General features: G+C 34.9%; 1 long non-coding RNA gene across 1 annotated transcript; it reads right to left on the reverse strand.

Annotated features, from left to right (window-relative positions):
* Positions 1-12240: 12240 nt before the first annotated feature.
* On the reverse strand, positions 12241-83586 carry LOC118186763 (uncharacterized). The gene is made up of 3 exons (XR_015038477.1): positions 83380-83586; positions 20384-20457; positions 12241-13361 (listed from the first exon to the last, which is right to left on the reverse strand). It is a non-coding gene; the product is annotated as an uncharacterized LOC118186763 (long non-coding RNA).
* Between the last annotated feature and the right edge of the window lie 58636 nt (positions 83587-142222).

Raw genomic sequence — 142222 nt, forward strand, 5'->3', positions numbered from 1 at the left:
TGCAGAGACTCGTGCAACCCTTGACAACAGCGGCTCTCTAGGAAACGCATTCGCTACTTGTTTCCTTTCGAAAATTTTCAGCAAAATTCAGTTTCCCTGCAGAAATTTTATTGCAATTTCTTGCATTGTTGGCAAATTCTACAAACTCGTACTTTAAGGCAAAAAATTTCCCGATTCGTTTATAAAAACCGCCGGAACTTGAAATACAACAAAAAGAATGCATATGAAAATAGCGGCAATACTTGACTGAAGGATTGTTATGCGCATGGTTGCCAGAGTTTGGCATGTTCTGAAAATTTTACTACTTCTACTAAGGTATTTGCGTTAATACGTAAATACCGTTTCTTTTGATGAGAATTTCTCGGTGTGCCTGTAATTGTAATTCATTGCAAGCTCTGTCTTTATATTTTTATATATTCTCCCAAACGAAATTTTTTAAGAGATTGTTATTTTAAACTTTCATAGTTGGCTACACTTGTATTGCATTATAATTGTGCTAAAGAAAGTAAATTAATTTTGGCGGTACTTTTCCGTTTTGTCGGCGCAGGCTACAAAGTCGCCAATAGTGGTATTACTGATGCCGAACGAAATATCCTCTCTGGTAACATTTTACGCCTTATTTTCAAAACAAATCCCGGTACTTACGTATTATCGCAACCAGGTTGGCGCGATTTGTAAGTTTGAGTAAAAAAGTATGAATAGAAAGAAAATGTACATTTATTAAATAGCAGTGTACATGGATAAAGTCAAGAGTGTGCGCAATGCCATTTTTGTGCAATTCTGGGATGTTTTTTTAAGTAAAAATAAGTCGACGTGTACATGGTTATGGCGAATACGGTTTTCAATCAGTGCTAAAAGCAATAGCCAAAAGATTTCCGCCGAAAAAATAATTCTGCAACTTATTCAAATTCGAAACCGGAAACCATGTACACGTCGACTTATTTTTACTTAAAAAAACATCCCAGAATTGCACAAAAATGGCATTGCGCACACTCTTGACTTTATCCATGTACACTGCTATTTTCTCATAAATTACAAAAATTTTCACGAAAATGCAGGAAACTTTTGTGAATCTCCACATGCTCGTTTTACAAAACTACGTATAACACGTAGGGTTGCCGTAAGTAGGGTTGCCAAATTTGTCAATTTATGCGAATTTTGGCCTGGTTGCGTTAATACTTAAGTACCCAAATCCCAGCCATTTCGTATCAGATTGATTGTTTCTTTCAATACTGGCATAAAATTACATAGAATTTTTACCAGATACCTCAGTTTTATGCTCTAATGCAAAACGGAAACGTACTAATTGAATGAAAGTCGCACCGGCAAAAACGGAAAAGGAGCATGAAATAACATAAAACAAACATCCTAAATGCGTCATTTTTAGATTTTATGTGATAATAAATGCGTTCTTTGATAAGGTCATCCATAAAAGTAAAAATTATGTGCATATGGATATGATCATTCTGATATCTGAAGCAAATAAAAGATTTCTTAATTCTGGCAAACTTTGTATGTGAAAAATGAAAATAGAATAATAGGTACTTTTCTAATAGGTTCTATGTACATAAAGTTACATAGAATTTTTACCAGATAGCTCAATTTTATGCCCTAAGGCCATTCGCGGTAATTAAGTCAATTAGGATGCAATCACATCGCTCACCCGAAGTCGAAAATATAGAAAACGTAAAGTCAAAGGTTAAGTTCATCAATTCTAATGAGAATGCTCTAGCGAAGTAAAGCACTGCGAATTTACATAATTTCTGAGTAATCTATTCGTACGAAGTGAAATAGTTCTTGCATTTTAAACTTGTATTCCAAATTAAGATTTAACTTGAAATTAATGTAGATAATTGAGAGAATTATATTTTTGTAGCGTAGTTAACGGAAGTTGAGATTACTTGGGGTCACGTGATAAGAACCGGCGAATCAGGATGTTGAACCATGAAAACATAGTAAATTCTTAAACTAATGTCTTTTTACAAATTTATTGTCTTTATTTATTGGCTTTTTATAAAATTTTGGTACATTTCCGTTTCTCCGGCGCAAATCTCGCCAAGCAGACCTTATTGGTGACAATACAAAGTATACAAATAAAAAATGTTAACAAATGTTAGTTTTAAGAAATTTTTAATTTGAAGGCATAAGCATTCTAATATCGTTTAAAATTTTGTAAAAAGCCAATAAATAAAGACAATAAATTTGTAAAAAGAGATTAATTTAAGAATTGACTATGCTTTCATAATACAACATCCTGATTCGCCGTTTCATATCACGTGATCCCAAGTGAACTCATCTCGCGTAAACTAAGCTACAAAAATCTAATTATCTCAGTAATTGTCTACATTAATTTCAAGTTAAATCTTAATTTGGAATGCAAGTTTAAATGCAAGAAGTATTTCAATTCGTACGAATAGCTTACTCAGAAAGTATGTACAACCTCAGTGCTTTACTTCGCTAGTGCATTCTCATTAGAATAATTGATGAATTGAACTCTTGACCTCCGGGTGAGCAGTGTGATTGCATCCTAATTGACTTAATTACCGCGAATGACCTTGGGGCATAAAATTTAACTATGTGGTAAAATTCTATGTAATTGTATGCCAGTATTGAAAGAAACAATCAATCTGATAAGAAATCTGCGACTTGTTTTGAAAATGAAGCGTAAAAGTTTACCAGTGAAGATATTTCGTTTGGCATCAGTTGTACGATTATTGGCGACTTTATCGTTTGCGCCGGCAAAACGGAAAAATACCAAAATTTTAAACGATATTACAGTGTTTATGCCTTCAAAAAAAAAAAAAAAAGAGTTCTTAGAACTAACATTTTTTAACATTTTTTATGTGTATACTGTATCATGTCGCCAATATACTGTATCGTGTGTATCGTCTCGCCAGTCTGCTTGGCGAGATTTGCGCCGGCGAAACGGAAAAGTACCATTTTGACCTTCCTTCATATTTTAATTACGCTGAGAATGGGATGAATATTTTCGAACTTAAATATATTTGCTATGCTTTCTGAATCAACGATACGTTCTTCGTCTGCCCCTAGTAACCGCTTATAACTGCCATCACACCAGCTAGGAGGATCGGGGCTGTGCCCTTATAATGATAATGATGCATATAACAAAGTAGCATTCATTTTTATACTCAAGTTTGAGCGAACAATGATAGGCAGTAGTCTCTTAGGTCGTAAAAAGACCATTTAGTCACCTAGGTTGCTTACTGATTTCTCTCTTGCGAACAAAAAAGCTGACTCTGTCTCCAGCCTTTTACCATTACTACATTAGTTGACGTTTTATCTCAGACCGCAGTAAACCTGGCACAAGAAGTGTTTTTCAAGAGCTTAGGTAGCGCCCTATTTTTTGCTTATTTATCAGTCTGCCAAAAAAGTAGGACGCATATAAATTTCATTTGTCTGTCGCCCAACCTAATGTCGTGTAGCATTTAAAGAGGCTAGCTATGGACAACAATCAGGGAATAGGAACTTTCAAAACAACCAGTATGTGAGTTAATCATTTAATTCTGTAAAGAGATCTAAATTTTAAAACTACATTCGAAATCCTTCATTTAAGTATGATTAAAGGATTTTCATACGTTTCCTTACTTTGTTATATAGTTTTACAAAATATTGCTGGTAATTTTTTAATAACTAAACGAAGAATAATAAGAATTTTAATAAGAATAGATTGACGTGGAAATTCTGTAAGTCTCCAATTTATTGAATTTTGGAGGGAATTTTTCTATCGGTGAAGATACTAAAAAACAATAATCAATGTTGTAACATTACAATAGAGTTATTTATAACTCTTCGCCAATTTAGTGCAGAAATCTAATTACATGCATTTTTTCATTGTTTTAGCTTTTGTTATTTATATTACGATTAATAATTAGTCATATTTGAAGACCAAGTTTGGACATATCAATGCATAACAATTTGTTCAAATCAGGTCTAAATTTATGCAAAATTCAAAATGAAGTAATGTATCTTTGATTATCGTATAAACAAATGAGCCTTCAAAGAAATGCTTAGTATCAAATTTCTAGACTCATTATTTCTCGTTAAATTAATCGCATACTTGAATAAGGTTAATTCTTGCCGTTTAATCCAATGATAATAATAATTACCAAAACTAACTTTTATGTAAATGTTTTAAAATATTCTAGATTTGATCAAGGATAGTGCAGCTGTACTAAAGGTAAAATTAATTTTTGGTATTACTATAAATGGAATACTGTAATTATAATAGTGCTTGTAAAAATTATTTCATTGAAAAATATCATAGGAAACATTAAAACTTTTCTACAAACGAAGCGAATATTTTTTGAGCATTTGCAAATAACTTGAATATTTTTTAATAAGAAAAGTACTATTTTTACTGAAAACAAGGATAAATATATCTGTGTAAAAAATATGGTCTTAACGGAAATTTTGCAAAGGATATTAAAGATCTCCTAAAGTTTTGTTGGATTTTTTTTCAGTGTCTTACATTGTTGATATTTCAGTCAACATTACAAAATAACAAAAGAATTTCTTAAGTATTACAATAAAAATCAAATTATTTTCAATTTATGAGACAAAAACCAAAATATTTCAAATATCGTTTGCTTCTTGTACGAAAGAGAAGTACAATAAGTACTTCTGAAATACTGTTTCCTCGGGAAGTTATTGTTTCTTTTAAAAAACATTACTTCGCAATTTTTTTATTATAGTTGAATATAAGCATCTTTCCTTGATATCTAAGGTATCATAAAATGCAAAGAAAAAAGTCTTTTGAAGCGCCTGGTCGTCAAGAGTGAAACATTGCGCAAATATTTCGGAAAGCCACTTACTAAGATAACTTTTATTTCCGAAAGTCAGCGAGCATTAATCCTACGATTACGCTTACTTTTCTTTTCCTGTTTTTTGCTTAATGGATTGAATATACCAATGGCAAATACACCTTTTAAAGTATAATAATAGTAAAGAGAAAGAAAAGAAGGCTTATTCACGGCTTTGGAAAAGAACTGAGAGTAATTTTTAAAGGCAAAAAAAAATCCTGCAGTTCGTGCCAGATCTATTTGGAGAAAGAAGTTTTTTAAATAATCAAATAAGGCAGTGAAACAGGATTCACTTATTTGGCCATTATGTACTGCTGATGGTCTTATAGTTTAAGTATACAATCCATTGTCATGTAATGTCATGTAATGTGTTTCTGTACGCATTCCAATTGACACACTTACAAGTGTTTGGATCATTGTTAAAAATATTTTTGCTTTGAGTAGCGGGACAATCACCATTTTGCATTTTAAAAAATTGACTTTTTATTTACACTTGAAGTTTGTGAATGATCTTTTTTACATAGATTGAGAACACATAAAACTTGCTATTTCTTCATTGTTTTTGCTATTTCTTCATTTCACGAATAATAGTTTTAGATAAAAATATTTCAAACTACTTTAGACGGTTTCGAGCAACTCACTCACCTTTAAAGTAATATAATAAGCAAAAAGGAAATAATTTCATTTCAACCATTTACTACCATGGTCATTGTACTTTTAGAAATGGAGATAGCTATTAGATAACGGAAAACGTAAATATGATATCCAAATGCTACGTGATGATGTACAGGGTGATCTTTTTTAAAGTGACAGTGTTTGGAGCGCCCTGTAGCGCTATCTAATAGCCGAAATGGCACCAAACTTGGTATTTAGACTAATCAAGGAATCAAAAAGGATTCCGTGAAAAAAAATAGTTCCAAAAATCGCCGCTAGGGCATTTTGTGGCGCTGCTATAGCTTACAATAACGAGAATTAGCATAAAACACGGGTATCAAAGAAAAATGCAAATGTTGTGCGATGACAGCGCCAGTGATAGGGGCTATAAAAGCAAGTAGTAGACAGCTTCGACAAATAATCTGAACTGAAGTAAACGATTCCAGTGGACATGTATCTCACGTTACCGGAACGTGCGTTACTGGTGAAGCTGTATTACATGTATCAATGTAATGCATTCGCAGCTCTTCGGGAATTTCGAACCAGAAAAAAATTACCAAAGGGGCTTTTATCGCTGAATGGTCTTAAGAAATTCGAGGAAGCGGGATCACTGACCATTCGCGCTGGGAGAGAACGTCAACCAGTATCAGAAGATGTAATAACTGATGTGGCAACTGCAATTGTCGAAGGATCGCAGGGAGCCTCTGCTGGTACTAGTAGCGCCCGGGGTGTAGCTTGACAATTGGACATGAATTATTCCATGGTATGGAGAGTTTTGCGGCGCGTTATTGGATTTTACCCCTACAAAATCAGCCGCTTGCACGAACTGAAACCAGGTGAATATGATAAGCGAGTGACATTCGTTCTATCATTTCTTGCCAAGGTAGAAATTGATGATGCTTTCCCATGGCACATTCTGTGGGGAGATGAGTGCCATTTTTATCTCAATGGATCCGTAAACACACAAAATAGCCGAATTTGGGCTTCTGAGCAGCCCCACACCGTGCACGAAATCCCATTAAATTCCGCAAAAGTCAATGTTTGGTGTGGTTTCACAGCCGAATTCGTAATTGGGCTATTCTTTTTTTCAGATCGTTACTCCAACAGGATCCCAAACGTGCACCATAAATGCAGAAAGGTACCACGAAATGCTGCAAACGTTTGTTATTCCACAACTTCTGCAAAGAAACCGTCTCCAACAGATAATCTTTAACCAGGATGGTGCTTCGCCACACATTAGTAATAAGGTAAAGCAGCTGTTGCGCAAAACTTCACTGATGATAGAGTCATAAGTCGCAGTTTTCCAGTTGCATGGCCGCCTCGTTACCCTGACCTCACGCCATGCGATTTTTGGCTCTGAGGTTATTTGAAATCTCAAGTTTATGTTGGTGGAGTATCGAATTTGTCTATTCTAAAGGACAACATAACAAAGACAGTGTGGAATATTCCTCGTGATATGTTACATAAAGCTGTGGAGAACGTTGTGCACAGAATGCACGGTGTTGTTTCTGAGAACGGTGCTCACATTGAATGTGGTCTAATTCCTCACCGGGGAAGATAATGTAATAAATAAACATTAATAATTTAACTGTACGATTGTATGTCTTGATTAGTCTAAATACCAAGTTTGGTACCATTTCGGCTATTAGATCGCGCTACAGGGCGCTCCAAACACTACCACTTTAAAAAAGATCACCTTGTACATCAAATCTTATTTGAACAGCCCCGTGAATGTATATTTATAACTTTCCGTTGGAGAAAATAAAACGGAAGTAAAGATTCATTTTGTAACTAATAAATAAATAAAATGATTTAAAACTAGTTCTCATCTCATTTAATTAAGTAAGAAAAAGTGAATTTTTTATGCAAAAACACTGATAATATGCAATTATATTAAAATAATTTTCGGACTTTCAATCGCAGTTCCGAAGAGCGTATTGTTCAGTCTGATTTGCTTTACTTCTTCATATACTAGATCAAGAGCAAAGAAAATAACCGCCCACCAACAACTGAGGAGCAAAGGAGCGAAATAGTGGTAGTTCGACCTGGTTTCTTATCCTGGCGAAAGGGGTTGGCTGCATGAGCGTTTTTGTGATTTTCGCCATGTATAACATGGATATGACACAGTTTTTCTAAGAAAGCCTTCCACAAAGACATCCCTTTCCTTAGGCAGGTAGCCCTCTTATTTCTTTCAAATGTTTCTTTTAAAAATTATTTTACTACTTTTAAAATAATGTAAATATTTAGTTGCAGCTCTTGAAAACTCCTGAATTCTAATTTTCGTCTTTCCCTGGCGTTAGATTTGGCTCCAATAGGTTAGGTTCGGTTAGTTTATTTGAATATAACAAAGCATTCGAATGTTATCTTTTTATAGGGAAGGATGCAGGTCGTTCTAAGAAAAACCGGTTTGCATTCACTTTACACACAGGGAAAACACGGAAATCAACAATACAATCAACCATAGACCCAAGGTATACCCAGGGTCTCTTCGAACCAACACCTTCTAACAGAGCCCACCAGCGGCCGAGCGGTAAAGTCGTTGAACACTGGTAGTTCGGTCCGAGGTTCGAAACCTTGGAACGGGCTCGCTGCATGGGTGTTTTCGTGGTTTTCCCCATGTATAACGTGTATACGAGCCAGTTTCCCTTGGAAAGTCCTTCACGAAGGCATCCCTTCCCGTAGGCAGATAGCCCTAGTGTGCTTTGCTATAATTAAATACACCACACCACCTCCTAATAAAAGAGTTGTTAGGAAGTGTTGTTCGAACTCCAGAGTATGCAGCGTCTTAACCAATTGGCCACTGGTGAAGCATGGCTCCCACAGCTTAGATCATCGTAGTTTTCTCTGTACTTTATTAGATTTAGATGAGTCTCAGAATAAACATTGTTTTTAAATTTCGTGCAAAGTTATCATTTCACAAAGAATTACTATATAAGCGCTTATCAAAAATTCGTCAAAATTTAAGACAGTACTTTTTTTTATAAAATGTTCTCCATATAGTGTTAAGACAAATATGAAAATATTCCTTCGTAAAAATAAGGATATATTAATCAGTGCTAAGCTTTGAGATTAAGGGTATCATCTTTTTTTTTTAATTTCTTTCTATTCGTAAGTGTAATGTTAGACAATTTTGTTTTCATGGTAATAACAGTGTCATTTCTTCTATTAATTCCTTTTTTCAATTGTAGAAAAGAGAATATACATGATGGTAACTATGCAAAGTAAAGACTTGCATCACAGTATTTTCTCGTTAGGTACACAGAAATAAAACATCCATTTTAATCTTCGTCTTTAGGAAGGTATAGCTTTAAAGCTAGCTTAAAGTGATACTCCCTTTATATAATAAAATAAACTTCATTCACCAGAGAAAGAAACTGAAAAACATATTCAGAAGTTTTAGAATACTTTTCCGTTTCGCCGGCGCAAAACTCGCCAAGCAGACTTTGTTGGCGACAACATACAGTATACACATAAAAAATGTTAACGAATGTTAGTTCTAAGAATATTTATTTTGAAGACATAAACATTTTAATATGGTTTACAATTTTTTTAAATGCCAATAAATAAAGACAGTAAATTTGTAAAAAGACATTAATTTAAGAATTTACTATGCTTTCATTGTTCAACATCCTGATTCACCGGTTCGTATCACGTGACCCCAAGTTATCTCATCTCATCTAAAGAATGCTACAAAAATCTAATTCTCTCAGTAATTATCTACATTAATTTCAAGTTAAATCTTAATTTGGAATACAAGTTTAAAATGCAAAAATTATTTCAATTCGTTCGAATATCTTACTCAGAAATTATGTAAAACCGCAGTGCTTTACTTCGCTAATGCATTCTCATTAGAATTGATGAATTTAACATTGATTTTGCTTTTTCTATATTTTCGCTTTCGGGTGAGCAGTGTGATTGCATTCTAATTGACTTAAATACCACGAATCGTCTTAGAGCATAAAATTTAACTATCTACTAAAACTTCTATGTAATTGTATGCCAGTACTGAAAAAAAAAACAATCACTCTGATAAGAAATAATTGTGACTTGTTTTAAAAATGAGGTGTGAAAGGTTACCAGCGAAGATATTTCGTTTGGCATCAGTTGTACCATTATTGGCGACATTATCGTTTGCAACGGCAAAACGGTAAAGTACCTTTTTTAGAGTCATTCGGTTATTTTAAAGCAAAAGACGTGAAAAGTGTGCATTGACTTCACCGGGACTCGAACCCTGTACCTCTAGAATGTGCGTAGAGTATGCTTCCGATTACAGCAAGAAGGCAAGCGGAAAGGAGGGAGAAAATACTTTATAAGTTTCTGAACTCATTTTTTAAATAAATATACATATAAAAAGCAAAACGTTGTATTAATTCAAAACGAAACTTGTATATTGTAAGGAATAAATTTTTGCATAATGGACCAACCATGCTTTCGTTAAGAAATGCTAAACCAGATCTCTGTATGTGTTTGAATAAATGTAATTAAAACTGAGTGACAAATTTTCCAGCATCAATTTTAACCTCGCCCGTTGTAATAATTACATATTCATTTTCGTCATCCTCATAAAACACCACCATGTATATCGATATTTGTTTTGACTAAAAGAAAAGGAGTGAAATTTTATTAGCTAGTAAAACTCGGTACATTTTATTTGTCTGGGCTAGATTCGAGCTTGTTGTTTCATAGACATAGTTGAAATTTTCAAAATAAGAATAACGTTTTGGAGTAAGCTGCTCATCGTAACTCCAGGGTCATTTCGAATTTTAGCGTGCAAAAGAAAGTCTCAAGGAAACACAATGAATTAGAGCAGTTTTTTTTTTTTTTTTTTTTTTTCCGAGACAGGATGAAGAGTGATGTTTCTGTGCTCTAATTCTGGCGAACTTGACTAAGTACATACATCACAAGAGCATAAATCGTTGCTGTTTTTCTCTTCGCTTTAAAACGAGAAAGCAGTTCCAGAGGAGATCTTATTTTCAAGACCAGAGTTTGTGAAAACAAGCTAGGAAACGGAAAGAAGGAAACTATCTTTAAACAATCATGGTTAAGCGTTTTAAAAACATGCTTAAGATGATTGTAAATTAAAGAACTAACTTTTTTTTTTCTTTTATGAAAGATAGCTTATGTTCTTCGTTCCTTATTCAAGCATTTACATAAAGTACATTAAAATTAAAGTATAATGATAGAGATGTTTTAATGGTAATTTTCTGTGCGAATTCAGCATCGCTACTGGAAGAAAATAGACGTGTTTTGCCAGTATGGGTGCTAGATCTTGAGAAATCGAACAGCAATCGTTTTAATTCTGTTTATTAACAATAATATTAGAGAAAAATATGCTAAAATATTAGAAGTGAAGAATTTTCAATTTGGATAGGTGAGAACATACAGAAATCTCATTCTTCACAAATTTTGGTGAGGTGTGACATTTATACATATGACACAGTCTTGAATATTATTACGAAACGAATGGAGAAATGATGACTGTCTGCCTATAAGATCTATATTTGAAGCAATGTTTAAAACGCCTTTCTGTTTAAAAATGCTTATTTGCCTTGAAATTCTTTAATTTTTGTCACTGGCATAATTTAGTGCCATTACAGCTAATTTCTAGAATTCAGTTGCATAATAAATCATGTGGAAGTTTGGATGTTAACTACCGTTATTTTTCTGTTCCTTAACTGCTAAAATTCCCAGCATTTAATAAATGCATAAAATATCCTTCTTCACAATATACCCAAGAAATAAAATTTGAAATAGTACATGAAACTTCATATAAAAATATATAATACGTGTTCTTTATCTGTAAACGCGATGTTCACATGGCTAGCCAAACGTTAAATCGTGCTTATTAACCTCTTGCGTGGAAACGAAAAGGTTCTCAGCCACGAGTTCCTCGTGACGATCCAACATGACTAGCTAATCAGCCAAAATATTTAAAGTAATTATAGAGCAGATACAGAATTTTCCCATTCAAAAGTGGTGTACATAGAGCAGTCAGCTATCCTATTAAAAGAACTCTGATAGCATAATTACAAACAAATACCAACAGCATATAAAAACACGTTAACTCTTAGAAAAATGGGGTGCGTTTGCTTGAAAATAACCTAGTGTTAAAGTCACGAAAATTTATATCCCGTCGAATAATTAAATTTGGATACTAGAAATTAGCGTACTTTATAGAAACAGTGTAAGAAGTAGTATCACACAAGATACATTGATTTGACTTGGGGTGCAAACGAAATTAAAACATCTTTCGTTTTAATTTTGAACAAAACAGCTTGGACTTCTTTGACCTCGTCATCTTTAACCACCTTGTTTGGCATATTTCTCACTCTTTGAGCTTGTTGTTCTTTTCTTATCAAGATGGTTCTATGGGGTAAACATTTTCAGACAGTTCAAGTTATTTGAAACGATGTGACGTCCAGTTTATTATAGATGTCAAAAGATGCATTATACTTATGCTTCCAGCAAATGAGTGTTCTGATGAATATTACACTAAAGGTGATTAAAATAACTTTTTAGATTTCAGATCGAAACACTTTGCAAACATTTTCCTTGAACTTTCTGAACATAGGACTATATCGTAAGAAAATATTTTCATATTGATTTAATATATTGTTTGCCACAAATATAGTTGAAATTCTTCTCATTAGATACGAATATGCTTCAAGAATATCTTTTATAGTCTTCTATCACAAAACACTTTACGTTTAACTTAACGTTTGGCTAGCCTTGAAATAATTACCAGAGAAAAATGAAACCAGAAAAATCTTATACGACATCTAGTGCTTATTATACAAAAATAATAATTTCAAAATAAGTTATTACCATTAAACATACAAAACAATATTAATTGTCTTATTAACATAGAAGGTCTTATCTAATGTTGATACAAATATTTCATAGAACTTAAATCTTAAATATATTTAGTTTTTTAATGCGCAACTTCTTCATATTTAATAAATTTGAATCGGTAATATCTATTTTCTTTAGCCTGAATCATTCGCATTGAAATTTCCTCTTAAGCTAAACTGAAAGTCTTCCAAATACCTTCGTCTCGTACCTTTTCAAACTGCACAGTTTCAGACTTCAATTAGTCACACAAATTGCGAAGTTAAGGGGTTTCCTTCCTGAACTTGTACGTTTAGTTACTTTTTTTTTTTCGCTTTTTGAAGCGGGAGTGTTGCCAAAAACAGTGTCGCAATGTATGATGAACTCCTCTTCAAGGGGACAAACTGTGAATATCTAGAAACAAAAGCTAAATCTAACCCCATCTGCTATATTTAAACAAAAGGCGGCGGTATACAATATGAGAAGAAAAAAACTACTGCTTCCCTTAATTCTAATTTTAATCTTCCTTTTGCTTTTCCTTCACCAGACAACGCCTTTTTTATGTTTATTCTTTGCAAACTTTTTTTATTTTCTTCTCGTTGAACATTTATTCTCTTTCAGAAACAAAGAAATATTTTTCAGTCATTTCAATTTATAGCAATCCTTCTAGCCAAGTCTGTTGTTATGCTCAATGTTTAGTGACAGCTAACTGAGCATTTAATTATTTTTTTTTACTCCTCGATAGTAAATAAAGCTTACGTAACTGAAATTTTCTTTATTATATACTTGAAGATGAGCTGAAACAAGGCGATTTTTAAGTGTCTGTATCGGGTAAAGTAACTGATAAAATGTTTCTTGCTGTTGTAAAATGCTTGTGTGGATGAATTGCATAACTCATAAGCAGAATAAAAAAATATTTGATTAAAACCCTATTGTTTGTGAAATAATTTATTTCTAAAGTCATATATATTGCCGTCAGCAACTGACATTTTTAAGCATCGTCTTCAAAACTGCTGATGAAAGGCACTTCTATCGTCATGATTCAAAGCTTCAGGTGACCTGCAAGAGAGAGGAAAAAAAGAAAGACACAACAGAAAATAAGCATAGTTTGTAACTTCTTCATACAAATAAAAGTTAAAAGACAGTTTAGATAACAAATAATAAAAGTGCACATTTGCCAACCACATAAAGTTATGCCTAACGGAGAGAAATTTGATAATTTTGTTACTTCATTTTGAGTTTATAAGAGAAGTTTTGATGGTCATTGCCTGTATCTAATTATAGATTTTGATCACATATTTCCAACACTTTATGAAGAACAATTAATGTTATTACGATCATTGCTAAGAAGTAAAATGGAAGTTTGGAAACTTCCATCATTGTTTCTAAATATTAGAAAAGAATAGTTTAATTCATATTACCAAAAATGAAATTAAATGGAAATTCCTCCCTACTACTAAAATTAGTAGATTTAGTAAAAGGTAATCCTTTTTTTTTTTTTTTTTACAAATGGCGGGGACTTGCCTATAACGACATTGGCCACTAACAAGGCCAGAAGCGATGACCATTTTATTATGGAGGCCCCTAATAGGCGGTCACCGTTACCTCCTATGAAGGGACAGACAATTTTTACATCCATGCCTTCTCCGGGATTCGAACCCGAGCCCGTTGGTATCGCAGTCAGGCGACCCTAACCATTATACCGTTTGGGCGGCATAATTGGTAATCTTAAGAGCTCTTTACTCTATTACATCACATTCCTGTTTCAAGGATAAAATGAGTTCATCAAAATGTGTGTAGTGCAAATTTTACTCTGCCTTTACATGAAATACGTATCCCTATTTATTTTTTATTGGCAAAGTAAATATACACTAAATGAGAAAAATGTAGGGAGAATATTTTAATTTTCATTAGACGTTTCTTTCTCGAAATGGCCAGACACTTGTTTGTTTAAGTATTTGCAGGGTTTTAGGTTCCTATCCACGCCACGATAACCCTATCTAGCCAACCTATTCGCGGGAATTCGACCTTAGGTCGAGTTACCAGTTTTCAGTCTTTACTGCTCGGCCAGTGATGTGCTAGCCATTTGTCTGGAGCATTTGAGCGGTTAGTTTACTATCTGATCATCGAAGAGCATAGCCCAGAGTACAATCACAAGCATAGGCCAATAGCATTCGCAAAATATTTTACGTGTTACTATCACTTTGTCTTTTTTTTTTTTTTTTAACAAACGATTAATTTGTTCTACATCTTATTGTTCTTATTTCTGTTCAAAGAAAAGAGTGGATTCAATTCTGTAATTTAAATACAGTCAGTGTTCCAGTTCGGAGAAGCAATTTTAAGTAATTCATTTCAGCGAAAGATTAAAAAAAATTATTAATTATCAAGCAGCATTAGATTCTAATTCAGAAGTCAAACAACAAAAATCAGCGTTATACCTACAAAATTTTCACAGGACTAGTTTCGATGGTTTTACCGAACCATCATCTTCAGCTGCAAAACCGCAAATGAACAAGATAGGAAATAATGATTAGATAAGATAAGAAAGCCTGGACAAGAATAAGCAAGTGGCGCCATCTGTTGGCGAAACCAGAACTAAAACATAATTTCTCTAAAAGCCGAAGGCAAATTTGGATTGGAATTAGGATCGTTAACTAGAACAGAAAGATTTTTATGAATGTGAAATGCCTCTAGAAAATCCAGTTCTCCAATGGAAGATGTTTTTTGAATAATTTTGGCAGCAGAAAAATTGAAAGTGTGATTTTCGGACCAACAATGTTGAGCAACAGAAGACTTCTGTGTTTCCTTTTTTCTAACATATGCCTCATGTTCTTTGACGCGAAATTTTAAGGCTCTCTTAGTTTGGCCAATGTAAATTAAACCACACTGGCAAGGAATCCTATAAATACCCCAGGAATTCATATCCGGAATGGGGTCCTTGAGTATAGAAGTTGGAATTTTATTGATGGGAGAATAAACAACCCGAAAGTTAAATTTCTGCAAAATATGTGCAACTTTATAGCTAATTGATGGAAAGAAGGGAATGACAACAGAATTTTTATAATCTCCTAAAATAAGAGTGTGGCTTTTAGTGTGTTGAGATGAGAATTTTTTAACTGCTTGATTAATAATGTTGGGTGAAAAGCCCCTGTCAATAGCTATTGCTTTTAAATAATTTAGTTCTTCATCAAGGGCTAGTTTGGAGGAGCAAACTTGAAGAGCACGGAAAACATAGGAATAAAATGAAGCTAACTTTTGTTTAGTCGGATGACATGATTTAAAGTGTGGTGGAAGGCAAACCGATGAAGGTTTACGGTAAACTGTAGTACTGAAGTTGGATGTGTTACGTGTGACCAGAATGTCGAGAAACAGAAGAGAATTGCAAGTCTCAAGTTCAAAAGTGAACTGAATAGCAGGATCAATAGAATTCATTGTTGAAAGAACTTTATTTAAATCATCTTTATTACCTTCAAACAGGGTAAAAGTATCGTCTACGTAGCGGAACCATGCCGGGAAGTTTAAAGTTTCAAACAATTTTGATTCATAATAATGCATGTAGATATCAGCCAGGATGGGACTGAGGGGGCTTCCCATGGCTAATCCCTCAGTGTGCTTGTAATATTTATTTTGGAAAACAAAATGTGTTTGTTTCAAACAGAGTTGACTGAGAGAAATGAGCTCATCAATTTCGATGCAAGAGAAATGAAATTCGCTAAGTCTGGTTTCTAGACATCTTAATGCACCCTCCACTGGGACATTGGTGAATAATGATTTTACATCAAAGAAATGATTTTACATCAAAAGTAAATTACTAGGAGAAATGTTTTTAACCTTTTTTACAAACTCTATTGAATTTTTTATGGTGTAAATGTTATTGTCTAATAGAGTGGAAAATCTAGAAACTAAATATTTAGCTATTATAGCATATTAGCTATTATAAACTTAGCTATTATAATCATATATAAATATATAAATTTAGCTATTATAAACTAAATATTTAGCTATTATTATAAATATTAGCATTAGATTATTTTATGATAGTCAGAATACACCACAATGTGCCTTGAGTCTTTAAAAGAGTCGATCTAAAACTCCTTTTAACTTCACTGGAATAATGTAAAAATTTCAGATTTCGTTACTTTTTTTTAACTGAAAACTAAGTTTGGTTCATCTAATTAGTGCAAAGCACACGAGAGCTACTATTTACGTAAGGGAAGGGATGCCTTGGGTAATATCTAATCGAAAACGGCTCGTATCCACATTACACATAGGAAAAAAACCACGGAAACCCCCGTGCAGCCAGCCCGTCTACCTGGAACTGAACCCAGGTCGATCTACCAGTGTACAGCGACTTTATCGCTCGGCCTCTGATAGACCGCTACGTCGTCCGGATAGTCTTCCCTGCCAGTACCATAAATCCATTGTTAGTAATACTCAAAACCAGGATGTTGTTGTCCAGTTTAGCCTCAACAATTAATTTGAAACATTCCTTTGTTTTGATTTAGTATTAACTGACTTCTCGATTTTCTCGAAAATCAGATTTCCTGCGAGGAAATGCGTTCAACAGGATGCCATCAAGGGAGTCCAGATATAGTTGGATAACTCAGGACAGTCAATTTTACTAGGGCTTCAAAGAGTGGATGTATGTCCGAAGAAATGCGTACAAATTGATGGTGTTTATTCCGAAAAGTACCGAACGACAAACATCTAAGGTTTCAAAGGAAACAACAGTAATTAAATATCTTAATTATTTCGGGGAAGAGAAAGGGATTATTTTACTCTCCACTCATTTGTGATACCTCGTTATTTTATTCTTGTTATAAGGTTGTTTCAGCTACGCATTCGAAATGCCTGCTAATTAAACTAACTCGCATTAAGCAAATTTTATTTAAATTCGAAATAATTAAATCACTTTGAGTACTGCTTTATGATCGAGTGCAAAGAGCACTTTTGATTTGGATTTCATATATTTCCGATTTCTGCTGGAAAATGATTAAATAATGTGAATTTATTTATGTACGGCAATATTAATGCCCTGAGATTTTATTAAATGTATCTTCTGATGCATGAGGTTTTCGTGGTGTTTTAGTTTTGTTCATAGATAACATATGACTAACTGAGCGAATAACGATAATCTGTTAGTACTGATCTGCATTGTGATGCGAAATTTCTTATCATCATGTCTTAAACTTTTGCATTGATACTTACTCGGCCATAAACTATAATTCCGCTATTCTGTTTACTATCATCATCTTCCCTAGGTTTTCTTTCTTTTGACTTTAAAACATGTTTTGTTGGTAAGATATGCTTTGACAAGACTGACCATGTCTCCTTTTTGACATGCATTATTTATATTAACCATTGTTTTAAAATAATGCGTTTAACACGAGTATGGTTTCTTTTGCATTTAAGGGGCATGCACTTTACCTACAATATGTAATTTTGGAGAAAGACTTTCAACAATGCATTATTTCTATTTTGTAGAATGTTATTGAGTAAAAATTTTAATTCATTTGATCAATTTTTACATTAAAGTTGCCTCTTACATTTTACATTAAGCTATTTTAATGATAAATCGGTTTTGAAATCCTCAAAGAGTTACTCATTCCTAGAGCATTTCAGCGGAAAAGTAACATTTTTGTAGTCTTACATTATTATTTGAAAGAAAATACGTAATAATGTTATAATCGGTATTATCGTTATTGTCGCTACGTGCCGGGGTGTTGAGCTCAGTAATTTTTTATCATTCTTACTTAATCCCATGTAGATAACTTGCTTCTGGAATGAAGCCCAGATCGAATTGCTCACCTATAACGAAGCGGACAAGACATCTGAATCCTGGTAATTTAATCCGAGTTCAAGTCCAGGTGAATAGAGTAGAGTTCTCGTACTTCCCATGTGTAACGGGAACACAAGTCAGTTTCAATTAGAAAGTTTCCTTTTTATGGCATCTTTTCCTTTACGTAGTGGTTTTCTTGATTCTCTCCATATGGATGTGAATACAAGCCAGTTTAATTCAAAAAAGAAGGCATACTCCCCTTTAACAGAACGCCCTAGTGTGCTTTGCCATATTCAAATAATCTAACCTAACCTTTATATAGTTACACCTCGAGTGTTTGCCTTAATCAGTTAACTAACCAACAGAGTCAAGCTACTAATGTTCATTTGTTTTGTCCACTTAGCATCTGGTGGGCGGTCTTTTATTAATTTATTTATCTTACCTAATATGTTTATACATATATTATTATGACCTTAAATAATGCTTTTCTTATCCGTTTAGAGACTTATTTTCTCCTTCACAATTTTTCAAATGAGTTTTAGCAACCATGCGGTATAGCAACTAAATGCGGTAACCATAATGCAAAGAATAAACTTTTTCTCTTTCATACCGCTGTGAAATTCATGGAAATAATGCTATTCAATGGATAAGACAACTTCCAGTCAGTGAGGGAAAGATAATAGTAAAAACAACTTCTGCTTTAAAATAAATAATTTTATTATTTTATTGTACCTGTACATCGTCTTTATCAAGCTTGTATCATAAGATAAAAGTTATTTAACCAAATTATCTTCATTTTTTTACCTAAGCTCCAAATAATTTCTAATATGCAAGTTTGCATATATCTGTTAATTGGGCATTGAAATATGACATGTCACTGCTAATAAAAAAACAATTTTCATTCATTTTCCATAGAGTTTTCTTATAAAATCACAGAGTTTAAAAAGTGAGAATTCAACGAATTCCAAATATTATCTAAAATTCCTTTAAAACGCTACGCATATCTTTGGTATTTAAATCATACTTTAATCTACAATATATCATATGAAACTAGAAGAATATTCATACTTGAGTTCTAATTCATTTAAAATATCAGCTTTAAATGTATGTATGATATTTCCATTTTTAATAGGCATACTAAAATTAAGTGTACATATGTTTTAATTAAAGTAAGCTTCTCCGCCGCTTTACATCAACGAAAACACGCGCAGAACAATTTTGTCTAGAATCCCGCTGGGTCCTTATTGGGGCCCACACTTTTTAATACTTATGTGGACGATGTTCCATTGTACACCCAAAACTACACTAGCAATGTGTGGTAATGATACACTGATCCTTGCTTAAAGAGCATTTGTTAGTCTTATCCAACACTTCAGCGGCCGAGCGGTAAAGTCGCTGAACACTGGTAGTTCGGTCCGAGGTTCGAATCCCGCGAACGGGCTGGCTGCATGGGCGTTTTCGTGGTTTTCCGCATGTGTAACGTGTTATACGAGCCAGTTTCCCTTAGAAAGTCCTCCACGAAGGCATCACTCCCCTTAGGCAGATAGCCCTCGTGTGCTTTGCCATAATTAAATACACCACACCTTATCCAACACTTACAGGACTTCAGACCTAGCTAAATAAATGGAAGATCAGGAGAATGTCGAGAAGAGTCTAGCTATTCTACTTACTCGGAAAAGAAGATCGAGAAAAAACCGAAATTTTATAAAGACGCACTACCCTGGGCTAAGCAAGGGCCTTTATCTTAGGATGATCGTCACTAATTCCCTCACATGGTCCCCACATATGTATTCTATTATTCAGAAGTTTCGAGCGCATAAAGCTAAACTCTACTCCTTAATTGCTATTGACAACAAATTTCTCATCTATAAATCCCTTTTGCGGCCCATGTTATGTTATGCCTGTCCAGTCTGGGTCTATTCTAATCGCACAACAGAAAGCAGTTGCAAACTACCCAGAACAATGTTCTCCGGCAGATTTCTAACTCTCCCTAGTATATTCGGAATAATAATATCAAGGAAGAACTAAAAATTGTTCAACTGCGTACGCATTACTATCATCTTGAAAAAAGATTTCCTAAGAGGCAGAATAGTCTCAACAATCCGGCAATCCGGATTAATGATTATAACTATAACGATGACACGAACAAGAAACAGCTCTTGGCCATCTTAAATTCCAGAATTGTTATGGAAAAATAATATACTTGCATATTTGGTTATCGCTTTTGCATGTACCTTTATAATGCGTTTTGTATTTCTGTAAATGTATTATGTTCATTTTGTATTAAATGCTTTCTACTTACTACTGGCACCATGTGACTCCTACTAACTATAGGAACTTTCTATGTAAAACAGGTTCAACTCTTCTGCTTGATAACTAAATGAAAGAAAAAAATTAATAATTATCAAATAAATAAACATTGCATAATTTTTTTTTAAATTATATATCATATAAGTTAGTTTCTTTAATAATATTTCGAAACTTTTAACTTTATTCCATAGGGGAAAGGGCTTCTTGCTCAGGCACACTAGTGACTAATACCATTTTACCCTTCTTCTTAATTAGTAACTATTAATGTAGAACTTGTAGAGACATTAGAATTTTTTGGAAGCAGGAGACTTGAAAAATGAGCAATGCTCTTGTCGGGAATCGAACAACGGACCTCTTGAATACACGCCGAGCGTGCAGACCACTACACAGCGAAGGCGGGAGAAATACCTTATATACTTCCCCTTTTAAAGGGCAACTTGGGATTAGGGGACCCAATCGCCAAATCCTGGTGGTGAAAAATCATCATTCACCACCTTTTCTAGTTCGGGCGCCCCTGTAGAGACATTAGGATTTTTTGGAAACAGGAGACATAAAAATGAGCAATGCCCTGGCCGGAACTTGAAATACCGACCTTTCGAATACACGCTGAGCGTACAGACCACTACACCACGAAAGAACGCTAAGAAGGCGGGAGAAACATCTTATAAACTATAATACAAAATATAAGGTAACAGACGGATTTTAATTTTGGGACTGATTTTAATTGATTTTCTTCAACCATTGCAATTAAATTTTTGAACATTTCTGAATACTGTTCAATCGTTCACGAATTTTCATGAGTGAAAAAATAACTTAAACAGACTGCTCTCATTTCTTGCGCACAAAGGTTTAGTTATATTTGAGCTATGCTGTCACAATAGAAATGCCTCAACTTGCAGAGTAAGTTATTTGCCCCTCTCCAACTTTTAACCCTTAACTCTATCCTATCGAGAATCGAACGCAACACCTTCCCAAACAGATGTAGAATGCTGAAGAAATAGTACGTTTAAGATATTTAGCTTTAAGAAAAGTACTTAAGATTTTAGAGTAATTAATTTATTTTAAATCTGGCTAAAATATATTCAGTACCATTTCTTCCGTTGATAGGCGTCATTCTCTCTATTTCATATATTTTATTATAGCACACTGAAATTACTTAGGGAAAAAGCAAACTAAACAGAAGCAAGAAGGTCTGAATTTAATTCTTGCATGAAAACCAAAAGTCTGGGTATCATGTTAATTATACAACTTGCAATTCTATAGTTACTGCTTTATTACTAAAAAGAAATGCACGTATTAAAAATAATAAAAATAAAAATATTTATACCAAAACCTGCCCCCTCAGTTAAACCTACAGTCATTAAATTTCCTTTTCAATAATTTGTATCAGCTATATTTTGTGTCGTCATAATTATCGTCCTTATAACTTTAATGTAATCTTCTAAACATAATTTCAGCAATTCCCTTTCATATTGTGGTAAAAAATAAATTTGCAGCGACTACAACGTATTATTTAATTTCCTAGGGAAATAAAGCTATTGTAATGCAAATGAGTATCAGACGTTCACTTGAATAAAGGCCAGAGATTTTATCCGTCATCAGTGAAATCAAGGAATTTTGCATACCTGTTGCTTTTCTGTTCTTAAACTGGGTTTCTTAAACTGTGGGTCGCGGGACCTGCAGCAGGGGGTTGCCAAAAATTTTAGCAGTTTTGATATTTCTTTAACTTATTATAATAACTTTGCAATTGCCAAATATTTTACACAGTGTATCTGAAAATAGATAAAGATAAGACAATACAGACCCCCAAAACAAAAAGAAAACGTTTCGATGCATTCTTTTTATAATACTCGTATAAACGTTAATTTACCTTGCTTTGCACGTGACGCTGTCATCTCGTCTGTTACTTATTTAAAATTTTCACATTGTTCTAGGTTTTAAAATTAGAAATTAAAGTTAATTACTTAAAACTGCGATAGTATATTACAGTACAAGTGAAAAAATTGACAGTTTCAATCACGCGTGTGTCAGATTTGCGCAATACTTAGTCCCAAACAATTTTTGTAAATATTATGAAGTCCTGGGGGGTCGCGAAAAAATCTCAATGATAAAAGTGGGTCGCGACAGAAAAACGTTTAAGAAACCCTATTCTAAGGCAATAATTAGTCTACGATTGTTTAGGGTGGATTGTAATCTATTAAAGAGTACCCAGTCTTTAATCGGAACTAGATTTCACTGCTTATTCAGTAGGATTTCAAACCGCTTAACTGTCCGCTGCCAGGTAGTCTGGGTAGTCAGTAAAGCATTTTGGGAGAATCCCTTCGATATTCTTGCAAGATAATGCTAAATTTTCTATCATAAGAATAATCTTAAAACTTTTGTTAATTTATGGATGATGAAACAGTTAACTAAGCTCAAAGCTGAGGCTAGGCTTTTCCTTCCGCTCTCTTTGTCTCTTTACACTCTGCCGCCCACTCTAAAAATTTTGCTACCCCTAATTCTACCACCCGATAAGGCTGTATCGGTGCTTCTTGAAAGGGATTATGGAATTTAATTCAAATTTATCTGTAAACTATTGGAGAATAGTTACATAAAAATAAAAAAGTGTCACTGTAACAATAACGATGTGCCATCTTTCAACCAACGTATGAACATCTTCAGTTTGATGCTGAACATAGGAGGATCGAAAGATCTTGCTATAGTACTTCAATCTGAGAACGTTTTACCAAATTTTTTTTTTTTCTTTCTTTCGTTTTTTTTTTTTTTTTTTTTTTTTTTTTTTTTTCCTCCATTTAATCTTCACATACTTTTTTAGTCCAAAGGGGCTTTATCCCTGAAAGAGTATTGTTTTCGTTTTGCGATTCTGCGTTGAAAACTTTAAAAGGTTGTATCACTCTTCAAATCGTTGCCACCAAATACTATCGCCCTGCATTATATTTGAAAAAATTAAATAATAAAGAATCTGCACAAATGAATGTATGTTTCTCGCATTGCGATAAAACAACGGTTCCTAGAGCCATCCAATTTTGAATGGCGTAATCCTACTGCGAATATGGGCATCTGAAAGCTGAAATTTGTTTTATTATCGAGTACATATTTTGTAAACCTTCAACGACTTTTTGATTAACAAACTCAACGATTTAAAAGCAAGCAATGGCAATACTCAACGGGGGGGAACCTTTTTATGTCCAGTGTGCGGAACTGTGTATCGGAAATTCTAAAGATATGCTCATTTTAAAATTATTTTGCGACATTGCTGTTGAACTGAATTTTATGGTTTAAGTATAAAGAACATGACATTTAATAAGTAAAGGTAACACACAAAACGTTAAAAAAACGCCCCTTTGGATGTAATTTAAAGTCTGGAACCTTTCAGATTTTTTATTTTTTTAATTTTGCTTATTTTCCCTTAGCATAAGAGAATTATAGCCATCAGTTTGTGCATCAAAGAATAATGACATATTAGGTATATTGAAATATAGCTTCGTTACACATTCAAAGCATTGTTTTCAACGTTAGTAAATTTGTTCAAAAAACAAGTTAAATAATGACCCTGTTTCCGTAACATGGCATGGCATGCTCACTCGACTTGGATCCAGTGAAGCACATGTGGTGGCATACGTTTTTAAGGCTACGTAGACACATCCACAGCAATTTTCCTCAAAGATGACTTCAACGTACGTATTTTTATCAAAAAAGTGACTTTTTTTTAATATTTTTAGCAGAGTATATTAGTCGCACCCCGACGTAGTTTGCTGTCCAGAAAAGTAGATATTATTTTAGAACTTCGTTCATTTCCTAGTCATGAAACAAAGTACAATATTTCTCATTATTCTAATTGGTCAGCAATTCTGATTCCGAAGCATTAAATACCTTTCAATTTAGCCAAAAAAAAACATTATTTTATTTATGAAAGAAGAGATAATGCGATTACTAGACTTTTCTTTATTGTTCTAAAATGGATCTATTTTTAATGTTTCGAAGTAGGTGTGCTTGTTCCTAACGTTTCAGACTCCTACCTAAACGATTTCTTTGTCTACTTGCATTAAGGGACGGAAAAATATTTGGGCTCAGCGCCAAAAAAAGAGCCAAAATATGAAAAGAAGAAGATATTTACGAACCGTAATACTTCATCGAATTATTCAAAAGAACACCATATAAAAAATAGAACATCTAAAATATATTTATATTATATTACATCATATCAATTATCAATATTCTGTTTTTATATACCCTTACGTTTACTGAATTTCTGTAGCTATAGCTCATTCAGTAAGCAATACAAATATAATTTTGTTTTCAGAAAAACCTCTTCAAATGTGAAAAAAAAAAGATTATTGAACGATCTCGGTAGCGTACTTAATATTTCTTTCGAAACAATTTGAAGTACTTAAGTCGAAGAGGATTTTTGAAGCTTCTAATTCTATAAAAATAGATATTACAGTTTATTCAACATTAAAATCCCTGTTTACATGTGATATTTTTGACAGATTGGAGAAAATGTAACAGTTGAACAAACAAGATATATAGCGAATTGGACACAAATTGATATGCATACAGGTTTCGACGTAAAATGCAAAATTTTACATTTTAACTGCCAATGAATGAAAGGTTGTCGCTACAGCGCATCTGATCTGCGCAACTGGCAGGATATTTAAGTGGAGAAATTACGGTTCCAGGTCTTAAATTCTTCACGAATTTCATTTCGTGTACTCTGGTAGACAGTAACTATGCCTCGCATACAGGTGCGCGAACGATATGCGCAGATGTCAGAATTTGAGAGAGGTCGTGTAGTCGGCCTCAAAGAAGCCGGTTGGTCTTATTGGCGAATAGCTCGGCATTTGAGCAGAAGCGATGCCACTATTAGACGATGTTGGCAGGAATGGGTGAACCATGGCCGCACACAGCGTCAAGAAGGAAGCGGTAGCGGTAGGCCTAGAGAAACGACAGAACGTGAAGACCGAGCAATCGTCAGAGCGGCACTCACAGCCCCAGATGCATCAATATCATCGATTCTACGTGCAACTAGTGCTTCAGTGACTGCAAGGACCATTCATAGACGGCTCACGGAAAGGGGACTGAGGTCACAGCGAACCCTTGCGCCGACTACCATTGACCTCTGTACAACGTCAAGCCCGTTTGCCGTGATGTCGGGCTCATTTGCACTGGAATGTCACTGACTGGATCTTCAGTGATGAGTCCGCTTTGAACTGAGCCCCGATGACCAGCGAAGCCGAGTCTGGAGACGCCTCGGACAGCGGTGTGATACCAACCTGACTGTCTTCCGGCAGACAGGCCGACAACCAGAAGTGGTGGTCTGGGGTGCCATTTCATTTCATAGTAGGACCCCTTTGGTTGTTATCCGTCGCAACCTTACAGCACAGCGGTACGTCGACGAAGTTCTAAGGCCCGTTGTGTTGCCCTTCATGTCACGCCACCCTGGGCATACATTTCAGCAAGATAATGCCCGCCCCCACACTGCACATGTTTCTACTGCTTGCCTTAGTGCTTGCCGAACATTATCTTGGCCAGCAAGGTCACCGGATCTTTCTCCTATTGAGTACGTTTGGTGCATTATGGGCAGGGCTCTCCAACCAGCTCGGAATATTGACGATCTAACGCGCCAGTTGGACAGAATTTGGCACGATATGCCTCAAGAGGACATCCACAACCTCTATCAATCGATGCCAAGCCGAATAACTGCTTGCATAAAGGCCAGAGGTGGAGAAACGCGTTACTGATTTTTTCACTTTATAAAGCTCTGTGACTTCAATAAATCATCCAATTTTTCTCAAACTGTAATCATTTGTTTTTCTGTACATGTACATCACTTCTACCGATTTTTGTGCCATTCGGATAACTCCTTCTTGGTGCGTTGTTTTTTTTTTTTTTTTTTTTTTTTTTTTTTTTTTTTTTCCTCTCTACGAGTGTAATAACAGAGTTCGTAATTAAGATGTTAGGAATTTCTTAATTAAAACGGCGCATGTTATACATGTTAGAAATGAGTAATTTCTTGACTGCGATTTTTTTAATGGATGATCTGCGAAGTGTGGATTATCCTTAAGATTAGTAATACATAATTTTTAAAATATAGGTATTTAATCCTTTAATTTCAAAGTATAATTCATGTCCTACATTATATTTTTATTTTTCGAATGTATGTTACATAAAAAGATATAGTCATAAGAGCTTTAACCGAAACAATAAATTTGTGCTCAAAATCGATAACGCCTTGACTAAAATCTACGCCAAACACAAGGTTGTTGCTTCGCCTAATTTTATAAAATTAGCATGTTAAACATAAAAAAATTATTTATGTTTAAAATTATTTATGTATTAAAAAATTAAACATTTCTGTCAAAATTCTAAACATATAAAAAAGGAAGTCTGAACTTTGACTTCCAGGAGGGAAAAAATCTTCCTTCGAGGGTCATAATCTACAGACGCTATTAACAATTATCAATATTTAACATCCTTTATCGATTTCCCGTTTTCGTTGGTTATTTTTTGGTATAGATCGGAGGGAAATGAAAACCATTGTTCTCATTTATAATTTCGACTCAAAAGTCAAAACCGAACTTGCGGATTCTTGCTCGAGCTAGACTTGGTGACGAAACATATTACGTCGCAGCAGCAACTCTAGCAGTTTCTCTATTACGGCAGCTGGGGTGTTAAACAGTGATGGATATAGTAATGCTTTCTAAATAGGTTAAATAACCTATGCCTTCTTGTCAACTGAATAAGTTTTACGACTTGTGCAATATGTATTTAAGTAATGTAAATTATTAAAAAAATCATCTGAAGATTATTATATATTCTATTAATCTGAGATCAAAACTAAGGTTTTTTTTTTTTAGTTTCCAAACGAATCCACTCAGCCTATTTAAGTTAATATCATTTCAGTTCATACAGAAGTATGTAAATACCAAGGAGAAATATATAAATTAATCTAGTAAATTTAAAAATACGACTGCATGTGCAGTTAGCAGTTGCGTCTTGAAATAAATATATAAAGAAATACAAACTAGGAGCAAAACTAAAATTGCCCGTTTCTTTGTGCCAAACTAATATCCGTTCAAAATGTGATTGCGTATCAGATTTCTTACATACTTCAGTTCATAACCCTTATAATTCAGACTCGTTATTTTGATTTAAGTGCTTAAGTCCTAATAGTAATAATAATAAATAATGCAATGTATCATTGTTGAAAGAAGCAAAAATTCCAGATACACAGATGCCTCCCCCTTTTTTATAACTTAATGAGAGAAAATTTTTTTGAAAAATATTAAAGCTATTCTCTTCACTTCAGTTAATTTTAAAACTATTTAATGAAGTACCCGAAGATTGCATTTAGTTGGATCATGAAATTCGCATGCAAAAAATCCCATTTTGGAATAAAACTGGCAATTTTCAATGTCCTTGATAGTGGCATCCTCTTCCCAACTTGTTATGCTATGTTGTCTGTACTGGCTTTTACTAACAGAAACAGTTTTGTACTGTCTCCAATAAATAAATAAATAATGAGTATTTTACGCAGAAATGTTGCTAAAAAGCATATTAGTAGTCAAATTTCAGATTCGTGGACAGAGAAATGAGAACGATCAACTGTGATAAATCTTAAAGTTGAAAAAAATTAATGCAACGATGATCTAAAATTTCCGTTTAGCAGCAACTAATTTTTGTATCTTGAAACTTTTCTCAGTCTGTTAAGATTATACGGTATCTTCTCCCTCCTTGAAGCATACCTTCGTGGTGTAACGGTACACACTCGGCGCGTTCTCGAGAGGTCCAGGTACGAGTCCCGGCGAGGGCATTGCTCATTTTTCATGTACTCCTTGCTTCAAAAATACTCAATAATTCTACAAGGTAACAAAACCTCAGGCTTTTAATAAGTACAAAATCCATCAATTAACGTTATTTGTATAATATTGCTTATTAAAGTTATATAGTCATTTTAATATATTAAAACGCGGCCCAGTTTTAGGAAACCACTATTTAAAACACGCATAATTATAAGAAATAATATTTTTATCCACTAAATTTCAGTAAATCCGTTTGCAGAAAAAAGGGAGTTGACTTCAGTACGAGAAACAATGTACAAAAAACAGGAAAGCAATAAATTCATATTCTAAAGCATTAGATTTGATATCAAATAAAGCATAATCCTCAAACATGAGTCATGACATTTTTCTCAAACGCAACTGTTTACAATAAAATAACAAGAAAATATATACTGTCCACGTGAAGTATTTTACGTGAAAAAGTAGCTGGAAGTCTAATAGCTCGGTTAATGCTGAGGATGCATTCCTAGAAAATAAAGCACTGAACGAACAATTTTTAAAGGACGTTATATTAATACATACTTAATGGATAGGGAAATGTCTGGTGAGGAAAAATTACGCTTTTTGCTTGTAATTTTTACATTTTGCTTCAAATTAGAAAACGTTAAATAACAGAACGATTGGTTTTCGATATAAGATTAAGTTCGAATTCTTAATGAGCAACAGCACATTTCTTTTGCAAGATTGCTGCAATGAATTAGTAGTTGAATTCGTTAGTTAAATTAGAATATATTGATTGATGGACTCTATCCTGACTTAGTAATAGTTAGTAATAGTTTGAGTAAGTAAATAAATTCTACAAACTGAACAAATATAAATTTTAATGATCAGTTTATTCGTATCTTTTATCTATTTATTATTTTTCAAGTTATAACTAGTGGCTAAAGCTTTTCTACTAAAATATCTTAGCAGATTTTTTTTGCATTTATCTTTTCACTTGTATTCAGATTTACGAGGCTTGGACAACGAAACTAAAACAATTGCTTCTTTAAAGTGTAATACTTTCTCAACACTTCGGCTGTTGCGAGATTAATTTTTTTTAATGGCCGAGCACTCTGTTAAATAGCCTTGCTCCTCTATTTTATTATAGAAGCATTTAATAGGTGGCCACCGTTGGCTCCTATAAAGGGACTGACAGTTAAAGCTATGCCTTCTCCGGGTTTCGAAGCCGGGAGATTTTAACATGGTCTGATCGAATACTTCAATTGTACTTAAAGAGTAATGTGACACAGAAAAATTACCAGTCTCAGAAACTTCCACGATAATCTGTGCCGTACAATCTTCGGTCCATAACCATTCTTCAATCTGTGCATGGAGTGGTCTGGAATTGTACGCCTTTGAAGGAGTTCTGTACTCATAAACTCTCTCATTAAGTGGAAAAGATCGTGAAGGGGGATTCAGTGATGAAGAATACATATTTTATATTGTCTACCGTTCAAACTTTGCATTAAAATTAGCGTTTAACGTGGATGCTTACTAAAAGCTTGCTATAGTAATCTGACCATGAGTATTGAACCTTTGAACTCCTGATAGACAGTCTTTGTAGAAACAAGTTAGTCTAAGTGAATATTGAACTTTACCATGAGTAGTCATTGTTTTATTTTTTTAATACAATTATTTTTAATTTTCTTACCCAGCGTTTCCAGATAACTTCAGATAACATTTTCTTACCCAGCGTTTCAGATAAATTTCAGAGGTAAACTCTGAAATTTCTTCAATTGGCCGAACCTCTTCTTTTTAAGAGATATGCATATAAAAACCCGGTGTCGACCAAAAACCATTCGGCAAAAAATTCGTGGACGAAAACGACACCGGAGAAAACAACGCAAGGCGAAAATGTCGTGGTACAAAACATCGCGGGAGAAAAGAAAGCAAAGAGAAAACTCAGCAGTTCTAATACATCGTGCTACAAAATATCGTGGTTGAAAATAAAGCGGTTCAAAAACTTCGCAGTTTAAAAACATCGTTTTCGAAAATATCGTGGTAAAAAATAAAGTACCTACAAATCATCGCATGACGATAACATCGGCGTTTTCGCATAATGATTTGGGAGCGCGAGATTGGAAAGAGGGATATTTTTACTTCTGTATTTCGTACTTTTGAGAGAACTAATAAATTTCTGCTGAAAATATAAGAAGGAAACTTAAGAATTTAAAAATTGAAAATGAGTAGAAATTTAATGCAACTTAAAGCACTTAATAGAATTTTTAAATTTACATAGTTAATTAACAAGGGTTATTAATAAATTAATCATTTTTATACAGTTTTACTGATAATTTTTCATGAAAAATACAACATAAAAGTGTTTAAAAAAAGGAAGACAAATAACTGCATGAGGCTCTATACAATTTGCTTAGTTAATTATCAAATTATTTTCTTTCACTTTTGTTAATCTGTTATTGTTTTAGTGAGCATTATATCTTGTTTTGTTTCCTTTAATTCTTGAAGTGTCGTTAACATTTTCACCCTCTTTCCTTCTTGTGCTTCCAAATCATTAAGCGAAAATGCAATTACAGCTTTTAAAACCTGGAAAACGCCATATGTGCAATGCTTTGTAGGTACTTTATTTTTTACCGCGATATTTTCGACTACGATGTTTTTAATTTGCGAACTTTTTGAATCGCTTTATTTTTGACCACGATATTTTATACTATGGTGTTTTAGAACTGCGATGTTTTCTCTTTCTTTTTTTCCCTCCCATGATGTTTTCTCCCCCGACGTTTTCGCCTTACATTGTTTTTGGCTGTAACTATAAGACCCTGCATATCGTGGCCTCGATAGACTTTGATATATCATAAAACCTTCTGTATTGATACCAGACTATCACCCAGAGTTTATCCTCTTTCGAACTGCGAAATATTATACCTCCTATGTATATCCTATAATTGTTAACGTTTAAGACCATTCTACTAATACTACTGAAAATGTAAACTTCACTTTTGCTGAAAAAATTCGAATTCTTTTAGAGTTCTCAACAGGAAATCCGCAACGTGGCTTGAAATTCGGCTTGTTATGTTCGCTAAGATTTTAACTTTATTGTCCAACCCCTGAATATCCCGGGCACAGTGATGTGAACTTTCAAATAAATCAATCTACCGACTTAGAAGTTTGAAAGTATTCAATAACTCAATCAAACTATGTCATCTGACAGGTCAAACCATTCCGTTACTATGTTTGAAATCAAATGGGAATTTTGCAAGGAAATTTTGTGGTCCACATCAGTTTTCTAAATTCTATAGCTGATAATAATAAATAATCGTAAATTTAGCCCTTATTAAAATTTAGATTCGAATGTAGTTGTGCTTCAGGGAGCCATTGTAAATTTAAAGCTCTTTCAGGACTCGTAGGAAACCTCGTTGTACTGAAACAGTGTTTTACGAGATAGAGTTAAAAGCGGCCTTGGTATTTGTTACACATAAAGAAATTAAGAGAATATTCAATTTAGCTATTTAACAGCTTCTTCTTTTGTCTTGAAAAACCCAGCCGTAAACAAGTGTTTTTAAAAAAAATGGATATATATTTAGAGGAACGAAGTAATGAAAAAGTGACAGTGTTTTTTATAATAACTAATATTAAATAATAGTATTATAATGTTAAGATAATGAGTGCGCTAAATAATATCTCAATTTAGTATAAAATATTGTCATCTTAGTAGAAATCGAGTTTAATAAATCGATTTTCAAGTTCCCATTAAACACACCTTATAATACTTGAGGTAGGACAATTGTGCTAGTTTCCCAACAGCTAAAAAAATTTCAATTTTACGACCTTCTACTCTTCGTGGTTTCTTTTGGAATAACTCTTCCAACCCAAGAATTTGTTCAATTATCAGTTATACGAGAGTAAGTTTAAATACTAGAATTCTTTAATCACAACTTAACGCACAAGGGAAGGTAGGTTAATTCCTGCTTCAGAAAGTGTTCCTCCTTTTTAAAGTTTGCTCCTACGTTGTTCTTTGACCGTGAAATGGAAACCCTTTTTTAAATGAAAATATAAATTAAAATTTTGTAATAAGAATTAGAATACTTATGAATGTTTCTCATTTGTTTAACATGTAGGGTTCCTCCCTCTTTTGTCTAAGATGAACGTCGAGGAACCTAGTAAACTTATCGCTGAGTTCAAACAACTAAAGCGTAGGCTCAAGAAAAGTTAAAATGCCCTTTAATTCACTCAAAATAAGAATAACCAGTCGGCCCCTTCTCGAGCTTACGAGAAGAATCTACTCGGGCTTTAACTCAGAATAAGAAACTAAACTATAACTATCTAAACGAGACTTAGCCTAAGCTAAACACAATTATCTAACGTAGTTGGCCCTTTAATTTGAACTAGCCGGCGAATATCAAAAGGCACGTAATAATATGGCCGAGCGTGACAGCTTCAAGAGTAACTTAGCCCGAAGGCAAACCCTCGCTACTAAGGATTCCAAGCACTTTCTAACGAAGTTAATTGAACCTTCCTTAAATACTTCTTCTAACTCATTTGCATTCAACGCGATTCTAAAAATTCTTTCTGGTAGGGAGTTGTAAGTAGAAACCAGCATTGATAGGAACGATTTTCCGAACTAAAATAACTGTTATAAAATTAAAATTTACCTTACAGACAGTTTGAATTTTAAGTTAATAACCGTTTTAAGCCAAATGTGTAAATTTGTTCTCAAGATAGTTACTCTTAAATTTATGGGGTTCTAAACTATTTTAAGTTGTACTCCCAAATATTGTTCAAATAATTTTTTGCTACTTTTTATTTAATTGTTTAATAGTTATTTATTTTCGTGTTGGTGATAACTGCCACGGCACCTTGCGTAACCAAAACCAGTAGATTAAAGTAGACAATTAGAGTTTCAGTTTAGAGTTACAATTGCTTGCATTAATGTACACAGCAAGAAAGAACTAAAATAAGAATTGAATGCAATTTACTAGGTCCAGCGATATTTAGTTAATTCCAATAATGTAAATAAGAAAAGGGGAAGTGTCAGGCTCTAGGCATGAGACAACAATTGTGTCAACATTGGTAAGAAGCTCTATTAGTGTTTCATCCCAGCTTAAGAACCAACTGTCGATTCAGCGGATTATTATTAATACAAAAGAACCCCTATTATCCCAGGTCATACGGGTCGATGTCATCTTGGATAATTGAAACCCCAGATGAAACAGAAAGTTACAATCTATTTTGGAATAAAAATTTACGGATATAAAAACTTTTCCCAATTTAGGTAACACAATAAGCTTCTTTTTACACTTAAGTGGTTTTAATATTATAGAAAAGCTTAGAAAAACACACATTAATACTTACTTTAGGGATACGTCATTCATTATACAATGTTGTGTATAGCAACTGCAATAATAAAATTTTTATCGTTTAGTTAAAATTGGTTATAAATGGTTTGTAGCGCAAGTTTGAAATTTTCAGAAAAAAAAATAAAAATAAAAATAGCAAAACTAAACTATTCTGTTTCTTTCCTAAATATGTACTTTACAGACTTTTTGCTTTTCCTTCACATTGATTTAAGCAGTCTGAGAAATTGTTAACGAACTTTCTGTGCGCTTGGACACATATATGCAGCAAAATCTTTAAGAATTACAAGAAAAACGTAATATTATATGTCACTTACAAATTCTCTTCATTAATACAGCTTCGGTTAATTTGGAGATCTATTGCTATTCATTTAGTTAGCTGAGCTTTAAGAATTGCTGTTAATTTCTTATCTCAAGCTCTAGTTATTCATTGTGGTAAAGCCCTCGAGAGCTATCTGCGGTAGGAATAGGAAGTTATTATTTCATTAGACTGTAGAAGGTTTTTTTAAAAGAGCACAAAGGGGGGGGCAAACATTAAAATCACATGCAAACAGCCAGTTCAGTCTCCAGAACTGAAGTAGCTGTTGATATAGTGGAAAATGGAAAGTATCTGTCTACAGTATTAACTAGGAAATTCCCTGATACTGCTTTGTGTTAGCGTAACTAGATTGATTCAAAGAAGTTAATATACACTTATTATTTAAAACAATAATAAGGCCATCAGATTAAAGCAGGGCCAAAATGAGTCATGCAGAGATTGATGCATGCTTCTTCCACTCATTATTCTTTAATCCATACGAAAACCAAACATTGATCACAGTTGTTGCGTTCTCCGTAGAGTTGGTAATTCTGGCCTTAAAGCCCCATTTCCACTAGTGTGGGTCCGAATGTGCAGTGTCACTGGGAGAAACGCACTCGAAGATGGTCTATAGTTAACACTTCTGGCGTTGAGTCTGCGTTTACGCAAGTTTGGTGATCATTTATTTCCATTTACTGCCCTCAGGTCTCTCTGTATTTAACTTAAGGGATTCAGACTTTTGAAATATTTGTATTCGATTTTTTGTAAATTTTTATGTCTGTTTATGAGCTGTTACGTTAGCAATTTTTGGATTAGTAAGGTTATAATGCATATTATAAATCTCTGTGGTTACGCAGAAGTTTAGGTTAAGTAATTACAAAAATTATCTCTGTGTTCCTAGAAGCCTTAAATATTTATGAAATAAAATAGGATTAAAACTAAAATAATAGGGGACCGGAAAGTAATGTCGCTTTCTTATACGAGGGCCATCCAGGAAGTAGATTACGTTTCCGTCTGTGTCCGCTAGGGGCGGGGCTAGCGCGGCCATCTTGGGGTCAGAGCGTTGCGCAGCTCAGTCTGCATCTAGCCGTGCTAGTGAGAGGTTCGTGCTGTGCTCCGTTCAGATACTGTGACGGTTTGAAATGTCTGCGTTAATTGAAAATCCCGCGAGGTGCGCTCAGTAATAAGGTTTCTGACTGCAAAAAACTGTAAACCGATAGAAATCTATCGGCAGCTTCGTGAAGTGTATGGGGACAACATTATCACTGAAGGTGGAGTGCGTCAGTGGGTCATAAGATTTCAAAATGGCCGAACCAATGTTCACGACGAAGATCGAAGTGGGAGACCCAGCATAGTGACCGCCGAACTTCTCGAAAAAGTCGATGCTAAAGTCCGTGAAAATCGAAATTTCACAATAACGGAACTTTCTTTGAGTTTTCCACAAATTTCGCGAAGTTTGTTGCACGAAATCATCAGCGAAAAGCTTGGTTACCACAAGTTTTGTGCAAGATGGATTCCAAAAATCTTGACAGAGGACCACAAAAATCAGCGAATGGCTGCAGCGTTGAACTTTTTGGACGCTTACCATAAGGATGGTGACTCTTTACTCGATCGCATCGTTACTGGTGACGAAACATGGGTGAAACATGTGAACTGTGAAACGAAATTGCAATCAATGCAGTGGGGGCACACAAGTTCTCCCCAAAAACCCAAGAAATGCATGCAAACAATGTCGGCAAGGAAGATGATGGCGACTGTTTTTTGGGACAGAAAAGGTGTAATTTTGGTGGACTTCCTGGAAAGAGGCACTACAATAAACTCTCAAAGGTATTGCCAAACTCTCCAAAAACTCAGAAGAGCAATTCAAAACAAGCGCAGAGGAATGTTGAGCTCTAAGATCTTGTTGATTCACGACAACACCCGGCCCCACACGGCAAATGTCACTCGTAAAGTTCTTGAATCTTTTAAGTGGGAGTTGTTTCCTCATCCGCCGTACAGTCCCGACCTGGCACCGAGCGACTTCCACCTATTCCCAGCAATGAAGAAGTGGCTGGCTATGCAGCGTTTTGATGACGACGCACAGCTGCAAGAAGAGGTAACGAAGTGGTTGAAGGCGCAGGCGGCCGAATTTTTCGACGAAGGAATTTCCAAGCTCGTACATCGCTACGATAAATGCCTTAATTTGTATGGTGACTATGTAGAAAAGTAGTATTTGAGTGTGGCTTTCATCTGTATATAATAAAATTTGTTTCCTATACTTTGTTTATTTTTTTTATTCCAAAACGTAATCTACTTTCTGGATAGCCCTCGTATTAAATTCATACGAATAAATTTTTAACACGTTTTTATTTTTAATCAATAATGTAATCACCCTCGTTATCAACAACCTTTTGCCATCTAGTGTGCAGGTTTTCAATCCCCAGACCGCTATATATCAATTGGTTTTTGAGTAAAATATCTCAAGATGGCATTTTGGACATCATTCAAATTTTCAAATTTTTTGGCACTAAGAAATTATTGTAGGGATCGGAATAAATGGAAATCCGAGTGTACGATATCGGGCGAGTATGGTGGGTGATGCAGCACCTCCCATCCAAATTCATTCATCTTTTCCAGTGTCCGTCTTGCACAGTGCGGTCTTGCATTGTCGTGTTGCAGAATGATGCCTTTTCTGTTGACAATCGCCGGATATTTTTCGATTAAAGATTGGTTCACTCGATCCAACTGTTCACAATAAAGATCTGCATTAACAGTTTGTCCAGGTTTCAGCAATTCAAAATGAACAATTCCGCGAATGCTCCACCAAACACACGGAAGCGCTTTTTTGGGATGTAAACCCTTTGTAAGCCCTATTAAAACTGCCTTTTTCGTTTTGGATTGTCATATAGGACCCATTTTTGTCTCCAATAATCAAATGATCAAAAATGTTCTGTATGGTGCCGTTGAAGCAATAAGTTGCATATGATGGATCGGTTGGCTTTGTTCTCTTCGGACAGATTATGGGGGACTCAAACACCTGCTTTGCTTATTTTTCCATTCTGCTTTAAATGTTCTTGGATGGTCGACCAAGGTTGGTTAAGAAGTGTTTGACATGGATTTGCTTCCACTTCTTCCCTTAGCATGTTGTTGTCGACATGCGCAGAAACGACATTACTTTCTGGTCCCCCTATTACACTGTTTAATGCAAAACAAAACAACAAAAAAATAATAATAAACAAATCAATAGTTTTTAAAAATAGATGGTACTGTAAAAGTACTGGAGTTTTTAAAAATAAAAACAAAAGGATTTATTTCAAAATCTGTGTAGTTTTAATAACCAAAGTTTCGTAATACTTGCTCAAAATTTATCATGCTTTTCAATATAACAGAACTGACTGCGACCTGAGACCACATATTTTAAAAATATGCACAGATTTTCAGAGAAAAAAAAGGTAATACCTAGCATCAAATTTTAGCGTTGATTCCTTATACCTCAAATTTATGCTGTAAATTTGAAACAGAAAGGAAACGCTTCTTCTTCTTTAATGGCCAGACAGCCCAGGATGGGCCCTTTCCTTCCTCAGAATCGAATTCCAAGCTCTTCTATCCCTGGCCATGGACATCCAATTGGTTATTTTTAAAATTCTTAAGTCTGTTTCCAAACAGTCGAACCACCTAAGTTTAGGTCTCCCTCTTTTTCGGGTGCCGAGTGGTCTGACCGTAAAGATCTTTTTAGTTACTTGATTTTCATCCATTCTGCACAGGTTCCTGCCCATTTAATTCTCTGAATCCTTATATATTTTACTACATCTATTTCTTTAAAAGATTTATAGAGTTCAGAGTTAGTTCTTCTTCTCCAGATATTGTTACTCTGATCCTAAATATTTAAATTTGCTAACAGTTTCAAATTTGTAATTCCCAATTTCAAAATAGGGCCTGGTGTTATTACCATATGGCATGTATTTAGTTTTATTTTGGTTGATTGCTAAATGCATTATGCTGGCTGCAGCCTCTAAAGATGTAAAAGCCTCTCTAAGTGACTCGGGAGTGCGAGCGACTATGTCGATATCGTCATCAAACGCAAAAATCTGAAAAGACTTGTTAAAGATAGTTCCACGAGTATTAATGTTGGAGTCATTAATGATTTTTTGGAAGGCAAGGTTAAAAAGCAAGCAGGCCAGTGCATCACCCTGTCTGAGCCCATTTGAAACAACAATAGGCTCAGAAAGTTTATTCTGGATTTTAACCCTAAGTTTTGTCTCAGTAAGAGTAATGGTGACCAAATTTATAAATTTTTCAGGTACTGCAAATTCTCTCGTAGCTTCAATTAAATGTTTTCTGTTTACTGAATTGCAGGCAGTCTTAAAATCAACAAAAAGGTGGTGTGTTGCAATGCCATATTCATTAATTTTATTCTCAAATTTGCCTAATGTTAAAGATTTGTTCTGCTGTAGATCTTCTTTTGCAGAAACCACATTGGCAATCCCCTAAAATATTTTATGTATAAGTTACTAGTCTATTAAAATGTATATTGTAAAATAGTTTGTAAAAAACACAAAGGAGACTGATTCTTCTGTAATTGGTACATTCCAAAATGTCTCCTCTTTTGTGTATAGGAAAGATGATGCCCAGTTTCCAATCTTCAGGTAAAACTTCTTGGTTCCAAACTGATTCGATGAGGTGATGTATTTCCGCAATGTTTTGACATAAAGCACTTTTAATAAGTTCTGAAGTAATCGAGTCAGTGCCTGGGGGCTTGTTATTTTTGAGCTTTTTAATTCCTTCTCTAACTTCTCCCAAAGAGGGTGGCTAGATACTATCGGTGTTTACAGAGGTAGTTGGGTAGGATGAAGACCCATCCCGCATATGGTCATTCAAAAAGTTACTAAAGTGCTCATTCCACCTGTGAAGTACCTCTTTTCTATCATTTAGGATGATGTTGTTTTTGTCTCTACAGGCAGTGGTACTAGGTTTAAAATCTTTGCGGCCGAGATTAATGTCACGATAGAAAGCACGGCTTTCATTGGACCACCTCAGATGTTGAACATCCTTAAATAGGTCGTCGTGAAAAAGTTCTTTTAGAAGGGAGAGTATGTAACTAATATGCAGTTTCTTCAATGTCATAGCTGGGTAATTTATTAGAAGTCATGTTTATGTGTCAAAATGTTCTCGTTTGTGCTTATTTTGAGCATAACACATCAAATATTATTTTTAATTTATAAATTTAAATATTTAAATTCATAACTTTATAACATTTTTATAAAAAATGTTAAAGTTAAGCGTTCTTTCCCTCTTTCTCTTTCTCTTCTTTTTTTTAGCCTAAAGAGCGTTAGCCCAGAAGGGCTATTAATTTCATTTTGACATTTTGCGTTGGTTCACTATAAATATCGGTTCATTTTTCAAATTGTTGCCACCAAATATTATCGCCCTGTGTTACACGTAAAAAATTAAATAATGAAGAATCTGCATAAATGTATGTATGTTTCTCGCACTGGGATAAAACAACGGCACCTAGAACCATCAAATTTTGAAAAACGTAATCTTCCACCGAATAGGAACATCTGGAAGCCATAATTCGGAATTTGTTTTATTATCTATTTCATATTTTGTAAACCTTTAACGAATTTTTGATTAACAATTTAAAAGCGAGCAATGGCAACACTGTACGGGAAAGAAAAACTTTTTTATCTCCAGCGCGCGAGAAATTTTGAAGGATATGCTCATTTTTAAATTATTTTGTGATATTGCTATTGAACTGAATTTTATGGTTTAGATGCGAAGAACATGCTCATTCTACCTGTGAAGTACCTCTTTTCTATCATTTAGGATGATGTTGTTTTTGTCTCTACAGGCAGTGGTACTAGGTTTAAAATCTTTGCGGCCGAGATTAATGTCACGATAGAAAGCACGGCTTTCATTGGACCACCTCAGATGTTGAACATCCTTAAATAGGTCGTCGAAATTATTTTGTGATATTGCTATTGAACTGAATTTTATGGTTTAGATGCGAAGAACATGGTATTTAATAAATAAAGGTAACACACAAAACGTTAAAAAAAAGTCCCCTTTGGTCGTAATATAAAATCTGAAAGCTTTCAGATTGTTTTTATTTTATTTTTCATTTTTTATTTATTTATTTTGGTTAGGAACATCTATCTGCACATAATAAATTTTCTGTTTTCGCAGTGATTTAAAAATATCTTCTCTAGAACATAAATAAAACATCCAAAATCATTGCGCATATATGCACATTCACATAAAAGTAAAACGAAAACACACACACATATATATATATATATTTACAGATAACATGCTTTAAATTCATGTTTTGTTATAACTCTCAAAACAAATTCCCACGGAAAAATAAAAATAAATAAATCGATTTAATACATATAAAAATGTAAATAAATTATTAAACGCAAATATTCCTCAACCGGGAACCCAGAGCTGAGAAAGATGCAGAAAGGATGAAAAAAGAGATCGGAATTCGAACTTATTACCCCAAAACTCTGCTACTGCTATTTATCTTTACCTCCACGTTAACATCACATAGAGAAGAATTATTCAGATTTGGCTTACACAGACGACTAAGTAAATGAGTTTTTAAACTAAAGTTTTTGGTTCAGTTCAAATGTATTATCACGTAAAAAATTCATTACGGTTTGTTTTCGAGCTGCTAGAGCATTTCCTTCAAAAGAAGAGTTTTAAAGCGGTGTTTTGATAGAAATTATACTGAAAAAAACTAATCAAAATGAAAGATCTGCTTACAAATCTATATAAATTTAAAAATATATTTATGAATAGAAAAACACCAATTTAACATACATTTTAATAACACAAAGTATTTAAAAGACTCTCAAATTTATTTATAAAGCACGTTATTAACTTTTCACCTGTTAAAAAAAAATCTTCTAATCTTCTAATGCCGTATCCCATTTGCTATAGCAGTTCGAGATAAACAAAAGTTCATTTTCTTTAAAAGTAATTGTGTATACAGAACTAGGACTGAGAAATAATTATCAAGGAAAATTTTGCTAATTCATCGATTTCAATTATACTTTTTGTACCCGAGTTTCTTAGCACTGATGACTGCTCTATACAAACTAGCACTGTAGATGCAGTTATCTGTCTTATTTACTAAATTCAATCGATTGCTGTCTTTTTCAACTCGCAGATTTTTAGCTATACTGTTTATATTATTGAAATAATACAAAACAAGTAATTTTAAGCAAAACATTCTTTCCTTGAAGCCCATCCCTACTCTTTCGCCGCCATTATTTTTGTTGACACCGTCTGATTGCTCCTGTTTTATCACGCGACACCAACCCTTCTGCAGACATACGGACAGAAATCAAACATGGTTCAATTCCATGTCTGTCTTCAGTTACCGCATCAGGGATATATACGCAGTACGTTCGTTGTTGTTGTTGCTAATGCTCACTTGTCTGACCTATAGTCAGCCCAAGCACACGAAATTCCTCGTGGCAAGGAGCGCACGTTTACGACTGATACCGATGGTCTGTACCATGGTAAATTATCGGCGTACGACACTGATGCCACTTTCCAGGAATGCACCTTAGCACACAACAGCCTTGCAACTCATAGATAGTGTCGATAAAATGTTTGCTAGCCTGTAGCTGCAAATATTTTACGCATGTCGCCACCTTAAAGGCTCTGTTCTGGAGTTGTAAGAAGACCCTGTTCTGGAGTTGTGAGAAGGCCCACTAGTGGCCGAGCGGTGAAGTCACTGAACACTGGTAGTTCCAACCCTTATTCGATTCCAGACGAAAGGGCTGGCTGCTTGGGCGTTTTCATGATTTCCCCATGTGTAATGTGTATACGAGCTAGTTCCCCTTAGAAAGTTCTTCATAAAGAACATCTTTCAGACGTCCCTTAGGCAGATAGTCATTGCGTGCTCTGCGATAGTTAAGTCAACCAAACCTGGAGGTTGCGGGAGATTGCGAAACGCCATACTGTGTACCTGCGCTGTTCACATGTTTGAAAATCCTGAAAGTTTCGCGGCGAGAAATGAAGTAGCTTTCCTTGTAAGAAAGCAAATATGAGAGAAATCAAATTTCTTTTACATCTTCTATCGAAGCAAGAAACATATTCGCAACATGACCGAATGACAATAAATGCAAAATAGATTCTCGACCAGAAGCATTTCTTAAAAAAGGAATCTAATCTCGAAATACGAACACGTAGAAGAAGGAAGGAGAAAAAAAGCGTTAGAAATATGAGTTATAATAAATATTTTTTGCAACTGATTGCATCACATAATGGCTTTCACTTCTGCTTTAGCTGAAAATAAAGGAAAGTATAAATTCTATTCTCTTCATAGTTAAAATGTACATTTACTACTAGCTATTCTATATTATGGATCGCTGTCTTCTATAGGTTCAGTGTATTTCTTATTAAAGAATTGAGCATTTTGTTTAACCAGTAGAAATGAGTAAAATACAAACTTTTTTTCCCCTCACTTCTATGTTTCATTTATAACAACTACAAACTACTATAGTAATATTTTCCAGTTATAAGAGATAAAATAGATTAATATAGACTTTCATATTTTTTGTCCTGGTATAATATCTTGTTTTGTGGCAGAAGAAGTCTGAAGATGATTCATTAGTAATAACGTATTTGATGCAGGTTTTTATATGAATAAACTAACAAAGAGCTCTTTTGCCATTTACGTTCCATATCAAACATACGACCAAATTAAAAGTGCTATGTAATTACTTTTGAAAATTTTCCCAGCTGTAGAGAGGATGTCTAAAATGTGGGGCGATCTGAAAATATTTTAATACCACAAATATAATTCAAATCCACCTTCGAAAACATAATTACTCAGTACTTTCCAGTACGATCATCGCCAGTATTGATGTATAAATATCAGATGTGTCTATTTTTGGATGAATCCACTTGGACTGGGTCAGTTAACCTGGAATTTCTAGACTACTCTGAAGGCCGCAGTCCTCGCATTTTTTTAAATAGTAGAAACTTAGTTTTTCAGGTAGATCAGAAATCATCTAGCCTCAAACTAGAAGAATACGGTAGGACTCTAACCGGGCTGATTTTCGAGTTTATATTTGACGGAATTAGTTTGTTGGCGAGAGTTGCAAACTATAAAATCCTCTTAGTAAGAAATAAGATTTGTGGCAGTTATGTTGAATGAAACTGGTCGTATTTATGTTAAAAGTGTTCGATAACTGGCCTTTGAAAGGGGGCGTATAAATGCATACGTACACTATTTCTGTAATTTTAAACTGAACTTTATTGTCTTCTTATTTAGAATGCTCAATTTTCATACGAAAGACAGTTTTCCATAGAAAATCCTCCATGAGAGCATCCTTTCCCTAGGTAGCTAGCCCTCGTGTCCTCTGCCATAATCAAAATAAACCAAATTAAACCTAATTTTAATATTACATCTGGCACAGCGATAGTTTTTGCTGGAAATTTGCTGATAAAAACATAGTTTTGTCTTAATTTTCAAAACGCAGGTTGATCATACTTTCAGATTTGAGAATAATTTCATATCCTAGATTAATTTCATTAGAAATTAACTGAAAACTAGAAAATATGGTTCATTCCAAGAATATTTATTAAGCTTTTTATGTCGTTAATCTGACTTCGGATACAATTCAGTATTATGTAGGGATACGCTTCATCATCTATATGCAATACAGAATATAGGAACGCGGCGCTTCAGCAGGCCTTGAACGGAAACTGGAAAAAAAAAAAAAAATCTTACGTTGAAATGGCGGAATTTATCGCCTCAAGTCTGTCTGACTGCGCCGCTAATGATAAGGATCAAAGGCGTAGTAGCTATAGGGATTTGGAATACTAAATTCCCCCTCCCGCAAACGTTGTATATCATAAAACAAACGCAGTCACACTCGCCAAACTTGTCTGAGAAATTACATCCCTGCCAGAAGCGTACTTCTTCTTTTGACACATTCGTCTTTACTTTTAAATGCATGTCAAACACTAACTATACACACTTTCCTAATCAATGTCAAGCATGTAGGTATTAAAAGTTAGGTACAGTTTTAAATAACACGTCAGAATTTACTTTATTTAATGTAATAGACTATTAGCGCTAAAATAAAATCCGCAAAACAAGCAGTTACTTAAGCTTTCTCTGTTCGCCAGAATTACGCATAATCTTCATTCATCACTCTTGCGCCGTTGCGAAAATGATTAGCATGATAATGACAGCGCCAAAGGCCAATTTGTCGTTGGAAAAGATTAAACTTTAATGTATATGTGCTGCCATCTGTTAGGAATATCATTAAACACACTCAAAGAGAGGACAAATGAAATATTATTTTAACTCTAGTACTTTTCTTTTTAAATTAATTTTTTTTATTAACTTCACTAGCTTTTTCTTTTAAAATTTTTTCCGTTGTTATATGTACAATAAATATACTTCTTTTGTTTGGTATAAAATTGGTTTGGCATTTGAATGAATTTCTGTAAAAGCTAAAATACCATTCAGGGAATAATATATAATCAGTAAGTGCTTTCTGCTTAGGAGATGTCTCCATGGAGGATTTTACAAGGGTTTTTGGTTTGGTTTATTTAATTACGGCAAAGCACACTAGTGCTATCTGCCTAAGGGGAGGGATGCCTTCGTGGAGGACTTTCTAAGGGAAGGTGGCTCGTATACACGTTACACATGGGGAAAACCACCAAAATGCCCATGCAGCCAGCCCGTTCGCGGGATTCGAGCCTCAGACCGAACTACCAGTGTTCAGCGACCTTACCGCTCGGCCGCTGTTGGGCCGATTTTATAAGGGAAACTAGCTTCTGTTCGCGTTACACATGGGGAAAACAGCGAAAAGCAACCATGCAGCCAACCTATTCGCTTAGAATCGGACCCGTATCGACTCCCAGCATTTAGAGGTCTTAATTACTTCGCCACTATAGGAGCCACTGATAATCCAAGAGTAGTTAAAAAAATTCAGGAAAGAGAACACGTGTTATAATTAACAGAAAAATATTATTAACACTTTACATGTAATTTCAAGCAGTTTAATCTGAAGAATTATTTCATTTGGTTACGTACATTAAATCAATATTTAAATTAAAAAAAAAAAAAAAAAAAACACTGCAAATAACAGAAGAATAAATATAATTAGAAATAAAGAAATTAATTTATAAGTGGGGTTAAAGAGCAATATTTACAAGAGAACGTGTACATACAATTGAGTTCAGAACTTTTTTTATTTTGGGCAGAAGTCATCAGGCTGACATCATGTACTATGGCTGCTGTGCTGTTATCGCGAGACATTTTATTTTCCTTTTTATGTTTACCGTAGACAGTTTGGTTTTAAACTGATGGTTTATGATAGCAATTATTCGGCTAATCCACAACAAACGAAATTAACTTTTTTGTACAGGCCAAAATCCGATTAATCAGGAATTACAGTCTTTAGTTCTTTCCTACATTTAAGTATCCAATTTGAAGAAGGGTGTAAATCTAAATTTGGGAAAATAAAAATTTAAAAAAAATCGCAAATTTCTTTCATTTCATCTAAAGCGGAATTAATTAATACGGAAGCTGTATACAAAAACTACAGCTGTATACAATAGCTGCTATGTATCCCACTGCAACTTGAACACAGTGTCTTTTAGAGGTTCGGCCATAATAACAATTAACTGAATAACAAAAGTAAATGATAATTTTTTTCCAGCTAACCAATACTACAAGAAATAAATATAACCAGAATTTTAAATGGAAAGAAAAAATAAGCTTGATCAGATTGAAGAAGTTTATTCATAAACTGAAATAAATGGTAAACGCAAATTTCAAACTCGAGGCTAGAACATTTCAATGATATTTTCTTTGCAGTCAACATCGGTCAGGGGATGGTGAGATCATTGCATTGTACTTCAATTTTTTTTTTTTGGTGTGGGGGGGGGGGGGAAGATTAAGAGGAATACACAATTTCGTTTTTCGCATAGCTTGAATACTCTTGTAATATATTACTACTGTTTTAGAATATGTAAAAACTCGGCTCTTAGATTTCTGCAATGAAAAGTGTGTTTTACAAGACTAATTATGAAATTCTAATTTGAAATTTGTCCATTGCGAATCCACAAAAACGTTACAGATGCGTCAGAAACTCTAATAACCGAATATAATGAATTTACCTAATTGAATGAAAAAGAATTATTGAGCTGAAGCAGAATGTTTCAGCTACGATAATGGGCTGTCCGTTGCTTTTATCCTAGATGTCAGGCCATGTTATCATTTATTTAGTTGCTTTTTTTCTTTCGGTTTATTTATTATTTAATTATGGCAAAGCACACTAGGAATATCTGCCTAAGGGGAGGGATGCCTTCGTGGAGGACTTTCTAAGGGAAACTGGCTCGTATACACGTTACACATGGGGAAAACCACGAAAACGCGCATGCAGCCAGCCAGTTCGCGGAATTCGTACCTCGGACCGAACTACCAGTGTTCAGCGACTTTACCGCTCGGGTGCTGGTGGGCGCTTTTTTATTTCTGATTTATTTTTACGATAAATGTAATTTATTATTTTTCTATTTACCACTAATTTAACTCAGTTTGTTTATATTTTTATATTTAATTTTAATTACTCTTTGTTTATTATTCGTCTATTCACTTATTTATGTTCATCGTTCATGACGTACTTCTACGGATCTTCAACACTTCCAGTTTTAAAACATTAAACTCTGCTGTCAGTAATGTGAAAAAAGTGTAAAGATATAAAAATGTGTTGATTTTTTCTTTTTCTTTCTTTTTTTTTTTTTTTTTTTGTGTGTGTGTGTGTGTGTGTGTGTGTGTGTGTTGTATTTGCTAAGAATGCTCGGCTCATTTAAGCATTAAAGGTTAGGCATTATTGTAGACTCTTTCATTAAACTGGTCATGTATCAAAAATAAAGGTATTCATAAAAACAAAAAAGGAAAAGTTAATTTTTTTATGCTTTTTTCCTTTTTTACACTAGATTCAATCATGCTCTTGCTCTTCGCTCAAGGACTAGTTCAAAATAACTCTCTTACGTTATTTACAATAACCCTGTTGTTAACAAAAAAATTCCAATTTTTTCCCATGAATATTTTATATTTATAACTTATATGAATCAACCTAACAATCATTCGAAGAGTGTTATGTGTTTCAAACACATTCTCACCTTATTTTCAGTTGCATGTAGTCTTTTGCAGGATGTTAAAAGATTATTCACAGGAATACGAGTATTTTCAAGCACAAAGATTTGGATTTCCATTCTAAACGTTAAACTTAAGGCTCAAAGGCTATCCAATATATCTGTCCTAGAGCTTTTAAACCCAAATGCTTTATGTAGTTTTTGAAAATCAATATTCGCAAAATGACTGTTCAGCTCAGTTGTTATATCAGCCACTACTTATAGCACATTCAGGATGAGGATTTAAGATGAACCTTCCATAACAAGCTTAGGTGATGGACAGCTACATTTAATTAATTTGGTCATATTACTATTATGATTATTTTTAAAGATATTTAGAAAGCTAAATGAATAGATAACGAATTAAAAATGAAAATATTTCATTGCTTATTACCATCCCGTAAGATCTCAGATTGTATCTGAATGGAATATCTGATTTGTCACAGTAAAATTTTTAAATCAAAAGGTAATACTAAATTGGTTACAACCGTTTATATCTATGCAGATTTTTGCTGAACAGATATCCTTAAACTTATTTAAAAATATGTGTAAAATATGAACCGAGTACCAATGTGATATGTTTATTACGTGCTTTGTTAGCCTATTTAATTTTCTCCATCTAGATTGTCTTTTTGTTCCTATATTGACCTTGGCGCCAGATTTGAATTGATTGAAGCTCCGGCGGAATTATATGAATATTTGTGTTAAGGAAAATGATGCCAATGTTTGGAAACAACTTTTTTTGCTCATCTGTGATGAATGAATTACGCAGGAATAACCCACCGCTAAAATTAGCTTGCCTCCCAGTCAGCACCATTTATCTTCTAATCTGTGGTAGCAGACTCCCTGTATTTATCTTAAATAGAAACAAAGCTAAAAAATTTCCCTTCTGGACTAAAATTATCAGCTTCAAAAAGAAAATTTGGCATAAAAATTAGCAATGTTGTTTTCAAGTTAAATCTGATGATGTTGCCGTAGGTATATCTAAAAATCAGACTTAGCTGAGTAATTGCATCCAAAAACTGCGTTCTGGTATTTGAAGGGCTCTTTTACCATAATTTTTTTAAACGTTTAAGCTACATTTTCCGTGGTGCAGTACAATACGTCCAGTACTGAAAATAAAGTCTAAAAAAATGTAAGCCTTAATTTATTTTACATTATCATATTCCTATAATGTATATTAATCATTTAAAGAGTACAACAGTTATAGACCAAGTGAACTATATTTTTGTTGACAGCTCGCGAAGAATTCTAGAACTAGTTTAACTAATTACAGATCAAGGATTTAGAATTTTTATAACTTAAAATTCGTTTCGTATTAGATCTTATTTGATTTTTCACTGGTGATAAATTTCTCACAAGAAATGCTTCAAATAAGATTGATTCCTCAATCCGAACAAAGACGTCTTGAAAGGGATTCGAGGGTCATCAGTTCCCAAAAGGATAAAACTGCTGAACTCTGATAATTCGACTGGTGGTCGATGTGGTTACCTGGGCATTTTCCGCATGTGTAACATGTATACCAAACAGTTTCCTTTAAAAAGTCCTCCACTTATCCCTTACCTAACGCAGGCAGTCTTTATGTGCTTTGTTATAATCAATTAAACAACCAAACAATAAAAAGTATTAAAAAAAATTTCATCGGAGAATAACGAATGGATTTTCACAATACTCGACAGTCGTCAAGTACGAAATCTTATACCCAGTTCTTTACATAAATGGTGGTTTATTAGATCGACGCTTTAGTGTGCTTATCGAATTTTTGATACTCTTGTATAAAGAAACCCAATGAATTTAATCTGATATGGTTAGTAACTCATCTCCGCGTAAGGATTATAATTCCCCTTTAAGAACAAAGCACTATTAGACGCTGAGAGTGCTAGAAAATTTGCACCTGTTACGTAGCCTCTCATGATTCTGTTCGGCATATCAATGTGCTACCGTTGCTGTTGTCAAATTTGTTTGTTAGCTCGTATTTTTGACCACACCGCTACTGCAGTTATCAAACTTCATGACTGCAATAGCTGTGTATGTATTTGCTTTCAAAACCATTGTAAACAATAATTTGTTCGTTTTTATAAGTTGTTCGTACTTTTAATTGTTAAATAAAATGCGGTAACACACACAAGGGCTATCTTTTTCTAAAGTAATAGCTGAACATGACACTGGATACCATCAGTGTAGATAAGTCTATCAAATACATTAATGCAGATGTCTGATCATCTTAATTATCTGATCAAAATTAATTTCATCATCATACATTTAGGCAATGATTTAATTGCAATCTCCTTTCTCATTTCCTCTTGTGTAACATGAATACGAGCCAATTTCTCATAGAAACTCTTTCCCGAAGGTTTTAGGCTGTCTGGTGTACTTCATCATATTCAATTAACGTAATCCACCCATCCATTACCATTAAGTTCATTTTATGCCAAATTTAAGCAGCTCTGTTTGGAACAATTCTGAAAATATTAAAATTTCCTGTTGAAATTAATAATAACAAAGTAAATATAACTGCTATCCGATCCTTCCCATTCCAACTTTAAATTTTTGGTGTTATAAAAATTAGAATTCTTGGAATTTTAAGAGTACCTACGAGTTCTTCAAAATATTGGAACAGAATCAATTTTATTATAATATATATTTTCTCATATGTATACAAAATACGCATATTAAATAGGAAATGTACAGATTCCGAACTCTAAGAATACAAGTTTAGTGAAAAAAATTGGATTCACATATACGTTTTGGTCTGTTTTTAAGAAAGAGTATGATCTGTTTTTACTACTTAATTTTTAAATTTTAGCCTTTTGTGCCAGAACAGTTTATACATTTCTAGATTATGGGTTAAAACCATAAAGTTATACATTTCTAGATAATTTTATTATTGATATTATTACCATTAGTATCTTAAATAAGAATATGATATAACTTCGAAGCCCTCGAATAAACATGTATTCGAACACAAAGCCTCCATCGAATGTAAGCAGGATAATGTTAAAACTGGGAAATTGGAAAAGTAATTTAAAAAAAAATATTTTATAATAGATGTTAAAAATGTCTATTATGAAATTCTTTTGATTTTACGGAACTTAATTATATAAGAACCACTCGTTGATAAATGTGAGATCGGCAGAAATAAGCTTTTAAAATTTTCGCTATGAATTTAAGGCCCGTCGTAATTTTTTTGTCTTAAAAAATTGAATAAAATGGTTGGCTTAAATTCGAAGTAATACGGTTATTAGTAATATGATTAAAATTTTATTGTATGAATTTTACTAATTTTCTTTTTCTAAACAAGCTTAACGAACTTTCTTCGCTCAATCTTAAATTATAACGCAACATGTGCAAGAATCAGCAGTTTTAACGATATTCACTATCACTCCTTGTTGAATCAGCTTCCGAAATTTTCTTCTAAGGTTTCAACACAATATCTTCTAAAGTTTTATTCATTTCAGTAAAAATTTGTTCCCTTGATATTGCTTTATTTTCATGCAATACAGTTGCTTTTCTATGCTTGTGAATAAATTTAATTTAATTAATTAACGAGTAAATTTAAATCAGGTATTTCGTTTCGAAACAGATCTGCAGGTAATTGATCTTCAAATTTCTTTTCATCTCTCTTCAGATTTCTGCTCATCTCAGTCTGGTGCGTTTAGTCATCGTCGTCTAGCATCCGTTTATACTAATATAAAAATAACATTTGATCAAGACAATTTCAAATATTTTTATCTCCTTTTGATTTATATTTTATTCGATTTTTGATCAATAAGATATAAATCAAAATGTATCTGTGAATTTTAATACTCTAGTTTCGATTAATTAATTTTTAAATCAGTTGTCACTTTGGGTGCAACTTTAAACCGTGAAAGATTTATTTTTTCATGCAGAAAAATGAAAATATGAAAGTAATTTAGTACGCGAACAATTATTATTTTCATTGGTTGCTTCAAGAACTACGAAACTCCTGATCAAGTGATATTCTAAAAAGGGCTTCAATTAAAGTCTGCTAACGCCGATCAGTCCGATTGATTCGCAGCATCATCTCCTCCTGAAGGGTTAACCGACGTCATGACATCTGTTTATTTGAAAAGTGATACGGGCATGAAAAGTGGTTCGACGAAACAGTCAGTTGGAGACTAATATACCGGTCTAAAAAATAAATGAATAATGTTAGTGTAGCCCATAATAAACTTTTCCTATGATATTTAACTTGTTATAACAGTTACTAGTAAGTCCGTTCTCAGAACATTAAAATTTAACTGTTGTTGATATTTCTTAAAGTAATTATAGAGTATCAGCTGCTACAAGGAAAAAAATGAATGTAACTGTTGTTGATTTTTCTTAAAGCAGTTATAGAGTATCAGCTGCTACAACGGAAAAAAAAAAATTAAAATGTTAAACAAGTTGAATATGAGATGTCTATTTGATCTAATAAATAGATGTTTTTCAGTCAGCTTATTTATGCTCTATCAGCTTCGAAAAACTTTTGAAGCCTTGCTAGTGACAGCAGGCTCTTAAATGAGTCTTTTCATGAAAATGATCTCAGCCAGTTTCAATAATCCATTCTCCTTTCAAACCCAAGACTGCGACTGACTGCTAGACGAGAGAACTCTTCTCTTATCTAGGAGCAATTATGGGCACCCAGAAATGAAACATTTTATCCAATGTTTGTGCTAAGTTAAAGATTTTTGAGTCTGATAACCTCTTGATTATGTGCATTCTTCGCGCATGAGGCGTAAATCAGGCGTACTCTAAAATTATGCCTAGAACGTTCATTACACGCGTTGCTTCTAGAAGAGGAACTCATGGAAAAATTTCGCTTTCTTGGATGCACATTTTAATAAATTAGTTTGCAACTTCATGAAACTGATTTTTTGTATTTTCTTCAATTTCAAAGTCTAAATTAAGATAATTAATAAATTAACTGAATTAGCAGAAAACTAATGTAACTGTATAATTTTATTTTAATTCGATTAAAATGCACGTTACGTCAACGGGGTCTAAATGGATGTCAATAAACTAATATCTCCAGTACATGTTTGCACCAGGCAAGCTAATTCGCTTATGTATACTTGCATAGCTAAGATATATAGTTAAGAAAGATCTGTAGATGTCTTTTTGGAAGGCAACGTGTGCCCTTTCTTTAACAAACGACTTGAAGTATTAAATCGAACGTTAATCCTCTTTCGATCACATACTCGTTTCGTAATTCTAGGTGCTTTGATGCTAATCCCTTATGCTTTTGGCTGAGTGAATTCTCTCGTTATGAGCTCTAATACGGCTCAGGGGAATCAACGCATAATAGCAATCAAAGGAATTTTTACAAGGGGGAGAAAACAAGAGATACTGAAGGTTGCAGAAACAAAGCATATCGCATATATGAAAATTTTTTACTTTGTACAGAAACCACAACGGAATACAAAGAAATTATCAAAGAACTGAACGGAATGCAAACCACTAAGAGTTCTTTGATATAGTTTATGTGCTGCCATCTGTTGAGAATAATGTATGTTAATACTTTGGTATACTTAACGGAGCTCCAGAATGCCCACGGCTCACGCAAGAATATCCGACTCCACTAAATAAAGAAAATTTAGTTCTTCCATGTTGCCATTCACAAAAGCGCATACATACACATCTGTATAATAATAATAAAATATCATATTAACATTTATTTTTTTATAATTTCCCATTTGCATACATACATGATGACTATTAAAACCAGCTATACACGAAGCAAATTATTACACCTTATACAGAAAAACAAATTTCGTTTTGTCGAAGTTTTGACTGATTAATTTGCATTAATTGCAGATGCAATTTCATGGTCTCTGAATATTATTGCTAAATCAGTCAGTCGTTTTTAAGCCATCGTAAAGCAAGGGCAGATTTTTACAAATTTTAATTTTAAACACCCGTCAAAACTTGCTGCCGATACTTACAATGCTATAAAAATTCTCTCAGTAATAAATGTATTTGGTTAAAAATTTTATAAAAAAATATTTATATGTAGGAAACAGTCTTTCTAATGAAGTAGTAATTTCTGATATTCGCCTAGCTATTACTTTATAATTCACTAGATAAATTTGTTCTGTTAGTATCCTGAGGGTAATCATGTTTGCAGGAATTTTCAGATACCAAACAGTTTTAAGTAGTTCACTGAAGAAATCTTTTATAATTCATGTGCATTAGAAAATAAATAAATAAAAAGTGTTCTGCCCATTACAGACATGTACTTCAATTGCGATAAATACCCCCTTATTTGTTTAGCCGCAGCTGTTTTCGCATTTATTACCATTCAGTATGATTACACTGAGGCTTATCAAATTACTAGTTACCTCATTCGAGGAAGATTCAGATTTTAATTATATAAACGAAAAATACATTATGTATTTAGTGGCTCCCCATTATTAGTAGGGAAATATTCAGATACTCAAATCACTACTCAGTTAAAAAAAAAAAAGTGATAAATAAAATAAGAAGTGGGGGAAATAAATCTATACATTCAAGAGTTTTCTTCCCCTCCCCTTTTATTCTAATTCTCTGTATGGTTATGAAATGATGCGTCAATACTCAATGCATTCTTACGACAGCGCGGCAGAAAGTACGTCCATTTAAAAATATTCACATAAATCATTCGTTATTAATTCTGAAATTATAAACTTGATACTGGTTATTAATTCGGAGAACTGCTTTGGTTATTAATTCGGAGAACTTAAATCAAGAACAAGTTTTATGTCTATGTTAGCATTTATTTACTTTATCTGTGTTAAGAAGATTTAAAAAAAAGTCATCATGAATATTGTTTTATTTCCAGTTCAAGGGAGCAAATAGGCTCCCACAAGAATTACTAATATTCTTGAATCTACATAAACTATGATAATAGTTTTTTTTTATTATTTCAGTAAATTGGTAATGATGTGAAATATAATGATGGTATACGAATATCTACATAATGATTAGTAACAACTGCAGAGGAATTATGGTCTTGTAAGGATCTTAAGTTTTACTAACGTTTATTTTATTTTAAATCTTTACTATCACTTCTTATTTTCTACTTCCGGCCAGAATTAAAAGTGTTAACTTATTTATGCAAAATTTGTCTGGCGAACGCCAAGTACTTAAGTTGTGGCTTTTTGCCAAGCGAGAGAGAGGAAGGAGTTAGTCGAAGCAGGCCGCTTGCCTTAGAAGTTTTATTCAGTTGCTGTTTGCCTTCCAGGCCAGAGGTTTAATCCTCGTGATAATTTTAAACGTATTGTAGTGTTAACAGTTCTCTGTACTACATACGGCTTCCTGTTAATATCCGGCCAATCTTCCACGTTTATTATTCCAAAGTTAAGTTAGAGTTTAGTTAAATATTTTTATATTCTTACGTTCAGACCGCAAGTAGTTGGTCTCTGTATTCCGAAGTACGGAAATTATTGTAAACAGTGAAAAATAAAGGGTTTTGTATACCCTTCCTGTGTATCCTGTCTACTTCCCACATTTATTGAACATAGCTTTAGTAAGCTCCCTGTTCCGAGTCAGGGTCTTTGCATGTTCCCAAAGAAAGTAAGGCGGAGCATTGAACCTGATAGTCTTAGTAAAATAATGGAAGTCATTTCGTAGATTAAAATGTTAGATTTAATTCTGTCAAAATAACTGTATTAATCCTAACACAAATCCGTTTAAAAAAACTGATAGCATAGAAATTTCACTACGGAGTTGTTCGCAAAAGGCTAGTATGGTAACGATTTAGCAATAAAAGCAATTGGAGCTTGGTATTTTTTTTTCTTTCAATAAAACCCAATGTCATTTCAAGCACGCGTGTTAACTTATCAATGCTAACTAATTTGAAATACTCCTTCTTTGAGGTTAAGAAGACGAGAAAATCGGTACTGAATCTTGCCTGACGTTTGTCAGAAACCGCTGCTACACGCCGCGGCACTCAGTGAAAGAGGCTTCGGATGTTTTGTCGGGGGATGCCTCCACAAGTAACCAAAGATCATCTGGTGTACCCTAGGATGCTGCATGCTGGGGTCATTATTGACAAGGTCATGTTCGATGGGAAATAGATCTGAGAACGGGTAGGCCAGGGTAGCAATGCAATATGGTGGGCTAAGACGAAAGCTTGACAGTTGCGTGCAACGTGTGTTCGCGTGTTGTCCTATTAAAAGGTCACAGGTAAACCCTGAAGGTAATGAAGGAGAACAGGCTACAAAACCTCAGGCATATAGAGTTGGTTGGTAAGGGTGCCGATAGTGCGTACTAGAGGGGTGTGGGAGTGGAATTTCATACCACCCCATAACATAAAACCAGTTGTAGAACCGGTATGACGATGCATAAATCAGCAGTCGAGCAAGCCTTTCTCCATGGTGTCTCTAAGCTCTAATCCGACCATCGTGGTAGAAGCGTGAATCGTCTGAAAAGACAGTGTTATGCCATTCGGATTTCCGCGATTCAGTGCGCCGCTGCAAACGCAAACGCCTGTGGTTTAAAACTGAGCGAAGCAATGGACGCCTAGCAAACAATCCATTGTACTGTAAATGATGTCGAATTGTTCGTGCAAACACGGGTTGTTGTGTTATAGACTGCATTTGTTGTGAATATGGTTGCGGATGTAGCAGTGCACTCTCATGCTCTCTTCCAGTGGAGTTTTGCGACGAGGTGGTTGCAATTGCTCCCGTCCGTCAGTCATTCCTTCCTGCATCCATCGATTCCATATTCGCAGGACTGTTGCTTGACTTTGGAATCGATAACCGATTTCCTAAAGGATAATCCGCAAGATTGGTATGCAAAGATACGCCCCGATCGAACTCAGAAACATACTCGAACGATGCTCAAAAATCTCACCAGAAAACATTCACATTATTCAAAACGGCAGTCTTTCCTCCCTTCATATAAAGATTCTAAGGTTGCTGAAGTCGTTCATGGCATGCGCGTGAGCTGAAATCGTAAATATTTGCATATTCCGTCATGATATACGCATGATGCAAGGTTCATGATATTTGGATGCTTCTTTCATGGTGATGCATTTTGATGACTAGCAGTTTATATATATATATACAATGATTTTATGATTATATATATATATATGTGTGTGTGTGTGTGTTTGTATTTGCGTGTGTGTAATGATTTTAGCTGTAGATAGCTTAATATAAAACGAAAGCTGGAAAAATGTTGCGTACATGGAATGATGGACTTGCAAACAGTTGTGCAGAGTTCAACACATAATTTATTCCTGGATATTCTTGATATGTCTTCAATCACACATCATTAATTTCTTATGGCATCTATTCTTAATTTTTGCCGGGTTTAAACCGCAGGGCTGGCTTCCGCTCCTGATATATCTGGGTATATTCATACGGAATTGAGTGCCAACCCAGCAGGCCCACCAGCGGCCGAGCGGTAAAGTCGCTGAACACTGGTAGTTCGGTCCGAGGTTCGAATCCCGCGAACGAGCTGGCTGCATGGGCGTTTTCGTGGTTTTCCCCATGTGTAACGTGTATACGAGCCAGTTTCCCTTAGAAAGTCCTCCACGAAGGCATTCCTCCTCTTAGGCAGATAGCCCCCGAGGCTTTGCCATAATCACACACACACACACACACGCCAACCCAGCAGTCAGATGCCAGAGAGGACCATCCACGGTAAAACAACTCCGTAGACACGGCAAATTTAATGGTATATTTCTAAATAAAGGAGGGTTCACAATATGAGCACGGTTACGAGGCCCCTGAAGAGTTGCTAACATTCTATTGCCATACTCCATAAATCAAGTAATAGGGGATTACAACTGAATGTGAATATACATACACTGTTGTTGCATTACATATGATTAAGAGGTGCAAGTGCGTAGATTTACAAGTGCGTGGATTATTGTTACAAAGTTAATAATAGACATTCATATGATATTGGTACAATTATATATATAGAAACAAAGAGGGGTTCACAACATGGGCACGGTTACGGGGCGCATATTTCACAAGTGCACATCTGTGTAGCCACCAAGGGAGTGGCTTCTAGGTTGGACCAATGGGCATCCAGTTATATTTCTGTCATGTAAGCATGATCTTTGGTGTGCTTAAAGATTTAAGCAAGTTGGTTGAAAATATTTTGCCATGCAATTTTCTGTACAAAATAATTAAAGCATCGCCGATTTCTTATGAAAATTTTCATTGCGAAATTAGATCAAATATAAGCAATTGTGAGGATTTCACTACCTGATTGAAAGAATTTGAAATCAATACAAACACATGTTGGATACTCCTCAAAAATATTCATGTGATATATTACTTAATAAGTGGTAAATAAGATGAAATATATGAATAAAGAAATATGTGATAAACATCTGAGCCCAAATGCTATTTTTAGATAAAATTATGCATATGAGAAAAATATTTACACCAATTATATACGTAAATAGAAGTCAGCACATTTTATTGCAGTCTGTATGAAAAAGATGTTCTATAATAATAGCCAATGCAGAATTTTATTCAAAGTGACCATTACTAATTTGCATTCGTATACATATTTATTGTATTAAATTTCACATTTAATAATTGTTACTCTTAAATGCACTATCTAAACAAGAAATACTCATCAAACAGAATGAATTTATCTTACCCACAACGAATATATTCAATTTATTCACATATAACTTTTAGTGTTAATAATGGATATAAGATTCGGATGCCCAATCCATTCGGTGAATATCCTCTCGAGACAGTCATCAGCTAGGTGGGCCGTAAGTGGTCATGTGTTGTCATCTATAAAAATAAACTCAGGCCCAGCAGCCCCCCTTGAAAAGTGGCTCACAGGGCTGTAAGATCTCTGGGACCGTACCTCTGGGCATTCACGGAACCAGTGTCAAACACATGAGCTGTGTGCGGGTATCTTATATGATCCCAGCCCAGATCATTGTTTCTTAACCATCATATTGGTCCCTTTCCATAATGTTGCTGGGATGTACCGAGTCCCTGGTTCCCTCTATATCAATAATCGCCAAAAAATCAGGTTGTAGACTGAATCTGGGTTCATACGTGAAGAGAAACATTAGCCCATTGAAGCTGTGTCCAGTGTTAGTGTTGTATGCATGCACCATTGTAAACGCTCTGTTTTGTGGAAGGGAGTGAGTGGGATGCAAACAGTGAGCTTTCTGGCATACAGTCCTGTCTTATGGAGCCTTCTAGCAACTGTCTTCCTTGAAACTAATATTTCTGTGGCAGTAGCCAGGTCACGAGACAGTTGTGTGGCTGTATACGTCCTTTGGCGCTTTGTTGAAAGTACCAAATACCTGTCGACATTGGTCTTCGGGTGCGGTGTATTTAAAAATACACCGCGTCCGAAGGCGAGATAAATAAAAGAGAGAACTCATAAAATAAGGCATAAAAAGAGGCGAAATGAAAGTCTAAGCTTCTGGGTGAGTCTAGAAGAGCAGAAACACGTGATCAGCGTCCGGCATTAAGATTGGTCGAGGAGTCAGAGTTCGAAAAATGAAGTTTTTTGTAGTTTTTGGAAATAAGTAAAAATCGAACATAGTAAAATCAACATCTATCTGTGAATTTAAGAGTCCTATGTCTTTTGAAACACTTGAAAATCATCTAAACTTGCTATATAATCATTAAATGAATGGGAAATTCTAAAAAGCGAAAATGAGGTCATGTGGCTCACTAGGGCTAATGAGTGAGAGTAAGCACTTGGTGTTGACCACGAACTTTGATTTTAAAACACACGATACGAAATAGTAAAAGTAAAAATCTTGGTTAAATAAGTAGTAAAACGAAGAATTCATCGATGAAAAATAAAGTCCTAACTTTGCAAAGTTCATTTTTCTTGAATAGTAACTGAAGAGTAATAGTAAAATAAAAATTTTGTACAATATATTTGGTAGAACGATCCACCATAATTCTAAGTGGTGGTAGTACTGTACTACCACCACTTAGAATTGTGGTGGATCGTTCTAGGTCTTTTCACTACGTGCTCACTAGTAAGGCGATTTAATAGCTTCATAAGGAGAATTTCTCATATCTTCAAACAAGTTGTGTGCAGAAATTAGGATTTGGTCGTGAATTGGGTTGATATCCAGGTCTTTGTGAATTTGAGAATTTCGCACGAACCAGGGTGCGTTCACTATGCTACGTAAGATTTTGTTTTGAAGAACATTTAATTTTTGTCTGTCTATTTTTCGGACAGTAGCCCAGGCTGGAACTGCATAGAGGATTAGTGGGCGAATAAGTGAGACGTAGATATTTTTCTTGGTACGGAGGTTTAACTTAGAGTTTCTTCCAATTAATGAGTAGAGAGCAATGAAAGCAGCGTTAGCCTTATTTGTAACATATTGAATATGATCTTTGAAGTTTAGGGTTTTGTCAATATAGACACCTAAGTATTTATAGGAGTTGGCAACAGGAATATCTTGGTTATTGAGTCGGATATTTATATTCACTGGAATATTTTTCCTGTGTCTGCAGGAAGAGAACTACGCAGCATTTATCAGTATTTAGTTTGATTTTCCAGTCTTGACAAAATTTGTTAATAATGTTGACTTGGAGCTGAAGTTTCTCTAAAGCATTATTTGGACTTCGTGAACTGCTGAGAATGACTGTGTCGTCCGCATATTTGAGTATATTAGAATGAAAAGGTAAAGGCATATCATTTATGAATATTGTAAAAAGTTTCTGTCCTAAAACACTGCCCTGAACTATTCCACTGTAAATCACTTTTTTTGAAGAGATTGCTTCAACACAGCGCACTTGAAAAGTACGATGTTTAAAATAAGAATGCATAAGCTTGATAAAGCTGTTTGGTAAAAGGAAGCTATATAGCTTATGAAATAAACCAGCATGCCACACTCGATTGAAAGCTTTTTCGAAATCGAGGAAGCATGCCGCTACTCCGTTCTTTTTTGTAAATTCTTGGGCAATAAATTCAACTAAATTTAGTATTTGATGTGTGGTACTGTGGCTTTTCGGAATCCAAATTGATGCTTGTCTATTAGATTAAGGCGTTCTAGATGATTGGTGAGCCGAGCACTAAGTACTCGTTCGGAACCTCTTCCAAGCGCTCGCAGAAGACTGATGGGTCTGTAATTTTTTGCTAGCTTTGGATCTTTTCCTGGTTTCGGGATGGTAACAATGATCAAGTGTTTCCACTGCGATGGAAAGTAGCTGAGTCTAATACAAGCATTAAAAATATTTGTAATTAAGGCTGTGCATCTTCTAGGTAAAGCTTGCAACGTTTCATTAGAAATCATGTCATATCCTTTAGCTTTGCGCTTCTTTAATTTTTTAATAATTTGCTGGACTTCGTTTGGAGATGCAGGCGTAAAAAAATTAATGCTGGGACTGTTGAGGATGCTATTGACAGAGTAATTAATATCTTTTTCGTGATCAGAATTATTATTTTCATGTTGTTTAAAAATATTTTCTAATTCTTTTGCATGAATTTCAGCGTAGTGGTGAAATTTGCCCATGTGATACAGGGGGGTGAATTTAATTGGGTGAAACATTTCTGAGTGATTTAGCTACTTTCCAAACAAAGTTTGGGTAAAGATCCATGTTTTCTAGGAAATTATCCCATGAATTTGATCGATGGGTGGCGATGTCTTCTTTTATTTTTCTGTTCAAATAATTAATATGACGTTTTTCAATAGGATTGCGAGTAATATGCCATCTTTTTCTAAGTCTATTTATTTCTTGTATAAGGGATTTAATTTCTTCTGGGATGCCATAGAGATTTTGTTCTTGACTGTACAGATAGCATTATTGATAGCGTTTTGAATTTTGGAGTTTAATCTGGTAATTTCCAGCTCAATATTGCACTCATAACGAAGTGTGGCTCTGCTGTTTACAGAATTTAGCTGTTCGGTAACCATATACCAATTAACTTTTGTATGAGCTTTAGGGAGAGAGGGATAAAATCCATAGAAGTTGAAGACTATAGGGAGATGGTCAGACGAATGTTCTGGGAGAACATCAAGATTAGGAATATTAGGAAGGTTTTTCATCAAACCTATATCTAAAATAACTCCGAGTCCGTTGTGCGTATAGTGCGTTGGGTGATTGGGAGCAATGAGATTGATGTTACTATTGTGGATAAAGTTGTTTAAATTTTCTCCATTTCTATGTGTGACTCTACAGTTTTAAGAGGAATATTTAGCATTTAAATCACCTGCTATTAAGGTGGGGTAGTTATTTTCAGTAAGCAGTTTCAGATTGTTGAGATCAAGAGTGCTTGAGGGGGGATTGTAGACGGAGATAAAAAGAAAAGATTCTCTAAATGCACTATAGATAAGTACTGCAGCGTTTTCTATAGTACAAGCAGGATTTAAATCATATTTGGCTGTTTTGATATGGTTTTTAATGAGAATTGAGTTTCCTCCTCCTCTATTATGTCTTCTGTCTCTTCTGTAGATGCGGTAGCCTTGTATTTTAAATTTGTCGCAAGATAGGAGATGCGAGATGCGTTTCATTTACTAGCATAACATCAATGTTATGTTTAGTAAGAAAATTTGAAATTTCCACTTGTTGGTATCTGATGCCGTTTGCATTATAGTAACAAATCTTTAAAAAGCTTTTTGTAGCTGAGATAAAATTTATTTGACTACGAGTTTGATTAAAATTCATAGTATAGATTTGAGAAATATTCGAAGGCCGCCATACCGACCTCTAGTTTGTCAAATATTGTGTTTGCTGTTTTAAATTTCTGGAAGAATTCTTTAACTTGAGTGAATTGGATTTTTATCCAGTTAAAAAAGCCAAGCGGGTTTGAGTTTGTGTCTTCTGTTTTATTATTGTTTTTGTTTTCCTTTTCAGTATTCCATGCATTTTTTGGTTTCTTCTCAGGGAGTGACCTGGAGTTGAAAGAAAAAAGCCATATATCTATAAGATCCCAGAAACTTTGAAACCTGAAGTAGATAAACAGATCGAGGAATTAGAGAGCTTGGGTCTTATTGAGCCACGTGAAGCTGAAATAGCATACCCAGTCGTATGTGTTGCCAAGAAAGACGGAAGTATGCGTTTATGTATTGATTTCAGGTTGTTGAATCAAGTAACCAAGCCTGTTGATTTTCCAATGGAGAATGGGACTGATCTAATCAATAAAATTAGACACGCGAATGTTATCACCTGTTTAGATGTCTTGAAGGGTTACTGGGAAATACCTTTAGAAGAAAAAAGTCGTGATTTAACATCATTCAAGACACATCGTTCCCAATATCGTTGGAAAGTGATGCCTTTTGGATTAAAAAATGCAGCTTCTACTTTTCAGCGAGTGATGAATGATGCCTTAAGAAAACATAGAGATTTTTGCAAAGCATATATTGATGATATTGCTATCTTTTCACTAGATTGGAATTCTCATCTCAAACATTTAGATGCTGTGCTAACTACATTAAGTGATCTCAGATTTACGGTGAACGTAAAGAAATGTGTTTTCGCACGTTGGGAGATAAAGTATTTAGGACATATAATAGGAGCTGGAAGACATCAACCTGATCCTGAAAAATTACAAGCCATTGAAATTATAAAAAGTCCTATAACAAAGACTGCTCTAAAGAGTGCATTAGGCTTATTCAATTATTATCGTGATTACATAAAGAATTATGCAGAAATAGCTCGCCCATTGACGGAGCTTACGAAAAAGAAAATTCCTGAGATAATTCCATGGACTGATGTTCAGGAATCAGCATTTCAAGAACTGAAACGTCGACTGTGTGAAGCACCAAAACTGTACACTCCAGAACCAGAAAAACCTTACACCATACAGTGTGATGCTAGTTCATATGGTGTTGGTGCTTGCTTGTCACAACGAGACAGCAAAGGCAGTTTGCATCCTATCAGCTTTGCCAGTCAAAAACTTTCGAAGACTCAGCAGAACTGGTCAACTATTGAACGCGAGGCTTATGCCGTTGTGTGGTCATTAAAAAAGTTCGAGTGTTGGGTATATGGGGCGAATATCGAGCTGATCACAGACCATAATCCATTATTATATTTGTATAAGTCAGCACCGCATTCAGCCAAATTACAGAGGTGGGCAATGGCACTTCAGCGCTATAATATTCATATTTCTCATTGCCCTGGTGCACAATTGAAAAATGCAGATAGTCTTTCAAGAATAGTTGGTGAATGAAATAGGTGTGAACTAAGTATGAACTAATATGTTTTAAAACTGCATTAGTTATTTTTCTTTTGTTCCGGAAATGTACGAGAGCTACTTTCCATCTGTTTTGAAAAACGAATTACTGGTTTCCATTTAATGTTGCATTATAATATTGTGTTTTGAAATAGTATTGGATATATGTTTTATTACAGAACTCCGGTATTGTATCAAGCCATCTGTTCATCTGTTGTGAGATGAATGTTTATTGCATTTATTTCAAAGTATGTTATTACGTCTTGTATACATGTTCATGTATAATTAAGACACAATAACACACCGAATAAGTATTAATTCAGAAGACAAACAACAAAAATCAGCGTTTTATTTACAAAATTTCCACAGGACTAGTTTCGATGGATTTACCGAACCACCATCCTCAGCTGCAAAACCGTAAATGAACAAGATACGAAAAAATGATTAGATAAGATAGCCTGGACAAGAATAAGCAAGTGGCGCCATCTGTTGGTGAAACCAGAACTAAAACATAATTTCTTTAAAGGCCGAAGGCAAATTTGGATTGGAATTAGGATCGTTAACTAGAACAGAAAGATTTTTATGAATGTGAAATGCCTCTAGAAAATCCAGTTCTCCAATGGAAGATGTTTTTTGAATAATTTTGGCAGCAGAAAAATTGAAAGTGTGATTTTCGGACCAACAATGTTGCGCAACAGAAGACTTCTGTGTTTCCTTTTTTCTAACATATGCCTCATGTTCCTTGACGCGAAATTTTAAGGCTCTCTTAGTTTGGCCAATGTAAATTAAACCACACTGGCAAGGAATCCTATAAATACCCCAGGAATTCATATCCGGAATAATAATGGTCCTTAAGTATGGAACTCGGAATTTTATTGATGGGAGAATAAACAACCCGAAAGTTAAATTTCTGCAAAATATGTGAAACTTTATAGCTAATTGATGGAAAGAAGGGAATGACAACAGAATTTTTATAATCTCCTAAAACAAGAGTGTGCCTTTTAGTGTGTTGAGATGAGAATTTTTTAACTGCTTGATTAATAATGTTGGGTGAAAAGCCCCTGTCAATAGCTACTGCTTTTAAATAATTTAGTTCTTCATCAAGGGCTAGTTTGGAGGAGCAAACTTGAAGAGCACGGAAAACATAGGAATAAAATGAAGCTAACTTTTGTTTAGTCGGATGACATGATTTAAAGTGTGGTGGAAGGCAAACCGATAAAGGTTTACGGTAAACTGTGGTTCTGAAGTTGGATGTGTTACGTGTGACCAGAATGTCGAGAAACGGAAGAGAATTGCAAGTCTCAAGTTCAAAAGTGAACTGAATAGCAGGATCAATAGAATTCATTGTTGAAAGAACTTTATTTAAATCATCTTTATTACCTTCAAACAGGGTAAAAGTATCGTCTACGTAGCGGAACCATGCCGGGAAGTTTAAAGTTTCAAACAATTTTGATTCATAATAATAATGCATGTAGATATCAGCCAGGATGGGACTGAGGGGGCTTCCCATGGCTAATCCCTCAGTTTGCTTGTAATATTTATTTTGGAAAACAAAATGTGTTTGTTTCAAACAGAGTTGAGTGAGAGAAATTAGCTCATCAATTTCGATGCAAGAGAAATGAAATTCGCTAAGTCTGGTTCTAGACATCTTAATGCACCCTCCACCGGGACATTGGTGAATAATGATTTTACATCAAAAGAAACCATGAGTAAATTACTAGGAGAAATGTTTTTAACCTTTTTTACAAACTTTATTGAATTTTTTATGGTGTAAATGTTATTGTCTAAGAGAGTGGAAAATCTAGAAACCAAATATTTAGCTAATGGATACGAGGCAGTACCTAAATTTGATACAATAGGGCGGAAAGGAATACCACTTTTATGAATTTTGGGAAGAGCATATAATCTGGCACAATTCGCAACAGATGGGATAAGCGAATGTTTTAAGTTGCTTGAAATGATTTGCGAAGATTTGATCGCAGTTTTTATTTTTGACAAGTCGGAAGGTGAAGGATCTTTAGGGATCGGATTATATGGTCCTTCGTTTAAGAGTTTAGTGACACCATCGATGTAAGTGTTCTTATCCATGACGACTATCTGGCCACCTTTGTCGGCCTTTGAAATGATAATATCCGGGTTAGAATGAATTTCGCGCATTGTAGCTCTTTCTCTCGCAGTTAGATTTGGTTTCAAAGGTTTATTATTGAATTTCACATTATGAGCGATAAGATGCCTAATCATTTCTTTCTGTGAATCTGAAACTTTACTGAACTTGAAAGCTTTTTCGATAGGAGCCAAAATCTTTGGAATCGAGGGTTTACAGGTTTGTGAGAAGTTAAAAATTATATTTTAGAATTTTCTCTTGTTCTTCTGAAAGACTAACATTAGAAATATTAACTATTGGCTTGATTTTTACAATGGGAAGAATTTTTGAACTACTTGAACTGGAAGACTGTAAAAGGAGTTTTTCGAATTCAACTGCAAGGGTGTTTTTATGAACAAGATAGGAAAAAATTATTAGATAAGATAGCCTGGACAAGAATAAGCAAGTGGCGTCATCTGTTGGTGACACCAACAGATGTTCATTTGAGGTTTTGCAGCTGAGGATGGTGGTTCGGTAAAATCATCGAAACTAGTCCTGTGGAAATTTTGTAAATAAAACGCTGATTTTTGTTGTTTGTCTTCTGAATTAGTATTTATTCGGCGTGTTATTGTGTCTTAATTATAGAAGCCCCAAACAGGCTTACTTTTTGCTTTCTTTTTTGCACATGGTGTGGCCGCCATTTTGTAATTGCATGAGTTTCGGTAAGTACTTTTTTGCAATTTTCAAGTTATGTTTATGTTTTGTATATTTGGATATTGTGCTTTGCTTGTATGATTTCATGCATTTTGCTTCAAACGTTTTGTTTTCTATTCATTTCAGTCAGGGATTTTTCTGCTGTTTTGTGTGTGCTTTATTATTGCTTAGTTAATTTAGTTTGATTTTCTGCATTGTTTATCATGCCCTCATCCGTTAATCGTTTCACTAAATTACGCCTGAAACGGCAAAAATTCCTGAATCATCTTGACTTTTTACTTAAATGTAAATGTAAAAAATTGATCCCCAATTTTATTCAAATCAAATCTAATCAAAAACCTTCGAGTCGCGTTTCAAGAATTCTGTTAAATTGCAAGCTTGTCTTACTTCGGTCCGTCATAAGGGATACACGTCAACAATTGTCCAAAATTGAACATGAACTCTATAAGCTTCATCTGGAACTCGCTAAATCATATCCGAAATTCACTGCCCTTGAACAAAAGTCTTGGTCTAGAACGGAGAATACAGTTAACCGTCATAAAAACACCCTTGCAGTTAAATTCGAAAAACTCCTTTTACAGTCTTCCAGTTCAAGTAGTTCAAATATTCTTCCCATTGTAAACATCAAGCCAATAGTTAATATTTCTAATGTTAGTCTTTCAGAAGAAAAAGAGAGAATTCTAAAATATAATTTTAACTTCTCACAAACCTGTAAACCCTCGATTCCAAAGATTTTGGCTCCTATCGAAAAAGCTTTCAAGTTCAGTAAAGTTTCAGATTCACAGAAAGAAATGATTAGGCATCTTATCGCTCATAATGTGAAGTTCAGTAATAAACCTTTGAAACCAAATCTAACTGCGAGAGAAAGAGCTACAATGCGCGAAATTCATTCTAACCCGGATATTATCATTTCAAAGGCCGACAAAGGTGGCCAGATAGTCGTCATGGATAAGAACACTTACATCGATGGTGTCACTAAACTCTTAAACGAAGGACCATATAATCCGATCCCTAAAGATCCTTCACCTTCTTACTTGTCAAAAATAAAAACTGCGATCAAATCTTCGCAAATCATTTCAAGCAACTTAAAACATTCGCTTATCCCATCTGTTGCGAATTGTGCCAGATTATATGCTCTTCCCAAAATTCATAAACGTGGTATTCCTTTCCGCCCTATTGTATCAAATTTAGGTACTGCCTCGTATCCATTAGCTAAATATTTGGTTTCTAGATTTTCCACTCTCTTAGACAATAACATTTACACCATAAAAAATTCAATAAAGTTTGTAAAAAAGGTTAAAAACATTTCTCCTAGTAATTTACTCATGGTTTCTTTTGATGTAAAATCATTATTCACCAATGTCCCGGTGGAGGGTGCATTAAGAGTCTAGAAACCAGACTTAGCGAATTTCATTTCTCTTGCATCGAAATTGATGAGCTAATTTCTCTCACTCAACTCTGTTTGAAACAAACACATTTTGTTTTCCAAAATAAATATTACAAGCAAACTGAGGGATTAGCCATGGGAAGCCCCCTCAGTCCCATCCTGGCTGATATCTACATGCATTATTATTATGAATCAAAATTGTTTGAAACTTTAAACTTCCCGGCATGGTTCCGCTACGTAGACGATACTTTTACCCTGTTTGAAGGTAATAAAGATGATTTAAATAAAGTTCTTTCAACAATGAATTCTATTGATCCTGCTATTCAGTTCACTTTTGAACTTGAGACTTGCAATTCTCTTCCGTTTCTCGACATTCTGGTCACACGTAACACATCCAACTTCAGTACCACAGTTTACCGTAAACCTTTATCGGTTTGCCTTCCACCACACTTTAAATCATGTCATCCGACTAAACAAAAGTTAGCTTCATTTTATTCCTATGTTTTCCGTGCTCTTCAAGTTTGCTCCTCCAAACTAGCCCTTGATGAAGAACTAAATTATTTAAAAGCAGTAGCTATTGACAGGGGCTTTTCACCCAACATTATTAATCAAGCAGTTAAAAAATTCTCATCTCAACACACTAAAAGGCACACTCTTGTTTTAGGAGATTATAAAAATTCTGTTGTCATTCCCTTCTTTCCATCAATTAGCTATAAAGTTTTACATATTTTGCAGAAATTTAACTTTCGGGTTGTTTATTCTCCCATCAATAAAATTCCGAGTTCCATACTTAAGGACCATTATTATTCCGGATATGAATTCCTGGGGTATTTATAGGATTCCTTGCCAGTGTGGTTTAATTTACATTGGCCAAACTAAGAGAGCCTTAAAATTTCGCGTCAAGGAACATGAGGCATATGTTAGAAAAAAGAAAACACAGAAGTCTTCTGTTGCGCAACATTGTGGTCCGAAAATCACACTTTCAATTTTTCTGCAGCCAAAATTATTCAAAAAACATCTTCCATTGGAGAACTGGATTTTCTAGAGGCATTTCACATTCATAAAAATCTTTCTGTTCTAGTTAACGATCCTAATTCCAATCCAAATTTGCCTTCGGCCTTTAAAGAAATTATGTTTTAGTTCTGGTTTCACCAACAGATGGCGCCACTTGCTTATTCTTGTCCAGGCTATCTTATCTAATCATTTTTTCGTATCTTGTTCATTTACGGTTTTGCAGCTGAGGATGGTGGTTCGGTAAATCCATCGAAACTAGTCCTGTGGAAATTTTGTAAATAAAACGCTGATTTTTGTTGTTTGTCTTCTGAATTAATACTTATTCGGTGTGTTATTGTGTCTTAATTATACATGAACATGTATACAAGACGTAATAACATACTTTGAAATAAATGCAATAAACATTCATCTCACAACAGATGAACAGATGGCTTGATACAATACCGGAGTTCTGTAATAAAACATATATCCAATACTATTTCAAAACACAATATTATAATGCAACATTAAATGGAAACCAGTAATTCGTTTTTCAAAACAGATGGAAAGTAGCTCTCGTACATTTCCGGAACAAAAGAAAAATAACTAATGCAGTTTTAAAACATATTAGTTCATACTTAGTTCACACCTATTTCATTCACCAACTATTCTTGAAAGACTATCTGCATTTTTCAATTGTGCACCAGGGCAATGAGAAATATGAATATTATAGCGCTGAAGTGCCATTGCCCACCTCTGTAATTTGGCTGAATGCGGTGCTGACTTATACAAATATAATAATGGATTATGGTCTGTGATCAGCTCGATATTCGCCCCATATACCCAACACTCGAACTTTTTTAATGACCACACAACGGCATAAGCCTCGCGTTCAATAGTTGACCAGTTCTGCTGAGTCTTCGAAAGTTTTTGACTGGCAAAGCTGATAGGATGCAAACTGCCTTTGCTGTCTCGTTGTGACAAGCAAGCACCAACACCATATGAACTAGCATCACACTGTATGGTGTAAGGTTTTTCTGGTTCTGGAGTGTACAGTTTTGGTGCTTCACACAGTCGACGTTTCAGTTCTTGAAATGCTGATTCCTGAACATCAGTCTATGGAATTATCTCAGGAATTTTCTTTTTCGTAAGCTCCGTCAATGGGCGAGCTATTTCTGCATAATTCTTTATGTAATCACGATAATAATTGAATAAGCCTAATGCACTCTTTAGAGCAGTCTTTGTTATAGGACTTTTTATAATTTCAATGGCTTGTAATTTTTCAGGATCAGGTTGATGTCTTCCAGCTCCTATTATATGTCCTAAATACTTTATCTCCGAACGTGCGAAAACACATTTCTTTACGTTCACCGTAAATCTGAGATCACTTAATGTAGTTAGCTCAGCATCTAAATGTTTGAGATGAGAATTCCAATCTAGTGAAAAGATGGCAATATCATCAATATATGCTTTGCAAAAATCACTATGTTTTCTTAAGGCATCATTCATCACTCGCTGAAAAGTAGAAGCTGCATTTTTTAACCAAAAGGCATCACTTTCCAACGATATTGGGAACGATGTGTCTTGAATGATGTTAAATCACGACTTTTTTCTTCTAAAGGTATTTCCCAGTAACCCTTCAAGACATCTAAACAGGTAATAACATTCGCGTGTCCAATTTTATTGATTAGATCAGTCCCATTCTCCATTGGAAAATCAACAGGCTTGGTTACTTGATTCAACAACCTGAAATCAATACATAAACGCATACTTCCGTCTTTCTTGGCAACACATACGACTGGGTATGCTATTTCAGCTTTACTTGGCTCAATAAGACCTAAGCTCTCTAATTCCTCGATCTGTTTATCTACTTCAGGTTTCAAAGTTTCTGGGATCTTATAGATATATGGCTTTTTTCTTTCAACTCCAGGTAACAGCCGAATTCTATGTTCACCAACGCTGGCTATTTGGATCTCACCAGAAAATAACGCGATGTTCTTGAGTAAGTGCTCGTGTAATTCCTTTTGTTTGCTACCCTCTAAATGACTAATATCCACCTCGATTTCCCTTCTAGTTGCTGCGCAATCTTCTTTATTTGGAGTTGCATGAATTTCCCCAAACTCAGAATCATCTTCAAATATCACTCCCACAGTTTGTGCTCGAACATAAAATTTTCTTATTTTGTTCACATGAACATGTCTCACACTCCCATCGGGTAATTTAACTTTGTAAGAATGAGGATTTACTCTTTCAACAATTTCACCTGGACCTGTCCACCTAGCATATAGCTTGTTGCTAGAGTCTGATATAAGTAAATATACTAGATCACCAGGTTGATCTTTACATTATGGTAACTTGGCGATTTTTTGGCGAAAATTTGGCGACCAACTCTCCTACAGCAACCCTCTATTTTTTTTCCCCGCCGACATTTTGTCTTCACGAAGTAAAGACATGTTTCTTTTCTTTTTATCTACTGAACACTTCTTCCAACAATCTACTAGCCGAATTACACTTACGCTAGAAATTTTATCAAACAAAACTGCTTAATCATGACAAATATTCACTGCAAAATTGGGAAAAAGTGCACAATACCATACTCCTTACGCGTTTTTCAAAATAACACATACACATAAACCATGTACACGCCGACTTATTTTTACTTAAAAAAACATCCCAGAATTGCACAAAAATGGCATTGCGCACACTCTTCACTACATCCATGTACACTGCTTTTTTCTCATAAATTAGAAAAATTTCACGAAAATACATGACAATTTTCTCAATCTTTAAACCTGGTAAAAAGAACATATATGAAATTACCTGATCGCGAAAAAGTATTTACCCTTTCCAAATATGAACATTTCCACATATAAAATAAATAAAATATCCAAAAACTTTTACCTCTAAATCATCTATTACATTATACACGTCACCAACGAATTCATACCGCAAGCATTACAAATACTTAGTATCAAAAATTTAAATTATTTCCATGCACGTTTACTTCAACTTAAACGTGTACCAAATTCCTACAAACATAAAATTCACAAAAATAACTATCATTTAATTAAAATATCACTAAACCATGTACACGTCGACTTATTTTTACTTAAAAAAAAATCCCAGAATTGCACAAAAATGGCATTGCGCACACTCTTCACTATATCCATGTACACTGCTTTTTTCTCATAAATTAGAAAAATTTCACGAAAATACATGACAATTTTCTCAATCTTTAAACCCGTTAAAAAGAACATATATGAAATTACCTAATAACGAAAAAGGATATACCCTTTCCAAATATGAACATTTCTACGTATAAAATAGATAAAATATCCAAAAACTTTTACCTCTAAATTATTTATTATATTATACACGTCACCAACGAATTCATACCGCAACCATTACAAATACTTAGTGTCAGATATTTAAATTATTTCCATGTACGTTTACTTCAACTAAAACGTATACCAAATTCCTACAAACATAAAATTCACAAAATAACTATCATTTAATTAAAATATAATTAAATTCAAAAACACTACTTAAAATATAAATGAGCACATACATTAAATTAATACATACATAAATACCCATTTCGAATTCACTTTAGTTACGGCCATGGGATCCAAAAATTCACGAACACTGTTTCACACAACACAGAATAAAGCCAAATACAAAATTTCCAGATTTTTTCCCGATTTCCCCCCTTTTCCGATTAAAGAACCGTAATTCGTCCATTAATATCACATGACATATCCCATGATCTCTCATTTCCCTCACACAAAATAATGCGTAATCGGAACTGAGTACTGCTCACATTATTACCAAAGTCCCAGGTAGTAGCCTTTATCGCCTCCAAAATGTCGCCAAACTACCAGTTACCATATTGTAAAGATCAACCTATCACCATTTTTAAATTCTTTCCAACTTTTGCGACGGTTAAAATAATATGCATAAGCTTCTTGTTTTTCCGCGGCAGATAAAGAAGCGAGCTCAGCTGCTTTCTCTAAATTTATCTTTAATTCTTGTAGATAATCAACTGCTGAATTACTCAGATTAAGAGGTAATGGTATTTCACCGGACCATGATGATTTTAACACAGCTAAGGGACCTCTAGCTTCACGACCGTACATAAGCATAAATGGAGATACACCTGTAGTGCAATTTGGAACTTCACGATATGCAAAAAGTAAATAAGGTATGTGCTTGTCCCAATTAACAGGATCTGTGCGAATTACATGATGTAACATTTGTTTAAATACCCGATTCCATTTTTCCACTGAGCCGTTTGATGCTGGATAACCAGGTGTCGAAAAACGAGGATGAGCTCCTAACCTTTTTTCGAATTCTTGAGTTAACTGTGAGGTAAAATTAGTGCCTTGATCACTACAAATTATTTCTGGAATACCGGTTCTCATAAAAATATCTAAAAGAGCCTCACAAGTAGCTTTAGCAGAAAGACTTTTTAAAGGTATGACTTCTGGCCATTTTGAATGATTATCTATCAAACATAAACAATATTTATGTTTCCTTCCTGAAGGCGGTGAAATTTCACCAATAAGATCTATGTTTACTGCATGAAAGGGATATGGCGCGCGAACAATAGGAGTAATCGGAATTTTATCCGATTGTCTTTCCGGACTTTTTAATTGACATCTTTCGCATGTTCTACAATAATTTTCTACATCTTTGGATATGTTCGGCCAATAAAATGAAAGCTTAATTCTTTCTTTAGTTTTCCTCATACCTAAATGATTTCCGAATATGGAATCATGAGCTAATTGAAGGACTTTATTTCGATAATCCTCGAGCAAAACTAACTGTTGTTGTTTTCTCCACATATTTTTTCTTTATGAAACAATAATTCGTCCTGTAAAAAGAAATTATTCTTCCCTAACTCTGCGTCCTTAAAAGAATTTATTAACGTTTGGCAGTTTCTCTGATCGACGTTAAATTTATTCGATTCCGAATAACTGTTTAGTCTTTCATCATTCTGATTCGCAACTGAACTATAAAAAAGATTTACATTTGGCAGTTCAACGGCGCCAACTTCACGTTGTTTTTGTTCATGAGTTTCCGGTTTCGTTTCAGGGAAGACTGTTGATTCATTCTCGTCTTCAAATATGCGATCCCATACATCTGGTGTAATTAAACATTGAACATTGAGCTTATCTGTTAATGCGAAAAGAGCTTCAACGCGCGAATATAGACAACTATTTGGTTTTTTGTAATAAATGGGAATAGTTGCTAACGTTGCCTCTATGACGTCGCCAAATGCGGAACTTAAAATGATTTTACCCTTACTTTCTATTTTTAAATCAGGAATTAATGTAGTGTTCAAAATTGGTATTTCCGTACCTGAATCTTTTATAGCTTCTACTTGCTTCCCTGCAATGTAAATAGTAATCTTTTCCAAGGAATAAAAATTAAATTTTCCGTCGGAACACTCGCATTTCTGTAAATGTTTAGAATTTACATTTGTAACAACCGCATTGTCCTTCGGTTTACTTGAAGTGTTAACTTTCGGTTTGACCGGGAAATTATCGTTTTCTTTATTAGACCTTATAACGTTGCGCGCCTCTAACTTGCACGCAACCAAGGGGTGACTGTGGAAACTGTATAAAAGATAGAATCTTGTGAAGGGTTTAAGTCCCTTTTTATTCAACGTAATAAATTACAATTGCGTGCTCTTGACGCTTACAGACGGTGCCAACTCGGCAGTCAAATAAAAATAATAACCTGAAAAGAAACTAAAGACAAGATTCTAACTACGAGGCTCTCTAAAATAACTAACTCACCGCGTTTTACAATACCGCTGCTAATTCAGCAGACTTGAAGCTCACTGGAACGATTACCACTACAACGCGGGGTTCTTCAATTCTCGCTAACTACCTCCGCGCTCGTGCAGTAAGAATATCACACCGAACTCGTTTCCTTCTATTTAAATCATACTACTTCCGCTGATAATTTGAATGCTTGCGCGTTCTACTCAAATTTACATATTCTGGCATTGGCAGTTCCAGGGGAAAGTAAGGCTTGACAGGAAAGATAGTTTAAACTTAAAATAAATGTTAGTTAAAATAAATATAAACCCTACATTTGCCGCTGCCAGAATTTGGAAAACTTGGAAGCAGGTCCTACAAACGACCTGTTGTAAGTTTATCTAATTCTGAACTAACTGGCGAAAGCCTCGTTTACACAAAAAAAAATCTTATGTAACAATTATATATTAAAATTCTGTTATTCGTTACAAAGCTTTCTTCTTACAGCAACTTTTCCTGGACTTCATCAATCAATCTTGGTCTTTCCTTCCAGCATCTGGAAGGAATAAGTATCAGTATCTTTCTACATACATTATAATTTACACTTTCTTGACACAATAAATTTTTGTTTTTAAATGATTCGTTTTTCTTAGTTATTGCTTACTTCACATTCATTCAATTTTTCAAGCATTAATTTAACTTTACCCTGGCTCTCCACCGTGTGTGGTGTCAAACGGGAATATTCGTGTTTTAGTCTTACAACACTTCCCCTAACCACCATGATTTGTTAGAATTCAACGACCAACTAGACACACCTTACTCGACATTCTACAACTCAATGAGCTACTTTAATAGTCTTAAAAATTCAAATGTAGGTGGAGAACCCTACAAAACACATTCATTCTAACTTCCCCCTCATTCATCTTTAAACATGCAGGCTTTCGCTCTAAAGCATGACTTTATCTACAATTTAATACTTAAATTTTGACTTCATTGCTTTTAAGCATTCACTTTTAGCATCTACAATTTTATGCTTCTAGACTAAATTCTACTTTTACATAACATTCAAGTATTTACATATATTTACAAAATTTTAATACATATGCTTTTTACAATTTACCATAAAATGAATAAGAGAATATAAATTTTTACTTTACTCATTCTTCGCCAAGCTGGCGGCACTGAAAGTAAAATTCTTATTAATACAAGAATACGAAGTTATTTTTATCTTCGGCCAAATTTTGGCTTTAACATAACAGAATTAGTCTTTCGACCAACAGAAAATGCTTGTTTTTAGCTTTTACACTTAAAGAAAATAATACTTTTGCCTTAGCTAAATAAAGTAAAACAAAACTAAGTCTCAACCGAGACATATTGACTTTCGTCAAAACATAGAACTTCGTACTTATGCATAACAATCCGGAACAAAAGAGAAAAAAAAAATTTATAGAAGGTTTTAACTTATCTTTGAGTTTTCGATGCTTGAAACTCCGTCATTCGTTTTTGGCAGAATTGGTCCCAAGTTAGAGGTTTCATGGATGTTAATCTTCTCCTTACTGCCCTCCGAGTGTCGTCCACCTGACTTTTTCTTTTGCGTCCTCTACATGCTGGCCTCTTGACGGAGTAATCGTCTGGTTGTTGGCCTTTCCGTTTCTCCCTGGGACGGCTGGTCTTGACATCCTCCGGTCTGGAGTCCTTCTTGAATTTCTTCTGTTCCTCGTATTTTTGTGCCTCCTGTTGGCATTTCAGTTTCCGGAACGGCGGCCTTGCTGGCACCTGACTCTGTGGCCGTGTGCGCGTTCTCCTTGATGTATAATTTTTCCTACAATCCTTTGTAGGTGGTGTTTTTCTCTTTACCACGGTTTCTTTACCCGGTGCATCTGTATTTTTGTTTTTCTTAAACGCTGGAGTTTGAAAATTATTTTTTCTTTCTGATACCGACGTCCGGGTTGTAGAAGTGCTAGGTCTCTCTTCAGTTCTCTGTTTCTTGGGTGGTGGAATAGTTGTTGTAGTGTTTGAACCTTCTACTTCGTTTAGACTTGAGTCCTGCAAGAAACTTTTAAGGATTTCAAAATCATTTGGATTATAGTATTTTTTCACCTGGTCGGGACTTGCTTTACAGATTTCCCCTCTCTCGTTCTTAAGATATAAGACTACTCCTTTGATTTCCTGAATTACATAGGGGCCTTCAAACTTTGGAGCTAGCTTTGCCATAAAATTGTCTGGGGCACTTGATAAAGAAAATTTCCGCTTCAATACTTTATCCCCAACTTTAAAATCTGCTTCACGGCGTTTTCTATCGTAATATAGTTTCTGCCTATTTCTTGCCGTATCCGAGGTTTTAAGTGCCTGATCAATTAGCTTTTGCACATCTTTTTGTTTAAACTCCTGCTCTCTTTGTTGCACAAAGAATAATTTATCTAAAGGCGTAATTAATTTTCGGCCTAAGAATAATTCTGCTGGAGTTTTTCCCGTAGTATCATGATGTGCCGTTCTTAAAGCATAAGCTAATTCATTTATGTAGCCATCCCAGCGCTTGTGATGTGTGCTCACGTAACTGCGAATTATTTTTACTATGTTTTTATTAACTCTTTCTGCTATGTCAGCCTGTGGTCTATACGGAACCATTTTGATATGGCGTATGCCAAGTCCATTGCATATGTTTTCAAATATTTGACTAATGAATTGTTTTCCGTTATCGCTAATGACTTTTATCGGTGCACCGTATTTTAAAATGTATCTGTGTAAGAATGCATCAGCGACTGTTTTAGCTGACGCGCGTTTAAGTGGAACAATTTCTATCCATTTTGAAAAATGATCTACTATTACTAAAAGAAAACGATTTTTATTTAACTCGCTCTAGGGGAAGGGACCAAGAAGATCTATGCCTAAAATTTCATTCGGAAATGTAGCGCGAATGCTATTTAAGTACCCGGCCGGGCTGTAATTAATATCATTTATTAACTGACATTGATTGCAGGACCTGACATACGCCGTTACTATTTTGTATAATTGCGGGAAATATACCGCCTCGCGTACCCTTTTTATAGTCTTTCTGACCCCGAGGTGGCCCGCTGTTTTTTCTTCGTGCAACTCCTTCAAAATGCTTAATCGAAGCGAGGCTGGGATGACTGGCTTATACTCAAGATTTTCGTTTGTTGTTTTCGTATAAAATAAATTATCTATTATTTCATAGTTTTTTGCTCTATTTCTTATCGCATCGATATCTGTATGCTCAAAGCTTTCGGGGTCTTTCAAATAAGCATAGATATTTCCAAATTCAGGATCAGCTTTCAGTTCAGTAATAACCGTATCTCTAGAATCTAAAATTTTTGAAGTCAACACAGCGCATTTAAGTTCATTTCCTTCATCGTCCAGTTTTATACGAGAAAGTGCGTCAGCTACATTGTTTTCCTTACCCGGTTTATATTTTATTGTGATATTATATTCTTGGAGTTTTAAAGCCCATCTTATTAACCTGGGCGTTAGGTTTTTTCCCGAGTAAAGTCTACCAACAGCCGCATGATCCGAAAAGACTGTTACTGGCGATTTGCCGAAATAAACTCGAAATTTGTGTACAGCCATTAATACGGCTAATGTTTCTCTTTCTGTAGCTGTATAATTCCTTTGTGTCTGATTCAACATTTTACTAAAAAATGCCAGCGGATGGTTATTTTGCATAAGAACCGCAACCACCGCATAGTCTGACGCATCTGCTGCAATTTCCAGGTTTTCGTCCCCCTCCGGGAATTTTAAAACAGGGGCATTAATAAGCGCTTCTTTTAATCTTTCAAAAGCTGTGTTAGCTTCCGCTGTCCACGTAAATTTAGCCCTTTTTCTTTTGATTACTAAGAGTGGTTCAACAATATTAGCGAAATCTTTTATGAAAGATCGATAGTAAGAACATAATCCAAGGAAAGACGAAAGTTTCTTGGCGGTGTTGGGCGGTGGGAAATTCTTAATAGCTTTTATTTTTTAATCTTGCGTTTCTATACCCTTTTGCGAAATTTTATAACCGAGATATTTAAGTTCTTTAGTTGCGAACTTGCATTTTGAGGCGTTAATTGTAAGACCGGCCTCTTTTAATAATTTAAAAACTTGTTCGAGGTCATTAATGTGTTGTTCCAACGTACTACTCGTTATAATTATATCATCTAGATAAATTAAAGTTGATTTTCCTAGGACAGGCTTTAGAACAATGTCCATAGCTCTCTGGAATGTTGATGGGGCCCCACACAACCCAAAAGGCATGCGTAAAAATGCATAAGTGCCCGATTTTGTTATAAACGCGGTTTTATGTATATCTTCGGGTCTCATAGCTATTTGATAGTAGCCAGACGTTAAGTCCAAAGTAGACATATATCTTGTCGATTTGATCTGTCTAATGATCTCGTCTATAACCGGCAAAGGGTAAACTGGAAATTTGGTAATGCTATTTAGTTTTCTGTAATCAATAGCAAACCTCCAAGCCCTTTTATCCGAAGGAGGAAACTCGTTCTTTTTCCTACATAGTACGACTGGACTCGCGTACTCACTATTTATGGGCGTTATTATTTTATTCTTTAACATCTCCTTAATATGTTCTTCGATGATTAAGTCTTTTTGTTTGTCATAACGGTATGGCTTAGTCCTACAAGGTTTTTCGGCATTTAACTGAATCTTGTGCGTCACGATTTGGCAGTTTCCCGGTTTTTCTGAAAACAAATGAGAAAAATTACTCACCACTTGCTGTATTGCTTTACTTTCATGGTCATTCAGATGGCTAAGGTCCACTTCAGGTGTCTCCACAGGTTCCACCACCCTCTGGTCCATCTCCAATACCACGGAACTATCTTGAAAATTTAATTTGGCCCTCGCGGCCCTTAAAAAGTCCATACCTAAAATAAGAGAGTGTTGCAGGTCTTTCACCACAAAAATTAATACTTTGAGACTTTCCTCTTTTACCTGTAAGTTTAATGATAATTTCCCGATGCAGTGACATGTTTTTCCTTGCGCCGCTATAATTTCCGTATTTTTGGTTTTAAATAGTCGTATCCTATAAAAATTCTTTTTGAAGAAATTTTCACTCATAAAATTTCCTTCTGCTCCTGTATCTATGAGGGCTTCTACTGGTACATCGCCAACCAGGACTTGTATAATTGGTAGCTGTGAGTTTTTTACGATGACCGTGTTTAAATGTCTATTTGAGGGTTTTTTTAAAACTTCCGGGGTCTGGACCCTCCCTTTCACAGGCCCCTCTATTCGTTTAAAGCTTTCCTTTCAATCTGTGTCTTCTGGGTACGCGGATGTTTATTTTCAAATTTTCTTTTTGGGCCTTGACCTTCGAGTTTCGATGCGTTAGCTTGATAGTTCTTTCCCCCATAAGAGCGATTTCCATTTCTGGTTTCCTCCTTCCTTCGGGTACTTTGAGAATATGTTTCCCCTCTCGCTTTTTCCGCTATTCTGCGATTTTGAAACTTCACTGCCAATTCGAAAAGTTCCTGCAATGTGCTTGGTTTTCTAATTTCAAAGTAGTCTTGGACAGCGGGTAACAATCTTGGTAATATTATTTCAATTATCTCCGCATCGGGTTTCTTTCCAAACAGCATATCCGTTAGCTTGATTTTTCGTAAAATAAAGTCCGTCAATTGTGCTGTATCCCGTTGATAGAAACTATATAGTTCGGCTTCCAGCCGTGCGCGATCTTTCACTATGGGGAAGGCCTTTACTAACGATTTTTTGAAATTTTCAAATGTATATGTCTGGCTTCCAAATTCACCTAGTAAAAATTTGCCTATGTTTTTCCACCATAGCGCGGCCTGTCCTCTTAGTGCTGATGTGGCGATGGCAACTTTTTGTCTTTCAGGCACAGGGTAGAGCTGAAAGTGGTTTTCTAGACCTTCTAGAAATACCGACACCGAATTTTTTCCGTCGAAATAGACGTTTGGCTTGATTGATGCTCTCAAAGTCTGGACCAGGTATCCAAATCCTTCTGAGTTGTCATTTCTTGGTGTTGTCCAGCGGCTTCCATCCAATTTTCGGCCATTTCAGTTCGATAATTGTTCGGGCGCCAATATAACGTTGCGCGCCTCTAACTTGCACGCAACCAAGGGGTGACTGTGGAAACTGTATAAAAGATAGAATCTTGTGAAGGGTTTAAGTCCCTTTTTATTCAACGTAATAAATTACAATTGCGTGCTCTTGACGCTTACAGACGGTGCCAACTCGGCAGTCAAATAAAAATAATAACCTGAAAAGAAACTAAAGACAAGATTCTAACTACGAGGCTCTCTAAAATAACTAACTCACCGCGTTTTACAATACCGCTGCTAATTCAGCAGACTTGAAGCTCACTGGAACGATTACCACTACTTCCCGCCAAGCACATAGGCCGCAACGCGGGGTTCTTCAATTCTCGCTAACTACCTCCGCGCTCGTGCAGTAAGAATATCACACCGAACTCGTTTCCTTCTATTTAAATCAGAATACTTCTGCTGATAATTTGAATCCTTGCGCGTTCTACTCAAATTTACGTATTCTGGCATTGGCAGTTCCAGGGGAAAGTAAGGCTTGACAGGAAAGATAGTTTAAACTTAAAATAAATGTTAGTTAAAATAAATATAAACCCTACAACCTCTCAAATTTATTTCGCCTGTTCGGGCAATCCTTTGCCAAATGTAAACTGCGGTTTAATCCTAGTATCCGGTGCACACGGGATTTGGCTACTTTTGGCGACTTTTTGATGAGCAATAAAAACGGGACATATACGATGAGTAGTAAACGGGTCATTCAAAGAATATATATAGTTGTACATAGTATATACTTAGTATATAGTGTATAGTATATACATAGACGTTGTTTGGGTATGTATATAGTGTATAGAACATAGACGTTGTTTGGATCATTTTTGGTGTTGGCGATAATTTTCAAAATCGCGCCAAGGCTGCACCGTATACTAAGATTTTACCGTAAACTGCTACTACACACATAACATTCTTGCGGTTTGAACGAATGTTTCTGTTCATTTACCACTGAATCTTTTCTTAGCGCTGGTGGAATGTATTTAGAGTTTTTGGGTTGATCTTTACAATATGGTAACTGGTAATTTGGCGACATTTTGGAGGCGATAAAGGTTACTACCTGGGACTTTGGTAATAATGTGAGCAATACTCAGTTCCGATTACGCATTATTTTGAGTGAGGGAAATGAGAGATCATGGGATATGTCATGTGATATTAATGGACGAATTACGGTTCTTTAATCGGAAAAGGGGGGAAATCAGGAAAAAATGTGGAAATTTTGTATTTAGCTTTATACTGTGTTGTGTGAAACAGTGTTGTTTAATTTTTGGATCCCATGGCCCTAACTAAAGTTAATTCGAAATGGGTATTTAGGCATTGTGATAAAGAGAAGTTTGCTTTTTATTTAGCGGAGGAAGTATGGAGGAAAAATTCGCAGAAAAAATCTTTCAATAATTTTATTGAATGAATTACAAAAGTGTATCCGCCACGTAATCAAGATTCTGAAGAAGATTAGGTAAGTTAGTATTTTTAATTATTTGAGGATATTATTTTTATGCATTGTTCTAAATGTAAGGTGGAAAGGAATTTGGTATTATTGGGAAAATTGTTATTAGCAATGATTTAGTTTAAAGTAATTAGGATTGTAAGGTAATTTTTATTAATTTAATGTATGTGCTCATTTATATTTTAAGTAGTGTTTTTGAATTTAATTATATTTTAATGAAATGATAGTTATTTTGTGAATTTTATGTTTGTAGGAATTTGGTATACGTTTAAGTTGAAATAAACGTGCATGGAAATAATTTAAATATTTGATACTAAGTATTTGTAATGCTTGCGGTATGAATTCGTTGGTGACGTGTATAATGTAATAGATGTTTTAGAGGTAAAAGTTTTTGGATATTTTATTTATTTTATATGTGGAAATGTTCATATTTGTAAAGGGTAAATACTTTTTCGCGATCAGGTAATTTCATATATGTTCTTTTTACCGGGTTTAAAGATTGAGAAAATTATCATGTATTTTCGTGAAATTTTTCTAATTTATGAGAAAAAAGCAGTGTACATGGATATAGTGAAGAGTGTGCGCAATGCCATTTTTGTGCAATTCTGGGATGTTTTTTTAAGTAAAAATAAGTCGGCGTGTACATGGTTTATGTGTATGTGTTATTTTGAAAAACGCGTAAAGAGTATGGTATTGTGCACTTTTTCCCAATTTTGCAGTGAATATTTGTCATGATTAAGCAGTTTTGTTTGATAAAATTTCTAGCATAAGTGTAATTCGGCTAGTAGATTGTTGGAAGAAGTGTTCAGTAGAAGAAAAGAAACATGTCTTTACTTCGTAAAGACAAAATGGCGTCGGGGAAAAAAAATAGAGGGTTGCTGTAGGAGAGTTGGTTGCCAAATTTTCGCCAAAAAATCGCCAAGTTACCATAATGTAAAGATCAACCAGGTTTGTTGTATGAATCACGAAAATTAGCGCGTTTTTCACCTCTTATGTCATCAAAAGATTTACCTTTTGCGATGAAGTAAGTGTCGCATTTCTTCGCTAGTTCTTCTGGACGTAGCCAACTTTCACCTTGTCGAACTGCAACATGGCACGCTAAATCACTATCCAACGTTTGAAAAAGCTTGTCAGAAATTATTAAGTTAATTAAAGACTCAAAATCATTGACACTTCTACTTTTACAATAATGGATCCAACATGATCTTAAACGAGAGGCGAACTGCAAATGAGTTTCCCCCGTCAACCTTTGAGCTTGGCGAAAATTTTCTAAACATATAATTGGCGATGGTTCATATTCCTTAATGATTAAAGATTTAATTTTTTCATAATCTTTCAAATCATCATCTTTAATATATACTAGAATATTAGAAGATTTATCACCTATCAGTTTAAGTAAAATTTCAGACTTAAACTCATTTGGTACGTTCTTATGCTTAAAAGCCCTTTCTATAGAATCAAAAAATAAGTTCCATGCTTCACCCTTTTTAGGTACAGAAATCGATAAAGCCTGTACAGCTTTCAAAAGCTTGTCTAATGAAAGTGTATTTTCTACGTTGTTACTAGATTCGTTGCTATTTTCGATTTGCATTAAACGCAGTTTTACAATTTCTTCTGACTTTTTCCTTTCTTCAACCGTAGTATTAAGAAATTCAATAACAAAATCTTTATCTTTCAAATATTCTTTAGAACTTAAAAGCTTATCCCTTAATTCTACAACTTTTAAACTAGAATCGGCTTCTTCACCGAGTTCCTTCAACACCGAAATCAAATCACTTTTAACTACTCCCTTAAACATATTTAGAAGAAATTTTCCTTAAAATTACAACAAAAATTTCTCACCTTTTCTCAAAATCCAGTCGGCTTCGTTAGCTCTGGTTCTCGAAAGAGAGCGTGCTGTGATGACCTTACGAATGAATAAGGCACCATAAGGAAAACGACACAAATATTTATTAAAAATTAACGTTCAAAGAATAATAGTAAAAAAAAATATAACGTTCAAAGGATAATGGTAAACTCGGAGCACTACCTCGCTCCTACAACATAGTTAATCTACCACCTGCCTCCTCTGAGGCTAACATGCAACTGTCGTCTCTCTCACTTGCTGGGCTCTGCCAGGCAGCTGATTGGCTTACCGCAGCCAGATACATGACAGTAACTGTGCGGTAGTGGTCTGAGTCATAAACTCTTATGGTCAGTGTACCTCCACTTAGGTTTCCACGATATTTTTTATATATAATTGCTCTTCAAAATCTTCTTTCATCTTATCCCAATCCCCCGTGAAGTCTGCTAAGACTATAGAGGGAATGTGTCCTGCTTTTTTGTTGGGTGTAATAAATTCAGCTTCCTCTGCTTCCATATTGTCTTCAGGGTTTAGTTCCTCGAATTTATTTTTTTGAGCTGGTTCTTCTATTTCGGAATTTAATAGAGTTCTCTTATGAGTTATTCTAGGGCTTATGTATCCTTCTTTATCTATTGTGGTTTTCTTTTTGATTTTAGATTTTTGACTAGCAGTAATATCAGATTGACTTGTTTCCTGTGTTGGATTATTTAGGGTTTCTTTTTGTTTCATTTCATTATTGTATAATTCTAAGATTTGTATATCCTTTTCCATAGCATTGACTTGAGCTAAGTGAACTTCAGTCGCATTATTTGGATTAAATGAATTTTGATAAGCATGAAACTCAGAAAGCATAAGTTAAGACACAATAACAAGCCGAACAAATACTAATTTAGAAGTCAAACAACAAAAAGCAGCGTTGTATTTTCGAAATTTTCACAGGACTAGTTTCGAAAATATAACGCTGATTTTTGTTGTTTGACTTCTGAATAATCATAAGTTGCTTAAGTTTTTCTAAGTTATCCCTGGTAACTTCCCGATTTCTGTGATTACACACAGATTTGATACGGTTTTCGATCGCCTCCTTGTCCATGATATGCATGAATCCTAACTTTTAACCTAATGACGATAAGAATAATGAAAACATACTTATCGTGAACATCAAGAAGAGACGACAACAACTCATCAGCTTCAGCAGTGAGAGCAATGTATTTTTCCCTTTCTTCACAAAATCGCAGGAATAAAGCAACGCCGTGGACAGAAAGAACAATTTCTCTCCAAAATTTACAGAATAACTGAAAAACCGCCATTCATTTTTTAACTCAGAATGCGACGACACCAGCGCCACAGTAACTGTTTCCGATCTCTTAATTTTGTCCATCAGTGTATAATCGTTATCTTAATGAGTGACTGATGAAAACAAATGTATACGTCGTATAAACTGAAATTTCATTTTGTCATTCACGTAGATAAAGTCACATTTTTTTTTATAGATTGCCTACTTCTGTAATAATGTCATTTCTTGACTAAACGCATATTTAAATATTTAATAGGTTGGAATGGTCTCAACATGATTAGGCATCCCATCAAATGAATCACGTTGTAAGGTATATTTTAATTTTATAACAGTTATTTTAATTTATTGTGCTTTCCTATTGTTCTTCGTTCCAACTTACAACTCCCTACCAGAATGAGTTTTTAGAATCGCTTTGAATGCAAATGAGTTAGAAGTAGTATTAAAAAGAGATTCAACTGACTTCGAGAGAGAGTAGCGCGTGTCTGCCTTCGGTTGGACACTCGGCTGTATCTTACATACCTTTCGATATTCACCGGCTAGTTTAAAAATTAAGGGTCACTACGTTAGATTTGTGCTAGCTTTCCGCTAAGTCTTTTAGTTAGTTCTTATTTTGATTTTAAACTGGAGTGGAGGCTTTGTTGTAAGCCCGAATAAGGGGCTAACTGTTCTTATTTTGAGTGAAATAAAGGGTAGTTAACTCTTCTTGAGTTTACGATTCCTGTTATTTGAACTAAGCGATAAGTCACTTAACAGTTTACAGGGTTCCTCGACATTTACTTTAGTAGACTAAGAGTAAGGAACTCTACAGCGTATTTAAGCTTCTCCTTGAGAAACTGTAAATTTTTCTGTGCTTTGATCAAAAGTAAAAATGAAAATTCTCTTGCTTAACTTCAAAGACACGGGCAAATATTGTTCAGCTTATATCTTTTCCTTTATGTGATAAAATTTCGTAATATTTGAAACTCACGTTCATTACCTATATAAAAAATCTGATGTGTACACCACATGACTTCCTTGTATTGGAATATTAAATTATACGCACTTTTTCTTGCATTTCATTTAAACTTATTGGATTGAATTAAATCTACTTCGCCGACAGCGCATAAACCACAATAGAATAAATGCATTCTTTAAAATTCACTCTAGTATTTGTTTACCATAGCGACACTCTGGCGCTAGATTCACTTAACAGTATTAATAATTATATAACAGTTATCTTATATAACAATTATATAACGGAAACTAAGTTAACTGTTATATAATCCAGTAATTATATAACAGTTAACTTATATATTTCGTTCATATTATAACTGACGATGCACAAAATTTATATCATTTAAAGAATAGAATTATCTAATCGTTGCCACATGTTCTATTCAAATACTATAATAAAGCTAGAATGATGTATAAAAAAAATTAAGCAAACAAAACAAAAAAGAAACAGTTTTTTACAGACGATTGAGTATTTCTCATTTAATTAATTCAGTTCTCACTTCGCGAGAAGGCAAAGATACATAAAAACTCAAAATATCTATATTAAAAATTACAAAGTAAATTTTAAACACTTATTTCCTCGAAAAAATTCCAGAAAGAATTAAGCATGATTTAATTGGCAATAATAAATGAATGCGTTATCTTTGTTGTTGAGAGGCTAAGTTTCTCTAGATTGGCAACAAACCCACTAGTCTCCTGTTTCAAATGTAAACATCAATGGCCGCCATTAAAAAAAGGCTTAGCGGCACTTAGACAACTTTAAAATTGTTGATAATTTTTAAAATATTGCACACAGATTTACTAAAGGCATAAAAACCTTAACCGGAAGATAAAAACAACATAATGCAATAATTTTTAAAGCAAAATATGTACAATTTACAAACATATAAGAGTAAAGAAATTGAGATCACTGAGCCGAGTAACAGAGTGGATATATATATAAATATATTTATATACGTTTGGTGCTGCCGATTGCAACTAAAATACGAGGTGCACATCTACATGTTATAGCAGTCCTATATACAAAATTTCAACGTTCTGAGGCTACTCGTTTTTGAGTTATGCGAGATACGTACGTACGCACGAACGTACGTACATACGTTCGTACAGACGCCACGAAAAATTCTCTTCAGAATTAATTTTAAAGCAGTTTTATAATTTTTTTGAAGGAAAAGAGTATTTTATTCTGTCCTTACGTACAGATATCACGCAAAAACATCGTTAAATAGCATTCGATAGCGGTCAAAATGGATATTTTCGTTGAAATATGCTGCCTGAAACTTTTCGCGATTACAATACTTCATTTTTACTTCGTACAAGGAAGTAACTAGTTAACAGACATATTTCTTTATTTAGACATATTTGAAATTAAAATCTTGTCGCTGTTATTATCGCAAGATTTCTCGAATCCGTTTTATTGACTGAACACATGTGCATTAGTTCTGTCACTGATAAACGAAATAAACCATCTGGTATTTATCATTTCACAAGAGTCATCTAAGCACTATCCCGCGATACGATTGTAATTAAAGGGATTAAAAATTTCCTCTAACATAAAAAATAATGTTTGAATCTTTATATATTTCTAAAAATTTATATTTGAATGTTTAATGAGCAAGCCTTGGGAAATGTTTTTGTATTTTGGCTAATGAATGACAAGGAAGATTATTGACGATATTACATACCAGAATGTTGTGCATATTTGACACCGGCGTTATTTAGAGGGAAGCCATGTATATAGTATTTAGAATCTAGTATTTAAAAATAGTAGTACAAATCTTATTATATATTATAATACCTTATTATATAAATACAAAAAAAAAATATTTATTCAGATAACAGACTAAACATTTACGGAAAATATAAATAAAATATGACAGAATCTATGAAACCGGTACTTCCAAAAAACGTTAGTGAAAACCAGGTGTAGTAAAGTGAAAGGAAGTTACTGTCAGACGTTTCCTGTATAAGTGAAACTTATGATCACGAGAAAAAAACATGTCAAATTTCAAATTCCATTTGATTTCGAAATAAAAACGACTCATTTTCTAGTGAAGTATTTTAACCCACACGTCGGAACTGCGATCTGCTCTTTAATCTTAAAAAACTGCAAAGTTAATTTTTAACACGTGGCTAAATTATACACATTTTAGAAAAGGAAAAACTTGAAAATTTCGATAACGTTTCAATGATTATCACGGAATATAACTGAGGTCAACAAAATTTTAAGCATCGCTAACTGAAGTTTTTCTTCATTACTTATATTAACTGAATCTAGCGCTATCATATAATAGAAATTTACTCAAAAGAATCCTAACATTAACTCAAACTATTATTTGATGAAAATTTAAGCATTTATATTCCCATAAAAGTATGAAAGTATCTTCCGCCTCAAATAATAATTTTAATTTGGAAACCATTGCAAATAAGAAAAAGCTCTCCTTTATTTTTTTCCCCCTTTGGATTTAAAAGAGCAAATTTCGCAACTGTTTGAACATTCATTTTAATCTGTGTAATACTTAGGTAAATAGATAGGATAATATATGTAACTTACTGTTTAATGTCTTTAAGACAACTATGCAAATAAGATGAGAATATATGCATATCAGTTAGCTCCATTTGGTTTCTTCCTATAATAATATCGACTCCTGCTAATTACTCACTAAAAATAATTAAGTTTTTATCAACTTCCTACTGACTTTAACATCATTCAACTACTGTGGAAGTTTCACCCCTTTTAGCTCGGCTTACATTCATAGAGTCGACACTAAATAGGACACTGTGTCTAATCGACAATTTGTCGATTAAACACAGTGTTATATAAGATTGTCGATGCCCATAACCAACACAGCGCAGAGTCGACAGCGGTACAGAATCGACTCCAGAGTGTGATTGACAAGATAAAAACTGATATGTATGATGTGGATGAAAAAAAAGTACAAAAAGGATGAAAGTACATTTGTAGCCTGCACAAAGTCATAACAGATATACGATCGAAACTGTTGCATACGATCAACTCCGACATACCGGCGTAGACACGGCGTAGGTTCGATAGCCGTACATTATCGGCATTTTAAAAGAGTAGGCAAGACTTATAATTAACAACGATGAGTAATCAAGAGGGTAAGAATTTGATTAGTCATTTTTCAAGTTACCAGCATAAGATCGATACCGGTATAAAATCGAAAATACTTTGGAACTAATATGTCCATCCTGTGGCGGTAAAGATACCGTTGACCCTAAGTGATGTCTACCCTGTGCCCCATTCGTCTCGGCTTAGTTCTAAATGAGATGAAAAGAACGAATTCTTCAAAACAATTTTATTTTAGGGATTCTTTTTAGTACATAATCCCGGAAAACGTCATTAGCCTCAACCTCATTCCGGGGTGTCGAAACAATCAACTATTTTATCTACGGCATAGAAGGGGAAAGAATTTGATCTTATTTAGTTGTCCGTTGCGTTGAACTTGCTCTGAGATATCTTATCTAGAAGCCACACTCAATACCAAAGACTTCCCAGACCCTTAAGTATAGATCTCAATAAGCACCATAAACAACCTTAGGGAGACTACTTATTATTCAAGCCATTTACTAGAGTATCATAGTGTGTTATCTCTTCAGTTAGAAAACAAAATAATCGTACAATTTATAGACTAAGATCAAAGTGAATTAAATAGAATTTAAGCAGGGCAACTAATAGTCCTTTCATACTTTTCCTAAAAATTGTGGAAGCAGATAAAGCTGCTTAACAACTGCATGAACAGACAAGGTGGAAGAAAACATCTTGCCAAAACGCTGCACTTCAGTTTTCTGCTAGAGCTTTTTCTCTTACATTTAAAATCTAAGATCGCTTAATTAAAATCTAAGATCGCTTAATTAAAATCTAAGATCGCTTAATTTGTCATTATTATGCCAGAATCATTAGTCCGTACCTTACCGGAAGTTGAGATGACTGACCTATGATTTATGGCTGCAGACTGTGTTAAGTTTTACTACTTATATTTTTTGCATGTGGCAGCAAGACTAATGGTTGAGAGAATGTTGTGTTTGTGACAGTCATATTATTTTATTTCATATCTAGAATCCATGTAATTAAATATAGGTGGAGGAAAGGCGTTCCATGCGGTGTGAATTATTCAGTAAACCAGGCGCTGTAAAGTTTTAAAGAGACATCATTTTTGGCTAAGTCGAAAAGGAGATCTAGTGAAGATAGTGATTGATTGTTCTAAGCGTATTGTAACTATGCAACTATGCATGTTGGCGGTGAAAATTACTTCAGCTTGTGAGGTAAGTGGAAGTTGAACTCTTATATTCTATTTAAGAAGAATTCGTTTATAACCGATTTTTAAGGACACTGTAATAATGGAGAATAAAAGTGTTTCGATTTCATGTTAATGGTTGGTGTAAAGTGATTTCAGAACAATTTGTGCTTTTAAATTGAGCAATTATAAGTGAACTTACAACTTTTAAACAAAACAAAAACTGCTTTACACATGAGTGTTACTAATTACATGAAAAAATAGAGGTAATTGTAACACCTGATGAAATTAATTTAATGGAACTAGATGAATTTTTCGAATTATTGAAACACAAAAAAAAAAAAAACTGAGTTAAGGAAGCTTGATGCTGAAATCAAGAAAATAATTACAGATGTTAAAGAATTAGAAAATAAATAAATAATGTCAGGGGTACACAGATAAAATTTATTTGTGGAAATTTAAAACTGAAACAATATCAAACAATCAAAGTATTAATATAAATGCAAGTAAAAATACATTTGATAGTGCAGTTTCAGAACATATTTTTGACAATATCAAATTACTAAAGTTAACAATATGACATTCGGAGGTAATATTATAGAAATGATAGCTTTCAAGGATCGTTTCGGCGCATATGTAAAAATAATAAAAATAATATAAATTCATCCAATGCTCAAAATTGCAGCATTGGAGGGCTTCGTTGAGAGATCAAAAATATCGCATCATTCAAACCGTTCAGATTTCAGATTGTAATTTTGAGATAGCATGGATGTTTTAGACGAAAGATATTCAAATAAGAGAGAACACATTTTTGAATATATTAAAATGTTTTCTAAGCTTAACATCTATTCAGAATGAATCAGCTGTTCCTATTTTAAAAATAGTTGACAATATTAACAGAGTAATTCGCTCATTATAAGTATGGAGTTAAATCATTTTTAATTTTGGTAACAGTTTTATGACTTATTTAATTCTACAAAATTTATCCTTCTACAAAATTATGATGGGAACGTCAGCTAAAATGTAACGAGATTCCGAAATTTACAGCATTAATTGAATTACTAAAGAACTATATAAGAACACTTCAAAATAGCAAATCAAGAATTAATAAGGTACCTAAATCTGTGTTTCAGAAGAAGAGTTATGTTCTAGCATCAGCATTTGTACTGGATAAGGTGACAGATAGTTATTATGCATTTTTAACATCAATCATTTTATATAATTTCACTGATTTAAGGTTAGCTGATCCGTTATTTTACAAATCATAACCAACTGAGATTTTATTTGGTGTAAATGAATTTCTGAATTTAATAACAAGAGAAACTGTCATATGTGCCCCTCTTCCATTCGCGCTAAATTAGAGGCTGGAATTGATAATTTCGGGCACTACAAATTTTGAATCACAGACAACTGATCGATTATATGTAATTAATTTTGAACGCGAATCCATATTAATTAGTAAATTCTTTCTGGGAGCTAAACAAATTTCAAAATGTACAACTTTTAACGAATGAAGAAACACTTTGTGAAGAATATTTTGAAAGTTCTCATCTCAGAGGCAAAAAAGACTATTATTCAGTTGCATTAATATTCACATATTATAGAGATATTTTAGATGATTCTCGTGAATTGGCTTGCAGAAGATTTCAATATTTAGAGAAGAGTCTGTTATTCATGCCAGAAGTCTACAAGCAGTACAATCAATTTATGAAAGAATACTTTTCACTGGGACACATATAAATAGTTTCAAACACAGGTCGCGAGTTAAAAAATTAACATTATTATATTCCGCATCACTTCATGCTGAAGGATGACGCTTGACAACAAAACAACATGATTGTGCTTAACAACAAAACTAAGAGTAGTTTTTGATGCGAATGCTAAAACAACCACAGATCTCTCTTTAAATGATACATTAATAATGGGCCCAAAAACACAAGAAAATGATTTCATTCGAATTTTACTAAGATTTAGGATTCATAATATTGCAATAACCGCTGATATACGAATGATGTATAGACATAAAAATTCATGAAAAGCTCGAGACTTTCAAAGAATATTATGGAGAGACAGCACAGATAAAAAAAATACAAGTTTGCCGTTTAAGCACTGCTACATATGGAACTACAGCTGCTCCATATCTTACAACCAAAATTTTGAGTCAGCGATTGATATAGGATTGAATTTTCCGAAGGCAAAAGAATGTAGTTTCAATCGAGGTTTAGTTAATGATGTACTAACTGGTATTAAGAATATTCCGGAAGGTATTGCATTGATAGATGGTTTGCAGCATATGCTAAAATAAAGGGTAGGTTAAGAGCTCCATAAATGGCCAACAAGTGAACCATTATTGTTAAAAATGCTGGATTAACAAAAACAGATAGTGACAATATTCATCGAATAATAGAAAGTAAAGCAACAAAAGTGCTGGGATTGGAATGGTATCCAGATTAAGAGGAATTCGATTGTAATTTCGGTGTAATAGATTATCACTATACCGCCTAAAAGTATTATACTGTCATTTGCATCAAAGGGGCTACTCGATCTTGCTACTCGATCATGGCTAAGGTCAGATCCTAAATAGTGGGGTGGATAGCTCCTTTTGTAATTCTCGCTAAAATGATCCTTCAGCAACTGTGGAAATTACTGTTATCATGGAATGATCCTGTACCAGAAGAGATTGATCAAAATGGGAAAGTTTTATGTAGAGAAGCTAAACTTTTGAATTCCATAAATGTACCTAGAAAAATCCTGTTACCTGATTGTTATCGATGGGAACTTCACAGATTTTATTACACGTCTGAAGAGGGCTATGCAGCGGTTATTAAGTCAAAACTTGTAGCAACTCTAATGCACAACTTGTAACAGCTAAAACTCGTGTAGCACCACTAAAATTTATCATCGTTCCCAGACTGGAATTATGTGCAGCAGGTGTAGTTCTACTAAAGTCTATCACGATTCCAAGAACGGAATTATATGCAGCAGTATTATTTGGACGCTTGATTCAGGCTATAAGAGATGCATTAGTTATAAAATTTGATTCATTGAACGTGTGGAGGGATTCACAAGTCATGTCGTCATGGCTAAGGTCAGATCCTAAATAGTGGCTAATATTCGTATTCAAGAGTTTCTGAAATACTACAATGTACCTTACCAGCTGAGAACAGGAGTCATATTGATGGAAAAGGAAATCCTGCTGACCGTGCTTCACGTGAATTATTTCGTGCAGAAGTATTGCCTTATGAATTGCGGTGGAATGTACCTCCTTAATTAAAGTGCAGTGAGTTTTCTGTGTCTAAGCGTTTTGTTGACTGCGTACGGGTTCGTAATAGATTGAATGCAAACAGAACCGATGATAGCTTGATAAAATTCATTTTACCAAAAGGAACACTTCACAGTACTGGAAATTTCCACAGAAAGCACTCATTAAAGTCTTCACACTATCACAGAGTACAATCAGTAATTACACTTCGAACTACTGAGAACGTTAAGCACAACGCAATGCAAAGCTCATCTAAAAGGCGAAGCTCTCTCGGATACATCAATACTCCGTTTCAGTTCTGAACTGACAACTAACAACTGAGAAACTGATGCTGTCTTCGAACTTATATAATTTTCCCCCCGGCCACCGAGAAATCTCGAACATTTTCTGCTTCTCAAAATTACTGGAAGACATATGAGGTCTGGATACGGTTCCAGCTAATGCAGGAATCAATTACAGTTATTCAGTTATAATATCCATTACAGTTACACAAATGTCGCCGTGTGGACCCAAATGTCGCCATGTGGTCTGAAAGTTGGCGATTTCTCGCCAAATTAGTGAGACTGACATTTACTCAATGGCCCTGATCTCTTATTTCTCCTGCGGAACATCGTTTCTCTCAAGCTTTTCATGTTACATTATTCAGAAAAATACAACAATTTTACATATAATTCCACTAAAATTAAAACATTAAGGGAAACAAGTTAAACAGTACGATTTGTAATTTATGAAACTGTACAGGAACTTACTTTTTTATCAAAGATATTCTCATTTTCGAAGTTGCAACGCATATTTGCTTATTAAGATTCATAACACTATACATTATTCAAATAGTGCAACGATTGAAATTCAGTAAAAAATTTACTGTTCGGAATTGGGAAAATATTTACCTACAAAGAACAATATCCTTAGTTTTGTGTCCATTTTTAGATGATAACAAAGTGTTACGAGTAGGAGGAAGACTGAAAAACGCGCCAATAATCGGAGAATGAAAAATATCCAGTCTTATTACCTACAAAGCACAATCTGACAATAGTCATAATTAGACACTTTCATGACAAACAAATATTTACATCTAGCACCAGAAATTCTTTTTCTTTAGACAGACAGCAATTTTCGATCACAGCTGCTAGATATTAGTAAGAGTTTATTTTACGTGTTGCAAACATTAGAGTTCAAACTACAGGTCAAATAATTACTGATTTAGCAGCACCTAAAGTAACAGAATTGCTACCCTTTCGTCGCGTTGGAGTAGATTTTTCAGGACTGTTCACGATCAAAGATCACGTAGAACGTGGACAAAAATCACTTAAATCTTCCATGTATGTATTTGTGTGCTTTGTATTCAAAGTAGTACATCTTAAAGTAGTAGAAGATCTTTAAACTAAGGTATTTATAAGTGCATTAAAACAATTTGATTCAAGAAAAGAAAAACCATTTGACCATCCCACAGCTAAAACAAACATGTGCATGGCAGAGTGTCGATTGCCACGCGATATTACGGCCGATGGCATTAAATATCCGTAAAATTTTCAGCACCCGAGTTAACTGGTTGATAGGAAAATCGAAACGGCATTTATTCCTGAGATACCTCGGGCGCAGTCGTTAAGCGGTTAGGTTAAGCTAAAGTAGGAGTCACTTCAGTAGGAGAACGTGTTCTGCCTTTCGGCCACGTTGTTGCTGCTAATCTAAGCTTACAGTTCTGCGGCCGTACTACTACATGCCTGCTAGTATATGCCAGTGATTTTTAAACACAGGCCGATTCCGCGAATTGATTCTGTGGGGCTTCGGCTGATTAATTTTATTTAATATTAGTTGGTTCTGTATTTTCTATTTTGAGTTAAAACCCAAGTAGAGGCTTATTGTACGTCTGAGAGGGGACATCTGTTAATTCATTTTAGGTGGAATAACAGGTACTTCAACTCTTCTCTGAAGTTGTTACTTACATTACAAGAACTAAGCGAACAGTCACTACTTAGTTCTTCAGTATTCTAGCTTTCAAGAAACTCTATTTTAGCCAGGATATTACGCCACCTGACATGAAATTAATTAATTAATCATCTAAAAAACAGTTTCTTAAACTGTGGGTCGCAACTTCCATGGGGTTCGCCGGACCTGCAGCAAGGTGTCGCCAAAAATTTTAGCAGTTTTGATATTTCTTTAACTTATTATAATAATTTTTCAATTACGCAATATTTTTACACAATATATCTGAAAAAGATACGACAATACAGGCAAAGGAAAAACGAAAACGTTTCGACGCATTCTTTTTATAATATAAACGTTCATTTTACTTGCTTTGTACGTGACGCTGTCATTTCGTCTCTTACTTATCTAAAATTTTCACATTGTTCTGTGTCTTAAAAGTAGAAATTAAAGTTTATGACCTAAAACTGCAATAGTATATAATAGTACGAGTGATAAAATTGACAATTTCACTCAAGCGTGTGTCGGATTTGCGCAATGCGTAAAATTTTCGTAAATATTATGGGGAGTCCTGGGGTCGCGAAAAAATCTCAATGATAGAAAAGGGTCACGACTGAAAACATTTTAAGAAGCCCTGATCTAAAGAATGATTTTGTGTGTTTATTTAATTGAATATGAAAACGAATATGAGGGCTGGGTAACAAAAGCATGGTTTCGAGGGTAAATAGGCTCATATTTAAGGAATGACTTATTGAGGAAAACCAGGAAAATACTTATACACAGTGGTAAGCTATAGAGGAGCTCTCGCGATCCCTTTATTAAATTTCCTTCTAATTTCTAAAACCCTTATTCTTTTCGTTAGCTAGTTTATTTATTCAAAGAAAAACACATGTTACTCACTGAACTTCGTGCATTAGTCTGAATTACCTAAAAAAACTCGTTAAACAATATTTCTATGAGCTCTTTGGCTGTACGAAATATTTTAGATTTAGCGACGCTATACTTAAATGGAAAAACTCTTAGAAAATTTAATTCTGATCCTTACGTAAAAAAGGTTTTGAAAAATCATCGCTCAGCCTAGATCCTCCTAAGATCTATTGATGTGAAAATAAAGAATATTGCGTTGCAGCTTATACTTCATACATTTATTCGCTGTTCTATGAAATTTCTTCAATATTTTGTAATGCTTATTTTTGAAAGTTTGAAGTTGTTTTTCTTAACTTTTTTGAAGACATTTTCTTGTTCATTCACAACTATTTGTATTTTCTGTTTTCCTGCGAAGTGAGACGTTTAATTAGGTTTAGGTTAATTGATTAAAGCAAAGCAACTCGAAAGCTAGCAACCTATACTAACGGATGCCTTCGTAGCGAACTTTCTACGGGAAATTGGCCATTATCTATGTTACACATGTGGGAAGCCAACCATGTAGCCAGCTCGTTCAACGGAATTCGATCCCAGGTCAAACTACCAGTGTTTAGAGACTTTACCACATATTTAATTAGACTTTGATATTTTGTTTTCGTAAGCTAAATTACGAACCCTTTGCTAAGATTTTCATAGCTCACGACACTTTACACAACCAGTCCAATCACCCGGTTTGAAACTGTTAATGAATTACCAGGTTGATCAACGAAGCGATTTGAATTCAGCGAGCCTGAGTGAAGAAAAAAATATTTTTCGTAGATTTAAAAGCGATAGTAAACACATTTCTAAATAATAATTCTAAAACATAATGACAAGCAACTTTTAAAATATTTATTAATTATGAATATAAATATATATGTTTCGAATAACATAAATGTATATGTAATTACATGAATAAGTATTTCTTATGCATGCAAAAGGACTAGGAAAAATATTTAAATAGGATAATTATAGGGTTTGACTTGGGGAAAGCTAATGGAGTTAGTTCAAAACCTCTAACAGACGTGAAGCGAATCATCGCTATGTCTGAAGTAACTGCAAAGGTCAGGGAAAGGTTTTAAATAAAGCTTCTCATTTAAACAGAATTTAGAATATAAATGCACTTTCTTGTGCTAACAAAATTAACCACAGCTCGTGAGATGTAATTAAACAGAATAGTCAGTTTCAAGTTAAAACGGGAAATAGTAGCTAAAGACTGCACAGTTAAATATACTCTAAGCTGGCTAAATAAATCGACCGGCATTTCAAAATCAAGTGTCGGCAACGGTATAACTGAAAGTCGAGTAATTACAACGTATCAGAGTTGGTAGGAACTATAACGCGCACACGCAGTCAGAAACACGCTGTGTCTTAAAAATAAAAAAAACTCACTTTAAATACTAGTTACAGTCCTTTACATTCTGGTGAAGAAAATGGAAAGGACAAATTATAGTAAAGATCCATATCATAAAAAACCTGCTTAATTTAAATAATAATAACTGTACATCCTTTAATATTTTTTCTTCAAATAAATATCAAAACAGACTGAATATCAGCTTCTCATCGACTATCTGTATCTATTCTCATCAACAAATCCTGGGTTCAAATCCCGCTCTATAATATTATTAATGAACTTTTTCCAAATATCTGCAAATAATTTTTTTCGATAATATTATAACAGTTTATTGCTTATTAATACAAAAAGTTGGCTAATTAAAAAATATCCTTTTGAATGATATAGTACCTAAGCATCAATAATAAAGTATTTAATAACAACTGTTTTTACTAATAGTTTCTACAAATATTTACTCCATTGATGTGATAAATAAAAATTATTTGAAACCAAAATAAGATTCGCATTAGTGAATTATAGTTAAGAGCTGGCTAAATAAATCGAAAATTACACATGCAATGTCATGTGTAATTTGAAGATTAAATAAGACAATCTCTTAGAATGGTTTCGCAGTCGGAAAAACGAATATATAACTCATAGTATTTGATTAAACTTTCTTTCCGTTATAAGTGTCAAATATCATTTTGCCTTACACTTGATCAAATAGTGAATAAATGTTTCCTCCAGATGATAATATTAAGCATCGATTAACATTTCCTGTAATAACTTTTTAATAGGGCTTCCTGTTAGCAACCCTTTCAATTTTGATTCTCTGCTTTTAATTCTGGGTATAAATAATAATAATAATAATAATAAAGAGATGTTATGATGAGATTTTTTTTCCTATAAAAAAGGATGTTATAGTTTATCGTTCAATAATCCATTTAGGTAGTACAAAATTGCATTCATTCAAAGGAATTTTTTTTTCTTTTTTCCTCTCTACAAAACAGAATGCAGAAAAGTGTGTTGACTAATCTCACTTGTCAGACAGCAACATCGCAACATCAGAACAAGCCCACGAAACTCATAGTGGCAAGGAGTGCAAGATTGCGTCTGTCGTTGACAAGAGCTTTGAGCACCATACAGGTGGCAGTACGACTTTGCTCAGTTCCGCCCCCAAATTTTGATGTAGATCACCCCAGAGAGGACGTGTGCAAGGGTCTCCTACCCCTCTTCCGTTACCACTAACCTCTCGAGAGGACTTTCGGCTCACCGCATATTTAGAGTTTACCTCACAGACACTATATATTTACAAGCATCCATGCCCTCTCCGGAATTTCAACAAGGCCCTTCGGTACGGCAGCCAGCGGCACTAACAACTATCCCAGCTGGGTGGCGAATGCAGAGAAATTAGATATTTAAACGGCCCCCACGTTTTCTGGCGACTCTGAAGCTCGCAGCCTTATCTTTTTTCCACCGCCCCCGTGTTGATGTTCTTTTGTAATATATTACTGGACCGCAACTGATCAGTATTCCTGTGTCTTACCCACCATACGGATACGGGGTTCAAATCAAGGCGAACAGGCTGGCTGCATGGGTGTTTTCGTGGTTTTCCACATGTGTAACATGGATACCCGCTCATGTCCCTCATAAAGTCCTCCACAGAACATCTCTCCTTTTCCACGTAGTGCCTAATGACGAAACACATCATGAAAAATTACCTGTGTTCATTACTGAAAGGACAGGGGTTCGTTTTCGCGGAAACACAGCGCTTTCCCTCCCAAAAAAATTTCGGATGTCTGGTTCCTATAAGAACTTAATGTTAACTTTATTTCTTTATAAACGTAGAATAGTACTGTAGATCAACAGTGAGGTAATTCATGTCCCGTGGCCCAAGTCCCATTTAAAATATACACTGAATGCAATTGTCGACTCAAAGTGGCAAGAAGAGTGGGATTCTGCATTGCAAGGCAGAAGAGTCTACAATTTTTTCTCAAAAACTGACAAAGAGGCCCTACACTATGACCATGTTCTGAATCAGTATATCACAGGGCATGGTCCTTTCCCCACCTACTTCCATGACAGAGGCATGTGCCCCACGGATCTCTGCACATGCGGCGAAAGGGGTGACCCTGATCATTACATTTTTTACTGTGATCTAACAGACGGCAAACATCTGATCAAGCCTAACAACAATCTAATACCATTTAAGAAATATGCAATAAAGAACAGACACCTTAGGACCAAAATCAGAGACGTTCTTATACATATCCAAAGACTCGGACTGGATATTTGTCATATATAAAGCTTATTCATCTCCATATGTTACTATACCATATTTGTCTTTTTTATTTTATTTTATTTTACTTATATATTTTTATTTTTTTTATTTTTCATTATTTATTTTTTTTAATTTATTATTTTTTATTTTTTATTATTTTTTTTTATTATTATTATTTTTTATTTCATTTCATTTTAATGTTCCAACAGTTTCATTTATCTACGCAATGCTGATTAACGGGAGCTCCAAAGATTTGCTTATTACACCTTCCGCCTTAGAAAAGACATTTATTCTTACATTTCTGCTTTTGGAAGCATAAGTTGTTGAACTTTTTAAGGACAGTCTTTTCTCAATATGATTTGTGTACACTATTAATACCAGAACTCATTTATCTCAGAAAGTCCTCTCAAGTGGTTGATGGTAAAAAAAGAGGGGCGGGAGAACCTCGGACCACCCCCCGGGGTGTTCTCCCTTAAAATTGGGGTGGAAAGTTTAACAGTTAGCTAGATTCAGCAATACCTCAATTACCTGTGGTACTACGGAGGTGCTGGCCTAGCTTCTACCTGTACCTGTAGTACTGGATACCAGCGAAACAAACTGAAAATTGAGATTATTATGCTAATGTTCCGCATAAAGCAATTCGGAAGGAAGGGAAATAGAGAGGACCCTGAACTGCTCTATTAGAATGAATTCTTAGTCAGATATAGGTAAAAGTGAGCAGATGCACTAACTGTTAAACTCCGACCCAATTTTGAGGGAGAGCGCCCCGGAAGGCAATCCAACGTCTCTCACCCCTTTTTTCCTAGCACCGACCTCTCGACAAGACATTCGCTAGCCGTGTATTTTAATGCCCCATGTCGCATAGACACTATACTCTTACAAATTTCCATGCCTTTTCCGGGATTCGAACCCTGCCCATCGGTATGTCTGTCAGCATTTCTTAGTCATTACAGCTCTAGACTAGTTTGATGCGACTGGCCATGGAAGTTTTGAAAAAACTGGCGAGCAGACTTCAAATCTTCTCCATTATAGCTCAGAACTTCCAGCCTTCTATTTTTAGGCTTTAACAACATTTAGAAAAGATTAACAGAAAAGTTTAACATGGATAAGGAAGGCACACCGTACCGCAGGTTACGGTCTTTAAACTGTGGTTCGCGATTCCCAAGGGGGTCGCCAAAAATTTTAACAGTTTTGATATTTCTTTAACTTATTATAATAATAATTTTACAATTACCAAATATTTTTACACAATATATCTGAAAATGGATACAATACAGAGAAAGAAAAGAACGAAAATGTTCCGACGCATTCTTTTTATAATATAAACGTTCATTTTCCTTGCTTTGCACCAAGGCCATCTTGAAGATGAATCTTGAAGAAAATTTTCACATTGTCTTAAAATTAGAAATCAAAGTTAATGACCTAAAACTGCAATAGCACATTAAAGTGCAAGTGAAAAAAAAATCGACAGTTTCACTCACACGTCAGATTTGCGCAATACTTATGGGGTCCCACAAAAGTTTTGTAAATATTATGGAGTCCTGGGGGCGCGAAAAATTCTCAGGGATGAAAAGGGGTCGCAACTGAAGAACGTTTAAGAAACCCTGAGTCTACAGCATTCGTTTGTGAAATTAGTGCGTCTCTGAAAACGGTGTTTAGACTGTGAAAAGAGATATTTTCAAAACGAAATTCTTACCGAGATTTCGAATGCGAATAGTGTTCTTTTTTCACAAGCTTTCGCAACAACGCTCTTCGATAAATAGTGCATTAAGAATCAAATTTGTCTGATAGATTTTGATCCGAGTAGGACTTTATAAAGCATTAATTTGATATAACATAACAAGTCTGGCAAACAGCGTAAACTTACTTTTTACAGTTTTTATCTAAACTGAACTCATTTAAGTATTCTGATTTACATTAATTACTTAAATATGAATAACATGGTAGCTAGCCCAAATTTTCACTTTTCGGAAATTCCAAAAATATAATATAATATTAACAAATTAAATTTTTATAAAAACAGTTTTGGGATTCTTAACGATTCTGCATAAAAGTTCTTGGATTCTGTAACAGAACTTAGAAATTACTTCCTTTGTAGCATTTTAAAATTAATCATGAACCGCAGGTTCATGGCGAACGCTTTATTAATCATTTATCGTCAAGCAGAAAAACTGTCTTTTCCAGCTGTTTCTTCTTGTTCCTCGTTCTTTGAACTGACATTAGATCGTTACAATCTCTTTTATCTGTAAGTACCTTGAGAATGCAAAGCTTGCACTTTATCGCTAGGGGTAAAATAACGTTTCGAGTAAGTTGTTTAGTCTATCTTTCGAAAATTATCTTCTTATTATATATCTGCACGCTTTTATTTGAATACTGTTGAAGTAGAATACGTTTTAAAATTCGTTTCTCTGTTTATCCATTGAAATTTGCTATTTCAGGAAATCAGTTTAAGCGCAAATTGCTGACTAAAGAGATAAATTTAGTCAATCAGCTGCACAAGATCCTCAGGAGATTAGAAAACTGATATTTCAAACGGTAGTAAATGTTCATTTATGAATACTAATATTCGTTGGAATTACCGCGCCAAGTGAAGTCCAAGTGAAGAAGTACTAGTAGTTTAATCTTGAACCCTAGATTTGATTATTAATTTGTAACTTTTTATTATAATCAATCCAAGTATAATTTACGTCTAAAGAAAGGGATATAGCTCGTTTGAAATTACCTCATTGCTGCAAAGACACTCACAGTTCGAGCTACTATACAATTGTAAATTGTATTAAGAATTTGCAATTCTAACCAACCACTAAATTGCGCAAGTAGCTGAAAATATTCTTAGCTTTCCATAATTAAAATTTCTTGTTAGGTCAAAAAGGCTGTCGAAATTCATTAGCCAGCTTAAGCTAGGCAAGCACCTCTGTAGTACCACAGGCGATTGAGGCATTGCTGAACCTAGCTAACTGTTAAGTTTCCACCCCAATTTTGAGAAAAAAACACACGCCGGGGCATGATCCAAGACCCTCTCACCTCTCTTCCGCTACCACCAACCTCTCGAGAGGATCTTCGGTTCGCAATGTAGTTTGAGTGCCCCCTTACCGCACAGACACTATGCGCTTACATCCATGGCTTCTCTGGGATTGAACCCATCGGTACGGCAGCCAACGTTATTAAACACTATACCGACTGGGCGGCATAATATATCGACAGCGCGAAATTCCCAAGAGTGACAGGAAGCCAAGGCTTTCCCATCCCTTCCAGTAAAGTAGCAGAAATTGTAAACTCACTCTAGCGTAACTGAGATTTGCATAAGAATTCAGAATTGAGTGAATTATTGTGACGAAAGTTCGCAAAATAGAAAAAGTAAAATTTTAAAGTTTAAAGTTTAATTATTAGGATATTAACAAAATTGATACAACTTATTCAGTATATTTCTTCGTTAACGCGCGCTTATAATGAGAACCTTATTTTGCTATTGTATTTTGTTTTGTAAAGAATGAAACTTTGCTTTCAAATTCTCCCAAAAAGAAATTGTAAAAACCACTTCCTTCTAAAGCGAATGTAAATTTGATGTCGCTTCTATAGAAAATTTAATATTTCTTTAATTAGAACTGTACTGATCTAACATTTTTAACCATTTTAAATAGGCCTCGTCTCTTAAAGAATTCTTAAGTTTCATGAGATCGCCCAGCTGTGAAAATTTTGCACGTACTGCCTAAATTAGACAAAATCTACTTAACGTTGAACTGAAAAATTCAGCGTTGATTTTACGGAAAATTTCCATGCATTTCGAAAGAAACAGACGTGGAATTCCTCTTCTTCAAGGAGCTGAAATATTAGGTGCAAGTACGCTGGAAATATTTTACTAAAGTAAGTGAAATAAAGTAAACAAATAATCAAAAAGGAAACAACAATCAAAACGGCATTTACGATTGTAGCTTGCCTATTGATTATTTATTTTATTTCTCTTACAAAATTTATCTAATGTTCCGCTACTTCATAGCTGTTACTTATTTTTGTTTCTTTTCTAAAAAATTATTGATCTTTTTTCTCTAATTTAAATTGGAGGTATTTACCTGATTAACCTTGTAGAGTACCTCAATTTGGAATTCTAAGTTAATGTTGGAAGTGAGGAATCTAAGAAATGATAAGCGAATAATCGCTTGCATTCGGTGACAAGAAACAACAAGATAGAAGGGTAACTAACCCTTTATTATTCCAAAAAGATTTAACAAAACTCCGCCTGGGAGTGTACAAGCAAAGCCCGCACTTGGACTTGAACTAAAAAGACTAAGAATTAAACTAAAACTAAGATTAAATAAAAAAAAGTATAGACGAAGGTTCAATTTGAGTTGGCCCCTTAACTTATTTTACTACGAAGCTTAGCAAGGGCCTGAGTACAGCCGAGCGTAATAACAGCTTTGAGAGAGAGAGTGGCCAAAAAGGCAGACGCGCGTAAATCAGAAACTCTGATTCTCTCTGACTCAGTAAGTAACTTCGTGGTTTAAATACCGTTCCTCCTCATTAAATATTCAGCAAGATTCCAAAAGTACGTTCTGGCCGGAAGTAGTAAGTTAAGAATTTGACAGGAAAGGAACTTTAACTTAAAATTTAATTGTTAATAAAATTAACATAATTCTTACATAGATTCCGAGCAGACTTTAAATACTCGAAAAATAAGGTTTCAAAACGACCTTGTTTAAGACTTTAAAGTCTGAAAACTTACGTAACTACACTCTTTCCAACTTTCAAATTAACTAAATGACTTTAAAGTTTCGTTTTTAGGCCCAACTTTTCAACAATTCTAAAAGCTAGACTAAAGCTAGGAAAAATAAAATTTACAATTCCTTCTTTCTGGACATATATTTTGACATACATCTTCATGAATGGACACTTTATTCTGTTATAACTATGTCAGGTCTTGATCCTTCCATATCTGGAAGGAAATGTCATTAGTAATGCATTTTACAAAGCTTTTCTTTAAATCCTAACTTTACGCTTTTATTTCATCATTTGGCCCTCATGCACTTTCATTCATACTACAGTTTTATTTCACCCACGCTCTCCAGCAAATGTACTGAAATGTACTTAAGGTCTTCTACGTTGTGTTACCTCGAACAAAACTACCGCTACACAACACCTAATTTTGTTAAATTTGACACACCAGACCTTTCAAGACTCCCTAGACGAAAACTCTTTCCTAATATAGTAAGCGAAAGCTTATATTCGACTTTTAAACGTGTGAACTGGAGAGCCTAACATGAAACACATATATATAAACATTCAGTTCTTCCCCAATTCCAATACACAGACATAAAAATTTATTTTCTATGTCATTTTAACTTTACGATATTTCAACACAAAGATTAAACATTTCTACATGAACATGAACATTTAAATATTTACACATCATTTTTGAATTCATTTTACATCAACAGTCATAGTTGCTTAATTACAGTTTACCAATATTTACACGAAATCTTAACTTTACGTTAACAGATTTTAGTATTCTAATAGTCTTCCGACTAAACTTATTCACAATTTACTTCTCGCAACTTACGAGTTCTTAACAAAAAGTATTTAACGCTAGTAGCTTCTCGCCAAATTACTACCATAAAAATCTATGATTGCGAACATTTACAATCAAACTTTCGCTATCTGCGATTTAACTTTTCTAAACATCTTCAGCAGTTTACAACAAGATGATATAATTTGAACTTCAAAGAAAAATAAGCAAAGAAATTTTCACTTATCTTTTTCTGTATTCCTGCATTCTGACGTTACAGAACTGTTCAAATGTAGGGAACCTGATGACCTCCAATCTTCTTCTCGAGCTTTGATGTTCCGCTTCGTTTAATTCCACTCTTTTCCTTTTTTTTCCCCTTGTCTAGGAATCTGGGACTCTTGCGAGCGGGTTGCGGATTCTGGAATGCCAATTTCCTTTTTTGCTCCGGTGGGGATATCCGTCCTTCAGGGTCTTTGAATCTTCTCTTGGCCCTTCTAACTTGTTGGTCCGGCACGGTTGTGTCTACAGGTCTTTTCTGGCTTTTCGGTTTCCATGCTGGTCCTCCTTGGGCCTCCCTTGTAGTTGTTGATGCTGGAAACTGTGCTTTACGTCTAGTTTTCATTCGTCGTTGAATTTTCTCCTTTCCTGGAACCTTGTCAGCAGGCCTCTCTCTTGTGGTCGATGGTACTTGAGTGTTTGCAGAATCCTCGGTTCTGACTCGTTGATCTGTCGGTGCTAACTTCCTCCTTTTTTTGTGCGCTTGTAGCATTACTGGAATGGGTTTCCCTGGTCGAAGTTTGCTGGCTCTGGTTTCTTTTTTGTGTTGGGGGACTCCAGCTGTGCTCTTGAGCTGGTGGGCTTCTCTCCTTACTTCCAGGATCCTGTAATAAATCCTGCAATATTTTAAAGTCAGTGCGGCTGTAATAAGGTTTTAACTGATCGATATATGCAACCAGTTGTTGGCCATTTTCGGCCTTTAAATAAAACGTGGCTTCTCTTATTCTTTCCACCATGTATGGCCCTTCAAACCTGGGCTCAAACTTCGCAACTCTGTTTTCTGGTGCCGATGATAACGAATATTTCAACTTAAGAACTTTCTGTCTCACTTTATATTCAAATTCCCTTCTATTTCTATCGTAGTAGATTTTTTGTTTTTGTCTTGCTATATCAGAGCTTTTAATTGCTTCGTCGATAATTTTCTGAATGTCTTTTAACTTGAATTCTTCTTGTCTCTGTTGTACAAAGAACAGCTTATCCAAAGGCGTTGTGATTTTTCTTCCTAAAAATAACTCCGCGGGGGTCTTCTGCGTAGTATCGTGCTTTGCGGTTCTCAAGGCAAAACCTAACTCATTGACACAGCTGTTCCAGCAGTCATGAAAATTTTTCACATATTCCCTGATAATTTTTACAATATTCTTATTTACACGTTCCGCTATATTCGACTGCGGTCTATATGGTACCATTTTTAGATGGCGTATGCCAAGTCCTGTGCACAGATTTTTAAATATACTACTAACAAACTGTTTTCCGTTATCTGATATTACTTTTAGTGGGGCCCCGTATTTTAATATATATTTATTTAAGAACGAATCTGCGACTATTTTAGCTGAAGCTCGTTTAAGAGGGACTATTTCTACCCATTTTGAAACATGGTCAACGATTGTTAAAAGATATCTGTTTTTATTTATTTTTGTCCTAGGGTAGGGTCCGAGCAAATCTATGCCAACTATTTCATTTGGAAAAGTGGTCTTTATGTTTTTTAAATACCCGGCCGGGCTGTAATTAACATCGTTTATTAATTGGCACATATGGCACGACTTAACATACGCCGTAACAACTTTCTGTAACTGCGGAAAATAAACCGCTTCGCGTATCCTCTTTAGTATTTTTCGTATTCCGAAATGTCCGGCAGATGGTAGATCGTGCAACTCCTCTAAGATACTTAAACGTAGACTCGCTGGGATTACTGGTCGGTATTCCTGATTTTCATTCGTTACCTTTGTATAAAATAACAATTTGTCGATTATTTCGTAATGCTGTGCCCTATTCCGAATACCCGTTAAATCTATATGTTCAAATTTTTCAGGGTCTTCCAGGTATGCGTAAATATCTTTAAATTCCGGGTCCTTTTTCAATTCTTCGACTATTGTTTCACGGGACTCAATAACTCTTGAGGTGAGCATAGCACACTTGATTGTGTTTCCCTCTTCATCAATTTTTATTCGCGAAAGGGCATCGACAAATAAGTTTTCTTTTCCTGGAGTGTGTTTTATGATTAATTCGAACTCTTGTAATTTTAAAGTCCACCGTATCAAGCGAGGCGATAAATTTTTTTCTGAATACAAGCTACCCACTGCTGCATGATCTGAGTAGACTGCTATAGGTGAACTTCCGAAGTAGGCACGAAACTTCTGAACTGCTAATAACACAGCGAGCGTTTCTCGCTCAGTAGTGGAATAGTTCCTCTGAGTAGCATTCAAGATTTTCGAAAAAAAAAGCTATAGGTTGCCCATTTTGGGAGAGCACCGCTCCAACTGCATAATCGGACGCATCCGCTGAAATTTCTAGACCTTGCTCGCCTTCTAGGAATTTAAGGACTGGGGCATTGATTAGGGCATTCTTTAGTTATTCAAACGCGGTGTTCGCCTCGGCTGTCCAAGAAAATCTACTTTTCTTTCTTTTTAGCACCAGAAGAGGCTCAACTATTTTCGCAAAGTCCTTTATGAACATTCTATAATAGGAACACAATCCCAAAAATGTAGACAATTTCTTAGCCGTATTTGGGGGAGGATAACTTTTAATTGACTTAATTTTTGAATCATCAGTCTCTATGCCCTTATTAGAGATTTTGTACCCGAGGTATCGCAATTCCTTTGCCGCGAACTTGCATTTTCTTGCATTTATTTTGAAACCGGCCTCGTTAAGTAAGGCAAAAACTTCTTCCAAATGTTTCAAATGTTCCTCTAATGTTTCGCTGGTAACTATGATATCGTCAAGATAAATAATTGTACTTTTACCTAAAACTGCCTTCAAGACTATGTCCATAGCTCTTTGGAATGTAGCTGGCGCTCCGCTTAAACCAAAGAGCATTTTTAAAAAGGAGACGCCTGATTTTGTTATGAACGCGGTCTTCTGGACATCCTCCGGCTTAACAGCAATTTGGAAGTAACCCGAAGTGAGGTCTAGGGTTGTCATGAAGTTAGTCGAGCGAATTTTTCTAATTATTTCGTTAATTATTGGTAGGGGATACGTGGGATATTTTGTTATACTGTTCAACTTACGATAATCAACTGCAAACCTATACGCGTCCGGGTGTTCAGGCTGTAGTCCGTTCTTTTTTCTACAAAGGACCACCGGACTTGCGTACGAACTCGTGCTAGGCACGATTATTTTGTTTTCTAGCATTTTTTCAATATGCTTCTCGATAATTTTTTCTTTCGTTTTATCATATCTATAGGGCTTCGACCGGACTGGAGGGGCATTCCCAGTGTCTATGGAATGATTAACTACCTGACAAAAACAAGGTTTGTCGTTAAACAAAGAATTAAATTTCTTTACAAGGCCTTCAATCTTCTTTTTCTCTTCCAGCTTCAAATGTTCTAAATGCAATTCCGGCATGGAAACTTCATCTTCTTCTACCGGATCCATGTGCACCTGAAACGTAGAATTCTGAAAATTAAGATTTGCGGCGGATGCGCGTAAAAAAATTGACCCCCAATATAACTGACGTGAGTAAATTTTTCACGACTAAAAAATTAATTTTTAGAACCTCGTTTTTAATCTGAAGATGCAGTGCGGTTTTCCCCAAACATACGCACTGTTTGCCTTGGGCGGCAATTACTTTCTGTCCCGTAGCTTTAAACAATCTGTAACGACGAAAATGCTTTTTAAAACATTCTCCGATAGGAATGAACATTGTGCCCCTGTGTCCAGGAGTGCAGTGGTTGGTACATTATTTACCAGAATCTGTACCTCCGGCATAGCTAGATTTTGTACTACCACTACTTAAACAAATTTCTGATGGGTCTTCTTTCCCACTCGATGACCGTTGCCCCTTCTCGATCACCGGTTTGCGTTTAAATTCTGGTTACCTGCCGCCTCTTTTCGCTGATTTTTATATCCACCGCCCTTAGATTTATCTGCCCTCTTGTTATTGATCTTTTCACTTTTTCCAGTCTGCCGATACGCCTTGTACTGAACTTGTGTTTTCTTTTGGGGAGTAAATCTTGAGTACTTGCCAAACTGACTTGCACGCGCTTTCTCCGAGTTTCTCCTACTTTGGAATTTCACTGCAAGCTGAGATAGAACTTCTAATGTTTGCGGATTACGCACTTCGAGGAAATCTTGCACTGACGGTAGAAGACGAGGTAGAATCACTTCGATAATTTCTTTATCGGGCCTTTTCCCGTATAATTATCAGGTTCAATGTTCCGTCTTACTTTCTTCGGGAACATGCAAGGACCTGACTCGGAACAGAGAGCTTACTAAAGCTGTGTTCAATAACTGTGGGAAGTAGACAGGATACACAAGAAGGGTGTACAAAACCCTTTATTTTTCTCTATTTACAATAATTTCCGTACTTCGGAATACAAAGACCCACTACTTGTGGTCTAAACGTAAGAATATAAAAAATATAACTAAACTCTAACTTGACTTTGAAATAATAAACGTGGAAGATTGGCCTTATATTAACAGGAAGCCGTATGTAGTACAGAGAACTGTTAACACTACAATACGTTTAAAATTATCAAGAGGATTAAACCTCTGGCCTGGAAGGCAACCAGCAACTGAGTAAAACTTCTAAGGCAAGCGGCCTGCTTCGTCTAACTCCTTCCTCTCTCTCGCTTGGCAAAAAGCCACCACTTAAGTACTTGGCGTTCGCCAGACAAACTTTGCATAAATACGTTAACGCTTTTAATTCTGGCTGGAAGTAGAAAATAAGAAGTGATAGTAAAGATTTAAAATAAAATAAACGTTAGTAAAACTTAAGATCCTTACATACTTCCCGCCAGAGTTAATTAGTTTGAAACTGAGGTCTAAAACGACCTTGTTGAAAACTTTTAGCTCTAGAATCTAACGCGAGGCCAATCTTTTACAAACATTTCTGACTAGAAACTAGAAATTTTAAAAAAAAAAAGAAATTTGTTTTTACAATAGCAGCTCCAAGGACACGCAATTTTTCATCTGTACTGCATCTAAACAGGAGCTTTTATTCAAATCTGGTTCCTTCCAGATCTCTGGAAGGAAAACTAGTTTAATGAAATGTTACACAATGAAATGGCAAGTAACATGCATATTTATATTTCTCTTAACATTCTTATTTCATTCATGACTATTTTAATTATCTCTCCCCGTGCTCTCTGACATGTGTTGTAAAAGAACACCGAACACGAATGTGTTTATGTATACGTGTTCAACACTTCTTCCTCCTACCATCAAAACACTAACGTGTTAAAATTCAATATACCAAGACCTCGTAACACACCCTAACTTCAACTCTAAACCCTGAGGTACTATTCTGAAAGTGGCTAACTCTGAAGTGTAGCGTCAGAGAGCCTAACTACATTCATTCAACCTTTAACACATATTCACCAAAATTTAGTCTTTTTACAGTCACACGAATAAAAAAAAAATTTAACATTACTTTCACTTTAACCATATCACGGTATTTCTTAACATTTAAAATAACAGTTCACATTGTATATAAGAACATATTAACATGCCGTTAATTTTTCGCATTTGAAAACAAACATTAGTAGTACATTGTTAATTTCTGTTCTTTTCTAACCAAGTGCCAATTCTTCTACATTGAAATAATACATTTCAAAAAGTCTTTCAGACTAAAACTTCTTTCTTGCCAGCATGTTTTAAATAAAATTTATACAATAACTTTTACAATATTTAAGTATTTACACATTGCTATTATACATCAACTTTAGTTTTACGCGCGAGTAATTGAAAAACATAATAACAAAATCGGTAACAACTCATTTCTCGCCCTTTTGGCGATAAAGGTAGGCCTCGCATGAGGTAAAACTTCTTGAAATCTGCCACTTGCAGTAAGAATGAAAGATAAACTTAAGTTTGCAAAGTAACATAAAATTTTACTTATCTTTATGATATTCGGACATCCTTTTCTGGGCCCAGTCTTTAAAGGTACTGCAGATAGTAGTTTGATTTATCCTCCTTCTTGTGTGGGCTCGCCCTTCAGTGCCTTCCTCTAGAAGCTTTCTTTTTTCTCCAGTTCGGTCACCCTTGAATACCTTCTTTTTCGCCTCTGCCTGTAGTCTTGGCCGTTTGATGGCAGCTGGTCTTGGCGGAACCGGGAAACTTCTTTCGCGTTCCTGCTTGGACCTCGTTGCTGGTTGTTCAAATTTTCCTTGTAACTTTTCCTCCGCCGCTGGTGGCCCTTCCGCAGTTCGGCGACATTTGCTGCGGAGAGTCCTGTCGGATGAGTAGATCTTCCGTTTTAGAGCCGGGTTATAGTTGCCGTCATTTCTCCTGGCTCTCTTTGCATACGTCGTCATTCTCCCTTCTTCATTCTGGGGGTGTTCGTGAGCTCTCTTTTCTGGACGGTGGAACGGCTTCTTTTTCTTGTTACCTTCAACTTTCCCGCGGGGAAACTTTCTTTTCACTTGCTCCTGCCTCTTAATGGCTTGCCCTTGTACTTGTCGTTGTTCCAACTCTGGAGCTTGTGCCTGCAGTGTCTGCCGTGCCTGATCCTGCAAAAGATCTGTAAATATTTGCATTTTATTACGATCATAGTAGGGTTTGACTTGATCAATGTTTGCGGAGCAGGTTTCACCATTCTTGGCTTTTAACACTACTACAGCTTGAGTTATTTTTTCTATGACATATGGTCCTTCAAATCGTGGAAAAAATTTGGCAGTTTTATCTTCTGGTGCTGAAGAAAGTGAATGCTTAATTTTTAATACTTCATCCCCTACTTTATAAGTTACTCCCCGTCGTTTCAAGTCATAATACAGCTTTTGTTTTCTGTGTGCTACTTCAGTATTCTTTTTTGCTTCTTTAATTAGTTTTTCTATATCACCCATTTTAAATGCTGGGGCTCTTTGTTGCACATAAAATAATTTATCTAACGGCGTTATAATCTTTCTGCCTAAAAATAACTCAGCAGGAGTTTTGCCCGTTGTATCATGTTTTGCGGTCCTAAGGGCAAAAGCAAATTCATTGACATAGTTATCCCAGCTTTTATGAAAATTTTTAACATAACTACGGATAATTTTCACTATATTTCTATTGACCCGTTCCGCTATATTTGATTGCGGCCGATACGGGACCATTTTTAAATGACGTATGCCCAGTTTTTGGCACATGTCTTCAAATACATTACTTACAAATTGAGGACCATTATCCGATATAACTTTTAGGGGCGCCCCGTATTTTAAAATATATTTATTTAAAATAGAATCAGTAACTAATTTCGCGGAGGCTCGTTTTAAGGGAACAATTTCAGTCCACTTACTAAAATGATCAACCATAACAAGGAGATAGCGACTTTTATTTAACTGACTTTTTGGGAAAGGGCCCAATAAATCGATGCCAATTATTTCATTTGGAAATTCGGATTTAATACTATTTAGAAACCCGGCCGGGCGGAAATTAATATAATTAACTGCTTGACATGTTGGGCAGGACTGGACATACGCCCTTGTTAACTTTTGCATTTCAGGAAAGTAGATTGCCTCGCGTACGCGTTGGATAGTTTTTCGAATACCAGCATGAGAAGCTAAAGGGCTGTCATGGAGCTCCTGCAGGATATTTAATCTAAGACTAGCTGGGATAACAGGTCGAAATTCGTTGTTGGAATTCGTAGTTTTTGTATAAAATAATAGACCATCTATTAGTTCGTAATGGGCCGCCCTATTTCTTATCGCCACAATATCTTGGTGGCTAAAATTTTCAGGATCCTTTAAATACTCATAAATGCTTCCAAACTCAGGATCCTTACCCAGTTCGGTTATTACAGTTTCTCGGGAATTTATTGTACATGCTGTGAGCATTGCCACCTTTACAGTATTTACTTCTTCATCTATTTTAATTCTGCATAGGGCATCTGCTACGATATTTTCCTTTCCGGGGGTATGCTTGATTACCAGATTATATTCTTGTAGCTTGAGTGCCCATCTTATTAACCTTGGGGATAAGTTTTTCCCTGAGTACAATCTAGTTACCGCCGCATGATCAGAGTACACTGTTGTTGGCGCCTTTCCAAAATAGACTCGGAACTTTTGCACTGCTAACAGAACTGCAAGTGCCTCTCTCTCGGTCGCGGAATAGTTTCTTTGTGTTTGATTTAAAGTTCGGCTAAAAAATGCCACGGGCTGTTGATTTTGCGAAAGTACCGCTCCTACCGCATAATCCGAAGCATCCGCTGAAATTTCTAAATTCTCATCCTTTTCAGGAAATTTCAACACTGGGGCTTGCGTTAATGCTTGTTTTAATTTTTCGAAAGCACTATTGGCTTCGGCCGTCCACGAGAATCTTGCCTTTTTCCTTTTTAATTTTAACAATGGTTCAGCAATAGCTGCAAAATCTTTTATAAAGGACGTATAATATGAACAAAATCCTAGAAAGAAGAGAGTTTCTTCGCCGTGTTTGGAGTCGGATACTTTTGTACAGCGATTATTTTTGATTCGTCTGTCTCGATTCCTTTCTAATATATTTTGTAACCTAAATATTTTAATTCAGGGGCTGCAAATTTGCACTTTTCGACATTAACTTTTAAACCGGCCTCATTTAATAAAGAAAACACTTGTCTTAAATCCTGTACATGTTGGTCGAGATTATCACTAGTAATAATGATATCGTCTAAATAGATAAATGTGGACTTTCCAAGAACAGGCCTTAACACAATGTCCATACATCGCTGAAATGTTGCCGGTGCCCCTGAAAGGCCAAACGGCATACGCAGAAATGCATAAGTGCCAGACTTGGTTATAAAAGCAGTCTTAGGCACGTCCTCAGGCTTAACCCCTATTTGAAAATAACCAGTCGTTAAGTCTAAAGTCGTCATATATTTGGTGGATGTTATGTTCCTTAGAATTTCTTCAATAATAGGTAACGGATATACCGGATATTTAGTTATGGAGTTTAATTTACGGTAGTCAATTGCGAATCTAAACCTTTTTGGATGTGTCAAAGGATAGTCATTATTTTTCTTACATAAAACCACCGGGCTAGCATAACTACTTGAGATGGGCGTTATGATCTTTTTACGTAGCATATCGGTGATATGCCATTCTATAATTTTTTCCTTATTCTTATCATACCGGTATGCTTTGTGGCGAACTGGCATTGAATCTCCGGTGTCAATACTATGGTTAGTAACCTGAGTAAATCCTGGAATATCACTAAATAACGAAGCAAATTCACTTACCACTTGTCGAATTCTTCGTTGCTCTTCATTAGGCAGGTGGTCAAGGTTTAACATCGGCGGTTCAGCCTTTCCTTCACGAACTATTTTCATTGTCATCTTAAGGGACGCTTCATTAAAATCTAGCGTTGCTTGTGCCTCTGAAAGAAAATCTATTCCTAAAATAATATGTGCTTGCAGATTCTTTACTATGAAAAACATAACCTTTACTTGTTCGTCCTTGATACGGACATACAGCGGTAATTTACCTATACACTTACATCTTTCTCCTTGCGCCGCTAACACTGTCGTATTATCCGAATTATATATGCGGTATTTCCGAAAATATTTCCTAAAAAAATCTTCTGCCACACAGGAACACTGCGCGCCTGTATCCAGGAGTGCGGTGGCTGGGATATTATTCACCAACACTTCAATCTTCGGAAGAGTCAAATTTTTCACCATTACTGTATTTAACTTGAAGGAAGAGGGGTTTTCGTGGCCTTCAGATTTCCGCACCCTCCCGTCAGCAGAGATCCGTTTTAGTTTAAATTATTTTTCATTTCCGTGCTTTCCTTCTTTTTCCACTGGCCTTGAGACTTTTTTCCTGGATTGCTATTGAACTGTCGACGTTCGCCGGCTGTTTTTGAATGCTCGGGTTTCCTTGCCCACTGATTCGCTTTGCTTCCGTAGCCGTGTGCTTGAGTTTGCTGTAGTCTTGGCGCACCAAATTGGTTTCGCTGTTGATATTGGCGTCTTCTTTCAATGTCCGCCGTTCTTCTACTTTCAAACTGGATTGCTAGCTCAAATAACTTTTCCAGTGTAGTCGGATTTCTTAATTTAATAAAGTCTTGCACTTGGGGCAGTAACCTCGGCAAAATCACTTGAATTATCTCAGGATCCGGACGGTTTCCATACAAGAGTTTGAAGACGTGAATTTTTCTTAAAATAAAGCTTGAGAGATTTTCGATTCTTTGCTGATATATGCTGAAAAGTTCCGTTTCTAATTTCGCACGATCCCTTACGACAGGGAAGGCTTTTACTAGGGCAGTCTTGAAATTCTCGTAAGTATAGGTGGGACTTCCTGCTTGACCCAAGAGACTTCTGCGTATACATTTGAACCAGTTAAGCGCTTGGCCCCTCAAAGCGCTGGTAGCTAAGGTAACTTTTTGAAACTCGTGCACGGGGTAGAGCATGAAGTGGTCATCCAATTTTTCCAAAAAACTGGTTACCGGTGAGTTTCCATTAAATGTTGCTTCTGGTTTCATCGAAGCGCGCATGGTCTGGACGATGTAACCAAATCCTTCCAGGGCGGCAGCTGGCATTTCTGGATTCTGAGCCGCTTCTGCAGGCAGCACAGGTTCTTCTTGAAACTCGGCCATGGTTATTCTTCTTCGTTGGGCGCCACTATCAGGTTCAATGTTCCGTCTTACTTTCTTCGGGAACATGCAAGGACCTGACTCGGAACAGAGAGCTTACTAAAGCTGTGTTCAATAACTGTGGGAAGTAGACAGGATACACAAGAAGGGTATACAAAACCCTTTATTTTTCTCTATTTACAATAATTTCCGTACTTCGGAATACAAAGACCCACTACTTGTGGTCTAAACGTAAGAATATAAAAAATATAACTAAACTCTAACTTGACTTTGAAATAATAAACGTGGAAGATTGGCCTTATATTAACAGGAAGCCGTATGTAGTACAGAGAACTGTTAACACTACAATACGTTTAAAATTATCAAAAGGATTTAACCTCTGGCCTGGAAGGCAACCAGCAACTGAGTAAAACTTCTAAGGCAAGCGGCCTGCTTCGTCTAACTCCTTCCTCTCTCTCGCTTGGCAAAAAGCCACCACTTAAGTACTTGGCGTTCGCCAGACAAACTTTGCATAAATACGTTAACGCTTTTAATTCTGGCCGGAAGTAGAAAATAAGAAGTGATAGTAAAGATTTAAAATAAAATAAACGTTAGTAAAACTTAAGATCCTTACATAATAGATTAAAAATATGAACTTTTCTTAAAATGAACTCCGTCAAATCCTCGAAACCGCCTCGGTATTTACTATACAATTCTGATTCAAGCTTCACACGATCTTTAACGACTGGAAATGCTTTTAGTAATGGAGACTTGAAATTTTCCCAGTTATATGATTCAGATCCTGGGTCCCCCAACAAGAACTTTCCTATACTCTTCTGCCAGCTAAGGGCTTGACCTTTTAAGGCTGTAGTAGCGATGATCACCTTTTGTAGCTTATTCACAGGTTGTAAGGTGAAATGTAGGTCTAATTGCTCCAAAAATGTCAGGACTGAGCCCTTGCCGTCAAAAGTTGCTGTTGGTTCCATAGATGCATGCAACATTTCCACGAGGAATCCAAACCCTTCTACTGGATTCGTGGAAGTTGCAGGGACCTGAAAGGTCGGAGGGGTCAACGTAAACTTCCGGATTCTAACGACATGTTCCGTTAAAAAAAAACTTTTCGGGCGCCAAATGTAGAGCACCTCACTTTGGAATTCTAAGTTAATGTTGGAAGTAAGGAATCTAAGAACTGATAAGCGAATAATCGCTTGCGTTCGGTGACAAGAAACAACAAGATAGAAGGGTAACTAACCCTTTATTATTCCAAAAAGGTTTATCAAAACTCCGCCTGGGAGTGTACAAGCAAAACTTAAAATTTAACTGTTAGTAAAATTAACATAATCCTTACAACCTGTTAACTTTCACTTCTAATTTCGTCGGCTACCATCAGGATGCACATTAGTTAATGCATTCAATCTCAGAGTTCTTGAGTTCAAGAGAAAGCATTTGGCAGTAATCGCTGTTACTTCTTCCTGCAACTGGATTGCTTAATTTAGCTTTATATTTCCTAGTCCTAATTACTCAAGAAAGTATGAGGGCTTGACCCAAAGCATATAGACATGATTTAATTTGTAATTTAATATTTTAATTTTATTTGAGCTTTTGCTCTGAATTCCCACAAGCTACGGAGATTTGATTTTACTATTATTACGCAGGATATGTAACTGTCAGTCTGACGACCAAATTAAGAAGTTTATTTTAACCCTTTTTCTGAGCTGGAGTTATTTTACTTAGAATTTTAAGACGAGCTGTTTTAATACAAGGAAGTAACATTTAAAGCAACTGGACAAGTACAAAAATTATATATTTTTCGTGCATGGTATAACATTTTTCCTCTTATTAAAGAAGAGGGTTGTCATTCTTGTTTCTCTCGAAATGCATATTTCGAGAAATAAATTTTCCGATTACATCTATTTCAGTAAATGATTAAATTTGCCTAATTTTGAATTTGTAGCAGGCATGTTTCTCTTCCAAAGTAGTTATATAGAACAGTTTTTATGCACTAAAGCGATCTTAAACTGAAACCTCTATTGCAGTTAATCAAATTTGAATTTTTTACTGTTTTACTTTTTAAATTTCCCTAAGTCAAAATAGAATTGACGGAATATTACAAGAGTTTTACTTTTGTTACTGGAAATTTGTGTATGAAATAATATTTCGGATTTCCCTTTAAATATAAACCCCCTTAAATATTATATATATATATATACCCTTATTAAGTTATAAAATGTTAGGATTCCGAAATATTATAAAATATATATTAAAAAAGGCACTGCCGTTTGCCTAAAGAGTCGAAACAAAAGTGTATAGAACGATCAAATTTAAAACAGCTTTTTAAGACGCTTATTAGTATTAAAAGGAACTATTAAATAAGCACTAACTGATAAGAATTGCATATTTTTTAAATTCTAGCAAATTTAAATACTTTTCTATGTAAAAACTCAAAATTAATGTTTTGGGAAAAAAATGTATTTTCCTTATATAAATTTGTTCTATGTTTAAACTGAAAAAAATATGAAATAACGGGAAAAAAAGAACGTGAAACCCGTCGTCTACTTGAAATAAATAAAAACTTGAATAATATAAAATGCTACTTTCGAGATATTTTAAAAAATTTTTAACCAATTAACGAAATATTAGGCACTAGGTTTTAATTCATTTAAGATATTGCTTATTTCCGAATCCTACTAATGTAAATCTAAGATTTTCTTAACTCTAGTTTAAACAGACGAAGACTGGAATTTGTGTATTGGATCAGGTCACCAGCTGCGCTAACTAAATATTAAACCACGTCGCATCTGTATTTACTAAAGAACAGCTCAAATCTAACAAGTAGAAAATTCAGAGGAACGGAATGATTGGAAGCAACCTTAATATTGAACGATTACACAAAAGCTTTGCTATCTATTATATTTATTTTATTTTTAAACCAAGTTTTCAGAATATCAGTATAGTAAAATAACTAAACGCAGTTTCAGTGTGCTCGATAATCAATTAACTTGAGTGGGGAAAAGATATTACTTCTTGTTTTATATGAGTAATCAATCAGTTAAACCTCCATAATTTTTATTTTTTATTTACTTATTTATTTATTTATTTTCTGTATTTTATGTAAATTTTTTTGTGTCTCATCTGCACTAATAATTTTACCTTAAATTATCCCTTCACTTCCGTGGTTTTGGCAAACTTAGCAAAAAAAAAGACAGCTACACTATTGAAGAAATATGTGTCGGCGCTGATATTTTTGATATAACCAAAATTTTCTATAAGATGTTAAAATACGTTTTACAACCGTTTAGTTTTAGCAACTGATATATTTTATTACCAACAGCTGCTAAACTTCGCATCAAATTTTCCAATAAAAAGTAACTCATTAAAAGATACGGGATCCCTTCTCGTTAGGAGAAAAGATGTTACTCTCATTAAGATTCTCTAATCTAAGTTTGAAACCTGAAGCTGTAAGGTAGATAGATGGAAAATTACTCAATTCAAACAAAACGCTTGTCTGCAGTGATTCTTTTTCATCTCTACAGTTCCTGCAGGACACTCGTAGTTTCCAAAAACTTGTTATGAGAGTTCAAATAAGTGTAAAAGGCCTTAAAACAGAACATTATTATTGTTCGATTTTCATTTGTTCGTGGCCATATTTTCAGGTTTGGAAAAGAATGCCCAAATTCTGCTTTCAAATTGACAACAAAACTAACTAGTGTTCCTGATATGAACATCCCAGCATCACAGAAGAAGGTTAACGCTATAATCAGAAGCGTTAGCGCTATAATCACTTTGATATAGGTTAGCGCTATAATCACTTTGATAGTTATAATCGTGACTTCCTTAATAACTCCATTGCCCGGTCATCTAGTCAGTTATTTGCATCGCTGTTTAGGGTACGATCAGAATTTCAGTTATAGGCCTGAGGCAAATATACGGTTTAAATTTGCTTCCTTCAATTCAGTTTCACTTGTTCCCTTCATTACTTAATTCTACGTAATATATGTCACTACACTTAAAGTATGCTAGCTAAATCATATGCCAGAATTTCTACCATGAATTTTACAGTAAAACTATTTTCTCAACAAGAAACATGAATTTGGGCTCAATAATTTCAATTCAATCTAAGGATAAATCAAAACTGGATATTACAGCCCTTTTAACATCTGTGCTGTTGTAAGAAATGAATTAATGTATTTTATAAATTGCTATTTATTGGATTCATTTTCTGTAACACCTCGGATAAGGAATGTGAAGTAAAATCTTTAGAATTTAAATTTCCTTCTGTCAAATTCTTTCTTTTTCTAGTCTTTGAAATACTTTTTCTGAAATCCCAAAGAACTTAACAGTTAGTTATGATTATTAACAGTTGCTTGTATTGCAGATATTGAATACTTAAAAAAAACTAAGTAAATGAATTTTTATGCTGATTACGATAAGGTTTGGAGAGAGCCACTAGCAGCTGCTGCTGACTGGTTATTCTGTTTTACCCATAGAGCTGTAATGTACTAGAGAGAGAAACGGCAACCCTGAAGGTGAACAGGAATACGAACCACGTGACATTTGGTACATTTCCCAGATCGTATTTCCCGCGAATCTTCCTTACCATTACAGTTCTATGGAGAATTTGTGAGAAGCAAGTGTTTTGCGTGTAAGCGCATTGTTTCGGACTTCAAAAATGATACTTTCGTGCTCCGCATATGGATGTAATTCCAGATATGTGAAAGATGGAGGAGTAACATTTCACAACTGAGCTTTTTCTAATGTTTTAAAACCTAATTTTATAAAATGTAGAGGTTTTTTTATCCACTCTACTTGCCTTTTTCTAATAAAAAATAGATTTTCTAATTTTATATAATATATGCATACTTGAAATAACATTTAAATAAAAGTATCTTAATATATATGTATGTTTCTAATAACTGTTTTCTGAAAAAAATGTTAAAATTTTAGTAATACAATATAATTTTAATTAGTCTAGTATTCTGCTTTGGCGACGTTTTTTATACGCCAACAGACTGCTTTGAATGCGTTTGTTTATATATTCTTTGCGTTTGCTCATGCGGACATGTGCGAAGTAGTAATGTATGTATTTAATACTTGGTAATGTTGATGTAACACTGTGTAAGAACTGCATAAAATTATGTTTTTTTGGGGGGGGACATGAATGACTTTATTGATATCCTTTTCTTGCATCCAAATATAACAAATTTGTTTACCTTCAATCACGTATTTTCTTTCTTATATCATGTTTCTGGCATTTATTCAAATATTAATAATTTGTTAAGTATTAAGAAAATAGCAATTATATAGCAGTTAAATTTCAAAACTTTAATAGTTTTAAGTTTCTTTTTAAAAATAATGAACATTATTTAAATTTTACCTTCTAAAATTATTTAAAATAAGTGCGACTACATTGTGCAACGTGCATAATATATATATATATATATATTTGCTAGTAAAAGGAAGTCTTAATTTACCACCTTTTTGTTTCATAATTTAATTATTTACCACTCTCTCTCTTCCTTTTAACTTATATCTGCTATATTGACATTCATTTTTAGTTCATTTTATTTAATATCTTTCTCATTTTGATTTGCCTACTCTGTAGTTCTCTGTAATACACCGTATTAACACTAAATTTCCTTTTCGTATTAACATTAAATTTCCTTTTCGTATTAATATTAAATTTCCTTTTTGTACTATTTTCTGTTTTCACTCATTCTTCTTATGTTATCTATTTTTTTTATTTTTTATTCTGTCCTGAGTACTAAAAAGCCTTCTTTTTTATTTATTTATTTTACTTATTTATTTTTTAGTTTGCTATTAGTTTATTATTTATTATTTAGTTATTAGTTTATTATTTAGTTTGTTCTCTCCAGTTTTTTTAATTTTATTTTAAATTTGGTAGACGCCGATGGACATATTGCAAAATATTATTCTACAACATGAAAATTATTTAAATTTTAAAAATTAAAATTTAAAATAAAGTTAAATTTTAAAATAAAGTGTTCAATTTTAGGGAAATTATTAATTTTGGCTGGTGTTTATCGATCTAACCTCTTCTGCAAATTCAACGGCAGCTTCTGCGAAATGACGTCTTTCCAAGTTCGCATTTCGAACTGAGAGAAAAGAGAGAAAAAAATCGCCAGCCATGGCGATAGTACGCCAAAATCTGGATTCAGTTCCATTTCATGCCCAAACTCCTGCAGCTCATTCCTGTGCCAATTTTTCACCCGGTTTTGAATGGCGATGCTCCGTCTAGTATATAACAGGTCTATGGTTTTACCACCTTGCTACTGAGTTGCTTTATCGGCTTTAACTTTTTTAGTCACCACCGCTTTGTGAAAAGGCTGAAGCCGAGCCAAAGCTTAGTAAGAGCGCTTTATTTTCCATTTAATATCTGAATTTGTTTAGAGAACATTTGTGCTATGTTTCCCCACATGTAGCAGCTGTTATGGACTGTAGCTACGAAACAAACGAAACTAAATTTCTTTTAAATCCATCTTTTATTCTATTCGAAAATTAACCGCTCAATTAGCAGCCATTCAAAAATCCAAGCAACAAATTTTTCATCGAACAATCTAATAAAAAGAATTACAAAAACAAACGATATTGACGCATACGCATTACAAGATTCGTTGATAGGCAACAAGTTAAAGGCGAAAGGTTTCGCATACCAGACGATCAGGCGCCAACGTCCCTCCCGGCGCTGAAATACTAATTTCAAAACACATAAATTGTTTATGGTGTGGTGTATTTAATTATGGCAAAGCACACTAGGGCTATCTGCCTAAGAGGAGGGATGCCTTTCGTGGAGGACTTTCTAAGAGAGACTGGCTCGTATACACGTTACACATGGGGAAAACCACGAAAACACCCATGCAGCCAGCCCGTTCGCGGGATTCGAACCTCGGACCGAACGACCAGTGTTCAGCGACTTTACCGCTCGGCCGCTGGTAAGCCCATAAATTGTTTATGAAATTCAAGGTTTGGTACATACAGTTAGTCACAAAAGTCTGCGTACAGACTAAATTTTAAATTAAAAAAACACTTAAAGCATAGAAAATTGTATTTTAATCATTGCATTTTTTTCTTCTATTAGCTAAAATTGTAAGCTTAAATAAAAAGTAAATAATATCAGTGTAATACTTTTTACATTTTTTCAAAAATATATTTTGTCAAAAAAAAAACTCCGAAATTCCCTCCAATCAGTCTGCGTACACTTTCAAAAAAAAAGCAAAATATAAGTTTTTTACATTACTTCAATACTTTGTAGGATATCCTTTATTCTTCAAAACAGCTTGCAGACGTCTGGACATTGACTGAACTAGTTTTTCAGTGTCATCCGACGTAAATTTCGCCCATTCTTCCTGAAATTTACTAATTAGCTCATTTCCCAACGTAATATTGTGTTTTCAAATTCGTTTCTCCAATTTTGCCGACAAATGTTTGATTGGATTGAGGTCTGGTGACTGTGGAGGAGTACGCAACTCTCTTGGAGTGTGATAGAGGAGATATTCCTTCACAATTTTAGCTGTATGTTTCGGGTCGTTGTCTTGGTGGAAAATAAAGGTATTAGAAAGGTTTAAATTTCGGGCACTGTCTCGTAGATGTTTCTTCAGAATATCCAGATAAACATACTTATCCATGACTTTATCAATAATGTGAAAATTTTCAACTCCTTTCGATAACATACACCCCCATTCCATCACACCGCCAGCTCCATGTTTGACAGTTGGATTTAAATTTCTCAGATTCAGTTCTGTTCCTGGTTTTCTCCATACAATAGGGTGGCCATTACCATTAAATATTGTAAACTTACTTTCACCTGACCAAATTACATTGTTTCAGAAGTCCTGCGAAGAGTTTAAATATGTTTTGGCAAAAGCAATTCTTTTCTTTCTATTTGTCTCGGAAATGTATGGCTTAGACCTAGGTTTGCATCCATGATAATTGGCCTTTCGCAGCACTTGTCGTACAGTTTCAGGAGAAATTTCCTTGTTGCTAGTTTAAAAAAATGTCTTTTGTAATGCTTGCAGCAGAAAGTTTAGGATTTTGTTTAATTTTTCCTTCTTCTCTCTGCATTAGCTTCTTCGGTCTCCCACATCTTGGTTTTACAGCAAGACTACCAGTGTCAGGATAGTTTTGAATAACTCTTTGCACACTAGAAAATGGTTTTCCAATGGTTTTATCAATATAACGAAGAGTTTTACCTTCATCTCTCAATTTGATAAATAGTTGTTTCGTAACTAAAGGAATTTCTTTATTGGTTGTCATTTTCGTCAAAGAAAATAGAAATAACAACTTCCAATCAACGTGAAATTTGCTTCAGAAGTCAATGACCTTGAAAGTGTAACCTTCTTTGCATTCTCAAGTTTGAAGTTTAAAAGTTAGATAAGAAATCCCCTGCCTCCTTCGCGTTGTACGCAAACTTTATTGGCTTTGATTTCTGGCCACTTATCTTTTAAAAATTAGTGTGCATAAATTATTAGATATGAAAATATTAAAGTTAAATAATTTCAAAGTCCCTTATTGAAACTAAATATTTAAAAAATAAAACTTTAAGAAACTACCCTTTTTGCACCTTAAAATTTGGATTTGATATTACTTTTCTTGATGTACGCAGACTTTATTGACTAACTGTATATCAGTTAGAAATAATTAAATGGAATAATATATCTATTAAACAAATAACAAACAAATTACTACATTTTACAATAAAATAGATATACAGTATTAATACAAGTAATTATAAGATAAATTCGCTACATCAATCGTTCATAGGTAGAATACATAAGTTCGATATTCCACGTTTTATCAGCCTTTTCAAATCGGCGTTGGCACCGTCAAAGTTGGTAGCGTTATCCGAATGTATAGTTGAGCTAAGGCCGCGTCGCGCGAAAAATCTTTGTAATGTTCAATTACAGTCTGCGATGTTAGATTTGTAACAAAATCGCGATGTATCGCTCGAGTGACTAAACATACAAAAATAACAATATATATCTTATTTAAGGTAGCTCTTCGTTGATTTTTATATTTTATGTAAAAGGGTCGGCGTAAATCAATTCCAGTTACGGAAAAGGGGGAACTCACAGAAACTCTTTCTTTCGGCAATGATGCCATACGTTGTTGGGCTATTTTAGGTTTATTTTTAAAACAGATAATGCAGTTATGTACTATTTTACGAGCAGTTTTTCTGCCGTTTAGTGGCCAAAATTCCTGTCGAACACAATGCAGCAAAGTCTGAGCACCAATATATAATTTTTTTAAATGGAAGTGTTGCATAATTATAGTAGTTATGTTATGATCCCTAGGAAGCAGAATAGGACGCTTTTGGTCATAGGATAAAGATGCTTTATTTAATCTGCCACCTACCGTAAGTATTCCATTTTCGTCGACGAAAGGATTTAAATTACTTAAGTGACTATCCTTTACAATTTTACCATATCTAAGGGCTTGAATTTCTTCCTTGAATACTATTCGCTGTACTAGCGACCTTACCATTGCTAGCTTGGCACACGTAAATTCATCTCTAGTAATAGGACCTGATGACCTCTTACCTTGTCGACAGTTGGAAATAAACCTATAAATAAAACTAAGAATACGAATTAGTTTAACAAAACTATTACTTAAAGAAAGAAAATAGTTAATGAAATCAGCACTAGAAGTAATACTAAGAGAAATTTCTGGAGATTTTTTCAATTCGTATTCGTAAAGTTCATAGTCCTTAACATCCAAACTAGCCTTTTCTCTAACATTCATGTCAAGATTAGAAGGTCCATTGAACCATAATTCTGAAGATAAAAGTTCTCTAGTTTCGACTCTACGAGAAACCAAATCAGCAGGATTCTCCTTAGAACGGATATGTTTCCACTCGAAGTTTTCTGATAACGACTGAATTTTAGCAGCACGATTCCCAACAAAGGTTTTGAGTTGATGTGGAGATGCGTTTATCCACGCTAACGCAATTGTCGAATCCGAATATAATGTTACCTTTTTTGGCGAAAGGTTGTTCTAATTCTAAATAAAGTCAAATATTTCAACAATCTACAAAAATAATCATTTTATTTACAAAGCAACCTGGATTGCATCGATGGTTCACTGCTAACTAACTACGTCGCAATCTAAAAACTAGCATTCTTTTTGAAGTGAAGCGCCCTCTAACGGCGATACATAAATCATTTGGGGAATTTTTCCACATTCCCCACCTGATAATTTTTGCAAAAATTATCACTATTTCAGCATACAAATAATAAAAATGCAAGAAAGCAACTTACATATCAAATACATTCAACTGATGTAAATATAAACTGCAAAGGGAAATTCTATAAAATAAACAAATATAGTTAACTGCATCAGTTCAAATGTTACTCATTACGTAAATATTAATTCAAATTACAAACAGTAAATTATTAGTAATAACTAAACTAATTATCTAAAATTAATGTTAGTGAACATGAAATATAAGAAATAAAATTAAAAGGTTACAAAGTTAGTTCATTTTCAGTCTGATAGTTCAAGGGGGTATATCAATTGCACAGGTCTCTTAAAGTCCCCTTTTTTAGTTTTTACCACACATGATCGTACAAGACCATCACGTCCTTTGAAGACTTGAATTACTCGACCTAAATCCCAGAGGAAATTAGAGTTAGTTGTTCCTTCAAGTAAAACTATATCACCAATTTTAAGATTTTTCTTGACTTCTGGTGTACCGAAGAAGTGAGCATTTCTTAATTCAAAAAGATACTGAATTTTCCATTTTTTTCCAGAACTGTTTTATAAGTGTTGTCTGATATTCTTTTCGTTTTATTACACTCTTTCTTGTTGGAGAGTTATTCAGGATCTCAGCAAAGTTGTATGGATATTCATCCTTATGTCCAATCAATAGAAAATCAGCCGGTGCAAGCGGTTTAGGTTCATGTAAATCGTTGTAAACGTAGGTCAAAGGACGACTATTCGCAATATTTACGACCTCTGTCAACACAGTCATAAATTCTTCAAAATTCAGTTGAGCTCTGCCTAATATCTTTTTCAATGGTTCCTTTATGGTTTTCATAAGGCGTTCAAAAAACGCTCCCCACCATGGAGCAAGCTCGACGATAAATTTCCAAGTCAAGCCTTGATTTGCTAGAAAATTTTGAAAGTCTGTATCTTTAATTATGCTGTAAAAATACTGTAAATCTTTGGCAGCATATTTAAAAGTTTTCGCGTTGTCTGAATAAAAAGTGCGACAGTTTCCTCTTCTCGAAATGAAACGTCTGAGAGCCAAAATGAATTTGTTTGCAGACATATTGGAAATGAGTTCTAGATGTAACGCTCGTGTAACAGCGCACGTAAACAATACGATGTATGATTTCTGAATGTCGTTTCCAGACTTGATGTAAACTGGACCTGTGAAATCCACGCCTGTAACATAGAAAGGTGGAGTTTTCAACAATTCGATCTTTAGGTAACTGAGCTGTCATTTGTTTCGCTGGTTTTACTGCGTATTTCCGACAAATTAAACAGTTCCCTAAGACTTTCTTTACCAACTGACGGCCTTTAGGAATCCAAAATTTCTGTCGTAGTTTGGCTAAAGTTGCTGCAACTCCCGCATGCAGAACGTTATTATGTTCCCTTTTTACAATTAATTCAGTAAATTTGGAATCTTTAGGAAGAAGAACTGGATGCTTCTCGTCAACAGTATATTCGGTTTCTTCTAATCTTCCCTTAATTCGAAGAATTTTATTTTCCTCAAGAAACGGTGCCAAGCTGAATATATCAGAGCTTGGAGAAATTGACTTGTTAGATTGAAGAGCCTTAATTTCAGGTGCGAATAAATCCATCTGGGTTTTACGAACACAAAAAAATTCAGTGTCCTGAATTTCAGAAGCACTTAATGTTCCAATATTAGCAGGCAGTTTTCTTGCCTTAGCAACGAAACGTCTAATCCATGTCATAATTCTGAGATATTTCAGTACGTTACTGAATTTTGTTATATCCAATAGTTGACCATCTCCTTTCACAACAATGTCATAAACAGATATCTTACTACAGAGTTCTAGTTGCTTATCGTTTCCCACGTCAAACTTCGGTTGAACAGGCCAGTCTATACGTTTGTTTTGTAACCATTCTGGTCCAAACCACCAAAGTGAACAATTTCTTAAATTAGCAACAGTAGTTCCTCGTGATATGAGGTCGGAGGAGTTATCTTTCCCACGGCAATAATGCCAATTATTGCTTTCAGTTAGTTTCTAAATTTCATAAACTCTGTTTTTGACGAAAGATTTAAATCTTTCGGGAGATCCCTGAATCCAAAAATACGTTATTTGAGAATCAGTCCAGTGGAAGGGGATTACTTCGTATTTTAAACATTTTGCGATTTTATCACTCAATCTACCGGATAAAAGCGCACCCAAAAGCTCCAATCTAGGAAGTGTAAGGGATTTCAGAGGTGCAACTCTACTCTTGCAGCAACAAAAACTGTTTGGAAAGTTCCATTGTTCAAAACTATTCTCAGATATACCACGCATCCACAAGCTTTCAAACTAGCATCAGAAAAGCTATGGAGTTCTATTTGTTTCACATCTGCATCTAATATTCCTTCTAAATAGTAGCGGGGAATTCTGAGATGGTTTAGTTCTTCAATTTCTTCGTACCAGGCTTTCCATTTATAACTAAGATCAGGTGGCAGTTCATCGTCCCAATTAATTTTGGCAGACCAGATTTCCTGAATCAGACACTTTATTCTTATAGTGAAAGGGCCATAAAATCCGACAGGATCAAAAATACGGCCTGCGGTTTGCAATAGAAAACGTTTTGAGTTGATTGACGAGGAAATGAAATTTGTCAAGTGCTGAGTGTCAAAATAAAAATTATCATTATCCGTATCCCAGTTAATTCCTAACACTTTGATCGGGACAACTTCAGGAGATTCTTGCATCGAAAATTCTTTGCGATGCCAAATATCTTTGAGTTCTTTGGAATTAGTATGCCACTTATGTAGTGACATGCTAGCTTCATTGAAAATGTTCACAATTTCTAAACTTTTTTTCAGGATTTGTTCTAAATTTTGCTGACCACCAATAATGTCATCAACATACAGGCAGTTGTTTAAGAGTTCTACTGTTTCAGGATATATTTCTGAATATTTTTTAAGGTGATGCTTAATAGTACCAGCTAGGAGAAAGGGACTACATTTTACTCCAAACAAAACTCTTGTAAATCTAAAGGTTTTCAAACTTTCATTGTTATCATCAGGATCATCTTTCCAAAAGAATCGTGTAACTTCCCTGTCTTCTTCATTTAACTCTATCTGTAAGAATGCTTGTGTAATGTCCGCTGTAAAGGCTATCGAATTTTGTCTAAATTTTATCAATAAATCAAAAATATCAGGATATAGGTTCGAACCAGTATATAAACAGTCATTTAGAGAGAGTGTTTTTGGTTTATGGGCTGAAGCATCATAAACTATTCTTAGTTTGCTTGTTGCTCTATCATTTCTGATGACTGCTCTATGAGGTAAATAAAATAGGGTTTTATCATTTTGATTGTCTTCTTGAACTGGTTCAATAATATGTTTTAACTCGTAATCCTTTAAAACCTCTGTGTATTGAACAAACAAAGAGTTATCAATTTTAAATTTGTTACTCAATTTCTTAAATCTTTCAAGTGCTATATCCCTATTATCTTCCATTAAATGTTTTGAATTCGGTTTCCAAGGTAATTTTACTTGGTATCTACAGTTCTTATACTTGATATCAGATTCGAAAGATTTCATAATTTCTAAATCAACAGTTTTGTCGTTTTGAGTATCACTTTCCAAACCTAAGTTTTCTAGCTTCCAAAACTGTTGTAACTGATCTGATATCAAGTTTTCATTTACTATTATTTTCATAGTTAATGATCATTATTTACTTTACCCTGCAAACACCACCCAAATAAAGGTTCTGTGGCTACTACATTTCTTGAAATTCTTTTAATTTTACCAGTAATTATAGAATAGTAGAAATCTACCCCTATGAGAATATCAATTTTGTCAATTTTTCTACAACAATCTGCTAATTGTAAATTTTGTAAAATTTTATTTTTCTTAGCAAAGTTCAAATCTGGAGGAGAGATAACAGTATTAGATATATTTTCGGTTTCAAGAAGCTCAATATATATATTAAGATTAGGATCGTTAACATTTTCTAGTTTTGCTCTAACAACGTTAAACGTTTTTTCTAACGCAGTTTTATCTCCAAAGGAATAAATAGAAAGTGATTCTTTTCTAACAATCGGAAGTTCCATTTTAGTAGATACATCTTTAGTTATGAAAGATCTCATTGAGCCATTATCAAAAAGAATTCTGACATTTTCAGATTTATCATTATTTCGGATCAATGCAGAAGCCGTTTGTAATAATATTTTATTAGATCTATTTTCATCGGAATTATATGACAGGTAGGTAGGTAGGTAGGTTACGGAGGACTGGAACGCCTGGTGTCTAACAGAGGTAAACAGGCATGTGTTCCAAACCCTCCTCTAACTACGGCAAAAGCTTCCTGGAACCACACGAGGCTGCACCAGGAGATTATTGAGGTTGTCAAAGGGAAGTACATGGCCTTACAAGGGCATTAGTAGGATTGTATTACAGTTTGAAGAGGAAAGCTGTGGTGTTACAGATAGTAGGTAGTTAAACTAAAAATACTTGGATAATAAGACGCATTTAAAAAAAAAAAAAAAAAACATAAAAATGCATAGGCAACAATACACAAAGCACAATGCGTAAAATGCATAAACAGAGAGCACAAAAAAACAGGTACATACACATAGTCACTTAAGGCACAAAAAGATAAATGGAGTACATGAAGTCACATGAAAGCTGGAGCACCATGTTAGTGTAAGGCAGTTCTGTTGGATATAAATACAAGTACATCTTGATTGATGAATGATGAGTTCATGAATACTCATGTGTGCAGAAGAAGAGTGCGGTTAGATTGCTAAGGCGTTGATTATTGTAGCATCGCTAAGAACATAGATAAAAACACTGATAAAAGGCACGAGGATGTTGTAGCACTAATTATTGGGCAGTGCCCCAGCAATGTGTGCACCGTGAGGCACACAAGCGTTCACTAACACTGCGTAAGAAGATGTTGTTCACATGCTGTTGAAGGGATTACACACGTATCATTATGGAGGCATAACACATCTCTCTAAGGAGATGCCACATATTTGCGAATTGTTAGTATTGCCACTTTAGATTGTGGGCAGGGGAGCTTAAACACACAGTTGTGGTGAAGCCCAGATATTGTAAAATTCACTGGACTAGTCTTAGAGCTTATCGTTAGTACACCATAGCGTCATTTTAGGACGGTAGGCAAAGGTCTGTGCCCAATGCCGCGATGGTATTCATGATGCTGGAGATTGAATTAACCGCTCCTTTATGCGTTATAAGGAACCGGTGATAGGCGTTCCTATTATTTGTAGGTAGCGGAAGATGGTGTGCAGCCGTCAAGGGACATTCAAATACGTAATGGTCTGGTGACCCTTCTGATCCACAGACACAGATATCTGTATTTGAGATGCCGTGGCGATTGTAATAGCTGGGAAACGGGCCGTGACCCGTGATGAAGTAGGTGAGAGGTGCTACGGCAAAGAGTCGATCGGAGGAAACTTTCGGGAGGTAGGTGAAAGTCCGTCTGCCTGTCTCGCATTCGGTCCACTCACGTTGCCATTGGTGCATTCCTTGCTCTCGTAGGAGGCCCTTTAGATAAGAGCAGGGCGCAGGTACGGTTATGGGTTGGGCTGTCGGGTTGGAAATTGCATCTTTGGCCAACGTGTCAGCAGCCTCGTTGCCCTCATTATTCGCATGGGCTTTAACCCAGACTAGATTGAAATGGTAATGAGGGTGTTGCATAAGGAGATGTTAGAGACTGAGTATGAGAGGTGAGACATGATAATGGTTCTCAAGTGCAAGTAAAGTTGAAAGGCTATCGGTATAGATATTTGCTCGTGGGATCTGGCAATCTATGAGATGTTGCACTGCTGCCGTAATCCCCAGTACTTCCGCCTGGAAGATGCTATTGTGAGTGCGAAGTTGTCCTTGCCAGTCATGTACAGTTTTGTCATTCTCATAGTGCACAAAAGCACTGCCTACACCATTCTCCTGCTTTGAACCGTCTGTGTAGATCTGGTTCCCATTCCGTGGTGCGTGTGTCGAGGTGTGAGTCTGTTGCTTGTCAATTTTGATGTGGGTTCCACTTCCTCTCAGAGCTGGATGAGTATGGGTAGAAGTGGAGGGACGTTCGAACTGGACTGGACTGTAGCTGGTATTTGCGAAAGTTGCATCTTTGCGTAGGTGGATCAATTTAGTAAAAGTTGCCTCCATCTCTGCTTTTATATGGAGTGGTAATATGCCGGCTAGAACTGTTGCTGCACTGGTGGCGGTTGTGCGGTAGGCTTTGCTTAATTGCAGGGCGAAGGGGCGTTGTAGCGTTGTAAGTTGCCTGATCTTGCGAGTACCCATTGGCTGCGCCCAGATCACTGCAGCGTATAAAGCTATTTTTTCTACAACTGTGAGGTATAGCACTTTTTGGATGTGGGGGTTTTGGTCCCAGTTGCGACCTTGAAATTGTCTTGCTATGCGGGCGATAATTGACGTCTTGTTTCTGGTTTCCATGATATGCGGAATCCAAGTGAGACCTTGGTCCCATACTACCCCTAAATACTTGAGATTCCGCGCAATTTTGATGTTTCGGCCTAGGAGTTTTATGCATGGACGACGAGTTGGATTGGTACCTCGTCTGGGAATTATTATTGCTGACGATTTTTCTATGGAGATCGTGAGTTTTAATTTGTTGCATGCGGTGGTAAATAAGGTGCAGGTCTCTGTGCTGTTGCGTTCCAGTTCTTTCCTGGTGCGTCCTCTTACGAGCAGGGCTACGTCGTCTGCATAAGCAGTGATGTTTGTATGCTGTGGCCAGTTGGTTTCAAGGACTGAATTGAAGGTGAGGTTCCAGAGTGTCGGTCCCGCACAGGACCCCTGCGGACAACCTTTTTCTTGTACCTTGGATGTCGTACCGTCGTTATTTACAAGCTGAATATGGCGGTCGTGGAGGTAGCTGTTGAAGATGTTGAATAGGTTGGAGGGGCAGTGTGCTCCTCTGAGGGCCTGCTTAATTGCTGGCCACCAGAGGGTGTCGAATGCACTCTTTAGGTCTATAGAAATGAAGGCTGTGTGCATGTCGCTGTTTTTATTGCGTAGTATTGTATCCTGAATATTGTAAAGGGCATGTGTCGTGGAAAATCCTGTGCGGAATCCATACTGCCGGGGGCTGAGATGGTTAATTCTGTGCAGGTGGTGCTTGAGCCTGTTAACGAGGAGTTTTTCATATATCTTGCCTAAAGCAGAGAGGAGGCAGATGGGCCGGGGAATTATATGACAGCGGAACAGCGGAAATAACGCTCGAATCCGACGTTTTCTTTTCAGGTTTTTCATTATCTTTTTTCTGATGGAATGAATAACAAAGGCTTTCGAGTGTTTATTAAAGCAGAAGGCACAGTTTATCGCAGAACAGACACTGCGATTCGGATGACGCCGCTAATAATGCAACTGTAGACGGCTTGCTCGTTATGGCTGGAGAATGTTTATGTTTGAAGGGCAAATGCTTTTCCAATCGCAAATATTTCTCTCTAGAGTTATAATTAACAGAAGCCGCGCGTTCTCTACTAAACACTTCGTTCCTCAAAAAGGCTAACAAACCTTTTAAATCCCAATTTTCGTCTTTAATTTTTCGGCTATAATCAAGAACAAATTCATTAGGAAGTAATTTCAAAATTAAAGGCGTTAACATATTTCCGTAGGTATCAGAGTCTATTTTTAATGCTTCAAGATTTCTTATCTGTACTTCGGCGTGATCTAGAAGTTTTCTTAATCCGTTTATATCATTAGGATTTCTAACAGGTGAAGTATTTAAGAGTTATCCTAAATGCGAATTAATTAAGATGTTCGTTTGACCAAATCTGGAACGTAACAGTTCAAGAGCAGCTTCGTAATTATTTTCGATGAGAGCGAAACCAGAAATAGCTTTGGCGGCTGAGCCACCAAGAAAGCTTTTTAAGTAAATTAATTTTTCTATTTTTGATAAATTCGGATTTTTATCAATCGCATTTTCGAACTGACCTATAAATTCTAACCAATCCGAAGGATCACCATAAAATTTAGAGATGGTTAATTTTGGAAGACGAGTGAATTTGTTACTTTCGTGTTGGGATTCTGTAACGGCTTCATTAGAAATGTCCCTACTTGCATTGTCCGAATTTTCTAGCTTATTCAATTCTTTCAACTTTTTCTTTCCTCTAAACTGCCACACTTGAATTTTCTCTTCATATTCCAAAGCGGATGAGATTTCAATTTCAAATTCGTCCTCTTCGACTTTTAATTCTCGCTCTATTTGAGTGTCTAAATTGCTCAAGGATTTTGATTTTTCGTTTAACTGGTCTAAAATTTCTTCTAATACATTTACATTTATACTACTATCATCTTTACTCAGTTCGGTTTCAATTTTCTTTAATATCTTGGACACTCCGGTCCTCAATACCTTTCGTTTCGATTTCAGTTTAGCAATAAGATCTTCCATATTATATCAAAATAGAAAATACAGGCTTACCTTCGCTGTCTTCGCATAAAATGATATCCAAAATTAAAAAACACAAACTTCTAAATTGGCCAAAGGTTCCCGGCAAAGATGCACCATTTGGCGAAAGGTTGTTCTAATTCTAAATGAAGTCAAATATTTCAACAATCTACAAAAATAATCATTTTATTTTCAAAGCAACCTGGATTGCATCGATGGTTCACTGCTAACTAACTACGTCGCAAACTAAAAACTAGCATTCTTTTTTGAAGCGAAGCGCCCTCTAACGGCGATACATAAATCATTTGGGGGATTTTTCCACACCTTTTCAATGTCTATATTTAGCGAAGTCAGAGCTTTTTCTAACAAGTTAGCAAGTAGAAGACAAGCTGAGAGTTCTAAGCGTGGTAAAGATAGAGTCCTTAAAATGGCTATTCGAAATCTGCTTGCCAGTAACTTTAAACAAGGGTTATCTTGAGTGGCGTTTAGGTAGACCATTGCTCCATACGCAGATGTTGAAGCATCGGAGAAACCTACGATAGCCCTTTTATCGGTTCTAGAATTCAGAGCATATCTTCCTATCTTAAGATTTTCCAATTCCTTTAACTTTAAAATGAAACTATTCCATTCACTGCCAAATGGTTCAGGTAGTTCTTCGTCCCAGTTCAGGTTTAAAGACCATAGTCTCTGAAGGAATATTTTTGCTTTACAGATGACTGGCCTGATAAATCCAATAGGATCATACAACCGCGCAATGACTGAAAGGACATCTCTTTTCGTAAAAGATGACTTGCCTTGGAAAGCGACTTTAAAAGTAAAGATGTCGGATTCCGGTTGCCAAATTATGCCAAGAGTTTTCGTAAATTCAGTAGAATCAAAGTGAAACTCTTCCTTAGATACTAAAGTGTCTAATACACTCTTAGAGTTAGATTGCCATTTGTGTAAAGACATTCCACAGCTTTCGAATATCTTTATTAGTTGATTCTTTAATTCAATAGCAGACTCAAAATCAGAGTATCCTGTAACTATGTCGTCCATATAGACGTCAGAAAGAATCACTTCAGAAGCTAAAGGGTATTTCTGCTGTTCGTCCAAAGCTAACTGTTTTAGAGTTCTTATAGCTAGAAATGGAGCACATTTTGTCCCATACGTTACAGTGTTCAATATAAAAATAATAGGCGAGTCATCTTCATGCTCTTTCCATAAGATTTGTAGAAGATTCCTTTGCGATGAATCGATTAAAATCTGTCTAAACATTTGTTTAATGTCTGCGACTAGTGCTATTTTATGTTTACGAAATCGAACAATTAAATCAAAATACATCTTCTTTAACCTCTCCTGAGAGTAAAATGTCGTTCAAACTCAATCCTGTAGTAGTAGGAGCTGATTAAACACAATGCGCAATTTCGTAGATGATTTTTCAGGTTTGTAAATTTCATGGTGAGGAAGGTAGAAAGTAACGGGTGGAGGATTTTCTTCTTCAACCCTTTCCATATGATTTAAGCTTTCGTAATTCATTGATAAAATCGGTATAAAGCTTTTTTAGGTCTGGGTTTTTATTTAGCCTTTTAATCGTCTGATTAAGGCGTTTATTAGCAATGTTTTTTGAATCACCTAATTGATGAAGTGCTTCTTCTCGAATAGGCATCTGTACTATTAAACGCCCACTCTCATTTCTCCTATGTGTTTTCTGATAATGCAATTCGCAAAACTTCTCTTCTTCGCTTCTAAGCGGTTCGTTGGCTATTTCTTCGATTTGCCAAAATTTATGTACAGATTCTTCTAAACTTTCCGACTGGGAGATTAGCCCACAATATTGATGTGAGTTTTCAATTTCAACAAATCCACTAGCAATAAATCCGAAGATTGAATCTTGGAAAAGTAAAGTACTAGATAATCGAATCTTTCGCTCCTTCACTAATTCGAAAAAACGTTCAGCACCCAGTATGAGGTCGATCCTTCGTGGCTTGTCAAAACCTGAATCTGCTAAGTATATATGCTCAGGTATTTTCAGATTTTCTACATTTATTCTGGTAGCAGGTACAAAGTCTGTTATTTTAGGTACAACGAGAAAGTCTATTTTTGAGTTGAAAGAAGAGTCATTATTACTAATGAGAACGTCATTTAATTTCCATTTAATATTCATCGTATTTCCACTTAAACCATTAACAGGAATATTTACCTTATGTTTGTTATGTTAAGACCAAGCGAAGAAGCGAATTGCGAGGTCATAAAATGCGATTGAGATGCATTGTCCAGTATCGATCTGCCGCTAATATAATCACTTAGAATCGGTGACCAAACCTTGACCATGGCTATTAGAAAGCAAAACTGTTTTGTTTGACATTTTATTTAAAGATGCAAAAGTCTTTATCACTTCAGTTAAGTTTGGATTTTTTATTACATCGGGCGAACTAGGATTCTTTTTGCTTTGCGTATTACGAGCATCTGCAGTCTCTGCAGGGCATCATTGCGTGAACAGTATTAAATGTACCACCAAATTTTACTCTTCTCTTTACTGAAAACTCTCTACAGGTTGGTGGCTGGCCCATTTGCCGTTGCCTCTAAAAAAAGTTGCTACCCCACAACCGCTCCGACGTGGACTCTCGCAGAGGACGATGATAATAATTACATTTCAGGCGGATACTTAAATGATTTAAAAGTATAATTCCCATACGAAATTATCAGAGTTTAGAAGAATCATACCTCAAAGTAAGATAGATAAGGGCAGATTTTGCTATTAATAGTAGACCACATTTTAAAATGGTTAAATGTAGTTTCCTTACGACAAGCCTCTTCGAAAGTTGTGGCACTCCTTTTTTTAATAAATTTTTCTTAAAATGCCGAGCACTGATAAATGCAATTTCCGGGAATGGTACACATATTCGTGAGTCAAACTTTTGAGGAAATGTGCACGGATCTTGACATTAAGCATTTTAAAATTGTCCTTTATCGACCAGAATCAAATACCTCAGAACGCATAAACAGAAATACAATTAAAATTACTCGAAGTTTCATAAAATGCTATTACATGTATTAGAATTGCTGCACCAACGAATTCTCCTACGCATTAAGATCACCAAAACACGACACGAAGGAAAAAAAAACATCTGTAGAATTATTTTTGAGGGGGGAGGACGAGTTTGTATCATAGCTGGATAGAGCAAAGAGGGATGATGCATTTAACATGAAAGTTGATCAGAAGTTCAGATGAGGCATCCAGTAATTCTGATCAAGCCCGTACATAAATCTATATGATGATAAGAGAAGGCATGAGGATAATTTTATGATTGGCGACAAAGTTTTCAAAAACAAGCTTTATTTATCTTTCGCGCCGTAGGCTTGAATTGGATAGTTCCGCCTCAGACTTGATTCTCAGTTTGCAACTGACCATGAGGTAGTTTATCTGAAAGGAAAGGATGGTTCCGGGATTATGATAAATATGGACCAGATAACGTTGTTCTCTGAGCACACTGATATACCTCTAACAAGGGAAATTCTAGGGACAGTTCCTATAGAAAATCAGCTAGGCCCACCTGAAAAAGTCATTTTATAGGGATTTAGTTATTTTAATTTGTGATTCTTTTCTATTTTCTCTTTTTTCCTCTATCGTTTGCTCTCCAGGATGTAAATGAGTTAGGATGAACAAGAATATTTAAACTGTTGGAACAAAAAGTTTAAAACAACGTATTTCGCTTTTGTGAGTGCACGTTGCTAATTTTTCCAGCAGTTTACCTTAGATATCCGCTACGCATTCTTCCCTCCCCTTCGAATCACTATTCTGCTGGTTTAGGCTCTGAGAAAACTTGTTAACATTAAATTTAATTGTGTAGTTTTGTACTACTCCTGCCTTTAATTTAGTATTACGTATCTTTTAAATTCTCACGGCAAATTGTCGGTGTTTCTCATCACATAAGTCCTTGCCATTTGTAAATTATGTTGTGCTCAATAAAAGAACTTTTACGCACTTTCCCTGGTTATGTTCATCTTAAACCTGTGTGAGAATTCACAAGGATTAACATTTAGGTAGATCTAATCTCGGCTAAACTTTGGAATATGGTAACAGGTAGTTTGGCGACATTTTGGTAAGGCGATAAAGGTTGCTAACTACGACTTTAGCAGTGTACATGGATAAAGTCAAAAGTGTGCGCAATGCCATTTTTGTGCAATTCTGGGATTTTTTTTAAGTGAAAATAGGTCGACGTGTACGTGGATACCGTGTATGTACAATTCTTAAAAACGCGACAAGCAGTGGGCGATACTGCACTTTCTCCCAATTTCGCACCTAATCTTCGTCATGATTAAGCACTTTTGTTCCATAAAAGTTCTAGCATAAGCGTAATTCGGCTAGCAGATTGTTGGAAAAAAATGTTGAGTAAAAAAAAACATGCCTTTACTTCGTGAAAACAAAATGGCGTCCAAAAAAAAACTAGCAGGTTGCTGTAGCAGGGTTGGTCGCCAAATTTTCGCCAAAAAATCGCCATGTAACCATAATCCAAAGATTAACCCTAGTCACATTTTGTGATAGCTAAAAGTCGACTAGGCTCATCCATCTCTCGGGTGGGTGAAACTAAATAAAAGAGCGAGTATCCTTATGCCTGAAGAAGGCTCGCCAACGAAAGAGGACGGCTCAGATTTAAAAAACTCGAAGCGACTCGAGGGAAAACGGACATAGAATAGGAACCAGTTTATCGCTACAGAGATAAAGTAGCCTGACGACACTCGGCCAGAAAGAGCAGTAAAGGTTCATGATCCAGCGAAAAAGAAAGCTCGGCGTCCAGCGGTACGGAGCCTGGAGTACAAGCAGCCCACTCAACAGCAAAGATTCATTTAAAGGAAGAATGAAAGCCACCAGAAAGCAGCTCAATAGCGCGAAGCGAGTTTCCGGAAAAAGTGTCAGAGGAAGTCGAAGATCTACGTAAGTTCAAGACACTATGCGACCACCCAGGAAGGATGAAAAGACAACGGGAAGATGGCAACGTTTATGAGTCCAGGTAGGCAGCCAAGAAGAGTACGTATTTCTAACATGAGATGACCTACGTGCATACAATCCTTGAGAGAAGAATGGCTCAGCATAAGAAGAGGAAGTAGCTCTGATATAATCCAAATATAAAAGGAAATTCATGCATTTGTTATTTAGTAGAATTTAGTCAATATTTATTTCTACATGTTCTAGTCAGGACACTTTATCTCGCACAATCATTTTTAAATTTAATCAGTAACTATAATATTCTTTTGTTTAAGAATTTTAATTTAAAATGCACACTTTATTTTATGTGTCACAGCAATGGCTCTGACCACAAATCTAAGTTTCCTTATTATTAATAAGACAGTAACTGTCAAACAATCTTAAAATAATCATATTGTAAAGAATAGCAATTATGTAAGAAGCTAATACATTGCTTATGTGAAATTATAATCTGAAATATAAATTTAATGAAAGGATGCGCGAAAATGAAGTGTGTAGAGTCATTAGGATATTTTGGAAGCAGACGATGTGAAAAATGTGCATGTCCTAGCCGGGACTCGAAGCTGGACCTCTCGAATATGCGTCGAGTGTGCTTCCATTACACCACGAAGGCGTGCTTGAAAGATGGAGGGAATACCTTGTAAGTGTATTAGAAGTTTAATGGAATTCAAAAATAATTTTCTTTTTACAATAATTTAAATTAAATGATGAATGAGCTTAGTTTTCGAAATAGGATGTCTTTGAAGTCTAGCGTGTTTCAAGTACAACTGGTACTTAAACTCCTAAATGGTAAATTCACCGATTAGCTTACCATATGGTCCAACTTTCTTCTTAGGTGGTTACTGATGATTGTGTTCTATCATGTTTAGAAAAGCTGTGCGAATACTTTTCTGTGAAGATGTCCAGAACTGTAAAGTATTTTTGGAAAACTAAATTTCATCAAACTCTCACTGGTTCTGTGTGCATTCGATCCATTACGAACCTGTACGCACATAACAATATTTTATAGTGATAAATCAAACACCAAAGTAAAAAAAACCTACGAAGGCTATGACAATACTTACAGAACTCAGAATTTCTTATAATACTGTATGCAGAGAGTAATATTAAAATACATTTTATCAATCATGGGAACAGGTCAAAGAATGCAATTACATAAAAGAATGCAATAGCATACTTTCGAAACTATGTACTTAATGGTATGTGCAACTAAATACAGTAATTTACATTAAAAAACTACAATCACAAGATTAATTCTGTTTTAATTAACGACCATCTTTACAGAAGTTAAATACTTTTTTTAATCACTAAGTGAATTTTGATAATTCAAGATAACAAAACTGGTTTGAATTTACAAATACTCATAATCTATAATATATCAATTTATATTGCTCATTACTCTATAAGTACAAAGTGTAACAATTTTTGCAAGAAAAATAATAACGTTATTTTTTAACCTTATTACTTCCTTTCAGATATTAATTTAATATAATATTTTATATTTTATAACTACTATGCAAACGTATGGCCTAATTGTAACAATCACAAAAATAAACTTACCAACGTTATGTTTTCTGATTTATGCAATTTTCAGATACTGAGTTCAGTGAATGGTATTTACACTGTGGCGTACAAACCAAGCATCGTACCTCAAAAGTCGAAGTGCATTTATGATTTCGGCTTGTGATGCCAATGTCTGAATCTCTTAGGTGCTATGAGAGTTGATTAAGAAACGGAACTTTCATATCATGCTACTCTGAAGTATAAATTTGGTATTTAAAAGGGTAAACGATACCAAATTACTTGATGAAATCTTAGCTAAGATTTTTTGGAGGAATTTACAGTTGAGCTGAAAAGGTCTTTAGTTGTGGATAATTATCTTATGTAAAATATGAGAGATATATATGAAAGAAAAAAAGTGAATCGATATTTGTTAGTATTACTTACTTTATCATTTATCAGTATTCTCAATTCGACATTGTTTAGAAACTTCCGAAATCCGAGTAATGCGAAAATTCATTATCTGAATCTAAATATTAGTTGAGTATGGAAAACCCACAAGGGCTATCTGTCTAAGGGGAGGGTGGACGTCGTGGAGGACATTCTAAAGGAGACTGACTCATGCTCACGTTAAACATGAAAAAAAAAAAAAAATCAGCCATGCTGCCAGCACGTTCTCCTAGGCTGAAACCCAAGTAGAACTCCAATCTGCTATTGACGAGGCTCCGATTTTAAGACAGAGGATATAATGAATGGCAAATTACTTGCCAAAACGCATTAGGATGGCAACAATTGCATTGATTAAAAAACCTTAATAATATTATCCCATCAAAGGAAATTGAGTTTTAGGCAAGCTAAAGATAAACTGCATCGAAAATTATTTTGTATAATACATTATTTATATTTCCATAGCCAATGTTGCAACTCTCAGGGCTACAACGTGCAGGTTACAAATTAAATAATCACATCAGGGATTATTAATATAAAGATTTAATATGAATATCTCACACAAGCTGAAAAACGTTACATTACTCTAAGAACTGCATACATAACTGAGTGAAAAGGGAATTTCCCCGCTTAGTTCGCAGTACAGGAAAAAAATAAGAATAATAAAAAATAGTCCAATCAAATGCGGCGCTTCTTCTGTCGACCTTCGCCGAGCCCTTTTGTAATCGTCTGTCTGCAGCCGCCGTCTACAACAGCCAAGCCATTCTATAGCCATTCCATTACAATTTTTAATTTTGTAACAGTTAAAATATAATTGAACGAAACTGAAGTAAACTGGAATAAGTCTG

This window comes from Stegodyphus dumicola, chromosome X1 (genome assembly GCF_044657685.1).
Source record: "Stegodyphus dumicola isolate Sdum_Otavi_A_Nest chromosome X1, ASM4465768v1".
Classification (NCBI taxonomy): Eukaryota; Metazoa; Arthropoda; class Arachnida; order Araneae; family Eresidae; genus Stegodyphus; species Stegodyphus dumicola.